The 105,556-nt window shown below is 54.4% G+C and overlaps 1 protein-coding gene and 2 long non-coding RNA genes across 5 annotated transcripts; 2 read left to right on the top strand and 1 right to left on the bottom strand.

Moving 5' to 3' along the window:
* Positions 1-22,909: 22,909 nt before the first annotated feature.
* AGPAT3 (1-acylglycerol-3-phosphate O-acyltransferase 3) lies at positions 22,910-100,676 on the bottom strand. 2 transcript variants are annotated; one of them, XM_072970011.1, is made up of 9 exons: positions 100,529-100,676; positions 42,171-42,397; positions 35,897-36,066; positions 35,184-35,345; positions 34,195-34,348; positions 33,584-33,686; positions 30,764-30,839; positions 25,819-26,017; positions 22,910-25,216 (listed from the first exon to the last, which is right to left on the bottom strand). In XM_072970011.1, exons 2-9 carry the CDS (start codon positions 42,346-42,348, stop codon positions 25,128-25,130), a joined length of 1,131 nt encoding a protein of 376 aa, XP_072826112.1. In that variant the 5' UTR covers positions 42,349-42,397; positions 100,529-100,676; the 3' UTR covers positions 22,910-25,127. The 2 variants fall into 2 exon arrangements, with proteins under 2 accessions (XP_072826112.1, XP_072826117.1); XM_072970016.1 differs by lacking the exon at positions 100,529-100,676 and adding an exon at positions 47,492-47,704.
* LOC140686161 (uncharacterized) lies at positions 47,821-48,220 on the top strand. Its single transcript, XR_012059745.1, has 2 exons — positions 47,821-47,942; positions 48,043-48,220. It is a non-coding gene; the product is annotated as an uncharacterized lncRNA (long non-coding RNA).
* Positions 100,677-101,005: 329 nt separating the features above from the next.
* On the top strand, positions 101,006-105,056 carry LOC140686143 (uncharacterized). Of its 2 annotated transcripts, XR_012059711.1 has the most exons (3): positions 101,022-101,118; positions 103,144-103,295; positions 103,835-105,056. It is a non-coding gene; the product is annotated as an uncharacterized lncRNA (long non-coding RNA). The 2 variants fall into 2 exon arrangements; XR_012059721.1 differs by lacking the exon at positions 103,144-103,295 and having other exon boundaries at positions 101,006-101,118.
* The last annotated feature ends 500 nt before the right edge of the window (positions 105,057-105,556 follow it).

Genomic DNA, 105,556 nt, shown 5'->3' with positions numbered 1-105,556 from the left:
GTGCCTCTTGGCCATCTGTTATGTCTTCATTGGAGAAATGCCTGTTTGGCTCTTCTGCCCACTTTTTGATTGGGTCGTCTGTATGTATGTAATATTCTTGAAACAACAAAATTAGAGACATGGAGAACAGGTGAGTGGTTGCCAAGGGTTAAGGCAGGGGTGTGGGGTCAGGAGGGGAATGGATGTGGCTCTAAAAGGGCAGCGGGGGTGGGGGGGACCTGGTGAGCACGGTGTGTCCTGAGTCTGGCCGGCAGCAGGCCCAGCACCCTGCCGTGATGCTGGGCTAGAGCTCTGCAGGACACTGCCCCGGGGGACTGGGTAAAGGGTGCATGGAACCTCTCTTACAACTGCATGTGAACCCACGTGATCACAAAATAAAAATTTAATAAAAACTCAACTGACTGTAAAGCTGTAGCACATGAGTTTCCGAAGAATCCACCAGGTGAAGTGTGTGTTGCTCTCAGTGGTCCACAGCGCGCTGGCTCCTCTGTTTACTGCACTTCCTTCCCTCTCGCGATGTGCAGGAGAACCCCCAGGCGAGCCGTCCACAAATAACAGCCCCAAATGAGCAACCAGTCCACACAAGGCAAACAGAAGTAGCAACAGTGACAGGAGAGAGACTCTTTCTCGTGAGCAACGGAGGAATGCACATAAACTTTTTTTTCCCACTAAATTAACAAAAACCTGGGCTGTTGGGGAGAGGAGAGCTGAGGGAGGTGAGGGTGGGGCAAAGCCAGCAGTCTAGCATGCCTGGACGGTATTTTTTCTGCTTCAGGAGATTCTCTGAGATGCCACTGTTTTAAAAAGCAGTAACACCCTTTCATCCTTTGACCCAGCAACTCCACTTCGAGGTCTCTTTAAGGAAACCGTCTCTCCCAAACCTTTGTGGATAAAAACACCTGTTGCAGCGTCGGCTGCTGTTGTCAAAAATGGAAAATAACCGAAATAAATACCAATGACAGTGTTATACAAAGTGTGCTGTGTTTATTGGCTGAACTATTATGTAACCATCGAAACTCTGTTTAGAAAGGGTTTATGATAGTCTGGGAATGTTAATGTTGCAATGTTATGTACATCAGTGCTAACTGATGAAAGTGGATTCCTGGATCTTAGAACTCTTTCCCTCGCCATGCTAGTGACTGCTACCACCATTGTTTTTCTCGACAATATTGGAGTGGTACCCTTGACGGAGCGTGCCAAAGGTCTGAGGACTTTGCCAGTCCCCAGCTAGCAGAGCTGTGGAGATACAGAATCGAACACATTGAAATGGACGCTCTGGCGACAGAGAAACCAACAGTCAGCACCTGCCTATAATCTTATCTGAAACCTGAGTAACTTGAAGCCTTTGGACCTTTCTAAAGTCTCTGGAGCATTTTAAAAGGAATGAATGTTGGCTTTTAGAAAGCTTTAAAAAAAAAGATCTTAAAATAAACATGGTGTGATATGATCACAACTAAATAAAAGGAAAAAACACAAAACAAAACAAAACCATTTTAAGAGATTGGAATAAAATGCATAGAAATGCCAGCAGTGACTGTCTTGGACTGGAGGTGATTTCTTCCCCCTTTCCCATCTATCTGCCTTCCCCACTTATCTGAAAGAGCCCGACTGTGTACAAAAAGGAATAGAGCCACACCGCTGGCTGGGTTCCAAAAATTACCCTTCTCCTGAGCCTCAGTCTTCGCATCTGAAAGCAGGGATCATGATACAATTCCCCCCCCCCAAGCACGTATGCTCCGCTTTTGAGCCCCTCAGAATCCCCAGGAGGAGGTATTCCAAGCTCCACTTCACAGACGGTTGGTGGAGGCACAGATAGAGCAGCCGCAGCGCAGGGGCGGTGACTTTACGTCCCCTCCCGGTCCACACAGGAGGGGCACCGCGGGTGGAAGGGCAGAGCTGAGGTGCGGCCCAGCCCCAGCCCGCCTGCCCTCCTCTTGTTCTCAACAGTGGGCTTAGTTCCCTGTTCGTTGTGACTGTTTTCGTGTGTTATTTCCACAAAGAACTCACTCGGCACATCTGTTGGCACAGAAACCATGTCCTCCTCCCAGGTCTTACTCTGCAGCACGCGGCTTCAATCCCCCGCGGTAGGGCAAGCAAGCCTGGCGCCAGCGACGGCACTTCCCGACATTCTCATCAGCGCTCTCATTTTGAGCTCCGCTGCCTTTTCCTTGGCTTTCTGACAGCCTGGATTCTCGCCTTTCAGGCTGCAGTTATTCCCCGAGAGGACTTTCCATGCCCGAGTCTGCTGTCCCTCACCTGTGTTCCTGCCAGATGGGGGCGGGAGGTGGGGGCAGGCGCGACCCCCTTGCTGGAGGCCCCCGTGTATCCTCCATCCACCTTTTCGGGCTCTTATCCAGCCCAGGGAGCCACCCCCTTCCCTGGTGGCAGCAGCCAGCTGTGACCTGACTTAGCCATGGGAGCAGGGCTAGTGGCTTTTGTGCCAGCCCCTGGCATGTTTAATATTGGGTCACGGGGGCAGAAGGGAGCTGTGGGAGGGACGGGCAGGTTGTGAGCTGAGCCACTCAGAATGCCAACCTCCAAAGGCACCAAAGCTTCATTGGTGCAGGGGGGAAGGGAGGCGTCAGCTAACCTGGATTTCCGCATCTCTTCCCTGTCACCCGCACAATGTGAAATTGCCCGGTCACGGTGGCCCGCACGGCGCACACAGACTCCAGCAGACACGTTGGGTGCCCTGGGCCCCTCTCCTGCACTCACTCCGACTCAGCTACAGCTGGGCAGCCCGGCACCAGTAGGGCCCGCCTCCAGGACCTGAGGGGGCCCAGAGTTGGCTGAGCAGGAAGTGGTGGGGAAGTGACACCACCAGGCCCTCCCTCAACCAGCGGGTGGATCACCTTGCAGAACTTAGTGCAAGGTGCACGGCTCCGAGGGCCCCGGCGGAGTCCAGCCCACAGAGGTAACAGCTCAGTGACGGGCACTGTCACGGCTCCTGGTCCTCCCCACGCCCCTCCTCCTCCCCCTGGGCCATCGGCAAGGAAGACCTGCACCCAGGTCTTGCTCACTCATACCCCTACCTAAGGCCTGGGCTGATCTGTCTCATGGTGGAGGGTCACTGCCCAAAAGTCTAAAACAGACAAAAACAGACACATGCATGGCCCAGTCACTGACACTCAGAGGTGCCTCGATTACCTAAATGTTACCCATTTAATTCCCTGAACAGGAACTTAACTGGCTCAGAAAACCACGTGTAATAACTGCTTCGTTTTGCACAAGAGCACTTAACTGTTATTAATAGAAAACCCATTTCGCCCTGAATCATGTAATGAATGTGGAAGTGGTGTTCGTGGACCACAGCCCTGAGGGAGGGCCGGTGGCCCGCATGCCTCGGCCAGTTCTAGGGGCAGCTGAAGGCCGCCGTCTAAGTGGCCGGCCCACTGTCCCTGGCCGTCCAGCCCAGGGGCTCCAGACCTGAGGTGACAGAAGGCGACCTGCAGTGTCGGTGGCTAGCTTGTCACTGTCTGTTTGTCCCGCTCCGACTGCATCTGGTGCGGAGGCCCCGGGGGTTTTGTGAGTGAGGGGCCCCCAGGGCTGCTCCCCCAGGCCCAGCAGCCACCTCTGACCCCGGGCTCCTCCTCGCCTCCCTTCCTGCACAGAGATTTCTACAGACACTGGCAGCTGGGGAGATGACAAGGGGGCAGGAAGATAGGCTGTCCTCCCGGCAAACCCCGACAGCGTCTCCTCCCTCCGAGGCTGATCATGGGAGGACAGAGGAGCCCGTACCTCTCAGTCCGAGGCAGAACCAGTATGAGAAGTAACTACATTCGGGTCCAACAAGACGGTCACCATGGTGAACGTGAGGGAGGCATTCCCAGCACAGCCACAGGGAGGGGCACCCTCTCCACATAGCCCTGAAACATCCGCAGGTGCTGGCCATGCACTGAGCCTCTGAGAAAACCTCAGTAACTTCCCAAACTGCAGGAAAAGACAGCAAGATTCTCTGACCAAAATGTAGCAATGCCAGAAATTGATAACAAAGTGAGGAAACCAAAAAAAGGCATTCTATTTGGAAATCTACAAATTTTTTTCCTGAACAACCTGGGTCAAAGGGCAAATACGAGCCCACCCGTACGGTTTCTAAAAACCAAAAACACTGCCTATTAGGACCTGTGAGCGGTGGTCTACGGAAAACACATCACCTTCCATTCAAATATGCCCATTTTTTAAAAGGGAAGAATGAAAACAGATGAATTCAGCACTGCATTAGAAGATTAGAAAATGCCAAAAAAAAAAAAGGTAAGAAAGTAGAAGGAAGAGGTTAAGACAAAAGCAATGACCTGAAACACTGTAGGGCAACTCTACCTTAATGAGAGAGAGAGAGAGAGAGAGAGGAAAAAAGCGATGAGAAAGGAGAAAGCTATTGAAAGAAATAAGCTGACACTTTGGAAAAAATAAGTAAGGGACCAGCTGAGTGAGGGGAAGAGAGGGAGAAAGTACACATACACAGTATAAAAACGGCAAGGTGAGAAATAACCACAGAGACGAGAAAAAATGCTTTTTAACTTAAGTGACTAATTTGTACTAATTTAATTTAAGCAACTATTTGTTTGCAATAAATTTTAAACTGGGATGAAATTTAATTTTCTAGGAAAAAAAATTGACTCTGGAAAACATAGGAAGACTAAACAGACAATTTCCAAACAAGAAATAGAAAAAGTTGTTAAAAGTTATGCCTCCCCTACCCCGACCCAAAATCCCATCCAATCCCAGGGACAGTCTGCCATCCTTGGGCAGCTCCAGAGCATAGAAAAAGAAGGAAAACTTACCACTTTTTTTATTTTAAGACACATTCTATTGATGTCAAAGCCTGATAAAGACTGCCCACGGAAAGAAACCTGGAAATCAGTATAAATCACAAGTATGAATGCTAAAATCGTGAATAAAATATTAGCAAATGGGATCTGTCAGCTGTTAAACAATAATCTGTTACCAAGAAGAGTTGGAAGCAAAAGCGAAAAGGCAAGTTAACGTTAGAAACCTATTCTTGTAACCTGCCAGATTCATAGGTTTAAGGATAAAATCCTTGTGATTATCTCTATTAATCCAGAGAAGGTTCTTCCCAAACTCAATAGTCATTCTGGAATTTTAAAAAATGCTCAATAAAACAGGAATTGATGGAGTCTTCTTTACCATAGCAACAGATATAAAATTACCCTTGTGCGAGCACCACCCCCAAAGTTGGCATCACACGTAGCGAGGGGACGCTGGAGTTATTCCCATGAAAGTCAGAGGCAGGACAGGATTTCCGACACCGTTACCCCTATTTAATATTGAACTAGATACTGGTCAGTGCAATTAGACAAGACAGAGAAATTGGAGGCATAAAAACGGTCATTACTTTGGAAATCAGGTTCAATAAAGAATCTACTTTAAATGAGCACAGAAAGTAAGAGAACCTAGCAGGTTACTTATATTATTAAGATGTAAATAATATTAAAATTAGTAATATTTATAAATAAATTATATATTATTAAATAATCATATATTATTATATAACACATTGTAATATAACGTGAATTGTAATCTATATAAATTGATACACAATATTAATTATATTGATTCCACATAGTGATCAGTAGATAGTGCGTATGTCTGACCACATAGAAGATACAGGAGAGAGGATCCCACAGTAGTAACAGCAAAAAAGATGAAGAATCCATGAATACGTGTAACAAGTAACGTGTAAAACATGCCTGAGGAAAACCGTCCAAGACCCCAAAGCGGACTTGCACAAATGAAAATACAAGCCATGCTGCTGGCTGGGGCCACGCCACATCGCGGGCGCGCCGGCTCTGCCTGGGTTGATTTATAAGTTTAACGCAAGCCTTACAGTCAGAGGTACCAACAGGCTTACATTTCTGTTTCTAGAAAAGCTGATTTCAAAAATGATATGAAAGAATAAACCCTGAAAAGGAAGAGTAAGTTTCCTACTGGCTTGGAAAGTGCTCCACGAGGCCTTGGTGACTGTCTCCCGTGAGTGGGAGGGACAGCCACCAACAGACCAGTGGGACAAAGCCTGAGAATCAGAAATAGACCCCCAAACACATGGGAACTTAGTATGTGATAAAGTTGGAATTTCAAATCAAAGGGTGTAAAAATGGACCTCAATGAAGAGCATTTGGAAGTACCAGGAGGGACTGAGAGGCACTGAATAAAGAAGCGAAAATTGTGTTTCTGTTCTTTTTATAACTATTTTCAGGAGCAGGGCCAAATTCCTGCAACAAGACAGAGAGACTTCCCTGTTCGCTCTGTGCCCGCCGCCCCCTGCCCACACCCGCCCAGGCGACGTGTGGCCGTGTGGCCATGCTCCTGACCTGGCGCGCTGACTTCTGCAGTGCCGTGTGTCCGCACTTAACCCCGCTGAGGGTCTCACGCATACTTTCCCCACTGAATCCAGTCACTGAAAGGAGAGTGCTCATCGCCGTTGTCCATTTGGGATCTCTTTCTCAGAGTCACTGCCAGTGTGACGGGGCTTTGGGGGAGCTCATCAGAGACTTGAAAAAGAGCCGCCGTAAAGGCGTTAGCAGGACGGCGGAGCGGTAGGACAGGCACTCACCTCGCCTCGCAACAATGAGACCACAACTGAATGCTGAACGACCATCGAGAAAAGACTGGAACCTAGCAAAAAAGACCTTCTGCAACTGGAAACAAAGAGGGAACCACAGCAGGACAGTGGGAGGGGCGTGCTTGTTATACAATTGGGCCCCAAGCCCCGGGGGGGGGGGGCGACCCACAAGCCTAAGGACAGTTCAGTCGCAGAGGCCCTTCCGCAGGCGTGAGAGCTCTGAGCCCCACGTTGGGCTCCCCAGCTCGGGTCCCGGCACTGGGGAGAGAAGGAGACCCCAGGACATCTGGTTTTGAAGGCCAGGGGGGCTTGGCTCTGGGAGCCTCATGGGACAAGGGGAAATGGAGACTCCATTCTCTTGAGAAGTGTACATGGAAACCCACGTGCACCGGGTCCAAGGGCAGAGGCAGTTATTTCACAGGAACCTGGGCCAGACCTGCCTGCTGGATTTGGAGGGTCTCCTGAGGACGTGGGGGACGGCTGCGGCTCACTCAGGGGACATAAAAGCTGGTGGTGGACATTCTGGGAGTGTTAATCTACATGAGCTTTCCTGGAGGCTGACATCTTGACTGGATCATCAGCACCAAGACCGAGCCCCACCCAACAGCCTGTAGGGAAGCCTCAGGCCAAACAATATAGAGTGGGAACACAGCCACACCCATCAGCAGACTTCCTGAGCCACAGAGGCCTCTAGACACGGCCCTACCCACCAGAGGTCCAGGACCAAGCTTCACCCAGCAGTGGGCAGGCCCTGGCTCCTCCTGTCAGAAAACCTGCATAAGCCTCTAGTCCAGCCTCATCCACCAGGGGCAGATACTAGAAATAAGAAAATAATAATCCCAAAGCCTGTGGAAGGAAATCCACAAACACACAGAAAGACAGACAATACGAGGTGGCAGAGGAGTATCTCCCAGGCCAAGGCACAAGCTAAAATCCCAGAAGAAGAAGTAAATGATGAGGAGATAGGTAATTTATCTGAGAAAGAGTTTCAAGTAATGATGGCCAAGATGTTCAGAGAACTCAAGAGGAGTATAGATGCACAGAGTGAAGTTTTTAGCAGAATTGGAAAATATAAAGAATAGCCAAACAGAGTTGAAGAATAAAATCACTGAAATGGACAACACTCTAGAAGGAACCAAGAACAGACTAAATGAGGCAGAAGAACAGATCAGTGAGCTAGGAGACAGATTAGTGGAAATCACTGCTGCAGAACAGAAGAAAAGAAAAAAAGAAATGAGGATAATTTAAGAGAACTCTAGAACAACATGAAGCGCACTAATATTCACATCATAGGGGTCCCAGAAAGAGAAGAAAGGACCTGAGAAAATTTTTGGAGAGATAATAACCGAAAACTTCCCCAACTTGGGAAAGGAAACAGTCACCCAAGTCCTGGAAGCGCAGAGAGTTCCACACAGGATCAACCCAGAGAGGACACACCAAGGCACACAGTCATCAAACTGACAACAGTTAAGGATAAGGAGAAAATATTAAAATTAGCAAGAGAGAAGCAACAAATAACATACAAGGGAGCTCCCACAAGGTTATCAGCTGACTTTTCAGCAGAAACTCTGCAGGCCAGAAGGGAGCGGCACGGTCTATTGAAAGTGATGCAAGGGGGAAACCTACAGCCAAGAACACTCTGTCCAGCAAGGCTCTCCTTCAGACTTGAGGGAGAAATCAAGAGCTTCACAGATAAACAAAAGCTACACGATTTCAGCACCACCAAGCCAGCTTTACAACAAATGTTGAAGGACCTTCTCTAAGTCATCAAACCACAAGAAAAGAGAACAGAAAGAAGAAAGAGAAAAAAAAGAGATCAACATAAGATTGCTTTGGCTGTTGGGGGTCTTATGTGGTTCCTTATAAATTCTGGAATTCTTGGTTCTAGTTCTGTGAGGAGTGTCGTGAGTATTTTGGTGGGGGCTGCGTTGGGTCTGGATTGCTTTGGGCAGTGTGGCCATTTTGATAGTGTTGATTCTTCCAATCCAAGAGCACAAGAAAGCTTTCCATTTCTGCGTGTCATTTCGGTTTTCAGAGTACAGGTAACCTCCTTGGTTAAGTTTATTTCTAGGTATTTTGTTGTTTTGATGTTATAGAAATGTCTCTGCCAGTTATAAAATTCTGGTTTTAAAGTGAAAAAAAAATGAACGAAGGGCTGGAAATGGCAAAATATTCTTCTTTCTTATGGGTATATATCTATATATATATACACTGCATCTCCATTATCTATTTAACTATTGATGTGCACTTAGGATGCTTATATATCTTGGCAATTATAAATAATGTTGCTGTTAATAGCAGGGTGTATGTATCTTTCTGAGTTAATTCTTATTTTGTGGTTGGCTTTATTCCTTCGATAACTACGTAAGTTTAAAAAGCTAAAGCTCTAAACATTCTCAGAAACCATGAACAGTACATATATGTAAATTAAAAAATGTATGTGCAGTTAAAAAAAATGATCTAGCAAGACATGAAAGACAAAGAAGAAATTTAGAAGACATATTACTAAATGAAAGAAGCCAGTCTGAAAAGGCTACAAACTGTACAATTCCAACCAAATGACATTCTGGAAAAGGCACAGCTACAGAAACAATAAAAAGATCATGGTTTCCAGGGGTTTGGAGAGAGGGGGGAGGGAGGGAGGAATGAATAGACAGAGCACAGGGGATTTTTAGGGCAATGAAATTATTCTGTATGATACTATAGTGGTGGCTACATGTCATTATGCATTTGTCAAAACTCATAGAATGTACATCAAGAGTAAACCCTAATGTAAACCATGGACTTTGGTTGATAATAATGTGCCCATGCTGGTTCATCGATTGTACCAAATATGCCACAGTGATGAGGGATGCTGAGGGCAGGGGAGTATATATGTGTGGGTGGGGAGGGCTATGGGTGAACTCTGTATTTTCTGCTCAACTCTGTTGTGAATCTGAAACTGCTCTAAAAGAATAAAGTCTATTTAAAAAAAGACATTAATAAATTGTGTTGGGACAGCTAAGTAACCAACTAGAAAGTGATCGGATTAAATCCTCGCCTCAGGGAGATCAAAGATTTACATGTAGAAAGTGAAACCGTGAAATTTTTAGACAAAAACACAACAAATTTCTTAATGATCCTGGAGTGCAGAAGGCCTTTCTAATATGTGTCAAAATCCAGAGACCAAAAAATAAAAGGTGGATGAATTTGCGTAAAAATTAAAACATGTGCCTGGAAAAAAAATACCAAAAGACAAGTTGAAAAAAAATGGTAACATATCACAAAGGATTAATCTTCCTAATATATGATACATAAAGAGCTCCTAAAAATCAAGAAGAATAAGAATAACCCAATAAAAAGAGGTAAGACAGGAACCACACCCATTCCCCAGGTGACCCACGACTCCTGTCCAACTCGGCTGCAGATCGGAGGCTTGCGTGGCCCCTCCTGGGTCCAGTTGGTTTGCTGGGGGAACGCCTTTACCAGTTTAGTAAAGGACACGATGAGGGACGCAGAGGACAGAGGAGGAGATGCGCAGGGCCACGGCTGGGAGGTCCCACGTGCAGAGGCTTCGGGCCCTGTGGAGCTGGGGTGTGTCCCCTCCTGGGACGGGGATGTGTTGACCAGCCTGGAAGCTCTCTGAACCGCTGCCAGTGGGATTGCATGGAAGCTTCCTCACAGAGGCATGGTGGGTTATTAACTCCACTTCCAGCCCCTCTTTTCAAGAGAATGGGAGGCGGGGCTGAAAGTTCCAAGCTTCTAATCCAGCCTTGCTCTTTCTGCTGAGACTGGCCCCCATCCAGGAGCCCCTCGCCCATCCCTCCCCACCCCCTCATCCCCCAAGTCACCTCTTTAGGACAAAAGATGCTCCTAGTTCTCTTGTCACTGAGGAATTTACAAGGGTCGCAGGAGCTCTGTACAAGGAACCCAGAAGCCAGTGAAAATCTTCTGTGATCACACACCCATCAAATCGGCAGAAATCCAGATCTGACAACACACTGAATGGGGGACACAGCAGGAAGTGGGTCTCATGCTTGCTGCTGGCGGAAGGCTTAGAGGCAGCAGCATCTGGGGCCGGGGACGAACTGGCAGTGTCCCTCGAAATGACAGCGTCTTTACAGCACTGTGCAGAGGAGACACGTGGCCGCCAGGCCTGCCGGCCACAGGGAGTCGGGGAGGGAGACCCGTGGGCAGGTCCCAGGAGACTGGGACCTCTCCACGCGCACTGGGTTATACGGTGGGTGCATTAACTACTCAGAGAAACTAAATAGATGGAAATTAATCTTTCCTATCACTTAAGAACCCCCCGGGAATGATTTTTCTCACCTGAACTTTATACACAGTCAGACATCCTACCAATAAAACCAGATGAGTTCGAGGTTCTTTACAATTAGGAGATGTCTTCAAACGAACTTATTTACTAAACAGAAACAGACTCACAGACATAGAAAATAAACTATGGTTACCAGGCAGGGAAAGGGGGAGGGAAGGGATAAATTAGGAGTTTGGGATTTGCAGGTACTAACTACCATACATAAAACAGAAAAACAACACGTTTCTTCTGTACAGCACAGGGAACTGTATTCAGTATGTTGTAGTAAGTAGTGAAAAAGAATCTGGAAACAAATATATGTGTGTACATGTATGACTGAAACACTGTGCTGTACACCAGAAATCGACACAACATTGTAAACTGACTACACTTCGATAAAAAATTTTTTTAAGTAGGTAACAACAATTGAAAAAAGAAAAAGAAAATAGAAATGCCTTAGAGACTTTCTCTAAGAGCAGGCAGGCCCTTTTCTCAGAGGCTGGGCCCCTGTGTCCCTGGAGGATGACGTGTGTTGACCAGGGCACCTGCTGCAGGCCCGTCTTTCTCGGGCAGCTGTCACTGCAGTCACTTACCAGAGCGTCCTGGGCCCACAGGCCCCTCACTTCCCAAATACCTCGCCAGCCAGTGCGCTTGGGACCCACTTGCACGGCTGGAGGCTCAGCCCCGGCGCTCTGGGCTCCTAAAGCTGCCCCCCCGGGCAGCCAACGCAAGTGCAGGGCTTTCTGCAGGCTGGGGGGGGTAGCTGGCTGACACCCTAGCTGCCCTGTCCCCGCCTCCACCATGGAGGCTAGAAAGCCAAGCGTGCACATCGCCAGCCCCCTTCCAGCCCGGGTGGCCGAGGCAGATGACACGCTGGCCAGGGAGGTGCAGTCTCTGGCCTTGGCCTTGGCCGGCTGCAGAGCAGGTCAGCACAGACCTGGCTCTGTTCTCACTGTGGGCAAACTACTCCCGGTTTAGGTCACCTTTAGCATGTCCCTGTCACTTGCAGCCAGTGCCGTGAGTCACAGACCCCAGAGTGTGGGCTCTGCTCTGTGATGACTAAGGACTCAGACACAGTGCCACCCGTGGGCTTGGGTGCAGAGCACGGCTCGCTGGGGCCCTGAGGGGACAGCAGGTGCTCTGGCCAGTGATGGTCACAGCAGTCCTGCAAGGGGAGGCTGGACCCAAACCAGGGGCCACTCTGGAACCTGAGAGGCAGAGCGACAGCCCCTCCCTGTCGGCCTGGGAGCTGCGATCCAAATCCACTGGGGTCCCCCGAACCACGGCCTGCAGGGTTGGAGTGTCAGACCCCCAGCCTGCGCTGGAGCCGGGACGCTCCGAGCGCAGAAGATGGAAACCACCCGTGTGGGTTGCTGACGCGCTTTGGTGCCTTTGAGCAGGAAACGGGCCACACAGCAGCCTTACCCTTGCAGCCTGGGCTCTGTCCTGATGCTCTGTGCATGTGCAGACCCTGACGCCTGCTAGGCTACAGACAACCCCAGGACAGGAGAAGCCTGTGACAAAGCTCAGGGCGGAGCATTCGCCCCGGGAGACGTAAAGCAGATACTGTTCCAGGGCCCCCGGCCCTGCTGGACAGGCTGCGGAGTTCCATCCTCCCCGGGCCACCCGCACCTGGCCGGAGCCAGGTCATGCATTGTTGAGTGGCCAGTCGTCTGGGCCACCCTCTAAGTGGGTTGTGTGACAATGGAGGCTCCAGCTGGATGGCAGGAAGGCCAGGGGTGGGGGGCTGCAGGATGTGGGCACACCTCCACCCATGAAGGCCTCCGGGCAGGACCACGGTGTGACCCCCGAGAACAGGCCCCTGTGTTTCTACTTGCTCTGTCTGTGTCCCCAGATGACTTCTGAATCCTGCTGGAAACTCAGCCTATCAGTGAGAGGAGCGCAGGGCCCGGGGCACAGGAGAGTCCCCCAGATGAGTTTAACCTCAGGTCCTCAGTGACCCAACCTCACTCCCTGTGCATTAGTTAATTCTTAATTCTGCATTTTTGAAGTAAATGAAACCACCTATTGCTCACTCTTGGGGTCCTCAAGTTCCCCTTATTTGAAGACAGTGTTATTTAAGAGACGTTTCCTTGATTTAAATGACGATAGTCCCAGCTGGGGTTTGGTTTCAGGTGGCTCTGGGTTCTGTCCCTGATAGTCACCCCACTTGTCATCGGCCTGCACTGAAAATCAGGCCCAGGATCTGACCGTAAGCAGGTGACTCACTATCCCGTGACAACTGCCCGAGACTGAAGGGTTTTGTTTCCAGAATGTGGGACTTCCAGGGTTAAACCCAGGACTGTCTCAGGAAAACTGGGATCATGGTCACCTGAATCATGAGGAAGGCAGAGCCGCAAAGCAGTCCTGTGACCTTGACGGGTCTCCTCTGCAGAGGACGAGGCATGTGGTCGGAATGGGACTCAGGAGAGACTCAGGGGGGACGATCTTACAAGACAAGCCCGCAAACCGCCAGCTCCAAATCCCCCGACATCCGGGCCAGCCGAAGCAGCCTCCCTCTCCCTTGCGAGGGAGAGTGTCTCCCCCACCCCGACCCTGCACCCGGAGACCTGTGCAACCCCACCTGAGTCAGATGTCCCGCAGGCGATCCCAGGCCAGGCTTGCTGACGAGCTGGGAAGGGCGCACGGAGCGGCCCTGCCCTGCTGTGGAGGTGGTGCCTGAGTCATTGCCGTGGAGACACCACGTAGCCGATGGAGCACAGAACTGCCTCAGTGGAGTGGTAAGGGCAGGGGCCAGACGGCTCAGGAGGGGAAAAGCTGGATCAGGTTCTCTGCATGATCAGAGAACCCGCCATCTGACTAGTGGACCCAGGGAGGTCAGAGGCTCCCACACTCTTCACCGAGGCAGTGGGGATGTGCTAACGTGGGGCACTGTCATCACAGTGCCAACTAGAACAAATTGCACAGCCTGGGAGTTGAGAGCGACGTTTTCTTCTGTGGATTTCCTGAGGACTCGAGCCCGGGTAGGCGGCCTCTCAGACAGATCCAAGGGACGGCTCCAAAGAGGCAGGGAGGAGCCAGGATGTTTAAGAGTTTCTGCAACAAAGACAAGGGTGGGTGGGCGCAGCACGGTCTGTTGGATGATGGAAATGGGACATTTGGGACCAAGCTCGAGCACGAGAAGTTACACAGACCGTGGTCCAGACCCTCATCTTGCCTCTGTCACCTGACCCCCCAGGCCCTCTTGGCCCCTTGGGGGTGCTCCCTAAGTCCCGAGGGGCTGCTAGAGGGAGCATCGTAGGTCTGATTCTTGAGTGGCTCAGCCCAGTGTGACTGCACAGTGGAAACGCGCCGCCGCGCCGCAGCCCGAAGGCAGCGGGCAGAGGTTAGCTGCCCGGGCCAGACCTCCGGATGGAGGGAGACGTGGCTTGCTGTGGTGCTGTGGGGTGCTGTCTAGGCGGCTCGGCTCGCTAGTCCAGTGCCAGAAGCAAAAGTGGAAGCAAAATCTGTGAAAATAGCAACAGTGACTTTGGGTGTAAAAACGGGAAAGACCTCAAATGCTGGGAAGTATTCAGGGGTGAGCAGGTGTGAACACTTTTTTTTAAAAACTATTTTTTGTTTTTTTGTTTTGGGGGGGTGATTGGGTTTATTTTTGAGCTCAGGATCCTGTGCATGCTAAGCACGCACTCTACCACTGAGCTGTAGCCCCCGCCCCACCCCGAACACTGCCTTAGGCTCCTGCATTGGTTGGAAGGAAAGGCAAACGTGCCCGTGAACCTCAGGACGAATCACGTTAAGAATGTGTGTTAAGAGTAGCCACTCAAAGAATAAAAATAGTAGAGGAGGGAGAGTGGGGGAAGAAAGCTTAACCGGAAGGCAGAAAGAGACAGAAAATGCTGAAAAGTGGTAAAAATAAAGTCAGTCCTAAGCCCCATGAAGCTCACTGGTTGAAAGGCATTTATTTTCGTACTGGATTAAAACCAAAATTGACCAGTACATGTTGTTTGCAAGAGATATAAGAGACAAACTCCCAAATATAAGGACACAGAGAGGTTAAAAGAAAGGAAAAATTATACACTAAGCAAAAAAAAGTAATACGTATCTATGTTGACACTAGATTGGGAGGAGGGTACAGCTCAGGGGTAGAGCGCGTGCTTAGCATGCACAGTCCTAGGTTCAATCCCCAGCACCTCCATTAAAAATAAACAAATAAATAAATCTAATCACCCCCCGCAAAGAGGTCCTAAGACAACCTGTTCCCCAGGCAGAAAGTGTAAATAAAATAAAACGGGATATTTAATTCTGTTTCCCGCACCTCCAACTTAGCTCCAGGTGGACGAAAGTCCCAAGTGAAAAGTAAACGTTACGGTTTTCAGAACGAAGTGTAAACGAACCAGCTGCGACTTCAAGAAGGGAAAGGGTTTCTTAGTGAGACACAGAATGCGCAAAGCACAGAGGAGACAGGGCGTACGTTCAGAGCCATTAAACGAGAAAATTCTACACATCAGAGACACAAACGTAAAGGGAAGAAACAAACCAGAAACGGGAAGGCTTTGATAATGCATAAAATCAACCCCAAATCCGTGCGTATGACATATATAGAGAATGCCTAGGAATCAGAAAGAAAAGGCCGGCAACACCACGGCAGACCGAGGGACGTCCCCACAGTCCTGCGGAGGAAGCGCCCGCAGCCAGGTGCGGGCTGAACCACTCAGACCCCTGCCCGCAGCGGGGTGCGCGAGACAGCGCACTCGCCTGGGGAGACAAAGGTAGGACCCGGGAAAGCAGGGCCTCCTCCTCCCCAGATGCAGCCATTCCCGCTGCAAACGTGCGCCCGAGCAGAGCAGGACCAGAGCACAGAGGAACGTGGACGGGAGAGTCACAGCGGCACGGAGCACTGCAGCCAAACACGGGACACCTGTAGGTCCAACTGGGCAATGGACGGACTCGAGATGGTCACCCAAGGAAGCATGATGGGGTGGCAAGGATGGACTGCACCGCCTGCATGATCACCCCCTCCCCCCAGAACACTGAAAGAGACAAACAAGAAGCAGAGTGGCCGCTCCACGGCTCCCCATCCCGCCCACCTGGATAACACCCTGCAGAGCCGTGGGGGGAGGGCAGAGGCTGCGGGCCCAGGCTGAGCGCTGGCTGGCCACACTCACTCCGCTCTCTCTCTGCGTGTTAGTGTTTCCTCCTGGGCTGATGTGACCTTACGCAAGTAGCCCTGTGAATTGCCCAGAATAGGGCCAGGCCCACGAGAGCACCATGGAAGTCTCAGCTGTTACTGTTTAGGGATAAACGCACAAGGCCACTGGGCAGGATGGGTGAGACGCGTGAGGCTGCAGTGTTTGGGGACGGGCACCTGGGCGTCTGTTTCACTGTTCTTGACGTCTTTCGTATGTTTCAGGCACTTGGTTAAACGGTCACTTTGTTGGTGGTGCTCTGTTTTTCCTTCTGAAAGTTCATCTTGGGGCTTCCTTTCAAAACCACCCCACTCATCCCTCACGCGCCCACCCAGGCCTTTGGAACAGTTCCCGTAGAGTGATACACGGGTCATGCGCTGCTGGGGACTTCCAGTGTCATTGTGAGATTGCCCTTTGAAAGTCACTGGCCTGCCACCCTCCAGGACCCTCCCAAGTTCTGACAGCTTCTGTGCAGGATGGCTCTCCTTTGCTCTCCAGTTCTCTTGACCCCAGCTGCAGGGGCTCTGGGCCCCTTGGGGCCACACCAGGAGCAGCCAAGATGTCCGGGGGGTGAGGGGCAGGGAAGCTGGCATGTGTCCCCCTAGCTCCTCCTGCAGGGGGGTGACATCTGCAAAGACTCTGGAACAAAGGGCTCCTTCCAAACCCTTAAGGGCAGTCATCAGATCCTAGAGACCCTGAGACTGACCAGCTGTAGCACCTGCCTGTTCAAGGCGCTGCCCTGGGGCCACGCCGGGCCCCTCAACATGCTCAGTGCTGCCAGGTGAAGTTCCTGCTTGTCTCAGCCCAGACCTGGTGACAGGCAGGGGCCGCTCTCAGAGCAGTTACCTTGGCCGCTCCTGGTGATGAGTCCTCCTCTGCCCTTCACACGTACCTCTCCCCGCCCAGGGCCGTCTCCCCGGGATCAGGGAGCAGACACTCACTCTCTCCCCGTCCCGTCCCTGGGGAGGTCAGAGCCCAACCTCTGGCGCCTTGCTCAGTGCACCACTGCCTCCTGCCCTCAGGGTACCTCTGGGCACATCCAGTTAGCCCACCTGGGTGGCCTGGTCACGTGGCCCCCACCCCGCCCTTGTGCCTCCCCTCCAGGGCGCCTGCCTTCCGAGAGCCTCCTGCCTGCGTCTGGGGATGCTGGGCTCAGCTTCCTGCAGCAGCTGTCACGGAAGAAACCTGCCTTTGCCGCCTCTGACTGGGGTCCGGCTTTGTTTGTCTTTGGCGGGGGTCAGGGCCGGCTGCTCCTTGCATCCTCCATCTGGGGCCTTGGGCAGCCGCTGCCCACTCCAGGAGCAGCCCCTCCACTACCTGCTCCTAAAGGGCAGAACCTATCTTTGTCGCTTTCTGGCTGGGAGGGAGGTGGTAACTCAGGCCCGGCCAGAGCAGATGAGCGAGCATGCAGCCAGCGCTCCTGCCTCTCCAGGTGGCGTGAGGTAACCAGCTGTGCTCTGCAGGCCCCCGGGACCTGGGAACCAGCTGTTGATTGAGACCCAAGGTCCCTTTCCCAGCCCCCCTCCTACCTCCCCCAACCCTGGAGACCCAGACGGCCCCCTCTTCGAGGGGTCCACTCTGCTGGCTACCAGGCCCTGAACGAGGGTGGCCTTCAACCTTCAGACCGTTTTTCAGTGCCCGCCTGGGGTGGGGGAGCGACCGTTTCTGTGTGCCTGTTCTGGGACCAGCAAGAAGATCGCCCCGAGTCCTCACGGGTTGCCTGCATCCTACCAGCAAGAGGAGCCTCCTGGAGACCTGGGGAGAGCCCACCGCTGATCTCCTAACGAGTGATTGTGACAGAAGTCAGAATCCCCTTGGGCTCAGCACAGGAAAAGGCATTTCAAAGAGTCTAAAAGAGGGAACAGTGTTGTTCAGGGTAGTAAAGCGGATTTCCCCCCTGGGGCCCTCTGCTGAGTGGTCTGGGTGGGTGGGGGCTTGTTTCCCGCTCCGTCAGTCCCCTCCCCAGCTAGGCAGTCATCAGATCCTAGCGTGCATCTAGGAGACTGACCCAGCAGGAGGACCTGCGTTCCGTACAGCTGTCCTGACTCAGCGCCATCGCGGCCCCGAGGACCCCGGAGATGCACGGGCTGTCCCAGAGAAACAGGCAGCGAGGGTCCAGGAGATTGTTCTGGCCCAGGTACCTCCCTGAGGGTAGGGTGCCCTTCCAAACCCGGAGTCCCTCCTGTGTGACCCCAGGGGTGGCCCTGTGGCAGGACACACTCCCCTGAACCCTGAGCCTCACTGGGGCCCTCAGCACCCATCTCCTCCGGCACCAGATCTTTCACTAGCGAAGAAGACACAGCAGGCTGGCCCCCACCCCTGATTTTCTGGTTGGAAGCAGCAGAAAAGGCGGCTGAGCCGGAGGGACGGCTGTCTTGGGGCTTGAAGACGGCATCCTGAGACCAGGAGCACAGCCCCAGGCTTGTGTCCTGATGGCGGGGTCTCTGGAGGTGGCAGCTACCTCCCCGCTTTCCACAGGGTGGAGGGTACATCCACGGCCTGGGCTGGCCCAGTGGGCAGGTTTCTTACAGCGTCCTGGGCAGGTGGGACCGACCTTGCGATCAGAGACAGCACTGGAATTCTTTACCAGTAAGTGAGCACGGTTTAAACTGTCTGTGGGGGAGCGTGTTCCAGAGGCTTCCTGGCCCTGTGTAGTGCCTGAGCCGGGAGGGGCTGAGGAGCCCTCGGGGCAGGTGTATGGCCTGGGCGAGGGCAGACTCCAGGGACGGACAGCACTTGGAGTCCTTGTAAGTCTCTGATCTCTGGCATCAAGTCTGGGCCAGGTGGCTGATGGCAGGAGAACCTCATCCTCCAGATGTGTCCCTGGAAGGGCCTGAGATTTTGCAAACAGGATGGACCTGCCTGGCAACAGGCGGCAGCCCCCCCACCCCAACCCCCAACCCCTGTTTAGGGCCACTGAGTGTCTCCTTGTACCCCGACACCCCATGCCCTGCACAGCCTCCTGGTTCAGGGCCTGGAACCCTGTCCGCTCCTGCCCTGGGTGCGGAGGAGGGAGCAGGGCTGCGATTGCACTGGATCTTGCCCCTCCTGACGGAGCCCACACACTGTGCTGTGAGACTCATCTTTCTGGAAGGCAGTCTGAGGGCTGTGCTGGACTCCTGGACTTCAGGAGTGTGATCTTAGGGGTCCAGCTCCACGCCAACCATTGGGGATCGCTTCAACCGCAGGCAGAGCCCAGTGCCAGCCCCATCCCACCTGTCACCCACTCCATCCATATATTCTGCCCGCTTTCCACAAAACATGCCCCTTGGCATAGTGTTCCTGTGCATGTCACGTCCCCCCACTCACTGACGGAGCTGGAGCCCGGAGCAAGGGACATTGCCCACTTCCCTGAGCTGTCACGCGACCATTTGCTCTCTTCACCGAGTTTTGGGCCTTTGGGGAGCACTTTCTTCAAGTCCAGGGCTGTTCAGGGGGCCTGGACCACGTGGGCCCTCAGGCTTTACGCCCTGGGAGGAGGTGTGGGGAGGGGGGACCCTGGTGCAGGCCTGTGGTTTCATCCCATCTCCTAATGGGGCTGTGTGGCCTCCCTGAGCTTCCCCCTCACTCTGGGGTGTGTGCACCTGTGTGTCCGTGGGCAGGGCCCGTGTGTGTGCCTGTAGGCACGTGCTGGCCCATCCACACTCTGAATTCAGGATGTACACTTGAAGATAAACCGCGCGGAGACGTGCGACCATCCGGAGGCCGGCCTTCCCGGGCCTCAGGAGGGCTGCGCTGAGCGGCCGGGCAGCAGCCGGACGCGTCTGCGGGGCGGCTCCCAGAGCACACGGGACACCACGCTTCTTTTAGCTCAGTTTATTTTCACAAGACAGACAGAGCAGACCCTGGAATATCTCTTGGTTCTCACAAGAGATCTTTCCTTTATAAAGAAGAAAAAGGGTTCCTGGGTTTTCTCTACGGAATGAATTTGGTTTTACAAAAAAATAGTTTTTGATATATACATGCCTACTTTGGAAAACCTCGTCCTCGATGGCTTTCAAGACCCGTTTTAGGTAGAGGGCCTCAGGCTTGTGCACCAACTGGTTTTCTCCCTTGCTTTTGCCAGATGATCACTCTCCGTCTCAATTTCCCTTCCAGAAGCAACTTATGGGCAAGGGAGAGGCTGGAAAAGTGTCCTCAGCAGGACAGCCTTGGAGAAACACGCGTGGCCTCGGAGTGTCTGCGCGGGCAAGGCCCCGGCCCGGACGTGTGTGCCCGGAGGGCCCTTCCTTCCCCTGGGAAACCCTCTGCAGACTAGAAGCAAAGGGACAAAAGGAGGCGGCCGCTCCCTCCTGCAGTGTGATTTTTATCCCTCACTTTCACAGCAGCAATTAAAAAAGCAAGTATGATGCCCACAGTGTTTTATCTAGAAAACACCATCGCGCAGGCAGGCTCAGGCACGCCATGTGCAGAGACCAGCGCGGAGCACGGCGAGCGTGGCCGGCTTTTCAGGAGACAGGCTTTTAGGGTCTCAGTTAGCACCCCCACGCCCCCCAAGCCCAAAGCCAGAGACCAAAAATACCGCTATCCTCAACTGCATAAAGCTGTAGCAAAATTGTAAAACTGAAGCGTACAAAAGGAAACACGCATATAATACATTCGCACCCTGTATACAACGTCTCCCCCTTTGAACCCGGCCAGCATCAGGTCGGCAGAGCATCAGTAGAAAAAGAACCCAGCGTCTGTCCCACACGTCTGAGTCGGTGGTTCGTGTGGTTTTCCAAAGAGAGAGACTTTTCCGTTACAGTTACAGTACGTGCTGACGTCATTGTGGTTAAGAAGCCAGCCGAATTTCCTGGCAGTTGGCCAAGTAACATTTGATTGTCACAACGTACAATTCTGAGACAATAAGTACAAGGAGATTGGATGCATTTCTTCATCGCGTCAAGTCACCCCGGTGGGATTTGATACAATTCAGTGTACTTCAGTATCTCACTCACTGCTCAACCTCTGTCCAAATACTCTTGCAACAAAAAGTTAAGAAACTGAAAAGTTAACGGAAGAAGAAAACCCCAAGGGGCCTTGTCATCACAAAGCGATTCAAAGTCAATTGTTTTTGAGAAGAGTGTGGGGCCACTGACGGGCTCACTGGCATCCACGCCTCTGGAATGTCCCGGGCTTCCTAAAGTGCTCCGGTCCCTGGACTTCCCGAGCGTTCTGTGAGAAGGCCACCGATTACCCTGACTTAACCAGAGGCCAGTGCTTGTGGTAAAACTTAATGCACGTGTCCATCCCTCCAACCAAGCAGAGCAGTGTGACATCTCCTACCTAAAATGTCCCTGTGTTTTTGTACCCTGGCCCTGAAATGCAGGAATGTGGGACCTGCACACCTGCGCCCTGGCAGCCCTGCTCAGGAGGCGGGACAGTGTGACTGGCCCCACTGGCCAGGCCCAGGCGCAGGGGCGAGGCCTGCCTTTGCTAGGGGAAGTAACTCACTGGAGCACTGGAGCAGGGCGGGTGCGGGGGCGGGGACATGCCGGCTCCGGAGGGGAGGCAGGTGGGCTTGTCAGGCCCACTGTTTTAACCCTAAGCCTGGTTACCCTGCAGAGGGGTGGCAGCCACTTGACCCTACAGACCCGTGTCGCCTGCCGGGGCTGCACGAGTTGCAGCAGCAGAGGGTGGAACAATTCAGCTGCAGACCAGCCGGGCTGAAAGGTTCTGTTCCGCGTGTCCTCTAGGCGTCTCGGGCAGGGACAAAGCAGCATGAAGAGTCACTCTCCACCCCAGATCTGACACAGCGGGCGGTCACCTGGATGTGCACAGCCTGGTGACTCCAAGGCGCAGTGGCTAAAGCGGTGTAAGAGAGTGCTCCTGCCCCGGTGTACATGGCACGGGGAGTGAGGAGGCAAACGAGCTGGAGATGCCGGCCGGACCCCCGGCCACACCGCACTGCCTTTGCCGGACGTGCCCACATGGCATTGATTCACGCTATTACTTGGCGGGTTGTGCACTCAGAGTTCATCTCTTCCACCTGACCCTGTATTTCTCGAGGGACGACGGGGACTGGGGAGCACCTCCCCTGGGCCATGCACCCAGTACACTGCCACCAAGGGCTGGCTGACTTGTGTCACTGCTTGCTTTTGGGTTAAAATTCCGTCATTGGGCAACTGGTTCAAACCCTTCTCAAAGCCTCAGTTCTGGGGAGAAGACGCGTAAAGAGGCGTTTGCAAGCCTTTCCCCAGCGTCTGCTCATCAGCGTGAGTGGAGGCAGTCTCCACTCACCATGCTGTCAGAGACCCTGAGGAGGGAGGCCAGGAAGTCTACAGGAGCTGCGGGTTGCCACAAAGTCACCAGGAAAGGCCACAGTCACCTTAGAAGTCCCTGGAACTCCCCAGAGGGGACTGCTGGACACATAGGGAGGGCCCACAACCCAAACACAGCACCTGGGCCTGAGCTGAGAAACACTAGTTGGCGGCCCCCTGGGCTCAGAACTCAGCCTGCTGGTCACTCCTGGGAGGGGCCCAAGGCCTGGGGCCACCTCTGTGTACCTCTAGTGGGAGGGGAGCTGACCCCACAGGGAGGCTGAGCAGACCCCTCCTCCAACAGAGAGGCTCAGCAAACATCCATGCTCACACACCCTCCCACAATGAGGCTCAGCAAACAGCACAGAGACCCCCTTTCCTGACCCAGGACCTAGTGTAGAGGGCACCAGCGACTTCAACCTACAGCACACTCTCCCCACTGTGACCAGCACAACTGTCCCAGCATTCAGCCTGATCTGGACATCACCAGCAGCAGAGGGGGTAAAGGAGAAGAAATAAGGAAAGCACTGTTCTGTGGTTTATTGAGGGAAAAAAATGAAGAGAGCTCCTCTCCCCCTTTCCTTCTGAAATGGATGAAAAGCAGAGTCTACCCCTCCAAAAAAAAAAAAAAAAAAAACCCCAAACATTCATGGTGTAGTTTTTATTGCTGTCAAAGGGCTTGGTATTCAAGTGCACAAGCTAATCTGCGTTCAGTGGGAAGGAAGTCGCTGAGATTTGAAAACTAGAAGTGGTCAATCTCCATTTACCTCGAGTCTTCACAGCTCATCACTGCCTCCACACAGAATTTACACATTAGGTATTAATTTCAAGGGGAGGGAATTTATCCCAGAGGCAAGAACTATTAATTAAACGGTAAAAAGATCTAATTTTGCATTTTCCAGGTAATGTACCTGCACAGTAGTACTCTTCAACTGTTTCCTTTAAGATTTGCAGGGTTAGTGAATTAGCAAATAACATAAACACACAGAGAGACGGATGAGCAGCATACCGTGGGCAGAGAAATGAGACCTAAGGTAGCGCTGACCGCAGCAGGAGCAGCTCTTCCGCAGGGGCTCTGCTGTGCGGGGCGGGGGGGGGGGGTTGGAGGGGCGTGCTTTGTGGCAGAGGGAAGCACGCGTCTAAGAAAAGCACTTCAAAGCCGGTCTGTTTTACCCTTCAACCTCACCAGGACTTGTGTGCACCCACTGTCCCTGGTGAGCAAGTACAGAATCATGGTTCGCGTCCCTGCGACCTCGGTCCCTTCACCAAGGTCACTAACGCAGAATTCAGTAGTGTCGTTACAAAGGATGTGGGCTGTTTCCCTAGACCTCCCCAAAATACGTACTTAGGACCAATGCATAATTATTTTTCCAATTTGGTTTATAATTTTTTCCACGCCTCTTCCCTCCACTTTTTCCCCTAGAAAGTTCACCCTGCCTCTATTCAGAATGCTGGTTACAGTGCATCAGAGATAACACCCGTTATTTTTCGTTCTCTTGCTAAAAAAGATGAGGGGAGTGTGACTTAAAAAGCAAGGTAAAGTTTCAGAGGAAAGTCGGATGCGGGCGGGGGGCGGGGCTACAGCGGAAGGGGGCCGGGCGGGGGCGGGGCCGGAGCGCCCGGGGGCGGGGCTGCCGGCCCCAGCCCTGCCCGCCGGCCCCGGGGGCTTCCGCCCCGCCGGGCGTGCGCCGGAGGCGCCTCCCCCGGGAGGAGCGGCTAGCACCCCGGCGGCAGGCTGCGGGGTGCTGTGCGGAAGGCCGCCAAGCACAGGCGGTCAGCACACTCGGGGGACAGCCCTGCGGCAGGAGCCGCCGCCGGGCACCTGCCTGGGCAGAGGCCGGCCCTCCCCCGGGACACATGCAGCTGCTCGGGGGGGAGGGTGGCGCAGGTGGGAGGGCTCACCACCTCCCGTTTTCGTCGGGGCGCTGACAGCCGTCCGCAGGTCCACTGTCAGAGGATAGCCTCTCAGAGCAGACGAGCTCCGTGCCGTTTCCAACCGCCTTCAGAAGACAGGGCGATGGTGACACTGCCTTCTCAAAAGCGTCAACAGTCCTGCAGGCTGCGGGCCGAGGCTCCCCCGCCCCCGACCCCCGGACACAGCGCCTCCGCGCGGGTGGCCGCCCTGCGCTCGGCGGGGGACCCGAGTCTGACGGTCGCCGGGGACAGACGAGCTGCGCCCGGGGCACCGGGAGGACGCCGCACCTCGCCGAGTTCTCGGGCTCCATCCGCCTTGAAACGGACTGAACGTGTTTCCAGGCGGGCTCAGGTAGGAAGCGGCAAGGAAGCTCTGGAAGCTCAAAGGGGCGAGGCGCGTGTCCGCCGCCGGCTCGCTCGGTGTGCCGCTCGCCCAGAGAACTCTCCCAGGGCCCCGCGCCCACCGCCTGGAGGCCACGGTGCCAGCAGATCGGGACGAGCAGGTGCTCTGAGGCCCGGCGGCCCGGGAGGAGCCTTGAAGATAGTGTGCTGGGGGTGCAGGGGGAGAGGCGGGGAAACTCCCAAGATAACTGGTAAAAACCCAAACCGGGATCTAAGTGTGGGAAGAGAAAGCGTCCGAAGGCTCCCTCGGCAGGCAGCGCTCTCGGAGGTGACGAGTCGGACGGCTCTCCGGGCGCCACCTCCCCGCAGAGCGACGCCCCGCAGCCCGGCTTCCCCGGGGAAGCGCAGGGGCGAGGCTGGCGTCTCCATCCGCAGGCCTTCCGACTGCTTTACTCTTGGCTCAAGTTTTATTGGTCAGTATTAGTCACCAGTTAATAAGAAAAATAGTTTCTAAGTGTCTTTTTCCCGCTCTGTGTGTGTTGTTCTGTTTTTAATTGAGTTAATTGGATACCACCGTCAGGTTATGTGTGTTCAATCACAGCCATTAATTATTCCTTTTTCTTAAACTCTTGGTTTCCATAGCTGGAGCCCTTCTCTATTTCAGTCACTCCTATTAGTCGGCGGACTCCAAAGGAAGCTTTAAAATAGGAAAAAGGCGAGGTTAGACGGATTGCTTTGCTGTCAAGCTGGGAAAATCAAGCGGGGTGGCCTGCACCTTTGGCCTCAGACTCTCCCCCTCCCCCCGGGGCTGTGGGCCCCTCCCCCTCTTCCGTCTTCCCTGACGCGGCCGGCTGTGCACCCTGTCCGGGGCATAAGAGGCCCCTGCTCCTCCAGCCAGCAGGAGGTAGGGTGTGGGCTCCTGGAGGGGTGCAGTTCTCAGCCAGGTGCCCAGAGAGGCCATGTGCCCATCCGCCTTGCGAGAATAAAAACGTCCTGGGAGACTTCAGACCGTCACGCCAGCCCCCGCCCCCGCCCCTAAGTGCCCAAGTGCAACCTGAGTGGCCCAGGGCCCTCCCCACCCGGCTCTCAAAGCACTAGCCTCGCTGCTGCATGGATGCCTGGTGGGCGGATGGCCGGCCAGCCTTCTGGAGAGATGGCCCTAGAATCTGGCTGTGGTCTGAGCAGTCGGAGCCACATTCGGAGGCCAGCAAGGCTCAGGTGGGAGCCCAGCTGCCAGGGCACTGCGGCGGTACAGGACGACTCCCAACCTCAAGCCATGCCTGCGTTCCCGTCCATTACCTGCCCCGACAAACCCCAGGAACGTCAGGATCAGGAGCGGAGATCCACTGGCGAAGACCCCCAAGACAAAACTGAAGAGAGGAGACAGGAGAACCGTGGCCCAGGAGAGGAAGTTCAGGAGCGTCCATGGCCGCCGAGCAGGTTTGAACTGCTCCCCGGGGAACACACCCTTCTGGTTGTACATCTCCTGCAGCGCATCCTGGAAGAGGCAACCGGGAAAGTGGCTTCACATACTGCTGTCATAACACGACAGTGAAAAATGACTCTCCCCATAAACAGACTAGACGGACCACGCCTGCTGCAGGTGGGAGATGAAGTTGGAGTGACCATTGTGGGGAACCACGGCGGCTTGTACCAAAAGCTTGAAAAATTCCTTTCGACCTGGCAAGTTTCCTACAAAAACGATCACCCAGTGCCAGGCACACAACACACACCTCTGACCCCCAGGACTGCGCTGTCAGCCGGCCCCTTCTCTCCCCACTACATTTTAAGGCAAGGGCGGCGGCCACCCCTTGCTGGGACTTCAGCGGTCTGGCATCACCCCTGCCAGCTGCGTCACCCACGGAAAGCTACTTAACCTCCCCTTCCTCTGTGTCCTGGTGGCTAACGATGGAAGGAGGGAGGAGCAGGTGAGGACAGCAGAGCATCAACAGAGACACGGCGACGTGTGCTCCACACTGGGCAGCAGCCGGCTGAAAAACCAGAACACCCAGCATAACAGGTTTCTCTGCAGCCGTGCCAAGAAGCATGTTAGCGAGAATGGAGATACACTCGTGATGTTTTAAGTTTTCTGAAAGGAGTTAAGTCCCACGTAATCCCGTGTAAATAACAAGTACGTGTGACTATGTACTGGTACAGGATCAAGGCTGGAAAGGTGTGCACCCGCTTGACCTGAGCTGCTCCGGGCAGTGGGATGTCACCTGTCTTCTTCTTTATTTTCTGCGTTTAATTTTCTACAGTTGTGGGGGTTTTTTTACCTAAAAATGGGGCAAACACCCAGGGCAAACACCTGGCCTCGCAGCTTCTTCCAGCCTGCAGAGAGGCAGCTGCTCCTTTCGACCCAGGGGGCACAGGGTGGGCAACTTTCTGTGGCCTTTACACTGGAGCAGACTCCTGGGGGTGACCGCAGTGCTCCCTGCCCCACCTGGAAGGCCCCCCCCCGCGCGGGGCAAGAACATCTTCAAGCCCAGTCGGCGTCTCCGCTCTGAGCGCCTGACGCTACGCCCGCGGGCCAGGCCTCCCTCTCCGCCCAGAGCTCCTGTTGGGCGGAAAACCGTGGCCCCCGGTACAGGGGGCACAGGGCCTCCCGGTGGGCTCACAGTCCATGGCTGTTCAGGTGAGGTGGGCCCAGGGGGACACTGACAAACCAGAAGGCAGGCCCTTGCCCTGCAGGAGAGCACATCGTGGCCGCAGATTTAGACCAGGTTTGTAACAGGGTGTCTCTGGACCATCTGTGCACCACCCACGCGCACACACATGGTCCACCCAGGGCCCGTCCTCCCTGGCAGGGTGCCCTGTGGGGTGAGCCCTCAGACAGTGGTGTGACCTCCGTCTGTCCTGACTTGTCAGCAATTCCATACACAACTGAAAGGGCTCCTCTCCTCACACCCGTCCCACCAGCAGACGGCCCCCAGATGGTGGTCCCCCTTCCTGCAGGCCTGCTCTGCTTCCACTGGTTCCTCCAGGAGCCCTGAGCACCCCCCCAACCCCAGCTTTGTCATTCTGGGAGGCACACGGCAGGGTCCAGGGCTAGCCAGGATCTGCCCATCATCTCCAGCCGGCTACTCAACTCCTCGGCTGGAGTCCCCTCGCCTGTGCTCTGCTGGCAGGCAGAGGTGCAGCTAAGCAAGGTGACCATCACTGGCTCTCCGGAGGACAGGCCTGCCACACATGTGCTGCTGCTGTGACCAAAGGCATAAAGTGCCACGCCTCTCAGAAGTGTGTGCATTACAGCAGGACCAAAGAGCTGAGTTTGTCACTTCAGGGTCTGTATCTCCCTGGCAGGGGGCAGTGGGACCAAAAGTGTTCCAGACCCTGCCGTCTCTCCTCAAGACAGGGAGAAAAAGCAACTCGTGCTCAGCTGGGGGATGAAGCACAGCTTAGAAAAGTTCTGCAAGGGCAGACGGGCTTCCGCCGCCAGTCACAGGGCTAGTGTCTCACAGAAACACTCCCACACTTGCATAGCTAGTTCATAAATGTTCACAGATGGGAAGACACTTAACTAAAACGGGGTGTCATCACATGGTGGAGCTCGGCATCTGAAAGGAATGGATTAAATCTGTCTATGTCCATGTTGACAGACAGAAAAAACAACGGTCACTAGAAACAGAAAAAGATGGGAGACCATGACACGCAGTATGGTGTCCTTAATGCACATTAAAATATAAGTTTTACAAAAAGCAGTATTATATGTTTCAATATTAAAGGAGAACATAGAAAAATACCCGTATAAATCAGTTACATCAAAACTTGTATCAGATTGTTTTAGAAAGCCCCCCTTACAGACTGGAGATGAGGCCTGTGGTTTCCCCTCTAGAATCGTCATGCTTGTGGTTGGGGGCAGATCTCCATCCCCAGGAAGGGTTTACACCTGCACTACCTGTGCATGGGCACTTCTACAGTAATATACGGTACTGCTCCCGTGCCGGGCACCTCTACTACAATATACGGTACTGCTCCGGCCTCCTGTGATCTTCTGAGAGTAGTGTCCTACCATCCACCCACTGCAAATCTGCTGTTTTTACACTTAACATTCTCAAGATTCAGTTAGACTGATAATACACAGTTCATTCACTGTAACTGAATCACCGCAGATGGACACGAATACACAATGGCCTCGGTCCTAATCACACACCTTTAGCTTATTTCTCATTTCCTGCTAAACGCTGTTGCGTGCACGTCACTCCGTGGAAGAGTTTCAAACTTAAAACTTGACCCAGATCCAGAGACGCGCTCTCCGCTGCAGCCTCCTGCGTGCGCGGTCCCCCTGCCCATCCATCTACCTGATGCGCACACACTGCGTTTCTTTTCTGTTTAGGTTTCTTTATCTTCTGGAGAGGCTCTGAATGTTCTTGGAAATCACACATTTTATCCAAGTTTCCAAATGTATGCGCATGAAGTTACTCGTTTTGCTCCTCTGTTCTTTTCACTCCCTGCTCTTCAGTGGTGCCATCTTTTCTATCCCCATTGATACCGTCACTCTTTTTAAATTGGTCAGTCTTGCCCAAGGCTTTCTATTTTATTAATATTTTTATAGAAAAGCTTTGGTGCCACAGATTCACTCTTTTGTGGCGTTGCTTCCTGCTTAAATAATTTATGCTCTTTATTTTCTTTGTTCTTTCCCTGGGTTTACTCTATTTGGGGTGTGTGTGTACAATGCGTGTGTGGGTGTGTGTGTACATACGTGTGCACACGCCCGTTCTTTCTGTCCATCCTGTTCCACACTTGTGCTTCCTGAACCTGATGAAACCACGTTCAGAGTTCCGGAAGCTGCATGTTACCGCCGACCACTCTCCTGAGCTTCTCCTCTGGACCTCCCCCTGGACACACTGTTTCCCGTCCGTGTCCTCACCTCCCTTTCGTGTTCCCACTTCCTCTGCGCTGCTGCTGGGCAGCGCCCTCAGCGCCTCCCGGTTCGCCGCCTCCCCCTCTGGCCGTGGCTTCACAGCCACTAGGCTTCCTATGCCTGTGCATTTTACTGGGTTTTTCTCAGATCTGTCTCTTTCTTAGAAAGGTCTTGTTCCTTTGTTCTCAATTCCTTCTCTTTTGCTTAATCATTTCAAACACAGTGATTCTGGTTGCTGCCTGGGAGCCCCACAGCGCAAGCTTAGTTTTCTGTATGTGTGTCTGTCGCACCTGCCCGTGGCGGGTCTTGCTGTGAGCATGTCTCTGGCAGACGCTCGCCTGAGGGAGTCGGAGCAGCTTAGGCTTGGGGTCGTGTTCGTCCAGCTTCACACGTGCTTCTCTCGGGGATACTAGGGCGATCACGTGGAACCACTTTTATGCTGCTGTTTTGGCTTTGTTCTTCCTAACCCGTGCTGTTAGTATAAATTCAAACCCTGCACCTGTCTGCGGATAGCACCATGGTTATGAGTTACCAGGGAGACTTTTCAAGACCAAGAGGGGAAAGGCCAGCTTCTGAGTCACTTCCTGTGCTGGCAGGTACATTTTCCAGTTTCACTTCTCTGAGGGCGAAGCTCCCTGAGGATCCCAGCTTCACTGGGGTCTTCAGTTCTAGCTTCTGGCCTTGAGTGCAGGCAGACCTTCGTCTTCTGTTTCCACGTGGGCACTGAAACTCGACTTCAGGCTGTGGGGACCAGCGAACTCCACGAGCTTCCACCCACCGCCTTCCCTCCCGGCCTTCAGCCCCCCTCTTTGATCCCTAGAGAGCTCCCCTACAATCTTGGAGCTTGTTGATGCATTTGAAACGCTGTGTGTTACATACTGGCGGGATTTTCTGACTACCTAAGCCTCCCTTAATGCTGAAAATGAATACCTAGTGTCTGTATGTTTGTGTCCATAACATAAACTGGAAGTAAGAGTCAGAGGTGAAGCGTCCTTGGGGGAGTGGGGAAGGGTGAGGTCATCACAGGAAGCCTGTCATGTCATCTAGATTGTAATCAGCCATATGTATACACACGTACAGTGTGTTACAGAGCTGTGATTTCCTTTACATGAGAAAAAGGAAACGAATGTAATGAAGTGTTACCGGCCACGGGCATACAAGAGTTAGGATACCCTTAAGACTTTTCTCTGGTTTGTCAATTTCTCAGAAGCTAAGAAAAACGAAGGAAGAAAGAGAAGGATCAGAAAGAAGGATCTGAGGACGGCGCGGCGCTCCTGTCCCCAGAGCCAGGCTGTGTGACGCCCGCCTGCCCTGTGGGCCGCCCCTTCGACATCTCTTCATGAGACCCTGGGGTGCCGGGAGGGGGGCTAAGGCCTTTACCTTCTCCTGGTACAATTTATGAAGCCACTGAGCCGCTTCCTTTTCATCCAGTGGAATCTCTTCCAGAGGAAATCTCCTGTTTTATTAAGAAAAGTGAAAGCAAAGTGAATCACCAGATGACATCAGACTGGAAAGGGGAGAAACAAATCACTGTGCATCAGTGCTGGTTGTCTATCGTGCCTTTTCTATTCAAATCTGACTCTCAATTTCTGAAAACACACAAATGTCAAAGCAGCCTCTCCCTGGGCATCCGCTGGTGCTCCGAGGGGGCTGGGAGGCGCTCTGTGTTCACGGGACCGCGGGAGTACCGCACAAGGGACACCCGGGAGCAGGTAGCTGAGCGGGCCCCGCCCCCAGCTCCACTGCGAAGGCTCATCGTTTTTTGGCAAGAGTTCTGGTCTCTCTTAATAGTTCATTCCTTGGAAGTAACCTTGACTGGGTGTGTCTCATGATTACGAGTTTCACAAATGAAATCTACAGCTTCAAATATGAAGAGCAAGATAGATTTAGAAACTTTAATCTCAATTAACAAATGACTGACTTCAATTAGGAAACGGATTTACATTTAACCTCAACACCAGCTGGCCTGCCAGCCCCACAAGGAGCAGTGTCTACCTGGTGAGACACGGCAGGGCAGGGGCCACGTGCCACGGCCACTGTAGTACCTCAGCATCGCCGGGAGGGGCTGCCGAGTGCACACGTGAGCTAGAATACTTAACCCAGGGCCTGGCTGCCCATCGGGGAAGGACCACAGTGAGAGAAGAGACAGGAGAAATTTCCACGGTCAGAGGTAAATCTCCTTGTTTCAAGGTGTCGTCATCTTTTTCTCTCTGAGAACTGAGAACGTCAGGTTTTGTGTGTTTTACCTGTTGGTCTTTACCATATTCTAAATGAAAACTTGAGAAATTTTACAAGCATGCATGTGATCAGACATCCGAGCAATGCTGGTGCCACACATCACGCAGCCTCTGGGAAACTACTGTATGCGCAAAGGAGTGAGGAAGACATATAACCTCCTAGTAAACAAAATGGGTTAACTTTGTGGACCATCAGTAGCAGGTATGGAGCTGACACAGAGGCGGGGCTGCACGATTTGTACACACACAGGGAACGCCCTGCCTTTCTGGCAGTGGAAAGGTGCTGGGGGGCTCCAGGAGTCCCCAGACCACAGATACCACTTCAGGAAGGGAAGGCATCCCCCAGGGCTCTGCCAAGGGGGCCGGGAGGTGCTTTGTGCTCATGGGACAGTGGGAGCACCACACAAGGGATGCCCAGGAGCAGTCAGAAGGGGTTTGTCTACAGAGAGAGACGACCACCAAAGTGTCAAACTCACATGACTGTGCTCCCCTGATTTCATATGTGTGACATATATGCCATATATAGGTTCTGCTGTACATCTATTACATGCAGGATAAAGTATATAAAATAACTTTAAATGATGATAATAAATACAATATTTATTAAATACTTCATGAGGCAGAGAAGCTTGGAAAGTCAGAGCATGGCAGTGACATGGCCCACCTCCGGGAATGACTCTGATCCCTGACCCTGAGCTTGTGTTTTAGACAGGGATCTACTCTCCAAGTGAAGCCTCAAATGCATTTCAGAATGAGCCCAACCAGTGGCCCAGGACAGCTCCCCTCTGACCCTGAGATCCCTGCCCCTCTGGGCCGAAGTCACCAGTGCCAGCAAAAAGTCACTCCGGAAGCAGTGCAGCTTCTGGAAGTTTCCGTAGGAGGGAGAGCCTGCACTGCCCCCTCGGGGAGATATCTGGGTTTCTACATGGGCTGAAAGGCCAGCACCCTGTGTCCACCTTAGGGAGCCCCCTGGGGCCTCCAAGGAGGTGGGAGGAAGGGGTGCAAGGGCCCCTCCCTTCCCATCCAACTACAAACTAGGGAGAAGGGCAACCATGTGGTCGTTTCCCTCCCTCTGCTCCCAGAGTGTGCCTGGAGCACAGCCTGCCTGCCTGAGGCCTGGGGGGGGGATCCAGGGAAGGTACCCCCTCCACGCCCCACGGTGTTCAGGTTCCAGGGCAGGCCTTGGGACAGGCCCGTGAGCCGCAGCCACCTTCCCCCAAGCCCCACGGTTCTGCAGCTGCAGCAGCGAAGCCTTGAAGAAACTCCGTTCTCTCTGATCCCGCTGCCTGCCTCCACCTATCTCTACCCTCCTGCTCTGCATACAGTAGACACTCAATAAATGCTCACTGCACAGGTTAACCAGAACAGTTTCTGATAACCTGGGGACATTTTAAGGGCTACGTGGGGCCCCGCTTCCGACTGAGGTTTGCTTCTGGAGATTTCTCCGGTGTCCCTGCGGCCAGCCAGCCCCAGCAGCCCTGCATTAACCAACCGGATGTCCCCGAGGCAGGGCTGACTGAGCAGTGCGGCTGAGGCTGGCTGGGGTGGACACAGGCTCAGCCCAAGGTCGCCAGGAGCTGGAGGCCAGGTGCGTGGCCGAGGTCAGGGCGGCCGTACACCATGAAGGGGGGCCACGTGGGTGTTCCACTTGGGCTGGGACAGCTTGTCCTTCTCCTGCCTGTGGAAGTCCTACACACCGCGCAAATCTTAGCTCAGACGCTTCTTCCGAAAAGCCCCTGCTCCCTTCAAGGGGAGGGGTCACTCTTCCCTCAGAGCTTCTGAAGCATCCTGCATGCACCTCGCACCCCACTCCTTGGCTTCCTACTGTCCTCCCTGGTGCGGTCCTGGCTGGAGGGTGGAACTCCGCACCACCCCCACGTGGGAGCAGAGGAGGTGAGAGGGGCGGTGCGCCGCGAGCCCCGCCCCGCCAGGCCCCGCCCCCGCGGCAGCAGGCTGAGCTCACCTCACACACATGTCCGCCTCGTACTTCTTCCCGTACAGGATCCCCAGCAAAGACGGGTTCTTGTTTCCTCGGAAATTCAGCGTGACGTCGTAGACAGCCGCGACTGCAGGGAGGGGCGCAGAGGGTGAGCGCTGCCAGCGGACATCCTGCAGCCCGGCCCACCGCGGTTTGCGCCTGGACCGCTGGCTTCTGCGGGTTCCCATCCCTTCCTGGCGCATCCAGCGGACTCACATCACCGGACTTACCGGCACGTTTGAGCTTCAGGTTACTGTCTGGCTGCTTCCTACCCGTCCTGCTCTTTGTCCCCTTCTTTTCTCTTGCCTCCTTTTGGCTTAATTTGCTATATATGTATCCCCCCTTTAAGGTTTTAGTTACACACTTTTTAATTTAATTATCACTTCAGTTATTGTCCGTTAACTAGTATTTTATCAGCTCAAAAATGACTCAAGAATCCTACAGCACGTAGGTCCGCTTACTCGATTCTCCCTGTAGGGCTAGCGGCCTCCCGCACTTTACGCGGAATTCACTTATTTGCGTTCTGGCAAATCACTGGCTTCGCGTCTCGCTCTGCTCGGAGCGCAGGGGCGGCGCGGCCCCGGCGGGGCGCTCACCTGTCCCGCGGAGGCACTGGACCGCGGTGGTGAAGCCCTTGGTCCGAGGCAGCAGGTGGTACTTGAGGGCGGGCAGCCCTTTGGAGGCGGCCACCTCCATGCTGACGCGGTGCTTCTTCTCCGTGAAGCGCGTGCCCTCGCAGTACAGGAGAAACTGGGCCGGACCCGGGACGCGGGTCAGCGCGGGCGCCGAGGCCGGGCGCCGCCCCCGCAGGCCCCGTGGCGCCCGCGCGCGACCCCGGCGCGCGGCAGCCTAGTGGGGAGGACCCCCGCCCGCGTCCCGCGCGTGAGCCGCGCGGCGCAGGCAGAGAGGCTGCGCTGTTTCGGCCGCGGCCACGCTCCCGCGCGGAGAGCTTTTCCCCGTTTCCCAAGGAGTGAAAAGACGCCTCTCCCAGAGAAGGCGCAGCGTGTCCCCCGACAGCAGCGTTCGGAGGGCTCCCGGAAACCGTCTTCTACCCACCAGCCCAACGCGAGTCACAGACGCCGGGAACGTAAGAGCCGGTTCTCAAGGAACTGCCGTCGGGGGCCAGTAAGAGGGGTTCGGCGAGAACTCATGCCCAAACCGACGGACGCGAACTTCGGGACGGCCGTCCATCAGCCTCCATCCGCTCGGCCCGGGCCGGCCCCGCCCCGCCCCGAGGGGCAGCTCTCAAGTGCAGGGCCAGCCTCCGAGGAACCCAAGCACACGGGGGGGGGGGGGGCACCCCGGGCGGCAGCTCCCTCACCTGACTCCACTCGAGAGCCTGCCTGCAGAGAGGCTCCCAGCCCGGGCGCTCAGCCCCGCAGGCTCTGCTCCGGGCGGCCGGCTGTGCAGCGGGGGTGCCCTGAGCACAGCGGGTCCCACGGGGCCGGCGGGAAGCAGGCGGTCCGCGAGGCCCGAGGGGCGGCGCACAGCCCCCCTGGTGCTCAGAGGGCCTCCTCGGTTCACAGCTAACAACTCGGGCTGCCTTCCTGGCACCGCGGGGCTCCCCTCACGCTGCCTCACTCACCCACATGTATTCGGGGTAGTCAGCCAGACGCTTCAGTCCTTCGATGACGGTGTCCCGGTCTTCCTCCCACTTCCGTTTGCAGAATACGATCTCCAGGAAGTACCAGGTCCAGCCGATGAGGGGCACGTAAAGCAGCTCCCTTTTAGCCAGGACTTTGGAACTCTGGGGGGGAGGCAGCTGGTGCATCAGGGCCACCGGGTCCCAGAGGGCAGCACTGCCTCAGGCCACCCCCAAGACTGGCTGTCATCGGGAGCCCCTGACTCTGAGTGTGGGGACCAGCACGGCCCAGACGAGGAAACCATGGAAAGACCTGGCCGGCACAGGCCGATGCTGGCAGGCGGGCGGGCGGGAAGCCCAGGGCACAGACTGCACACTGGACTCCTGGGGCTGCTCTGACCACCAGGCCCAAGGGTCCCTGGGGATGATGCCAGGGGTCATATCCCACGAGCTTCCAAGCAGAGGCCCCCTCGGCCTGTCTTATCTGAGGCAGCTGAGCTGACCAGGGAGGAAGGAGCTATGAGAGGAAGCGCAGCGACACCTGATCGCTCGAGCCAGCCCCCCGGGGAGCTGGGGGCAGTCTGCAGCCCCAGGCACCTGCGGGCAGCCATTCACTCGGACTCCTAGCTTGGAGGGACTGGGGCGAGACCCAGAGGCAAGGGAAACCCAGAGCCACGCCCGCACCTCCCAGGGCCCCGGGCCCCCGCGCTGCTCACCCCCAGCACACCGAATCGCTCGCACATGGTCCACCCGCAGAGGAAGTCGATTTCGAAGTTGTGATTGAGGATAATGACCGCGTGCTCCTTCCCAAAGCGGGCCACCGTGGCCTGGTCGGTGAACAGGGTGCATGCGGTGCACGACCACCACTCCAGTAGCATGACCAGCTCTGTGGACACACAGGGAGGGATGTCAGCGAGGTGTGGGTGGCCACCCTCCGGGCCCTCCCTTCCCGCTCCTGATGTGGGCGGGGCTCCTACAGCCTTCATCCAGACTGGGATTTTCTGCTAGAAAGGAGTTTTGATGGCTTATATTTAATAAATTAAGGTTTCTAAAATTATAATTACCCTCTCTAAGCAGAAGTCAGGGGAGAAGTCAAATGAAAAGGAGGAGAGATGGAGGAGGAAACACATTTTACGTGGACTTTTCTTTAATCAATGTATCTAAAGGACATGATTTAAAATATTTTTTCTTAAAAATCAGATATTCCATAAAATAGTGCAGTGAGCAAAGCATTCACTTAATAGAACATACCATTATCATCATCATCATATTATTATTATTACTATCAACAACCACTTCTGAGTACCGACGGGACACCAGGAGCTCTGCTCTGTACGTTGCACCTGGCACCTCATCTAACTCTCAAGCATCTCGGGGTGGTGCTACTGTTGTTCCCAAAACCCGGAGGAAAGGTAACTTGTCCGTGAGTGCCAGAGCTCCGACTTAAGCCCAACATGCCAACTCCGAGGCTCTGTGGAAGGTTTCAGAGGAAGCTTCAAAACGCAGAAGTAACTGAGCAAACTAGGGCCTGGTCCAGCCATAAAGGGACCTTAAACTTACATATGTCAAGCACAGTCATTCTCATCCACATTACTCTTTACAGAAAGTTTAGGTGGATTTCTTCATCTTCCTGTCGGGCTCCGATTCTCCCGTGCGCCGTGGACTGATGGGAAACCACACGCTGCATCCACGGAATAGGGGAGAGGCGGCTGTGGGCACACAGCCAGCCCGCGGCCGTGGCCAGCACCACGCCCACCACGGCCGGGCACCCTGGAAGGGTGGTCTTAGATCAGGAAGGACGGCTCCCAGGCTCAGGAAGGTGGCCAGATGGCCTGTCCTTTGTGAGCTGGACACCAACCCCTCCGCTTTCGGAGGGGACCAGCCCTGGAAGACAGAGGCCGGGGAACGCTGACAGGCAGGCAGCCCGGTGTTTAGAGAGGCTCCAAGCCTGACTGCCTGGGCCCGTCTCCCCAGTTACAGGAAGGGGCCAACAGTGGCTTCCTCACAGGGCTGCCGGGAGCGCGGAGTGGGGACCAGAACATGAAGTTAACACCTGAGAACCAGGGGGCCAGGGCTGGTTCCCCTCCCCAAGAGCGTCCCCACCAGCCCAAGTGGAAGTGTGGGGACACACAGCTCTGCCCCACAGGCTGGGGTCCCAGCTTCCTCTTCACCACAAGGCGTGGCTGGGCGAAGGCCGTCTCTCGGACACCCCTACACTCCTGGGACCAATGGCCAATCGGAGGAGGGGCCCTAAGGGGGCTGGTGAGGAGGAATGAAGTGCAGACAGACAGACAGAGAGACGCAGGCGGTTGTTCTCAGCATCCTGGAGGAGGCGCCAGCAGAGGCCCACCTGCGGAAGGCGGCCTTTCCAGGCAGTGCTCTGCCGCCAGCTGCCAGCGCCCGCGGGGCAGCGGCTCAGCCTTTCTAGACGCACTGGCCTCCCTGTGGACGGATGTGCTGCCGCGGACGAAGCTGTTCTGCTCACAGCCAGTCTGGGGACTATTTCAAATTAGGAGTTTTGCCGGTTGGCTCCTGGGTCCAGCACTAATTTTTTTGTGACTTCTTTCATTCAGACACAGGCTTGCCCTTGCACACGTGTGAGCAAGCCATTCTCTGCACACTTCAACCAATGATTTTTGGAAAAAACTCAAAATCTGCCTGTTGGTAGTAAACTTCTGGGCAGCGCTGCCCACAGATTCTACACACTGACGCGGTCTTGACAGTACAGCTGAGAGGCGACATCTGCTTCCCAGGTGAGAAGGGCAGAACCTTGGCTGGGTCAGCAGGGAGCCAGGGCCCAAACGGGAGGTCTGGCTCCACGTCTGTGCCCTTAACACGGCACGGAGGCTCCTCAGCCCGAGGATGACAGGGTCACACCAGAAATGGGCTCAGGTGGGCAGCGGAAAGTGCCAGGCATCACAGAATGAGGAAGGTGTGGCCGCAGACTTGAGCATAAAGCAGTGGCCCAGGGCCACCTAGACAGAGCTGTGACTCCCGCGCTCACCATGAGCCACGCAGTTGGGGAAGGGCTTCCACCAGCTCAACTCGGGCTCACATGTTTGAGAAATAAGCACGTGAGAACCTCCCCAAATCCGCTACCTCCCGGGGGCGACTCCCACAGCGCGGGGGTGTTCCTCCCAGACAGACAGGGGATTTTACATAAATCTTAATTTCTACCTCAAGTTTTCTTATTTTATGCTTTCCCCCCCTACTTTCTTGTCTTAAAAAAATGAACTTGTCTTTGCTTTTTTTTAATATACTCTTTTTAAAGTATGGTCGGTTTATAATGTGTCAATTTCTGGTGTGTAGCTTTAAAAATCCACCTTTTCTAATCGTTTGGAAGTTCTGTTGGACTTCTCTGTCCAGTTAACAAAGTCTGGTGGTGAGATCCCCGCTCTGTTCCCAACAGACACGAGAGCGACAGTCTAACTGTGACCGTGCCGTTCCGGGTACACAGGCTGCGGGTGTCAGCCCTGTGCACTTGCAGCCTCGCAAACTGGGCATCATTTCTGCTGGTAAGACTGTTTAGACTCACCTGCTAACCAGTGTCTCTGGTGCCGGACCCTGTAACTCAGACCCGACTTTGAGGATGGCTTCTGTTCTCGCTGAAGAACACGCTTTACGGAAACTTCAGGTGAAGGCGGGCGGCAGTGATCAGCTCCCTTTCTGTTTCCTTCGGACTGTTCCTCTGTCTCCTCGGGAAGCTCCCTCTACTGGACGTAGAGTTCTGGGCTGGGCTGCCGCGGCCCAGGGCCCCGGGCTCTGGCCACGTCCGCAGGGGCTCCGTCCGCCTTCAGAGGTGTTCCAGCTTTCCCTTCTGGGGGTTTGTAAGATCTTCTTTTTGCCTCTGATGGTCTGTGATTTCTCTATGATGGGCAGCAGGGTGGATTTCTGTTTTTCCAGCCTGCCTGGTGCCCATGCGTCTCCCAGAGCAACAGGATCATGTGCTTCATCCACCCAGGGAAGTTCTCAGCCACCATCTCCTCCAGTGAGAAGAACTTCTCCTTACTCTCCCTGCTGGGCCAGGGGTCCAAGACAGCTTCACAGACCTGCATTCTCGCCTTACACCTTTAACTCAGATTTTGTACTTTTCATCTGGTCACTCACTCTGCGGCAGTCTGATGACTTCTTCACATTTATGTCTGGTTTACCTACTCTCTCGTTAGCTGCATCTAATCTGTTGTAAAATCCAATCACTAGGTTTTTTACTTCAAAAAACATTATAATCACAGTTTTTATTCACAGAAGTTCTATTTGGCTGTTTTTCAAATCTGGTCACCTGGGCTGTCTTTTGTCTGTCTGTTGCTGTATGTTTGTTGTTCTCTGGGCTCACATATGATTTGCCTTCATCTGTGTGGTTCCTCAGGCCTGAATTACAGACACTTCCCCCCAGGGCATACTTCTGTTGGCCTCTGCTGACCCACGGGCACTGCTAGCTTCTCACGTCAGCCACCTCTCAGGCTTCTGTTTTGTTTTTGTTTTTAATTGAAGTACAGTTGATTTACAGTGATCTGTTAGTTTCAGGTGTATAGCACATACATACATACATTTCTTTTCCAGATTCCTTTCCATTATAATTTATTACAAGATATTGAATATAGTTCCCTATGCTGTACAGTAGGACCCTGCTGTTTATTTTCCATATAGTAGCTTGTATCTGTGAATCCTAAACTCCTAATTTATCCTCCTTTTCCCCTCTGATAACCATAAGTTTGTTTTCTATGTCTGAGAGTCTGTTTCTGTTTTGTAAATAAGTTTGTCTGTGTCATTTTTAAGATTCCACATGTAAGTGATGTCATATGGTGTTTTTCTTTCTCTTTGTGACTTACCTCACTTCGTGTGATGATCTCTAGGTCCATCCATGTTGCTGCAAATGGCATGATTTCATTCTTTTTTATGGCTAAGTATTATTCCATTGTATAAATACACCACATCTTCTTTATCCACTCATCTGTCAACAGACATTTGCGCTGCTTCCATGTCCTGGCTGTATGTGTCTTTTTCAATTATAGTTTTTCCCCGACATATGCCTAGGAGTGGGATTGCTGGATCATATGTAACTATTTTTAGTTTTTCAAGGAATTTCCATGCTGTTTTCCATAATGGCTGCACCAATTTACAGTCTCACCAGCAGTGCGGGAGGGCTCCCTGTTCTCCACATCCCCTCCAGCATTGACCATTTGTGGACTTTTTGATGACAGCCATTCTGACTGGCCTGAGGTGATACCTCATTGTAGTTCTGATTTGTATTTCTCTGACAGTGACATTGAGCATCTTTTCATGTGCTCAGGATTCTGGTTTAGACTCAGCCCCTTTCTTGCAGCTGCCCAGGAATTTGGCTGTCTTGCAGTGTTTTACCTTCGTAAGACTGCTGGAAGTGGAGTCTACAGCTTTCATTAACTAGTATTTGCCCTTCTGCTATGCATTCCTCTCCCCAGTGACACCCATGAATAACTCATCTGTATACTTTATATGGTAGGATTTCTAACTCTCCCTCTTACACACGCAGGAAAAAGGTAGCCCATTATTTAGTACAAAATCACCTGGGAATTGAAACGACTGCCCTTCTAAGGTGAGAAGCCTGGGAGGGGCTGCTGTCCCTTCCCAGGGGGGCCGCATGCACTTGGGCTCAGTCACCCCCACAGCCGCCACAGCTGCCATCTACCTGCTCCCACACTAGGCGGGGTGACGGGGTGACGGGGCGATGGCGTCAGATGCACAGAGTCACTGCTGCCCGTGCGACATCAAACGTGTGTTACTTTCTCTTTATTGTAAAAGAAACGTGCTCTTCTGCTAAGATCTTCTGCTAAACAGCACACCCTGAATAAGCAGTGTCCCACCTTCCTCGGCTCCCCGGAGGCACGTTTTCTGCTCGTCCTGCAGTGTTTTCCTGTGCAGGTGCAGCCACAGCACACACACGTCTTCAAAAAGCAAGGAAACAGTAGCAACTATGCACTTGGTGCTACAGATTCCTTTTTCACTTAAACATGTGTCTTGAGGGTGGTCCTCTCCCAGTAAAGAGAAATCACCCTTGTCGCTCTGGACGGTTGTGCAGGATTCCATCCCACGGACAGAGCGGAGCTGGTCTCCATTCATGGGCATTTAGGCTGCTGCCAAGTTCTGTGCTAATATCAAAATGATAAAGCGAGACTACCTGTGCACATGTGTACTTCTGCAGGTATCTTTCTAGGTTACATTCTTATTTTGTGGAAAAATTGGGTCAAAAAATGAACCGTTTTAACTTGCTGATCACTCCTGACCAAAGCTGCCGACCAAAGATGTGCCTTGTCACCCAGACCCACAGTGTGAGCGTCCACCGTCGTCAGCAGTGGGTGTTGCTTCCAGGCTTTTAAGTCTCCGTCCATCTGACGGGCGAAGACTGATTGTATATGTACAAATACACATACATCACAAGTGCATACAGGTGACACCTGCACACGTCTGCACACGTGTATTTAAGAGACGGGTGAGAGTCTTCTTTCAGAGAAGGATGCTGAAACACTGACACGTGCAGTGACAGGCCACACGAGGGTGGCCTCACAGCGCTCCGGAGCCGGGGAGGCTGGGGCAGAGGGGACACGAGACTGGCCACGCCCTGGCAGCGGTTAGGGCTTGGTAGCCATGAGCTCAGCTTACTGTTGTTTGTTTTCACACATCCCAAGTTCTCAGTGAAACCACGTGAGACTGCCGCCTCTGCGGGTCCAGACGGTCAAGGGATGGGACATCACACGACTCCAACTAACCAAGAGCTCAGGCCAAGCGTCTCCCTGCACATCTACGGCCAGGAGTCAACCTCGGCGTCCCGAGTTCCTGGTCAGGGAGTGAGAGGTGGCCCACTGCCCCCCGTCACCGCAGCAGGAGCGAATATCCAGCCCCGGGGGCCCTGCACACGGGAGCATCAGGCTGGTCTGCGCAGGGGTCAGGGGTCCTCCAGCAGAAAGGGCCCCCCAGCCCCCCGCCCCCCCCGCCACGTGTCCCCGCCGCACTCACGGCTCCAGAGCGAGTAGGCGAGGCGGCAGTTGAGCCGGCGGTACAGCTGCTTGTTCAGGGGCCAGAGGATGAGTGTGCAGAGCTGGACGAAGTTGATGACCAGCCCGCTGACCACAAAGACGAAGCCGATGAGGAGGTGCACGACGAACTGGGTCTTCAGGAAGGCGAGCAGGCCCATGGCCACAGCTCAGTAGCGCGTGCAAGGTCCCTCACTGAGAACGGCCGTCCTGGAAGGAGGAGCAGTGGTCAGGGGGTGCCTGGGACCCCCGGAGGAGGGTCTGCAGGCGGAGGAGAAACCCACGGTCCTCACGCCAGAGCCAGACCTGTGGGGCCTGTGAGCCAGCAGCTCACCCGCAGTGTCCTCTGCATCTGTCCCGTCTATAGTGACACACGGTAGACGGGTGAGCGGACACACACTGTTCACACGGGTGTCATGTGCACACGCACACACACACGCCACACCACACACACACACACACACACCAGACACACACACACACACTCCCATGCATACAAGAAAGGAAGAAAGGAAAGACTAGCAGAAATGTACACAAATATTAATAGTGATTGTCTCCAGGTAAAGGCATTATGGGTAATTTTTCTTTTCTTTTTTCGCATCTTATTTAAAAGATCAAACCAGCACACCAAATCTCTATAAAAACACTTCAACAACAACAACAAAAAAACACTTCAACGAATGTCTTTTAACTCCCGAGCCGTTGTGCACTTTCTTAGCTGAAAAACTTTCATTTTGGCCTCTGACGCAGAAGCGGGCACCCCAGGACTTAGCCAGCCTCTCCTTTCTCCTCAACACCGGTTTCCTGGCTTCAAAGGCAAAGCCAGAAGCTGGCCTTGCCTGGCGGTTCCTGCCCTGTGCGCTGCCCTGAACTCCTTGTGTGGACAGAAGCAGGCGGGCAGTGGGGGTCATGCCCTGGCAACATGGAGCCGGCCTGGTGACATCCCAGTGGCCGCCCGCCACCAGCCCCGCCCTGGGTCCTTGGGAGAGGTGACCACACGCTTTCCTTGGTGCTGCAGGGGGAGCGGGCTCTGGAGGCTTCCAGGTGCGCCACACCGAGCACACGGTGGCACGAGGGACCTGGCTGCCCCCCACCCGAGGTGCCCGTGCCCGGAGATGCCCAACTGTGCCAGCAACAAGGCCAGTGACTCCCGGGGCTGAGTCGTAGGCAGGACGCCCCCTGCCTGCCCCAGGCCCCAGCGGCCGTGGAAGGAGGATGTCCTGGAGGACGTGGGAGGGGCTGAGACCCGGCCTGGGCCTGGGAGCCTCCGGGAGGCGGCCCTTCGGACAGGATGCACGTGAGGTGTCTCTGCCACTACACGGTGGGTCGCAAGAGCGTAAACGCAGAAAGCGAACCATTGCTCTGGCGAGTCAGCTGACTGGGCGCCCACCCGGGATGCAGAGGGGAGACAGCACCGCAGGGGCTGCTCCCGAGCCCCCCAGGCCCCGGCACCCTGTCACCACCCCTCTTCGACGGGCGAGCAAGGGAAGCCCAGAGGCTAAGTGGCTTGTTCAGGGCCACACAGCACAGAGTGGGAGGGCTGGACTCCAATTCCGGCGAGGAGACCCGAGTCCACGCTCCCTTGCGGGCCCTCCGTGGGCGGGAACCCTCTGTAAACAGAGCGTCACACACATCAGCCAGGTCCGGCCGAGGCCCGCTTCCTTCTGGGACTAGAGACAATGGCTTTGACCAGACCTGACAATGCCGCCCGGCCTCTGGCCCCCGACCTGCACCTGGCAGGCTCTCTGAACCCCCTCCCACCATTCCACGTCAGGCACAGGGCTTCACCACGTAGGCCACAATTACCAGGGTCCCCAGAAAGCCAGCTCAAGGATTGGCCCATCAGCTGTGATGCTGTTAGAAGCAGATTCCATCATTAGGGCACCAGGCACAAGACTGACAGAGAGCCAGCTTCATCGAGGCCAGATCCACACGCGCACAGAGGGACGACCGCTGCCCCAGCTAGACAAAGCAGCTCCACCGGCCCTGCCCAGTCCGCGCCCCCGCCCCCCGCCCCCCGCAGCACCTCTCGGCTTTCTGACGGCGGATCCGTCTTCCTTTCCTAGAGGGGCACAGAAGCAGGGGCACATGGGGTCTGTCCCAGGGGCCCAGCACGGAGCCAAGGCCCAGCCACACAGCGCGCTCTCCCGTGACACGGGCGTGGGGTCCAGCGGGGCTGTGTGAGCCCTGGCAAGGGCTCCTGGCCTGGTGTGGGCTGGCCGGGGCCCAGAAGCTCAGTTCTGACCGCCAGTCTTCTTCATGACCCAGTCAGGTTCACTACCTGCTGGTCCAGGAGCAAGCGGGAGCCAAGCCTGACAGGACTCCTTCACGGGTGGCCTCGGCCCTCGGCGGCGTATCTCTGCTGGAGCAAATGCTCCCACGTTACCTGGGGCCATAATGGCCTGCTGTCTGCTCCAGGGGGTGACAGGCAGGTGGAGATGGAAGATGAACCATCTGGGCAGGCCCTGCCGCTGTCTGCCGACCCCCCCTCAACCGACTGCCGACCTCCCCCCAACCGACCCCTGCTCCGGGCATGAGCCTGACGGGGGCTCCTGGCTGCGGCCGCCCTCCCTGCTGTGGACCACCTGCCGGGGTTGTCAGTCCACCCTCCATGCCCAGAGGTGGGTCTGACTTCAGTGCTCCCTGGGGCAGACTCCATCCCAAGGAACGCCAGCGGCTGCAGTCCAGGGCCCCTCCCACCTGCCCTCCCCTACAGAGCACCCAGAGTCCATCATCTGCTTGGACATGGCTGTCACTTGGCCCCCTACCTCTGGTGCAGTGGGGTCTGCCTACCGTGATAACACGTCAGTCACACGCGCTAACTGGGAGGCCCTTCACCAATGGCAGGCCAACCAGCCCCCCTGCAGAGGGCGGTGGTAGGAAGACGCCCCGCTCCCCCCACTCTCCCCGGCTCCCTCAAGGCCCGCAGACCCGCAGGTGGGAAAGCACTGGCTCAGAGCCCTCAAGAGCACCCCTTCAAAAAATTATATTTAAATTATGTATCACCAGACAATTTTAAGTTGATTTCTATACTTTTAAACCCAAGTTTAAATATACAAGGGGTATAAATTCTGGCATTTCAGGAAGTTTTACTTTTTAAATATACAGATCTTCCTTGACTTACAATGGGACGACATCTGGATAAACTCATTACAAGTTGAAGATACTGTTAAGTTGAATTGCATTTAACATGAGTCCCGGAGAGGATGGGAGGCCTGGGAGCCCCAGCTGGGACCCTCCTCCCAGCTCTGGTTCTGACACTGCCCCTCCAGGGGCTTCTGCTGCGAACTCTGAGCCCATGGATCCTGTCACCACGTTGCCGGGGGCTCAGGGCCGGGGGTGAGGGAAGAGCTGGGACCCAAGCCCCGTGGGATCACTGAGCATCACCCCATGCCGGGCGTGGCTCTGTCCTGGCCGCTCCCAGCCTTAACTCGGGCGCTTCTTGTTAGGGGTGAACTGTGCTCCCTCAAAAGGGTATGTTGGGGTCCAGTACCTCGGAGTGAGGCCTCCACAATGGGGTCAAGTTCAGCGAGGCCATCAGGGCGGCTCTGCTCCAACCTGCCCAGCCTCCTTGTGAGAAGAGGTAAGGATGCAGACCTGCAGGGAGGGAGGGCCCCATAAGGACACAGAGGAGGTGGCACCTGCAAGTGGACACGTGCTCCCCCCTCAGAAGGACCAGCCCTGCTGACACCCTGGTCTCAGGCGTCTGGCCCCCAGGGCTGAGAGAAGCAATGTCTGTGTAAGCCCCCAGCCTGTGGGGCCGAAGCACGGCCCCGGGAGGATGAGCACACCTCTCACCAAGATATAGGCCTTGCTCCCGGGTCCCACAACCCTGGACGTGCACAAGCCCCTCCGCCACGTCCCGCCGCCCGAGACCCGGGGCCTGCCACGACCCTGGCCCAGCCTTGCCCTGCTCAAGGGCAGGCTCCTCGGCCCCCTGCCCGGCCTCAGGGCCCACCGCCAGACGCCCGCAGGACTCGCTCTTCCCGGCATTGGTCCCTTTGTCCCTCTTCCTCAGAACCTAGCCTCCAGTCAGATGCTCTGACCTTCAGATCTCCTTCCCAGGCACCCCTCATCTTTGCCAAAACCCCACCCTTCCAAGAGTCTTTCCATAGAAACAGAAGTTGAGGTTGAGGGCCTGCCATCCTCCCCACACCCAGAGTGGCGGCCAGGTCCCTCTGTTCCTTCATTCCAGGTAGAGAAGGCCACAGCCCTCTGCACGTGGAAGACTTCTGCCTCACTGATACACAGGCCTGTGTCAGTCCCCCCAGCCTCCGCCAGCAGGGTCTAATCATACAGCTCGGGGAGCAGCGCCCGATCTGGGCTGCCCCCTCAGCCTGCAACAAGTAGGCCCTGCCCCACAGCCGGGCGTCTGAACCTGCGCTGGAGCAGGAACTGGCCGGCCCTGGGGACACTGCTTCAGTGGACCTGCTGCCCTGGTTCCTGAGATCCAAGGCCAAGGCATCGTCACTGACAACAATTCCAGGACCAGTCACCCCTCGGAGCTGTGGTCACAGCCGGCAGCTCACCCTGCCCTGTCGGAGCGTGTCTCCTGAGCAACTGCCCTTGTGCACACAGTGCCTGGTGAAGGGAGAAGACACTAAATATGCCGAAAGTGCCTCGCTTTGGATGTTCCAGCTAGGAAGTCTGGTTTAGGATTAGAAAGAAGTGTTCAGTTACATGTGACCCAAACTCCAAGTCCATAATGCAGGAAAACCAAGGAATGGATGTCACCTTCCCTCCTTCCTTTCTTCCCCTCCTCTGCCTCGTTCACTGACCTACCTGTCCATCCACCCACCCACCCATCCATTCATCCTTCCTTCCATCTACCCACCCACCCACCTTGCCCATCCAACCACCCACTCACCCCTCTTTCCATCCACCCACCTGCCCAGCCATCCACTCACACTCATCCATCCATCCACCCATCCATCCATCTGTCCCATATTTGAGTGTCTATGTGTACAGCAAGCAGAGCTGACCTGGTCTGCTAGGAGGCAGCAGAGCGGCAAGGCCGTGCCGGCTGGCTGCACCGGGGGAACATACTGGGACAAGCCCTAGGTTTTTGTTCTGCTGTGGATAGTTTTGCTGTTGCTGAGCCAGGAGATACTGGAGGAGAAAGTCTGTGAGCAGGACTGACTATTGGAAACATAGGGCAGTAGAGACATAATCTTATCTCAAGCATTTTAAAAGCATCTTAAGATAATTCAAGTGGCAATGGTTCCTGTTCAGAACACAGCCAAGAACGGGAACAAGCCCTCAGCGCTCCCTGAGCAGCCAGCTGGGGTCAGGGGGCAAGCACACCTCACAAGGTAGGGTTCTCAGCTCCTAGACAGGTTCTTCCTCACTCCTGCTTTCAACACAGCTCGGACAAGCGGGACTGGGTGGTCTCCTGGCCCACAGCCAATCTGAAGCGCCAGATGAGAAAAGTCGGGGTGGGGGGTGCTGGAGGCAGACATCCTGCTGACGCAGCCTGAGGACGGAGGCAAGCCCAGGACCTGAGGCTGCGCCACCACGGGGCGTCGAGCATGGGGGCAGCTCTGCAGACCCAGTGCCCGCGGTGACATCACGGGTGAGAACATAATGCAGTGACTGTCGTCCCGCCGACCTCACCCGGCGCCGACAGTGCGCCGTGCTCACTGGTGCTAGAGACGGCGGGGAGCCGGGGAGGTATTCCCATGAGTCAAAGAAAAATTTTAGAGTAGACAGACACAGTCCTATCTGGAGGTTTAAAGAGTCTAGCGTCATTTCTTGGGTAAATTCACTTACAGGGACCATCTCAGCTTTCAGTAAGGTTGAAAAATATGATGTATTTTTGTGCTAATAATGATCCATTGCTGGTCTGCCCTCAACAGCGTCTGAAGTTGCCAAGACGTCTGAGAAGCGACAAGAGGGGGTAAGAGCATCACCATTCGCCGCGGGCGGGTTTGTGTTACATAAACCCAGGGGAATCCACTGCAACTGAAATGCTGCTACAAACAGTAAGAGAGTCCAGTACTGTTGAAAGGAGTAAAACTGGTACAATTTACAGGAGTCAATATTCTAATAATGTTCAATGAGTGGTTCCACCTGAAGTAATTCGGAGGGGCTAAGACAATAGAAAGATTTCTTTCTTTCTGACTTAATGGATCCAGGTCACTGGCCCCAGATGGTCACTTGGGACAGTGGAGGAGTTCAGGAAGCCGGGCAGTGAGGATGTGGGGGCCCCCAGCAGCCCGGCAGCTGGCCCCTGGGGCCACCTGGGGACGACTGACTGTCCTGTGCGTTTGTCTTAAGGCCAGCCTGCACTTCAGCTGAGTCAGACATGTGACAATAAACAGAACACGAAGTCGACCTAAAACCACTGCTGGGCTCAGGAAGCTCTTCTGGCGTTAACCTCTCTCAACCGCCATGAAATGCCCATCAGAACGGCCCCTCCAGGCCTCCCTCACAAAACCCCCTCATAGGAGAGTTCTGCTCGACCTCTGGGAGGGGAGGGGACCCCCAGCCCCAGACCTAAGCCAGAGAGGTAGTAACTCCATGCCCAGTTTGAGCCACCGACGCAGGGTAGGCACATGGCCCAGTCCCAGGCACTGGGCCACCCAGGGCTCCCAGGAGGCGTCTGCTTCCCTAACACCCAGGACAAATCCCCCTGGCACAGCCCCTCACTCTTCTGCCTCCTTGAGTGAGGAAGGGGCGTCTGCGGCAGCCCCCTTAAGAGCGTGGAGGGACCCACACTGCGAGCGGAGGGGGAAGACCCCGGGTCCTTGTGGGCATCGGTGTGTGGCTGAAACCGTGCCAGCAACTGCCCCTCAAGAGGCCGGGGGGACCAGAGCTCACCATTTCTGTCCCCTGGGCCCATCAGTTCTGTTCCTCTCACTCCCGTGGGCCTGGTGCCCAACACACGGCTGCTCCATCCAAGTTCGCTACACGGATGCTCAGATTTACTACGTACATTTGTGATAACGGTGGCATGACTTCCTAATCTCGTGCCACTCCCACATCAGTGTGGCCATCTCCGTGCAAAGCTTCCTGAAAGAGCAACGTGACAGGACAGCCCATGCAGCCCTTGGCCGGACGATCTCATGGAGAATCTCCAGACCCTGCCAAGCTCCCCACAGGCCAGTGGGGTTGGGGTGGGGGCTGCACAGGCTGGAGGGAGAAAGGACTCAGCAGAGGAAGCTGCCCGTCCTTGCAGCCCCCACCAGGGGCATCCGGGGCCTTGCCCCGGCCAGCAAAGGTCAGGCAAGGAACTGGCTGCCCAGGCTGAAAGGCAGGGGTCACACACGGCCCGCACCCACCCTGACTGCAGGCTGCTGGAGGAGTCATGTGTATCAAAGGGTCCCTGGGTCCCAGACCACCTCTGAAGGAGGCCAGAACCCTCTCTCGCCACTGCCAGTTGCTACGAGAAGGCCTGGGAAGCACAGGCCAAGGACAGGGGTGGTGAAGTGCTGCTGTTTCCCCTGGGAGGAGGGTCTGCTTCCACCGTGGAAATGGTGGGAGGGCGGGCCAGTGGGCAAGCCGACGGGGCAGGCGGACCCTCAGAGACGAGGGCCCCACTGCCCACAAGCACCAGTTCTCTGAGCTCCAGAATCTTTTGTCCTTCCGAGGTGGTGGTGATGGTTTTACTGGCCTGAGCAGCAGTGACCCTTGTGGTGGGGGTGGGAGGGATGGGAAGGGCTTCCAGGGACCGGTGACAAGCCTCCGGGCCCGAGGACTCAGCAGGCATCCCTCACACCGGGGCTGCGGCCGGTGGCACACACACGCAGGCACACACAGGCAGGCACACGGGCGCACACGCCCCCACACGACAGGCGTGGCTAAGTTGCCTCGGATGTAGTTTTGTGACAATGACCTGCCCTCTATAATAGTGACATTTTACTTAGAGAAACAGGTGGATGTTTGCTTTCTAATTATTCAATAAACTGGCTGTTAATGGACTTTTCTACATGGACAATATATTTCACAATTTAAAATGTCACATTGAGCCCTGGTTTCCCCTTGGGAGTGGTTGTCACTCCAGCCCTGCAACAGGATAAAGCCAGACAAACTGCAAGCTGACCACTTCTCTTGGCCCCATGGGGCATCTGATGTCACAGGACAATTAACAAAAAATCAGGTGAGGCGGGTGCCTGCAGCGGTGTGGGATGCAGCCCTCAGCTCCCTGGGGCAGACACCGAGGGAGGAGCTGGTTGGAGGAGCTGAGAGCCGGGGGAAACCGCACAGCTGGGGAGAGTGTGAGGTCCCAGAGCTGCTGGGGGGGGGCTCACCCTCCTGCAGGCTTTCTCTCCATGACCCCCACCCCAACCCAGCATGACAGGGACGCCTGGGGGAGCGTGGGGATGGCGTCTCCACCACAAACTCCAGAATCTGTCGGTGTTTAACAGTGCTTTTTAATGAGACACAAACCTCAAAGGATGAACAAGGACATTCATAAAGATTTAAAATGTCACATTTGCCATTAAAGAGGCACCAGAAGTCACATACTTAAAAAAAAGATTTTATGCAAAGCAAAACTACAAGGGAGAGAAGCAAGATGGTGGAGTAGAAGGACGCTTGTAGCTCACCCTCTCCCACAAATACACCAAAACTCACATCTACAGACCCACTCAGCCAACCGGAGCACCTGCCAAACTCCAACAGAACATCACCCTCCTCAAAAGACAAAGACACCAAAAATCCGGGAGGAGAAAAGGGAAAAAGAAAGAAAAAAAAAGCAAAACAGTGCATCTGACTGTGGCATCGGGAGGGGGAGTGACCCGCCTGCCCACCGGGTAAGAGCTCAGCACCTGACTCAGTGTTGGGAGGGGGCGCAATCTGCTAGCCGACAGCCACTGGGAGCAGCACAGATGAGGGCGCCAACAAAGGGCCTCTGGAAACAGCAAGCTCAGTTCATGAAATACTGCGAATACACAAAGATCTCTCAATAAAATGATTAAGAGCACACTGTCTCCAGGAGAACTAGATAACTGATACTCCTTAAGCCACAGTGCCAGAGAGATATGAGCAATATGAACAAGCAGAGGAACCACTCCCAAATAAAAGATCAAGAGAAATCCCCTGAAAGCACGATCAAGGAAATAGACACTGATGGCCTACTAGATCAAGATTTCGAAAAAGGAGTGATCATAGTACTGAAGGAACGAAAAGAAATAGTGTTTAGAGATACAAAATATGTCAAAACTGAAATAGAAGCTATAAAGAAGAACCAAGTAGAACTAGTAAACTCATTTGCTGAGATGAGAGCTGACCTAAAGGCCATACAAAACAGGCTAGATAATGCAGAGGAACGAATAAGTGACCTAGAAGACAGGACAACAGAAAGCATCCAATCAGAACAGCTGAGAGAAAAACAAATAAAAGATAATGAAAACAATATAAGGGACCTATGGGATAATGTAAAGTGTGCCAATCTATGCATAATAGGGGTCCCAGAAGGGGAAGAAAGAGCAAAGGGAATTGAAAAGGTATTTGAGGAAATCATGACTGAAAACTTCCTGAACCTAAAGGAATCAGATATCCAAGTGCAGGAGGCTCAGAGGGTCCCAAACAGGAAGAACCCAAACAGACCCACATCAAGACATATTATAATCAAGATGGCCAGAGTCAAGGATAAAGAAATGATCCTAAAGGCAGCAAAAGAAAAACAAATTGTGAGTTACAAGGGAACCCCCATAAGGCTCTCAGCTGATTTCTTGACACAAACACTACAGGCCAGAAGGGAGTGGCAAGATATATTCAAAATCCTGAATGAAAAAAAAGATGCAGCCTAGGATACTCTATCCAGCAAGGCTATCCTTTAGAATAGAAGGAGAGATAAAGAACTTCACAGACAAGCAAAAACTAAAAGAGTTTAGCAACACTAAATCCATGCTAAAAGAAATATTGACAGGTCTACTCTAAATAGAAAAGCAGCAGGATGCTACAAAAATGAGAAACTCATAACTGGAAAGATGATAACTACCATGAATTCCAAACAGAATAAACACAAAATTGTAAAAGAAGACATCTAAATCATTAAGAGTGGGGGAGGGAAGCAAGGAAAACCACTGTGGAAAACAGTATGGAGATTCCTCAAAAGACTAGGAATAGACTTACCATGTGACCCAGGAATCCCACTCCTGGGCATAAATCCAGAAGGAACCCTACTCCAAAATGACACCTGCACCCCAATGTTCATAGCAGCTCTATTTACAATAGCCAAGACATGGAAGCAGCCTTAATGTCCATCAGCAGATGACTGAATAAAGAAGATGTGGTATATTTATACAATGGAATACTATTCAGCCACAAAAACCGACAACATAACACCATTTGCAGCAACATGGGTGCTCCTGGAGAATGTCATTCTAAGTGAAGTAAGCCAGAAAGAGAAAGAAAAATACCACATGAGATCGCTCATATGTGGAAACTAAAAAAAAAAAACAAAAAAAACAATAAACAAAACAAACAAAACATAAATACAAAACAGAAACAGACTCATAGACATAGAATACAAACTTGTGGTTGCCAAGGGGGCAGGGGATGGGAAGGGACAGACTGGGATTTTAAAATGCAGAATAGATAAACAAGATTATACTGTATAGCACAGGGAAATATATACAAGATCTTATGGTAGCTCACAGTAAAAAAAAAATGTGACAATGAGTATATATATGTTCACATACAGCTGAAAAGTTGTGCTGTACACTAGAATTTGACACAGCATTGTAAAATGACTATTACGCAATAAAAAAATGTAAAAAGAAAATAAATAAATCAAATAAACACACTCACCAGTTTAAAAAAAAGTCTACAAATAAATGCTGGAGAGGGTGGAGAGAGGGGGCCCTCCCACACTGCTGGGGGGAATGCAAACTGGTGCAGCCACGTGGGGGACAGTATGGAGGTTCCTTAAAAGACTGAAAACAGACATACCCTATGATCCAGCCATCCCACTCCTGGACATGTATCTGGAGGAAACTCAAATAGACACATACTTCCCAGTGCTCACAGCAGCACTGCATACAACAGCCAAGACATGGAAACAACCTAAATGTCCATCCACAGATGACTGGGTAAAGAAGCTGTGGTGTATGTACACAATGGCATTCTACTCAGCCATAAAAAAGAATAAAATAATGCCATCTGTTGCAACAAGGACCTGGAGAGGGTCATACTAAGTGAAGTAAGACAGAGAAAGACAAATACCATATGGTGTCACTTTTATGTGGAATCTAAACTATGACACAAATGAACTTATTTATGAAACAGAAACAGATTCACAGACGTAGAAAACAAGTTTATGGTTACTAAAGGGGAAAGGGGCGGGGAGGGATAAATTAGGAGTTTGGGATTAGCAGATTAAAAACTACTATATATAGACTAGATAAACAAGGTCCTGCTGTCCAGCACAGGGAGCCATATTTAATATCTTGTAATAAACCATAGTGGAAAAGAACCTGAAAACGAATATGTATATATGACTGAACCACCCTGCTGTACACCAGAAACTAACACAACATTGTAAATCAACTATATTTTTTAAAATAGATTTTTAAAAAGGTAGGGATTGAAAATGGAGTAAACTCAATGGGTTTCAAATGCCCACATTGGCGTCTGTCCAGGGTGGAGGGGTCCCCACTCACTTCGCGGTCCCGGAGCCACCCCGACCCAGGTGTGGCCTGGAAAAGGTCAGACTGCCCCAAGTCAGAGCACGCGGTCCCCTGTCCCTTGGCAGTCTGCCTTATTTGAGCTTCCTATCCGAATACAAACTCAGACCATCTCAGACATACAAACATTTCAAAGTAAAGGATGGTTTCCAAGAACATTAATCAGACCTGTGAAACGTCATGTAGAAAGTGAAGTGAAGGCTGCCACAGGCTTCCCCGAGGTGGCGCAAGGCCGCCAGCCCAAGCCGCCCTGCAACCCCACGAGCTCGTGCCCCCAGGAGGTGAGCCCCGCCCTCCTCCTCACTGACCTCGAGACCCTGGACGAGGAGGGATCAGAGGAATGTCCAGCACTCCAGAAATCACAGCACAGCGGTGTCTGAGGAACAGACCTTGCTTGTGTTTTTCTGGGGGGACCCAACCTCTTTCTGTGGCCCCTTTCAGACCACCCTGCTCAGGTAGGACAGGCCAGTGGCTGAGGGGGTCAGCTGCCTTCAGGGCAGCCCCAGCCCCGGGCTGGCTGCAGTCCCGCCCCGACCCGGCCCCAGCCCTAGCGCCCAGCAGAAACTGCACGTGAGCTGAATACGAATCCCACAGGGGAAGTGACCAGTCACACATCTCCCACCAGGAGCCCCAGTACATAGACAACACACTTACTTCCAAGGATACGAGTTGTAACAAAATTTGCTAATATTTAAAAGGCATGAGAGAGAAACATTTTCTGAGTTTAATGCTAACATGGCCAGATAAAGAGTTACCGGGGAATCTGGTGACTTTTACAGACTCGTCCAGCTGTTACAAATAGTTAATACTTAAGTCTGAGGAAGAAGACGGAGCTTTCTGCCTCTTTCTAGCACCGGACTTCTCTCCTCTCTCAGTAAACACTCATGAAGCCCTGCCGTGGGCATCCAAACTGCCTTCGAGCCCCCAGGGATGAGGAGTGTCCCAGACCGCCTAAGGTCAGGGGGCAGGCTTTACTAGACAGAGGACCAAGAGTCAGAGTAATGCGCTGGGCGGGAGGCAAGAAAATGGCAAAGATTCAGAAGCATTAATTTCACCTACTGATTAATTTCCCATTATGGTGGTGATGATTGTGCAACATTTACATTTTTTAAATTGCTTATTAACTTTTAATTCCTTCTAGTCAGCACAAAACAGCGTAGGAAGCTGGGCAGGGCTGCTGGGAAGTCCCAGCAGAGCTGGGACGCCCGGCCCCGCCCTCCATCCAGCTCCCTGGAGCCGTCTCCCCCACCCCTCCCCCAGCTGCTCTCTCCTTCCCGCCCGGCCTCCTGGCTCCAATGCAGACGGGAGCACACACACCAATGACGGGTCTGCTGACCGCACCAAGAACCAACGCTGCGTTCATCCTACACGTTATCTCCATAGTGCATGTGCTGGAACGGCCATCTCACCGTTCAGGGCGTGCTCTTGGGCTGAAACCTTTAGGTCAACAGCAGTGAGTGGGGCACAACAGGCTTTTCTCTAGGATCAGATGCCAGAGCACAATCCAATATGTGGTCACTTTACAAATGTCACAGAATTTGGGCCCTGGGACCAAGAACAGTAAATTTTAATTCCATTGATACTTCTACTTTTCTCTGGGCCCTTTCGTTCCCCACAAAAAAACAGTGGCTGAAATAAGCTACACTATCAGCAAGAACTCGTTAACTCAAGTTCTTTTTTTACCTTCTTATTGCTTTCTTTGATCTCTGCCTACATCTTTGTAAACAGCCCTTTTACTAAATTCTCCTCCCTTTATGCAGCTTGAATCCCATTTGTTTTCTATCAGGATGCTGACTTATACAAAGAATGAAGACAGAAATTATGATAAACTCAGGATAGGCAGGGGTTCAGAAATTTTAATTTCCACTCATCCTTTATGAAACGATTACTTGAGGATATTGTCCAGCCAAACAAGAAGGAATCTAATGAAGAGGATGACATGAGATTTAAGAAAAAGAAGAAATAGCCCCATTAAGAAATTAGAAGAAATGCCAGGATAACAACTTCCTAGATGGCCTGGAAAGAAATTGGTCCAAATAAAACAGGAAACCTTTTAAAGAGAAAGCAGAATTTGTTCAACAAAGATTATAATTAAGGAGCTGACAGTTTTTGCTGTTGAAGAAGGAATATGTTTCTTTTCTCAAAAATAAAAAGCAAAGCAATTAAGATTTTCAAGTAATAAAAAATGATATGCAAGGAAACTGTGACCCAAACATAAATCAAATTAACATGGGGTGTGATGTCCCACAATTGGTTTAATGAGGTGCTTAAAACGCCCTCCTTCAAGCAGCAAAAACTTGGATTTCCAGTTCCTTCTTGTGGCATATACAGCAACTAATTTTTAAATCGTTATTGTGAAAAAAATTTTTTATTGTGAATGCTATTTCTGGCCTTCTAATATTTAAAATCAACCTAGAAAGAAGCATGGATATTTTAATTACAATTAAACAACAGAACATGAACATCATAAACCTAAATTATTTTACATAATGGGGGGTCAAGAGATACTTTGTCTAAGTCGATCCAACAAAAAGTGGAAATTTAAGTACATTAAAGTTTTGAGGGGGCAGTAAAACAACAAAAAATAACAATACAACTAACAAAACTTAGTGGCAGCACTGGAGAGAAGGCGGGAGGCCTGTAAGTTGACTAAATCCCTAATCCCTGACAGTACCGCCGAGGAGGCTGAGGGTCTGGTCTGTCTTACACACTGACAGCCAAAGGTCTAGGACAGTGCCTGGGGCATGGCAGCTGCTCAGTGAAAATCTGTTGGGGAGCTGAGTAAAATTAGCAAATCAAGAAACAGGAGCAGTAGATCTTAGCCATGTTCTCCTAGGGCAGTCCACCCAGGTAATGGAAATACAAGCGAAAATAAACAAATGGGACCTAACTAAACGTGTAAGCTTTTGTACTGCAAAAGAAACCATAAGCAAAGCAAAAAGACAACCTACGGAATGGGAGAAAATATTTGCAAAAGATGAGACTGACAAGGGCTTAATTTCCAGAACATATGAGCAGCTCATACAACTTAATAAGAAAAAACAAACAACCCAATCCAAAACTGGGCAGCAGACCTAAACAAGCAATTCTCCAATGGAGACGTACAAATGGCCAACAGGCACATGAAAAAACGCTCAATGTCACTAATTATCAGAGAAATGCAAATCAAAACCGTGAGGTATCACCTCTCATCAGCCAGAATGGCCATCATTAAAGAGTCCACAAATGATAAATGCTGGAGAGGGTGTGGAGAAAAGGGAACCCTCCTACACTGCTGGTGGGAATGTAAATTGGTGCAGTCACTGTGGAAAGCAGTATGGAGAGTCCTCAAAAGACTAAAAACAGCTCTCATATGATCCAGCAATCCCACTCCTGAGTATATATCCAGAGGGAACATTAAGTTGAAAAGATACATGTACCTCAGTGTTCACAGCAGCACTATTTACAACAGCCAAGACATGGAAGCAACCTAAATGTCCAATGACAGATGACTGGATAAAGAAGTTGCGGGGTATTTATACAACGGAATACTACTCAGCCATAAAAATGATAAAATAATGCCATTTGTAGCAACACGGATGGACCTGGAAATGGTCATACTGAGTGAAGTAAGCCAGAAAGAGAAAGAAAAATACCATATGATATCACTCATATATGGAATCTAAAAAAAGACAAATGAACTTATTTACAAAACAACAACAGACTCACAGAAAACACACTTATGGTTACCGGGGGGAAGGGGGTAGGGAGGGATAAATTGGGAGTATGAGATTTGCAGATACTGACTGACACATATAAAATAAACAAGTTTCTGCTGCACAGCAAGATATTCAATATCTTGTAGTGACCTGTAATGAAAACAAATACATGTGTGTACATGTGTGACTGAAGCACTGTGCTGTGCACCAGAAATTGACGCAACATTGTAAACTGACTACACTTCAAAAAAAAGAGATATTCTTCTGTTATCTCCCCCGCAAAAAAAAGAGAGAAACAGAAGCACGTGCAAACTATGCAGAACCAGACCCAGGGCTGACTGGACACGGCCCCCTCTGAGGACAGCACTACAACGGGGAGGCAGCCGGGAAACCCGCTTCCCTGCCGTCCACTCTGTGCTGCAGGATTTTTTTTTAACCAGTGCACATTACTATGTTTATAGTTATAAAAACGTCAAAGCATTTACGTGCATGGATCCACGCTGATTATGAAATAACATCTTCAAAGTTGAAAAACGGACCCTTGTGTAACTCTGTCGAGCAAGAACGATCCACACATTTCAGTTCGGTTGAGCGCATCCACCCCCCGCCCCTGGGGCCCCGCACCCACCGCAGTCTTCTCCACCTAGGAGGGGACCGTGTTGGGCCCGAGGCTCGGGACCTGGATTCTTGTCCCATGGCTGTGGCCTCAGCACGTGACACGATCACTTCGAAATCCAGTTTCTGCTTTGAAGACGTGACTAAGACAACCTTACCACCTCCCGTGGCCTGGGGTGGCTCTGAGGGTTAATAAGAGCATGAACGCCACGGGGCCCCCTTATTAACCGCTGAGGGCTGAGGGACCCTCGTGAGCAGCTTTTACAGGGTACTCGGCAGGTCAGCAAAACAAAGGTGCTGTTTTCCCTACAAATAACAGACACTGGACTCCTTCTGCGCGTGTGCAACACGGCACAGTTCAGCTGCTAATCCCAAGAAATGCCTTGCTGCCAGAGGGTCGCACTGTCGCATCAGTTGGGGAGGTTCTGTTGCCCCTCTCCCCATGCTGAACAGAACAGACGCGCACTCTGAGAGGCTGGGCAGGAAGGAAGCGGTCTGCCCGGTTACTTCCCTGAACTATGAGCCCAGGGACGCTTTCAGCGTCTCCAGTCTGCAGCGGCACTAACTCAGACTCACTGCCCCCGGACTCTGCTCTGGTGAGGTTTTAAACAACATTTACACACACGGGCTGCATTTCAAAGGGGGGGTTGAAACCTGATTGCTGCATACGGTTATAAATCAGTAACATTAAAAACAGCTACCGTTGTAATTTTGAACAAGGTTTTTGGTGCTAGGGAGGGAAAAAAAGCAAAAACCCCAGAGCAGTAACTACACTTCAACCAAGATGACAGGGAGGGAAATTTATCAACACGCCAGGTTTGGGAGGCTGCGGACAGGTGGCACTGGCGGTGCCAACCACACACGTCCATGGCGGGGGGCCGCCGCTGGAGAGCGCGGGATAGAGGGTGAGAAGTAAGACTTCCGCCAGGGCCGCCACTGCGCACCTACGCACACGGTACACGAGCCACTGCAATGTCTTTTCCTACTGGGTATTTCTTAGTGGCAGGAATTTTCTTTCTTTAAAGAAGAGGAAAATCGTAAGCCAATGCCGCAAACAGCTTCAGCAATGAGGGCAAGGAACGCGCGAAGTATTTAAAACACGAGGAAAGGGCAACACAGCTCTGCCTGTTTCCCCCAAAGGGAGTGACCTTAGCCACGCCTCAGCCCCACGCCTCCCTGCACCCGCGGGGTCCTGGGCAGTGGACGCAGCCAGAGTGGAGTCCATCGGGCTGACCCAGCATCTTCTCACGCACTGTGCTGGGTCCTGGGGCTCTTACACCTGAATCTGAACCTGAATCCTGAGAAAAGCAAGCTTGCGCCCCAGCCACAGTGCCCAGACGTGGTGACCCTGCAGACAGACGTGTAAGGGGCTGAGCTCTCGCCCCCCCCGACCCCGGTCAGAGGTTCTGTGGCACCTTCTGTGGCCCTGCCGCTTGGCTGGACCAGACTTCCCTGCGTAAAGAGGCGCTCCCTCACAGGTGGGGTGCCTTCTCCCCACGGCACGCCGGCTGCGTCCAGCCCCTTTGCTAGTGATGACCTGACACCCGGCACGAGACGGAGCCCACCTCGGCCAGAGTCCTTGCCCACGGACCGGACAGACGAGGCGATGGCCTCTCCCCCGGCTGCTGTGATGTCTGGCGGGGCAGCTGGGACCGCTGCGGCCTCCCAGGCGTCCGCCAGGGGAAGGCCCCACCTGCTGGACTTTCTGTATTGTTCCCGTCAGCGGGAGCTGAGGTTACACGATCCATAGCTGAAAATGTCCAAGAGAGGCCGTGCGCCCTTCCCTAGACGCGCCTCCACGTTTAGGAAGGTGCAGCACCTTCCGATGTGCAGCTGAGCGGTGCTCGGTCCAGGGAGCTGTGGGCTCCCACTGCCCCGCAGGAAGGCCTTGGCCAGGCCGCTCTCAGCAAGTCCGGAGCGGGACTCGGGGTCCCCAGGGAGAACGGCAGCGGAAAAGGCCATGCTCAGGTCCCGCACTGACCAGGAGGAGACAGCTCTGCACACCCAGAGAGCGAAACCCTCGCTGTTTCCTCCCAGTTCTGAGCCCCGGGGACGTGACGGGCAGATCTCTGCTGCACCGGGAACGTCCTTTGCATGGGGTCTCTGCCCAACTGTGGATCAGTGACCCTTTGGTCACCGGGACAAGTGTCAGAGAAGGACACATGGATGACAGACTGGACTAGAAAGCCAGCGAGCCCCTCCCCCCGATGCAGGTGTGATGCAGTCCGTGGCCCTTCTCAGGCCAAGCCGTCTCTGACCTGGGCCCAGCAGCCCTGCCGGCCTCAGAACCCGCACAAACTGCTCCCTCTCCCTGTCTCGGCTGGCCATCCTGACAGGGTGACGCATCGGGCAGACACCCACCCCGGGTGCCCGAGGACAGCCCCACACGGAGGCCACTTGTGGGCAGAGGTGTCGCACACCTGTGCCGTGGTCCTGCACCCTCAGAAGTGTCCTGAAGTCCATGATCAAGGAAGCAGTCGCTCTCATGGGGCCTTGCTGGGGCCTGGGGCCACTCCGTAACCACTGCCCCGCTCACCCTCAAAGAGGCCAGAACCCATCTAATAAGGGACCAGTGTCTGATTAGGAATTAGGGCTAATCCCACGCTAATGTGCTACCTCTTGGTTCTGTGCAATCCTCATTTGTCAGTTGTTCAACCACATTTACATAAGATCTGAAACGCAAAAAGCTCTGGGCGCGAATTCATTCTGCAGAGTTCGGAGGGGAGGCCCCGCTGGAGAGCAAGTGGGGCTGCACCCCTGGGACAGCCCCGCCCCCCCCAAACACAGGCATTAATCGGATCTACCGGAGAGCAAGCTTCCCAGTCAGAACAGAATTCCCAGCCCAACCGAGTGTGCTCTGAGGAGACGCGACGCCTGGGGCAGAGCCCTCAGAAGACGGGCCGCTCTCCACGGGAAGCCAGCCCGCTCCCCAGCTCTAGAACAAAGTGCTCCCGGACTGGGGCCTGGGCTTCCTCGTGGCCCCCGCCCCACCCCGGGCGGGTGGCTCTCCTCCTGTGGAGCCATGGTTGCGGCCTGTGTGCAAGGTCGTGCAGACACCGGGCTGACGTCCTTATCTGCTCTCCAGGCAGAATCTGGGGGCCCAGAGCTCAAAGGCCCCGTTTGTGACCCCAGCCTCGTGAGGGGCCAGCTGGACCAGAGAACCCAGAGCCCCAGCGGGCGTGGTCCCCAACCGCCAACTCTGCACATGCAGCAGGAACGGCGGGCACCCCCATCACAGCTGCGCCGAGGGTCATCGGTGACGCTCTGGAAGCCAGGTCGCCACTCGTGGCTACAACAGACGACGTCCCATTGACGGAAATGACCCGCTTTCTGCTTAGCTTACAGACCGACCCAAAAGTCAGCGGCCCCCGCAGCACCCACCCTGGGGAGACGTGAGGTCAGAGGCCAGAGAGTACGGGAAGCAGACGGCCTGAGCGTCAGGCACTTCCCCTCGGAGACCTCCTGAGCACCTGCTGGTACCAAAGCGATGCGCGGAAACCCGAACCTTCTTCAGGAAGGCTCCGAACCAGAGCTAGCGGCCAGGGGCCGGTCAGTCCCTGGAGCAAGTGCCCTGGGCAGGACTGGCTCCTGCCGCCGCCTCCCTCCCCCGCCGCGAGGTCGCCATCCCAGGGGAGGGAGAATGGAGCGGAAGGGCCACAGCAGAAGCAGACATGGGCATGGGACCCCCCAGGTCGGCCCAGCCGGCCACGCTCACCAGTAGAAGTAATAGGCCAAGGCCACAGCCAGCAGGCCGGTGCAGACGCCCCAGAACAGGCAGGTTGAGTAGCTGGCCAGCATCTTCGGGCCCTTGTGAGAGTCGGTGAGAGGAGACGGCGGCGTGGACGGGTCAGCCTCCCCAAAGGATAAGGAAGGGGATTATGGCCCTGTCTACACTGCTTGGGTCTGACGGGCTGTGGCCGCCCAGACCATCCGCTCAGCAGAGGAGGACACTGCTTCCGGGGTGCCGCCTTCCCTGCAGCGGCCTGCGGGTCTCAGAGGCCAACTCGGAGGAAAACAGGGACGTCCTGGGGCAGCACGTAAAACACAGGCCTTCCCTCTGCCGTAGAGGGGGTTCCACTAGGCGCCCGCTAATCCAATAAGCGGCTTTCAGCCTGGAGCCGTTGCAAGCAGGTGGTGTCACGGGGCTCGGCCAGGAGACAGGTCAGTGGGCTCCACCCACCCTGACCCGGGACTGTGGCCGGAGGGCACACACGGGACCCCGACGTGGCCTGGGGCGGGTGTGCGGTGGGCTAGACAGGCCAGTGCTCGGCCCTGGGCTGGAAGGGGCTGGGCAGATCCCCTCTCAGTGGGGCCAGGTCCCAGGCCCACGGGCTCCCCAGCCTCCCCACCACCCCGGACGCCGGGAAGTTCCAACTCCAGGCGCCGTGTGCATGGCCGCTGCGGCACTGCCAGGGGCGCCTCTCCCTGTGAGGACCTGGGGCAAGGGTGTGGAAGGAACCGGACACGTGAACAAGCAAATGTGGGGTCTGTCCTCCCACGCCCCCCCAGCCTGAGACGGCTGGGCCTGCAAGGAGGGGCCGAGAGCAGAGGAAGGGACCCAGGACAGAGGCGTCCCCTGAGGAACCTGTCCCCAAGGCACAGGGCCCGGCACAGAGGGGTTCCTGGAGGAGTCTTCATGCTGGATTGGGGTGAAGTGACACTCATTCCTCTGTGCATCTTTCATGGTGCTCAGTACAAGAGACCCTCTTCCAACAGCAGCTGCCCCAGCGGCTCCCAGCGCCCCCGCACCCCCCGTCCACTCGCAGCCCTGGGCTCTGCACAGCAGAGGACCTGCCCTGTGCTCCACGGTGAGTCTGCAGTGCTCTGGCGCCCCGTGTGACCCGAGGCCGCTGTCCTGGGGCCTCAGACAGGCTGCCGTAAGGCTTCTTCTGATACTCGGTTCTGCACCCCGGCCTCCGGCTCCGGGCCCGAGATGCTCTCAGGAGAGGAGGCGGCCACTGCTCCCCACTTGGTCCACGGGAGGGGCTGGGAGGGCTGCCCTGAGGACTGTCCTACTGGATGAGGCTTCCCGCGTCCTTAATCCCCAGAGCAGCCGGAGGAAGTGCTGACCTGGCTGGGGGGTGGGGGGGGCGGTTCCCCGAGGAAGGACACCGCCTCCATCTTCTGATGAAAAATGACAGAGCCCTCCTCTCTCAGAGCGGCTCCCTGATCTCCGTCTGCATGACCATGACGGGCCACCTGACGTCCGGCAGACCCAGGGTCCTCGTGGCGTCTGTTCTCGGGTCGGGGACGCTGCCCGGGAGGCTGTCTGGCTCAGAGCTCCAGGAAGGGCGGCAGGTGCCCTTGACCGACCCACGACTGGTGGCATCTGGATTTGCCCTCTGCCCTGAAACCAGTTCTCATTTAAAAAGCTGTTGTGAGGACGTTCTGCGGCCCGGCTGGCTCTGCCCCCTCTGTGTCTGCTGGTGCCTCCGGGCCTCCTCCACCACCAAGGTAGGCCCCTCTACCACAGGAGACGGGCCACGGCCCAACTGGCTGCTGCTGGCAGCACCCTCAACGGTCGCCTTCTGACCAGGCCCTTAAGACACTCCCCACGTCCTGTTCTCAGCCTCCTGCCATGTCCGCAGGGCACCAGGCAAGCTCGGGGGTGGAGGGTTGGTGGCCCACGTGGCTTCGGGCCCCTCAGAGCCTCTGTCCTCAGACCACACCCCTGGGGGCTCCTCCAGGGGCTGAGCTGGGTCTGTCCTCCTCTGTTCTGCACTGGACGCTGGGCCCTGGGTGGGCAGTGATGGGCCAGTCCCTTGGGCCCAGTGCTCTCTGAGGACGTGTGGGGACGGAGGACAGAACGGTTGGGCTAAGCCTGCGTCGCTCCCACACCTGCGAAGCCCAGTGTTTGACGCTGAGGGCGCAGCAGCTTGGGGAACAGGCTGTCTGGCCGATGCGGCCCTGACCCCTGGGCTCCCTGGGACTGTGGACCTTCAGGGTCTCAGCGGGTCCTAGAAAGATTCCCTGTGAGAGGTGCACAGCAGACGTGGCCATCTGGCCAGGTGCCCCCCCTGCAAGCTGGGCCTCAGTCTTCCCTGCTGTAAAGTGGGGGTGACAGCTGCACCCATGTCAACGACTAGGGGAGGCCTTAGACGGTCCCCACGGGAAGCAGCTGGGAGGGTGCCTGACCTGCTGAGCGCCAAGCGGGCATCTCTCACGATGACAGCACCACCGCCCCCATATCGCTTCCGAAGGAGGTTAAAAGGAACACCCGAGATTTCTCTCCAGCTGTGAACCAGCGGGAAGGACAGCCTCAGACTGCGCGGGACGCGGGGGCAGCTGCCGCTGTTTGCGACGCCCCGTGTGACTTGTGTGAAACGCAGCATACCTGAACATTCAGTCTCTCGGTTTCATTTACTCTGAAATAAAGGCTGGCACAGGAATTTTGCCCAAATCCCCCTGCGCCGTGTTTCTGCTGGATGGAGACTCCCCGTCGGGGGCCTGCCTGCTGGGGCTCGGGGCCCCCCGAGGGAAGGACCCTCACCGCCCTCGGCTGAGAGCCACCCCAGGAGCCAACGTCTCCTCCACTACTGCTCAGATTTCACTGCCTGAGAACAAGTATCACACGAGAAAATGTCACCAGAATATAGGATCTCTAGGTTATTTCCCTGGATCTGAAAATCAATGATTTATACCAAAATACTAAAAGACCAGGGAGCACGTTGGCAGAATTTTCTGGTGGTTTCCTCAGAGCAGCAACATGAAAGGTATGTTTTCAAAGCTTGGTGAGCCCTCCTTAGGCCAGATGACTCTTACGACACTCCCACGTTCCCTTCCGTCCGCAGCTGCGTGACGGACGCTCAGGGGTGGCTGGTTGTCGCCCTGGGCTAGCAGTGGTCATCACGCCCACCAGAAGTGCAGAAGGATGAACAGGCAAGTCGCTATCACTGTGCAGTTTCAAAAAGACGTTAGCCCCCGCTGACACCCCTCGTCCCGCAGAGGACCCCCTGCTGTCCGACCCCAAGGACACAGGCGGCCGTCAGGGCCCACGAGGCAGAGCCCTAACGGGACTCAGACCCCGCCCCCAGGGTCTGGGGTCCCATAAGCTCCCGCCCTGGAAACGCAGGGCCAACACTCACGTGGAGAGTAGACGCGAGACAGCCCAACAGGAGGCCAGGGGGCCACACCAAGGTCACGCCAAGCGACAGGAACTGCGTGAGAATTATTTATTTCACGATCACAGTAACTCTGCCAACTCCACAGGATTCTGCCCAAGGTCACCAAATCACCGGCAGACCCAGGGCCTGAAACCAGTTTGGCCAACGAGGCCCCTGAGCACTTGGCTGCCCCAGGGCTAGTTCCACCCCAGACGCCCCAGGGACGAGCCTGGCACCTCCCGTCCCCAGCAGTTCCCGGGGCCAGGGCGCCTGCAGTCGGTCCCAGCTTCTCCACCTGTTAAGGCACAGTCACCTGCCCTGCGGTCTTCCTGCAGACCTCAGGAGGACGGGCCCCGCCTACACTCAGAGGAACAGCAACGAGGCTCGAGGCTCAGGTTTCAGGACAAAACACGCTTCTCAGCCCTCCTCTGCTCTGGGCCCCGGCTCTTGGCTCTCGGCGGGGGCAGAACACCCACCCCGGGCGGCGTCCCCCTCACCAGGTCCTGCTGCGTTCACTGGGTTACTGAGATGCCGCCAGCCTGCTGGGACGGCACCGGTCCTGCAGCCTGTCTGTCCGTCGGCCCAGCACTCGAGTTGGGGACACCCCTTAGACAGCAGCCACACGACCCACTTAGGGTCAAGGCGCCCAAAACTCTAAGGCCTCGTGGGGCCCCTTCTGCGGAGAACGTCAGGCCCACACCTCTTTCTCACGCCCAGCACATCCTTCCACTGACCGCCGGCCACGGAGCTCCTGGTGTTCGCCGGCAGCGCTCACCTAGAAAGGTTATGAGTTTCCTGAGGTTTCTCCTCGGGCCCCAGAGGAAGCAGGGAGAGGCCGTGTCCGCAGCCCAAGCACTTCCCGGAGAAGCCGCTCGACCCCGTGCGGGAGCCAGCCCTGAACGCGCGGGGGAGGCGGCTTCCGGCCCCACGCCTGGAGCTTTCACACTCCACGCTTCAACCCAGCCTGCCCTTCCACAGCTTACATACATGAGCAAATAAGTAGATCGCCGAAATAAACCGACATGTGGAAAGCTCTTCGCTTTGCCCGGCTCTGGGGTAAAGGAGCCGGTGATGGCGGAGGGCCCAGGAGGAGGCTGGCGCTCTCAGGGGCCAGCTGATTCGATGTCCTTCCAACCCACCCTGGGACCTCGGAGGACGCGGGTTACTAGGCAAACCAAACACAGGTAAACAGCCTGAGGTGTGAGCCCAGGAAAGCCCGCGGCCAAGTCTCCAGTGCTCTGAAGCACATTTGGGAAGACTGTGCAGCCCTGTTTGTGCGGCTGCAATTATCCTGCAGTATCTACCCACGAGGGCCACGCACAGGGGGCAACGGCATGGGGCCGGGGATAAGGCTGCCACATGGGGGGCTCACCTGCCGTGGAGGGAGCGCTGGGAGACCACCAGCTCTGATCTAACACACGGGGCCAACCTGCAAGCCTTCCAAGGACGTGGGACAGCGCTCCGGCCTGTGGCCACCCAGGCATTCAGACAAAACACACTGACCTTCCTAAGATTCTGCAGGCCAGGACCGGCTGGCAGGAGGCCCTCAGAGGGCGGTGACAGCCCAGTGCAGACGGTAGTGAGGAGACGTACACAGAGCACAGAAGCACCCGCAGGAACCACCTCGTGGTCCTGGCGCCGTGGGCGCGTGTCCTGGCGCGGGGCCGGGTTCAGTTCAGTGTGAGTGACATTAGACACCCAGTATCATGCGTGTAGCGGACACACGTGTACAGCCTTCTTAGGAAACCTCACCGTTTGCAGTGACTAGAGCCACCAGCTGAAACTCGTCCCAGGAAACTTCCTACATGGAAGCAAACTTTAAGCAAAATACAGTTTTCAGACGTGAAATCTGTTTGAGCAATTACTGTGATCCTTAACATTCATAAGAATCAGCTTGCTTTCTTCCTGACCGTTTCAACTAAAAACCACTATTAAAATTTCTATCTAACCTTCAGGCTAGGTGACTGGCACACGGACGCCGCAGGCCGGGGCTCTCGGCTCCGGGCAGGACTGCGCACAGCCGTCCAGAGAGCTGTCACCCTGGTCGGCAGCACCTCCTGATGAGAGTCACCCCAACGCGAGAAAACCAACCCTGGAGGCTGCGAGCACTGGGGCCCTCCTGCGGGGCCTGCAGAAATCAAAGCACAGCCACAAGGTGAGTGTCCACCACAGGAAGATTCCAGAACTAGCTTTGCTTCACTAACTTCAGAGCCAGGCTGAGGGGCCGGGGGCCCCGAGGACATGCACTCAGCGGGGACGTGGAGACGCTGTGCCTCGCAGCCCCCCCAGCCCTCCAGCTCCGGTGAAATGTCTCGAGTACAAAATACCCCCAACTCTGTTTTTTGAAGATTCTGCAAACTGGTAAGTGGAATACTTTTTTTTTTGCTATAAAATTTTGAAACCATGCAGAAGTACATAGTAAGAAGGGAAGAGTCGCCCTCAGCACCGTCCCACCCCGGGGCCGACTACTGCCACCCTGGTGTCTCTTCTTCGGACCCATGTAGCTTCCGAGCGCGGCAGTTTCAAATTACCACACACCGTGATGTTGCGGCCTCCGCAACTTGGCCTCCTCGCTCAGCGCCCTGTGCTGTGGGTGGGCCGAGCCTCCCCTGGATTCACGGCTGAACTCCTAGTCGTCCCCAGTGGGATGGCACGTGCGGTGGCGCCTTCGGGGTGATTAGGTCATGAGGGTGGAGCCCCTTGTAAAAGACCCTGGGGAGCCCCCCGCCCCTTCCACCACATGAGGACCCAGCGAGAAGACGGCTGCCTATGAACTAGGAAGCGGGTCCTCACCAGACACCGAGTCTGCCGGCACCCTGACCTTGAACTTCCAGCCTCTAGAACTGTGAGAAATAAACGTCTGTTGTGTGCCAGCCCTGTCTGCGATTTTCTGTTACGGCAGCCTGGACGGACTAAGACACCGTAACAGGAAGGTCTTCTGGGTCAGCACAAACCTCTCATCTCCTCTGAAAGCAGTAGAGAACACGGAGGGCACTACCTGGGTTCAAATCCTGGCCTCTCCACCCAGGAGCTGTGTGACCTTGAGAGACGGATGGACCTCTCTGAGTCTCCATTTCCTCACCTGGGGGAGCAGGGTGGAGGGGTGCCCGATGGGCCTGGCTCTTCTGCTGTCCTGAGACACTTCTCTCAGGGACCCTCCTGCCCCTGCCTATCTGGGATTGGAAGGTGTCCTCACTGAGGGGCACACGCCCACTGCAAGTGGCCCGGAAAGCGAACCGCGCCCCCCGACTCACAATTTCTTACCTCCCGGCACGTCTCACTGGCACCAGCCACCAAAACCCCCTCCTTCCTCCAGCTTCCTCTCCTCAAGCCCAGATCCTGGGATTAAGGATTTTAATTCACAAAAAGGGAAATCTTTTTCACTAAACAGAATTTACTCCAAACAAAGAAGCCCGTGTTCTCACAGCAATCTATCAGATGTTTGCCAAATCCTCACAAAAACAGGATCAAGCTGTGGAGAAACCAGTTCTAAGACACCCTGACACTTGCACCTACCGCGGGACCCCCACGGAATGTCCTCCAGCACAGCTGTCCCCCGCGGTGGCTGCAGCACACGCCCAGCTCCCGACGCCCGCCTGGCCCATCCCGGGACTCCGGGGTCAAGAAGGCGGTAAGCATGGTCCCCGGAGACCCGGCTGAGAGAGCCGGCAGCGTGGAGCTGCTTACTGATTAACAGGAGGAAAGCCACCAATCGCAAATTTTATTATCAACTGAAAACAAGCTGTCAAAGCACCAAACAGTGGAACTGCTCCAAGGCCATTCACTGCCCTGATAAAGCCAACATCTTGCCAAGTTGCTGGTGTCACCGGAGCTGGGACAGGACGGCAGCCCCGAACCCCACCTTCACACAGGAAGACACGCACACGTGCACACACCCGAGGAACAGGTGTGTCACCGCACAGGACGCCTGCCGGCCAGTCCAGAAAGCTGCCGCGGGAAGGGTCCCCAGGCTCGGGGGTGCCAGCGGGGTGAAGGCTCAGAAAGTACGGGCGTCTGGAGTGGAGAAGGAACAGGACAAAAGGCACAGCCCTGGGAGGGCAGGGACGGAAGTGGTGGGCGGGCGCGGAGTCCCAGAGTCACTTCTCCGAGCACCCCGTTCCTCACCTGCAGAAGACACCCAGAGCCCAGGAGCCACGGCGGAGGCTCCATGAGAGCACAGAGGGGCAAACACCTGGCACAGGGTGGCTTGTGCTCCAGAATCAGGGCTTGAAAACACTGTGAGCCCAAATCCCAGTTCTCAGGTCTCTGTGCTATTTGGGAAGAAAGCAGACACCAATGCTCTGTATCTCCGTGCACCAGGCCTCCTGCTGCCGGAAGGGCGCCGCTCCGAGGACAGGAGCTGATGAGCACTTTTAACAGATTAAAATCAAGAGAAGGCAGGAGAACAAAGGAGAAGGAAGATGAATGATCAAGGTGATGAAGTAGAAAGTCCAAGTCCATCAGTGACCACAGTGAGTCTCACCAGCAGTTTAAGAACCCAGCAGCCCGCTAGATTTACAAGAGACAAATGATGCTAAAACATGAGTCACAGAAAGACTGAAACCAAAGGCAAAGGAAAGACATGCAGACAAACGACCACGGAGCGAGCACTGGGTACCAGAGTAAGATGCAGAAACAGCTTGCAGGCAAGAGGTCCTGGAGGGATGACGGGGGCTGGGACCCGGGGAAGAGTGGCTCTGTTCACACACACAGTCCAAACCCGTGCCCACGACTGATCCGGACGTGGCTGAGCCACCAGGACGTTCAGGTGGAGAGAGAAGGCCAGGCGGAGAGGGCTGACCCAACGGGACGTGCTATGTGCTCCGACAACCAAGCAGGGTGCCCCCATCACTCCACCGACCACGGCAGGTAAAACGACGTCGGGGCAGCTGAGCAACCGGCAGGAGCAGCGCAGGTGTGCAGGGGCGGCGGAAGCAGGTGCCGGGGGAGGGAACGCCTTGGGGACGGGGAGGTCACAGGGCATTTTACTGTCCCTCTTAGTAGAGCAAGGACAGATAATATCCAAAAGGGGGAACTCAGGATCTGATGTAAAGGCATTCATATGAGGTAGCCACTAAGCAGAGCACACACTGCCCCAGCCGTCAGGGCAGCACCACCAAGCAGTACAAGGCGAAACACCAGAAGGGCGACGGGAGAGAGCACTGCGTGCACGGAGCGCCGTGTCTGCGCCGTGCGTGTGCTGTGCGGGCAGCAGCCTCTGTGCTTACCCTACAAATGCACAGAACACCGACAGCGCTAATCCCAACACATGCATCCTATCGGTCCGTACGCGGGGCTAAGATCAGCTTCTAACGGAAATATTTTCACAGCGGCTTATGAAACAGAACCCAGCCCTGCGAGGTGTAAGAGAACTGCTCAGCGCGGCTGCCAGCGAGGAATGAGGGTGCACTCGGGAAACGCCCCACAACAGGGGCAAGACCTCGGTGTCAGAGAACAACCAGGTGAGCGAAATGCAATGAGACAAACCAGGAACGCCTATGTGCTCCGGACTAACGTTCTTAAGGAAGATGCAGCAAGTTAACACCCGTGGGCCAAGTAATCCAGCAACACTCTTCATAAAGCAGAAATTACTGGGGACGCCACAGGAACAAATCAAAGACGCTAATAATAGGAGACACTAATACATCTCTTTCAACCCAGAAAAGAACAGTGGTCAGAAGGACCGGAGGAGCTGTAACAGCAAGACTGACGGAGTGGACTCTGAGCACGTGCAGCCAATCCTGTGCTTGGTAAGTGAGGCTGCCCCCTCTTCCAGCTGCTCATGGAAACACTGGTGAACAGAGCCCCTAAAATACGCAACCAAGAAATTTTCAACAAATGCCAAACAGTAACTAAACACAAACAATATTCCCTAGAAATTATTCATAAAATCAGGAAACAGAAAGGGCTCCCAACAGAATGTAAACGTTTTCCTCTAAGATGCTCCTCCCCGGGGAAGTAGAAACCCAAGCTGCAGAATTTCTAGAAACATAATGAAAACTAAAGCAGTGTTTAGAGGAAAGTTTATCACATTAAATACTTAAAGTCTTTAGAAACGAAAGCATGAAAATAAAAGAGTGGAGGCTCCGATTCAGAAAGCCAGAAGAAAATGAAAGAGTAACTGATGGAATTAATAAAGGCAAAAGCAAAATTAAAAAAAAGAGAAAAGAGAAAAAAAAGCATTTTGATTAACAGCTAAACTTTAAAAGTGGGTTTTGGAAAACATCAATAAAACAGATGAGTCCCTCATAGCAATAAAAATAAACTAAGAAAAGGGGGAACAAAATACATAAAATAAGAAAGGAGAGAATAACCTTCAAAAGAAGACAATTTTTTTAAATCATGGAAATAATTGCACATCTCTATGCAGATAAATTTGGAAACCTAGATGAAGCAGGTAATTTTCTAATAGAAAAAATTTACAAAAACAGTGACCCCAGAAAAGATGGAAAGTCTGAACAGACCTGCTTTTATAGAATTAAAAGAGGTATCTGTCAGCGTTACCACTAATGAAAGCTACCAAACCCAGGTGATTTCACAAGAGAATTCCACCAATCCTGTAAGAACAGATTGTCTTACAATGATTTAACCTCAAGAACATAGAGAAGGAAGGAAAATTTCCAAATGCCTTTTTATGAAGCAAGTGTGAGGCTGAATCCAGGAAGAATGAAGAAGGCAGGTGGCGGGGAGGAAACGTGTCTAAATCAACGGTTCTCAAGTGTGATGCGAGGACCCCAGGGGTTCCCAAGACCCCGTTGTGAGATCTGAGAGTCCTTAGTTTTCCAAGCACACACTTGGTGAGGCAGAATTTTCCGTATCAACCTCCATCAAACAACCCAGTAAAACAGTCTGAATGCAGAAGCAGCTATTTCGGGGGTCCCCTAACAGGTCAGACATTTGAGAGATTAATTACATTGTCAAAATATAAGACAATGCCCCTCTCCTCACTGTACTTTTTTCAGTTTAGGAAAGCATAGTTTTTCTTTATAAAAATGTTACTTATGTGAACATGTAATGAGTTTATTGCTGCTCTTTTAAAGGAATTATTTAATAAATATTTTTGAGATGCTGGTTAATTTCTAAACTGTTACACATCAGCAGCAGAGCTTCTCAACTGTGGCATGAATGCCATCTTGGACAAGGTGCTCCTTTGCTGTGGGGATGCCCTGGGCTTCGTGGGATACCTGGCAGCGTCCCTGAATCCCCCACTAGATGCCGGCAGCCGCAGCCCGCCGCACACACTGCGACCACCAAAAACATCTCCTGATGGCACCGCATGTCCCCTTGGGTGGGAGCAGGCCCACCCCCTGCTGGGAACCACAGTAGACACAGCTCACAAAAGCAGAAGTGCTTTAGGGTCCTCAGTAATTCTTTAAGATTATCGGTAAAGAGACCAAACATTTGAGACTCATTGCTCTTGACTTATGAATACAAACACAAAAATTCCTTTAAAACTTAGCAAATTAAAATCAAATTAAAATTTAGCAAACAGAATCTAACAGCACATTAAAAAACAATACATGGTGACCAAGTGGGGTCTGTTCCATGAATGCAAGGATAGTTTGATAGTGGACAATCTATCAATAAAATCCGCCCTATTTCTTTAAAAAGAATGCTAGACAGGTAATTTAACAAAATCTAACTTCGCTTCCTGATTAAAACACTCAAAAAAGTAAGAGCAACTGGAAGTATTACATATGCTCACTACACACTTCCCCCCGAGATGGCACACTCACTGTATAGTTCCCTGCGAGGTGACAGTACCTAAGACCCAGAGTCAGCGTTTACTTAAAGGACAAACACTAGGGCCACTCCAGCAAACAGCAGGAAGCAGGCAAAATGCCCGTTACTTAACAAGCCGGTCACGTGCGTGAACACAGATGGGCCACTGGCAATAATGCACATTAGCAAACTGATTGCAGCCATGTAGTCACCAAAGCACACTTGACCAAATTTGGTTTATACCAGGACACAGGAATGGTCTACGACAGAAAATCAAGAAATCTAGTTACTGTCAGCAAGAGATAAAAGGAAAAAACCGACATGATCGTGTCATTAGATTCAGGAAAAGCAGAGGGTGAGTTCAACCCCACTCATAGCTGCTTACGGGCCTCTGCCACCACGGCTCCTGCTGCTCAGAGATCTTACCGCAGCCACTGTGATAAGACACATAAAGAAATAAGAGAAATAGGACTTAAAAGAAGAAAACAAGCTCTTGTCATTCGTCGATGACATGACTGTCTGCACAGAAGATCCAGTAAGTTCTTCAGGCGAGTCCCTGGTGAGGACAGGGTGCCGGTGGGCTGGCAGCAGCACTCAGGCTGGCAGTGCCTCCCGGCCGGGTCTGCCAGGGGCTTCCTTGGGAGATGCTCACATCGCTGGAGGGACCAGAAAGACACGAAGTGGCACTAAAACCAAGAAGGGGCCCCAGGTGTGTGAGGCGACAGGTCTTCCTTCAGCATCCAGGGCTGTCTGAGCACCACCCCTGCCTGCCTCTGTCCCGACGTTTCCACGGGAGACCACTTCAGGCAACGCCAAGTCGGGGCAGCGGCTGAGGGAACCCTGGCCCCAGGAGACATGTCCCCCAGGCGCAGCCCCACTCCTGCCCCAGTCGGAGCTGCTGGTGCGGAGCCAGGCAGGTGGCAGGATGCCTGGTGCTCCGACCTGGGGACTCAAGAGGGTTCTCCAGTTTTCAGGTCTATTCACAAGAGATGAGGCGTTGCCAGGCCATCAGCGTCCGTGGGACAAGAGACAGGGCCCCGATATCGCGGCCTCGCGGACAAGCGGAGTCAGCGGAAGCCCGGCCATGCTCGGACTTTAGGTGCTTGAAGGATGCAGCCTCACTAACGAGCACTGGTGACCAGGCAATAAAATGCCTGCAGACGTGAGTGCACATCACAAGAGGAACAGCGTGGAATGTTCCAGAAAGCAGACACTCCCTGGTGGAAAGGGACTCTGGCCCAGGCCACTGTTCACGCAGGGCCTCCCCCTTCGCCCCCTGCAAACTTAGGAACTGCACCAGCCAGAGACGCCATGCGGGCAGGGGGCAGAGGCCACCTTCCAGCGGGTAGGGCAGCTGGGCCGGGCGGGGCCGGTCCGACACGGCAGAGCCACGGGGCCCTCGCGGCCGTCTCCGCGGACCAGCGCCACCGCGCCCCCGGCCCCCGCCAGCCCCTCCCTCAACACGAGTCCGAGCGTGCTGGCTCTATGACGCCTTCTGAGACACGCAAACACATCTCTGGGAAGCGTACTCGGGTCCAAATAAACTATGACCTGTGCTCTGAAACCATCACCAGACACTTCCTGTAAAGCATGTGTGTGTACGTGTGTGCATGCGTGTGGACACACGTGTATATCCAGCTGTGCTCTTTAGAGTATACGCATAAAAGAGGAAGTTAAGTTTTTTAAATGAGGTGGGTCTATGTGCACTAAGACTCCCAAGGAAGTTAACAATCACGTTGCACAGGTGCATGTTGTGACAGGTAAACACAGTTTTAGAAACTCTGTGCAGGTATGTTCTCATGTGTGTTTTGACAAGGTCTGGAAGGACAAACCACAAGCCGTTCATAGTAGTTCCCTTCAGGAAAAAGGGTTGGATTCAGGTGAGTAAAGAATAAAATTTTGATTATTTATCAGATTTGGTTCTGTGTTTTATTTTTATAAGCACGTATCACTTCTTTGATTAAAATTTAAATATTAACAGAAATTATCTTGCTTGCTTATAAAGCTCCCGTCTTTTGTCTCTGCAGCGGTTACGACAGTCCCACCAATCACGCTGAACACCGGCAAGACTGTTTTCCAAGGAAAACGCTTACCCTGCAGGGGACGCGCCTTCTGTAGACACTACCTGGCAGTCACAGTCTGAGCCCTCTGCTCGGCCCCTCACGTTGCCTTTAGAGCAAAGAGAGCCCGTCCTCAAACTCGGCCCAGGGTGGAGCCGGGCGGGGACTCCCACCGACTCCTCCCTCTGCCCGCCTCCCACATCCCGGCCGCAGGGCCCCTCCCTGAGGGCGTGAGGGCCTTGCACTCAGTTCTGAGTCCACGGTCCACGTGGGCCACGGCGGGGGGGCTGGTGTTTCAGCATCAGTGCCCGAGACAGACTAAGGAAAGCCTTCCGACCATCTTAAACCTGTAAGGAGAGTTGGCGGAAACCAGCACGAGCCAAACCTGCAGTAATCACACAGAAGAGACGCTTTGTTTGTCCTGCGGTTTGTCAGTGAGGGGCCGCAGCCAGCGACTGAGCGCTCTGCCCGGGGCCACGCTGGGCTGGCTCTCAGGAGCGTCAGCGCCTGGGGGTCCACGTGGAGGGCCGCCCCACAGCCCGGGCCCCAGGGCCCTCCCGGCCTCTCCCGCCAGGGCAGCGACGGCTGGGTCCGCAGGGCTGGCGCAGGACGTGACGGCCAGCACGAGCGTCCTCCAGGGCACCACACACACCCGCCCTCGGGGCAGGGCAGGGGCTCCGAACCCCAGAGGGGCCACGGGGCAGGCGGGCGCAGGCAAAGGGCTCGTCCTCATCGAAAAACACAAGTAAGAGTCACTCAGCGCAGAGCGGGAGAGAACTGAGTGATGAGGGCTTTTAAGGTGCTCAGCCCAGCCGGCATTCCTAGTACGAGTGTCAGAGCTCTCCAAGGGGTCGGACCAGGCCGTGGCCACCAGGACGCCGAGAGAGCCCCCCGCCCCTCACCCACACCCGCCAGCTCCGTGTCCCCTCCGCAGCCATGGGCCGCACAGACCCCACACTGGGCTTTGTAACTCTCGTTGCTCTGACGATTAATGAGGGTGCACGTCCTTCTGGGTGTTTATGAGACATCTGGACGTCTCTGGAGAGGTGCCAGCTCAAGCCTTCAGCAAACAGTTTGCTTTACACTCCAACACCGGCGACGGCGCCTGGGGCGGGGCCGTGCTGCTGCCTCTTCCCTGCCTCTACGAAACGGCAGGTTGTGTGCACATAACTGGAAGTCGTTTCTGTAAACGTTGAGATAACCTGGATGCTGGGTTGTGAATCCGATCTGGGATCGTCCCACAGCTGAAAAGCATAAAGTTACTGGTTCTTTTTCCAGCCCTCAATTGTTACGGAACGTAGAGGCCCCATCCTCAGAAAAGACGGAGATGAGACTGATACCCGCCTCCAACCTCCCAAATTCCATCCTTCTGGGAGAGGGCTGCCTGAGAGCCAGTGACCTGGGCCATTCTCCCCCCGGAAACAACCCCCTGCCGACGACATGCCTGCCTTACACAACGCAATACACTTCACAGATCAAAAGGCTCCTGGTGCCACCCACAGCTCCCGCGCCGCCGCCCGGGGCGAGGGCAGTCACAGGAAATTCTCCTTTCTGCCCAGTATAGTTGCCCCGTTGCCAGGTGATAATCAAAAGGGAAGGAACACACAGAGCACTCAATTTTAGGATACAATGTAGTTTGGCTTTCTTTTGCACAGAATAGCAGCTTGCAACAGTGTAACAGTGGAAACCATAACTGTGTACTGAATCAGTAATGAGCAAAAAAGGCGACTACACCTTTGCTGACTCAGGACGTTGGAGACGCTCAGAGAACGCAGGGGCTGAGGGCCGTCGTGGGTCTCACATCTGTCACCGGTTATCCGATGAGCACTCATAATAAAACATTTAATTATAAAGAGACACTAAGCAAAGTAATTTTAATTTGAACACTGAGGAGGAACAGCGGTGCCATTCATGTATTCAAGCAACACGACTGGTAACCAGGCAGGAACATAAACACAAAGCAGGAGACCGGCCCTGGGCTGCGCTGACCCTGCCCCACCCCAGGGGCTTGTCCTTGAGTGACGAGCAGCTCCCAGCACACGGGGTCACCATGACAGGAGGTGGAACTGCCCGCCCACCGAGAGCCGGGGACCACGAGCTAACCGTGTAAACTGCCAAACAGAACGGCTGGACTCGCTCCCTGCAGAAGGGGTGCTAGGAGACAGATGTTGCCCGGGCCCAAGAAGCAGCAGCAGGAAGAGGCCTCCTGGTCGAGGCTGATTAAGACAAAAGGAGCCAGTCGCTCAGGCACCTCACGCAGCAGATCCCAAAACGTCTGGGTGCTGGTGCAGAAGGGAGGTGGTCAGCATGGGCCCTAAAAGGCCTGGGCTGCCCAGAGTCAGGACACGGAGGACAGGAGAGCATCCGGGTCACTCGAGGTCACTCTGTGGGACAGGCTCTGTCCTCAGTCCCAGATGAACTAGGGACACCTGGTTAACACTGGGCTTCCCAGGGGAGCTCCCTGCAGGAGCAGAAGGCTCCGATGGCAAGCAGGGCTCTCCTTCTCCTTCTCCTGGAAAACTGGATGTCTGAACTGGGCAGCTGCGTCCATCTCAAAGGCACGTACGTGCATGACTGAATCACTGTGCTGCGTGCAACCAACCATGCTTCCATTAAAAGAGAGACAGACAGAAAGACTCAGGGACTTCCAGGTCTGCGGGGTGATGCCCACAGACGCCCCTACAGGTGCCCCCCTGCAATTTTAGCTCGTCCCCCCAGGAAAGGACAGAAGGGGAAAGAAACTGCTCTGCCTGAACTTTTTCATTTGGATTTGGGCCAAATGGGAACTGATTACAATAAATATCCTTTGGCTGGAGGAAACCTTTAAAGTATTCACCCCTTTAAGAAAATCAACCAACTACGCACTAAGGCTGGACCGCGCCCCAAGGGCCCCTTCCATGTCATCGAAGCTGGATGGGCAGGCCTGGCTCTCCAGGCGGCAGACTTCCGTGTCTGCCAACAGAGCAGGTCCGGGGTGCGGGGCGCAGCCCACTCCAGCGCTGCTCTGGGGGACAGAAATAAGCACACGCACGTGGACACGCACACACACGTGGCTCAAGCGTCAGGCGCCTCCTCTAACTCACCGCGGCACGGGGGCAGCGGGGCAGCGGGGCAGAGTCGGCCTCAGACGGCTCCGACTTGAAGGCCCGAGAGTGAAAGGCACAAACACAGACGCACCTGCGCAGGGAGGACACAGTGTGAGTGAGCCACGCGCAGTCACGTCACATCAGAGCCTGCACCTCAGGGAGACAGACAGTGACGGATGTGCCTTGTTTCCCGACGTACCCAACCAGCCACCGACAAGCAAACGGCAGGGACAGCCTGTTTGGGCCTTTCCGAGCACTGTTACTGCCCCCCGCCTCATAAGGAGGCCCAACAGATGGCCCGTAAATGAACAAACCAGAGAGGCCCAGAGGTCACGCCCCAGGAAGGACTGCAAAGCAATTTCAGCCTCCCCGCGGGCTCCTGCCTCCCACAGAGGAGGCCGAGCAGACTGGCCTCCAGGCCGGGGGCCCTCGGGGCCCTGGGTCCCCGCACAGCGACCTTGCGGCCTCAGCTGCACCCCGCTGCCCCCCAGGCCCCCGAACCCGGCAGGACGGGCTCTCAAGACCAGCCCAGCCCTCCTGCCACGCAGCTTGGCTGCAAGCAGCAAGCCAACTCCCAGCCTGCTGGCTAACTGGGCCCTTGTTTTTGTTCGCTTGTTTTAAGTCGCGGTCAAGTCACCACGTCTAAGTGCACAGCGCAGTGGCATCAAGTACATTCGCAGTGTGTGCACCCATCACTGCCGTCCACCACAGACCCTGTCCCTCTTCCCAGACAGATTCGGCCCGCAACACTCGCCCAGCGCCTTCCAACCCGGGAACTTGACAGGAAGGTGCAGTCGCACGGTGTTTGTCCTCTCGTGTCTGGCTTTTTCCCCTCAAGGTCCATCCATGCTGTAGCGTGGGTCCGAATTTTGTTTTCAAGGCTGAGTCATATTACACTGCGTGTAGAGACCACTTTTTTCTTCTATAAATCTTACAGTTTCAGCTTGCACGTTAGCTCTGTGATCTACTTTGAGTTTAACATGGGACAAGGCTGGGCAAAGGTTATTTACACACAGCTTTACACACAGCTGTGCGAGGGTCCTGGTACGTTTATGGACAACATGTTCGCTTCTCCGCTGAACTATGTTGGAACTTCTGTTGGAAGCGAAGTGACTATAAATGTGTGGCTTTGTTTCTGGAGTCCTTCTGTTCTGTTGGTCTTCACCTACACTTGTTTTGCTACTTCCACAGGGTCTAGATTACTGTAGCAACAGAAGAAGTCTGAAAACCAGGGACTCTTCTGTGTGTCTCTTCAAAATTAGCCCGGCTCTCCCAGGTCCTTGAATTTTCATGTAAATTTTAGAATAAGTCTGTAACTTTCTACAAAAAGCCTTGCCAGGATTTTGATTGTGACTGCACCGGATCTATGTATCAATTTTGGTAGATTGGCATTTTAATAACATCAGGTCCTGTGGCGCATTCATAGAGCATCTCTCTCCGTTTACTTAGGTCTTCTTCAGTTTCTCTGGCACCGTTTTGTTAGATTGATCCTTCCGAGGTTCACACTTTTGATGCTGTTATAAATGGTGTTTTATTACAGCTTTTATATGTTCAGTGCTGGTGTACAGAAATAAAATTAGTTTGTTGTAATAACCTGGTGTCCTGTAAAGTTACCAAACCCATCCATTGGTCTAGTAACTTTCTTGTGGGTTTCTTAGCATTTCCCACATTGGCCAGCATGTCATCTGTGAATAAAGACAATTTTACTTCTTTTACTCCATGCTGTATGTCTCTTCTCTCTTTTCTTGCCTTACCTCTCGAGGACAATGTTGAATGAGGTGAGAGCAGATGTCCTCGCCTGGCTCCCCGCCCGGAAGGACAGCGTCGGTCTCTCCCCATCAGGCAGGACACTCGCGACAGGCCTTTCACAGAGCCCTTTACTGGGCTGAGGGCGTCTTCTCTGTTCTAGACTGCTGCGATCTTTTTTTGGGGGGGGGGTTTGCTTTCACTTTCTTTCTTTCCTTTTTAACGTGAATGAGTACTAAGTCCTTTCTTTTGTGTTTTCTGTACCACTGAGATGATAATACGGTTTTTCTTTTTCTGTCTGCCAGTAGAGTGAATTATAACGACTGATTTAGAATGTTAAACCAACTTCGCATCCCATCTGGTATGACGCAGTATCCTTTTCACATGTCGCTGGCTTTGATTTGCAAAAATTTTCTAATTCCTGAAAGATTTTGTCCATGATGGATACTGGTCCACGGCCCTTGTTTGGTTTTGGTGCCAGGGGGACGCTGGCCTCACCGAGTGAGCTAAGACGTGTTCCCTCCTCTCCCAACTCCCGGAGGACTTTGCAGAGAATCCGTGCTATTTCTTCCTTGAATGTTTGGTAGAATTCATCAGTGACGTCAGCCAGGCCAAGAGTACCCTTCGTTGGAAGGTTTTATATACAAATTGAAGTTGGGGGACAGGGTTACTTGGGTTGTCTACTTTGACTTGAGTGAGTTTTAGTGATTTGTTTTGTTCCAGGAATCTGCCCCTTTCGTCCACGTGGCAAACATTTCTCAGCATCGAGCGCTTCATGATATTCCCTGACCACCATTGTAGCACCTGTAGGGTTCGTGGCGATGCCTCCTCTCTCATTCCTGATTTTGGTACTTCCTCTTCTCTCCCCCTTTTTTCTGATCAGTCTAACTAGGGGTTTATCAATTTTAATGATTCTTTCACAGAAACAGCTTTCAGTGTCGTTGATTTTTCTTCTTCTGTTCATTTTCTATTTCATTGATTTCTGCTCTTTGCTCTTTATTTTTTCTTAAGGTTGAAGTCTGAATCATTGATTTGAGGCCTGTTTTATGTTCTGATATAATAATGCTACTCATTTCTAAGCACTGCTTTACTCGCGTTCCACAAAACCTGCTGCGTTGTTGTAATTCTCAGTCAGTTCAAAACGCTGTCCAGTCTCCCTCGTGATTTTCCCTCTGGGTTATTTAGAAGTGTGTTCATTTAGTTTTCAAATATTTGGGGGGGTCCAGATATCTTTTGATTACTGATTTCTAGTTTAATTCTCTGTTGGTCAGAGAAATCTTTGTAAGGTTTCAGTCCTTCTTCGTTTATCAAGATTTGTTAATAAAAAATGTTAAAAAAAAAAAAAAGATTTGCTTTTCGGCCCAAATTTGGTCCACCTTGGTGAAAGCTCCACGTACATGCAAAGAGTATGCATTCTGCTGTTTGGACGGGGTGCTCCATGGATTGGTGGTGCTATTCAAGCCTTTCGCATCTTTACTGATTTCCTCTCGATTATTGAAAGAGGAGCGTCGAAATATCCAGCTACAGTGGTGGGCTCACCTAATTCTCCTTTCAGTCCTGTCAGTTCTCGCTCTGTGTATTCTGAAGCTCTCATTAGGCGCGTACTCACCCAGTGCGACGTTCGCTGGATGAACGGAGCCCTCTGATCACCATGAGGTATCGCTCTCATCCCTGGTAACATTTCCTGTCCTGAAATCTGCCTTGTCTCATATTCATTTATCTGCTTGGATTATCCTTTGACTCATATTTGCAATCAATGGTATCTATTTTTCTAACCTTTTACTTTTAACCTATCCGTGTCTTTATATTTAATGTGGAAAGCACCTTTACCTAATGTTTTTTTAATCTGATCTGATACTCTGACAAAATGCCTTTTATCTGGAGTTTTCAGGCCGTCCACAATTTGATGTGATCATTGACATGGCCGGGATTAAATCTATCCTCTTTCTACCTGTCCTATCTGGGTTTGCAAAGTCAGGGATGATTAATTTTTTCAGCTTCTGAATGTCTGAGAAAGTCTTTATTTTGCCTTCACTTTGGAAAGGGATTCTGTGGCTGTGGGACTGCAGGCTGCATTTTAAAGATGCCCCTCCACCGTCTTTGGCTGCGGAGCTCCTGGTAAGAAGTCCGCTGAGATTTCACCTTGGTTTTCTCTGAACACTGTAGGTTTTTGCCTCTGGCTGCTTTTAAGATCTTCTGCTATTAAGATTTCCAGAAATTTGATTATGATTGCTGTGGTTTTCTTTATATTTCTTCTGCTTAGGATTGACTGATCTTGAAAAATAAGTTTTTTCATCAAATTTGCAAAAATCTTAGCCATTATTTCTTTCAAACATTTTCCACCACACACGCCTTTTTCTGGAATCCACGTTCACACTTGTTATTTCTCTTTTCGTGGTGCGCTGGTGCCACTCCTTTTTCCCCCGTCTTTTTCCTGTGTTTCATGTTAGAAAGTTCCCAGTGCTGGATGTTCAAGAACCCTGACCCCGCCTCTGCAGCGTCGGACCTGCTGTGACCCCGCCCAGTGTGTCTTCCTCTCCAGGAGGACAGGTCTTTTTTATAGCCTCCATTTGCCCATCTTGGTCGTATTTTCTCTGTGACATTGAACACATGCAGCACGGTTGTAACACACATTTTAACATCCTTTTCTGCCAATTCTATCATCTGGGAGGTTGTGGATCCACCCAGATCTGTTTCTGATAACTGACTTTTCTCATCTTCTGGGTTACGCTTCTCCACTCGTGTGTATGCCGAGTGCTGCTTGCTTGGTTCCGGGACACTGTGAACACAACGTGTTGAAGGCCCGGCTTTGCTGCAGTCCCTCAAATGCTGTCAGGCTCTTTTCAGGGGTGCAGTTACCTTACTCAGAGCGGTCTGACCCTTTCAAGGCTGGTTTCAAACTTTGTTTAGGTGAGTCCTGGGGGGGCTTGCGTTGAGGGCTCTGGGGACCCTAGCCGATGCCCTTTGAACTGGGACTCCTTCCACCTGGCGGGTGAGAACACTAACTTCCTCGCAGCCCTGTGTGAACTAAGGGACTTGCTCACCTCCTCCTTTCGAGGCTCTCCCGACCTTGGTGGGATTCCCACACACGTGCGCGGATCAACACGCAGCCTCAGCCTGGGGCCCCTCGGCTCCCCAGAGCACTTTATTCATGCAGTCCTAGCCTCTCCAGTACTCCTCTCCAATGATTCTCGCCCAACACGGTCTGCCCCGCTGCCCTGTGCTCTGCGGACGCTGCCGGTGCTAAGCTGGAGGGCGGCCCCCCACTCCTGCCCTGTTGGGGGTCACCGCCTCGGGCTCCTGTTGTGCACTGTTTGAAGTCTGCAGCTTCACGTACTTTGGTTTGGTTTTCCCATGTTGCGGGTGGGGGTGAAATCCGGTCCCTGTCATCCCATCACGGTTAGCAGTGGATGCGAGAATCTTGCACCCCATTTCCCACTCAGCCAGGGCAGCTCCCCTAACAGATCTGACGGCTGCACCTTATCTGAGAAGCACTGGGCGGCACCTTGAGACAGAGGCTGGGGCTGCACGGAAGGGGTGATGCCTGCAAATTTTCAACAGGTGTCCAGCGACCCTCCTGCACACGGTTAGGTGTGGGGAGCAGGGGCAGCACAGGACAGGAGGGCGCATCTCAGAAGCACGGCAGTGTTTAGCTCACCCCCGTCCCCTCTTCTCAGTCTGTGTCTGTTCCTGAGACGCTGAGCACGCTGAGGGCATCGCTGGCACTCAGGCAGGGGCGGCTCTGACGCACCCGAGCTCCTTCTATGCCCTGGGACAAGCCCCTCTCGGATGTGCAATTTTTTTAGTCCCATCCTGTGTGTTGTCTTTTCACTTTCTGGTTGGTGTCCTTTGAAGTACAGAGGTTTTTAAGTTTGATCTCAAAGCCAGAAAAAAAGACGGATTATCTTCAAAGTAGAGTCAGCCTGGCAAGGACTTGTTAGCAGATGAAGGACGTCAAAGGCCAGTGCGTGACGTCGTCAATGTGCTAAAAGAACTCAGCAGCCAGCCCAGATTCTACAGCCCCCAATGCATCTCCGAAGGAGCAAGGAAAACTCAACAGAAGAGGGGAGGGGAGGGCTTGCCACCAGCAGAATCGAACTAAAGGGATGTCTCACATGTGCACTTCAAGCCGGAAGAAATGACCTCGGATAGAAAGTCAGAGATGCAAAAAGAATGAGGAGCAAAGAAAGTGGCAGGTCCGTCTACAAATCTAAAAAAAGCAATACTGTAGGTTATTAAGCAACACTGAGGGCACAGCACCGAAGGCTCGTGGGGTGAAAAATCAGCCCCGCAGGAAGCCGCGGGGATGGGGGTGGTGGTCAGGGGTGTTCTCGGGCCCTCGGTCACCCTGAGGAGTAAAGTACTAGGTGATCTCAGATTTCTGACAAGTAAGAATGTTGTAATTTCTGGGAAAACCATCAGAAAAACAGAAAGAATCTGTAACTTCCTAATTGTAGAAAAAATGGTCAAAAAATGAAAGGATCAATAATTAACTTGAAAAAAGCAAGAAAGGAGAAAGAAAGAAAAAAATACAGCACAGATAACAAAACATAAGACAGCAGATTTAAACAAATCCATCTGTAATCACATTTAAAGTAAACCAAATTAAAACTCCTGTTAAAAGTTTTTAATTGTCAGACTTAAAAAGATTAACCAAACTTCAATTAAAAAATACTTTAATCATAGGCTGTGCACAAGCTACATCTAAGATATAAAGATACAAAAGGGTAAAAATAAAACAGAAGGAGGATACAAGGCAGTTATTTCCCAAAGGTTCAGCTACGTGAACTTCTGATGGAGCCAACTATGGGCAAAAACCCCTTCAGGAGACAGATGCCTTCACGTGACAGACACTTCGTTCACAAAGGAGATACAGCGATTGTAAACCTGTGCCACTGGTAACGCAGCCCCAAACACATAGAGCAAAACTTGATAGAAACGCACAACTTAACAGGCAGATCCACCGTGATAGCTGGGGATTCTAACAGACCTCGCTCAGTAATTGATAAAGCAGGTAGACATAAGAAACCAACGAGGATGCAAGAGTTGGCAGACGTTTTCTGGAAAGGGCCAGTCTCTATCGAAACAACTCAACCAGTCATACTGCGAAACAGCCACAGACAATACATAAACCAACGGGTGTGGCTGTGATCTCACTAAACTTTATTTCTAGAAACAGGTGGTGGGCCAGATTTGGCCCATGGGCTTCAGTTTGCCAATGCCTGATACTGAAGGTTTACACAACGCGATTAATAAACTTAGTGAACTCACCAAAAACTAACCCCACCAACTGCAGAACACAGTCCTCTCAAAGAAGCACAGAGTACTTCCAAAATCTGACCATATGCTGGGCCACAGAGCGAGTCTCGACAAATGTCAAAGCACAGGCACCAATCAGAGCATATTCTCTGACCAAAACGCACAGACACTTAAAGAAAGAAAGGCCACAAAAAGATATTTGGAAAAGTCGTCGTATGCTTAGAAATTCAAAACAGTTATCAACAATCAAAAATAAATCCGTTCAGTATTAGAAAATCTACTGAACGGAACAGTAACAAGAAGACGTAACATCACGGCTCTGAGGCCGCAGCCAAGGGTCACGCCGAGCGTGTGCTAGAAAACGTCAGAAGGCTGAGAGCGAATGACGAAAAACATGAATCAGAAAGACAAAACAGAGGAAGGAAATAATTTAGAAAACAGAAACTGAAGAAATAAAAGACACAGAAAGCCACGAAGGTGGTCGTTTGAAAGAATCAGTGAAACGCAGTTTCGGCCAGAGGACCAAGACGGAGCGAGGCGGCACAGATGGCGTCCAGAGAGAGGAGAGGGCACAGCCAGACGCTGCGGATTTGTCTAAACAAGAGGGAACTGTGAACAGCTTAGAGCAACACGCTTGAAAGTCTCAGTTCAGGGCAAGCTCCTAGGAAGGATAACCGACAAAACCTTAAGAAGATGCAGAAAGCCCAGCGAACCCTGCAGTCCTCAAACAGCCGGAGCAGAGGTCACCACAAACCCGGGCCCTCCACCGTGGCCCCTCCCCTGGGGCGCCCCCCTCGCAGGCCCCTGGCACCTCCGGGCCTGCCTGGCCGCAGCCGGGCCCGCGGACCCGCAGGACAGGAGACATCGTCTCCCTCCTCAGAAGGAGAGGAGAAATTTACCTGAGCGTTGTTTGTTCAAGAACCAGGGAAGGGCTGGGAGAGCCGGTGTGCATCTGGGTGGAGGGCTGACAGCAGGCGTGAAGAGAGTGTCCGACACCCCGGAGCGTCTGCGCTGGTCCCAGCCCCACCCTGCAGGGAACCTGAAGGGAGGCAGCCACCACACCGCTGTGGGCCCAGGGGACACTGACCGTCCAGACCCACAGTCCTGCTGCCACACCCGGTCACAGGCCCAAGGCAGCCCCTGTTCTCCAGGAAGACCAGTGTTTCCCGACAAGGGGCGAAGACTCTGCTTTGAAGGAAACAGAGGGCATCGCTGTTAACGGATTGTCAAGGGTCGGAGGAGAAGGGAGCAGACAGGGTCACAGCGCACAAGGAGCCACGCCGCCAACACAGGCCGCCCCTCCTTGGCTGTCCCAGCCCAGCCCCAGCCGCACGCGGCCTGCCGCCCAGTCCAGGGTGGCCGCCCTGACTGCACGGTCCACACAGGCCGGCCGAGGGTCAGGGAGGGGCTGCCTAGTGGCTCTGCTGAGAGACTGTGGGAAATACGGACGGAACGAGAGACTCCCGTTCTACATGTTGTTCGTCTTACACGGATGAGTTGAGTATGAAAAGCTGATTTACTGAAAGAGGCATCTCCTGCGTCACCCGCTTGCAGTCAAGTGTCCTCATGACACACGTGGTGGGGGCTGCACGTGGGCCCCCAACCCCAAGACTATTCTGGGATGTCCACAACCTGGTGACAGTAAGGATCAGCTGGTCAAGGGTGTCCCTTTGGGAGACAGACACCCAGGCCCGCGGCAGAGAGGTCCCAACACGGGACCTCAAGCCCCCCGGGGCTGCTGAGCCAGGACCATGGCCGACTCTCCAGGACCAGCAGCTGAGCAGGAGAAGCAGCTGCCCTGGGCTGATGGCCTTCCTGTCCCGGGGCCAGAGTGGCCTGGGGAGCCCAGAGCTGTGGCCACCTCGCTCTGGGCCATGTGCGCCCTCCCCAGAGACCCAATCCATGCAGGTTGGCCTCCAGGGGGCCCCTGAGCCCAGGCCCGGAATCACCACCCAGAGGGGACAAGAGGGAACCCCGCTGTGTCATTTTCCCAACTGCCTGGTCACCTCTTCTCCAATGCGTCCACATGCAAAACGCTCCCAGCCAAGGAAGGTGGCTGCTCCTCCGGTCATGGTGCCTCCGGGGAACCCACATGGGCCGCAAGACAAGGACAAATGGAGGCCCTAGGGCCCTGAGGACAGATGACGGCAGCGGGGCTGGGCCACATCGAGGGCCCGGAGGCCGGTGAGTCTCCCGGACCTTCCCACTCGCTGCACAGGAACTTCTGTGTCACTGGGGGCTGGTGCCTGTGGCACAGCTGGTAGTTCTGAAGGGTGAGTCCCACCCTGGGTCCCACTGGGCTCCTGCTCTCAGAGCTCAGAGCCTGACCCCACTCAGAGCAAGCACAGCAGAGTCCTGTCATCACACACACCGACCGGTCCAGGAAAGCAGGCGCCTGCCAGACACAACCGGGAGACGTCCCCAGCCTGTCTCCCCCCACCCCCACCACGCCATGCCCACCAGGGCCCGGGGTTCCCACGCGCAGAGCATGTCCAGATTGCAACACACATCCTTTTGAAATTCTGGCTGTGGACAAGCACTGAAACCCATTCCCACACGGTAAAGAAGACATTCCCAAATATCCCATTACTGATAATTAACATCCAAGGGACACACGACGGGGCCCAGAGTGCAATTTTAAATCCCCCGCAGCAGCATGAGGAAGCACGAAGAAGCAGGCAAACGCAACTTGATACATTTTATCCCACCCGATGCATCCAACGTATTGTTTCAACGTCTGTTCATATACAAGAATGTTAGGGAGACATTTTACTTTTTCCCCACATTGTGAAATCAGTGTGCGACCCTCCCCGACCACTGCTCCCCCCCACCCCGCGTCTCTGTCCCCCCGGCACCCCACCGCCCAGCTGGGAAGGATCTGCTCTGCAATCACCCCCCACCTCTAACAAACCTCTCCTGCTGAGCACGGCTGACAGACACCCCGCTACGTGTCTCGTGGGTCGAACCAGACGCGCCGCCAGGGAAAGCGCGTCAGAAACGTCCAGGCGGCACTGCCTGCTCCCTCGGCGTCGGCGCGGGTGCGGGGTCGCTGCTGCCGTCGACCTACGTGCCTGTTCTGATTTTTGGTGGATGTGTGTGTAAATAAGTAGAGTAAGTGGCAAAAGTCACCGTTCTACGTAAAGCCGCCCTCCCGTAAGTGTGGTTGCATATTTTGACATTTATGTTCAAAAGGCCACAGGTGTCTATGTGACACCCACACGCACACTAATAAAACTGCTGAGAAGGCGCGACTGTCCTCTGAGCCCAGCAGAGACCCTGACCACACAGCGGGGCAGGCCCACTTCGGCCCACGTCACCGAAAGCCTGATGCTGAGCTCGGCTTCTCCCGGGGCTCACAAACGCAGCCTCACACCCCTGGGGAGAAGCCTCAGAGCCGCCGAGGGACAGATGGACCGGGCGCCGGCCCTGCTCCCGCTCCACGGCCCTGCAGGTGCCTCCCCGGGAGCTCAGGCCAACGGCTCTGCTGCCCTCGGGCCGGCAGTTCCGGGGAAGAGAGCTTTTCCCAGAAGTGCTGAGCCAGGAGATGATTCAGCAGCAAGGGAGCGTGAAGCCGGCCCCGGCCCGCACTGACCATGAGGACAGCCAGGCACCCAGCGTGGCCCGGCAGGGGAAGCCCGCCTCTCCCGGACACGGCTGGACACGGCCGAGTCCCCTGCCACGTGCTTCTGCAGAACAGAGAGTGACACGGGTGGACAGAACCCACCACCGTCTGCTCTGCACCCGAGGGGAGGCATCAGAGGAGAGGCGGCTGGGACCCTTGTCAGCTGCCCGAGGACACGGCGGCCAGTTTGGGGACGAGCAGCGCAGAGCTCAGCCCGTGTCTGTTCCTGCTCGCCCTCTGAGCCGTCACCCCTGGGCAGCCCCCAGGCCTGGCCCCTCACCCCACGAGCAGCGCCCCCGCCTTACGAAGCCCCTTCCCACGTGATGCTTTCTGACCCTCGCTAACTCCTGGGGGAGACGCCCCCGGTGGTCCCTCCCACACCCTCACAGAGGAAAGGCCAGCCACCACCACCCACTGGCGCCGCTGGCCTCACAGCCGGGGGCCAGCATCGGTTAGGTGCCTGTGAATTTCACACACTCGCAGCACGTTACATCCCAGAACTGGAAAGTGAAGCAGAAACGAGGAAACTGTTAGGCACCCAGAGCGGGGTGTTCTTTCAGTCGCTCCTGGTGGGGGCGCAGGCGCGGTCTTGTCCCGGGGAGAGTCAGCCACGTGCCGGTCAAGCCCCCGGTGAGCTGGGCCTGCGCCCAGCGGCCACAGGCAGGCCTCGCCCTCACCGGCTCCCGGGCAGGGAGGCAGCCTCAGTCCACACAGGGAGGCAGGGCAGCGCTCGGGGCGGGGCTGGGGCTGGGGCGAGGGTCAGCTGTGCGGTGGGACCGATGGAAGTGGGCCGTGAAGAAGGTCCGCAGACGTGGTCCACACGTGTGCGGTGTGCGTGCATGTGTGCTCGTGTGATCGTACGGGGCGCGCGTGCCTCCCGGCCCGGACTCGCGGTGGGGGAGGCCTCCGGCCTCGTGACAGCAGGCTGCAGGTCGAGCACGAACTCCCCAGGCCAAGGTCCGAGGTGCAGCGCGACGCAGTGGAGAACCCGAGGCCGGTGTAGCGGGCACTAAGGAAGAGGAGGTGGCCTCAGCAGGCATCACCACGGGGCCTGGGGCAGGGGAGTGACAGGGACAGGTCGGGGGCTACTGAGACGCAACCTGGACACACGGCAGGGGGTGAATCCGATGGGAACAGAATCACAGGCATGAGGACTTGGCGGGCGCAGGAGAGGAACAACAAGCTTTTAAATCCTCGGGACTGAACGGCGTCATTACCGCACACCAAGATGCACAAAGCACAGGTCGGCAGGATGGAGATCAGGAAGGAACTCTGCAGCCTTAAATGCTTATGATAGAAGGGAAGTCTGAAAATTAAGAAATTATGCTTAGAAAAAGTAAAAAAAAAGTTACACTTTCAGCTCAATAACCTATAAAGAGAACACCAGAAAAAAACCCAAGAAGCGTGGAAAGAAACGCTGACAACGAAAGGAAAAGTTAATGACACAGGAAACAAAAGTATGAGGGGCGGATCTACGAAGCTCTGCGTGCACAGCAATGAGCCCATGAAGCTCTGCCGAGATGAATCAACAGAAAAGAAAAGCAAAACCAAGATCAGGAGTGGAAGGCGAGCTTGATGTCAGCTGCAGCGGAGATCTAAAAACTGGGAGAAGATTATGACCTTTGTAGCAAGGCACTGACAGCTTTACTGACATGGACACGGGGCGGAGAGCTCTCGGATGGCCCCACGGGTCACATCCTTGTGAGACCTGCACCCTTGAGGTGGGGCTAGACCTGGTCACTGGCTCCCAACAAAAAGTACCACAAAAGCAGGGGGGCTGCCCCTGAGACGAGGTTTACAAGCTCTTGGTCCTGGTCTTGCTGGCAAGCTTGCTCCCCTCTCCCCTCCCGGCTCTCTCCCCACCACCTCACTCTGACGGACAAGTCGCCAGGCTGGGGGACCCTCCGGACACCCACTGGCAAGGACCTGAGTCCTGACAACAACCCCATGAGTGAACTTGAAGAGGGACCCTGCCCTGCTGAGCCTTCAGATAAGGCCACAGCCCCGGGCAGCGCCTCCGTCCCAGCCCGTGAGGGGCCCCGAGCCGGGGCACACTGCGGGGCTGCTGGGTTCCTGGACCACAGACGCGAGAGCTGGTGGCTGTTGTTGTCTAAAGCCAGCAAGTGTGGAGGTCACTTGTTACACAGCAACAGATAACCAAGGCATATCACCACTAGAAAAATAATACCAAATCTTACGCAAAAAGGATTGGAAAAGCTGAACAGACCTGCAACCATTAACGTGATCGATCAGGACGTGAAAATCTATCTGCATGAAAGCCAGGCCCAGACCAAGAAGCTACGGAAGGAACACACAACCTCAGTCTCACACGTGCTCCTTGGACAACAGCGAAGGTGGCAGCGCCGTCCCCTCGCGGCGAGACCAGCGCGGGCCAGCACTAAACCCAGACGGGGACAGCACAGTGACGGACAACTGTAAGGCGCGTGCGCTTCTGGACACAGGCGCGAAAAATGCTAAGCAAAGTACTGGCAAACCTGACACAGCGATGCAACAAACAGCGATGCGTCACAGTCACGACGGGCCGGCTCCAGAGGAGCAAGGAAACCTGCTCAGGGCCTCACGAACTAACCATTAAAGGGAGAAAATCTTATGTGTCAGCTTGTCTTTGATACAACACCTTTTTCAGTAAAACATGCATAGAAACCAGGGAACCTTCTCGAGCTGAAAGGGGGATCTACAGAAAACTAAGCGTTCTCTTTCTGGTAAACATCACGGGTTTAAACGGGTAACTCAATCCAAGACGCATCAACACGCTGTGACCCCGCCCTGCTGCGCCGTCCCAGCCCTTGGGAGAAGTGACCGCTTATCCCCTGGGTCTCCCCCAGGGGTGGTCTCACCTCTCCCCCATTCCACACACAGGGCTCCAAGCCCTGCCCTCTGCCCTGGGTCCCCTGTAGGCAGGAGGGCGGCCTCATCCTCAAGGTGCACAGCGTCCAGGTCTGTGGGCACCTCCTGCTCCTCCGGCCAGGGCCCCCAGACAGGCCCCCGAGTCACCAGCGCTGAGACGCACGGCCCTGCCTAGGTCGCCTCACACCTGTAAAGGGCCCCAGGCGTGAGGCTGCTCGGCCCAAGGACAGAAGCCCTGGGGCCGCGTAGCCGTGAAGCCCCCCGCCCCTCCTCCAGAGCCTCCTGGGCAGAGCGTGCCCAGCCCAGGGATGTGGAATGGCTGGGTTTGAGGAACGACAGCCCCTCCCCTTTCTTCCCAGCTGTGCGGACAACGTTAGGGCTCCCCAGTTCACTCCGAAACACACCAACTGCCATGCAGGGTCTGTCTACTTTGGTCCCCAGGCACAGAACCTGGCGACGGGCCCTCCTCTCTCCACCTCCCTCCAGTCCCTCCACTCTCACACCAGCCGTCTCTTGGGACAGTGCTTGTCACCGCCCAGCTGACCCCACCTGGGGGTAACCGGCCCCGACTCTCCTGTCATTGTGCAGCGGGCGGCAGCCTTCCTTCAGACGCCTCCCAGAAGGGCCTCTACAGACGCGGCCCCTGAGCTCCATGCGCCCCAGAAGGCCAGCGTAGGGACACGGTCTGTGGCCCACTTTCTTTCCTGAGTCCCTCTCGTGTCTAACGGGCACTGGTTGCTCTCCCGCAGAGTCGCCGGCCACCTGCTTTTCTCTCCTTGAAGGTGGCCATCTCTCGGCCCCTCGGGAGGCTGAACCTGGGCCTCCCGTATTTGCCAGGAGAGGCCCCTGTGGCCCCGCCCGGGTCAAGGTCAGCCTACACATCCACCCCCTCAGACACACCCGTGTCACCAACACCTGGATGGAGAGAGGAAACGTTTCCAGTGCCCCTACAAGCCCAGCGCCCCCACCCAGCCGCCCAGCCTGCTGACAGCCGCACCCGGGACGCCAGAGGCACAGCCGCCTGGCCACGTGAACAGAACCCAGGGCGAGCACCCAGGGCCACACTCCCTGCCCAGCCCACAGGCTGGATTCACGCACATTCTCCTGGGGTCGGAGCCACTTCCCACTGTGTGAGCTATTTCTCCATTTTGTCTGGAGCGTTTGCAGGGTCTGCCATTGTTAGGTGTGCTGCTGTGGGCGTTCTGCCCAGCCCGGGGGCGCCCAGACGTCCGGGGGAGCACACACGAGGGGCACCCAGATGTGAAAGTCCTTTGCAGACACGGCCGGCAAGTCTAACGCACACGCGTTCACACTCACACCAGCACCCTGCTTGCGCACGTCTGAGCACCCCCGGGGCCCCGGCAACCTCTGCATCGTGGCCGCGCCCCCTGTGCCCTCACAGGCCGGCCGGCCTCTCACTGTGCTCTTATTTCTGCATCTCCCCCGTGGCCGGTGAAGGTAAGTCTTTCAGCCCTTCATCTCTATCTTCTCTGTTTGTTTGCTCCCCTGTTCCCAGGGGAAGGCGGAGGCTTCAGAGCCGGGCAGCCTCGGTGTCTGTACCAACACGGGACGGCTGAACAGCATCTCCCGAAAACCAGGAGCAAGACAGGAACGCCTCACCACACTTCCACCTGGCACGGCCCTGACGGCCCCGGCCCGGGCAGGAAAGCAGGAGGGCACCGTTACAGGCGGGAGGAAGAAGCGAAGCCGCCACCATTCCCAGATGAAAGGGATGTCCGCAAAGAAAATCCCCCAAACCTACAAACAGAGTTTCAGAAACAGGGACTGGCAAGGTGGCCAGCTGTCAAACCGATTCCCCAAATCAACTGCATTTCTGTTCAGCACCGAGAATCACAGACATTTTAAAATAAAAAATAAGAAATTTAAATACCACTTAAGCAAGCAACAAAAATACTAAGGACAGCTGGGAATAAACGTGCCCGCGGAGTGCGGGGCGGCCTGTGGAACAGGGCACACGGAGCCTCGTCGGACGCCGTCTAAGACCTGCACTGACGGAGACAGGCGCACGTTCACAGCAGGAGGACTTCAGCCGTAAAGATGAGAGCTCCCCTCAGCGGGTCCACAGGATCCGTACAACTTCATTCCAAATCCTGACAAAGTTTTCCATGAACGTGACAAACCGTTTTAACACGTACACAGAAAGGCAAAAGGCAAGAAGCAGCGGGGGGTGGGGGGCGCCCGGCGGGACAGGGGGCCGAATGGAGGGGACTGGGCCCGTGGCTGCAGTGGCATCTGGGGCCGGCAGGGAAGGAGGGCCGACTCGCTGAGGACAGGAGGCAGGACTCCTTTTACGGGCAACGCCTCTTTTGAGTGTCGCTAAGGGGCCCCTCCCGCCCTGGGCTCGCCGGCGCATTCTGTGTTTTCTTCCAGAAGCTGTGTGGTTTGCTTTCCACACTGAAGCCCTGAGTCCCCCAGGAGTGGACTCTGTGTGGTGGCAAGTAGGGGCCTCTGTCCCCACATTATTTTATGGCATTACCCGTAAATTAAGAATTTCTATTTGTCAAAATTAAGTAAAGTAAAAAGACAAGACGTGGCTAGGAAAGGCGCCCAATGCACGCGTTACGACAAAGGAGTCCAACCTAAATGTGTAAGAAGGCACGGTGCCTAGAACTACAGAGGACACGTGAGACAGGGCTCCCGCCCAGCCAGAGGGGGCGAAGGAGCACGCGGAGGAGGGCACGCATCTAAGTGAACACGGGAGCTGCCCGGCTGCACTGGGCAGGAGTGTGGCGCAAGGCCACGGTCACATATTTTGCATCCATTCTATTCACAAAAATTATTGCCGACACCATGTGCTGAAGAGCATGTGGGTCCACTTACACACTAGGAGTGGCTGTGTAGTCCGGGGCCATCGTTCTGGGAAACAGCCCAGGATCACCGTGTAAATTCTAACCCACCTGACCTCCCCGCCCAGCAGTCCACTCCGAGCACACCCGAGGGCCGCACGGCTCTACTGGTGAACCGGGAGGGTGGACGCAGAACGTTCCACCTGCCTTCTGGTAAGTGTACGGGTGCATTTGGTAAACATTACTTTTTGCAGATTCCGTCCTCACGTGGCTCTTAGGGCCTCCGACCTGTACACGGAGACCCAGGAGCTCCTGCATTCCCCGACGGACGTTGCTCTGGGTTCTGCCTGCCCTTCCCCTCCGCCGGCTCCACGGACCCACCCTGCTCCCAGCAGCCATGCTTCAGACGCGAACGACGGCTGCATCAGTTTTCATCTGTACACAGAGTCTTGGGTTTCTGTTCTTTGCTTTTCCCACACATTTTGAAAGTGCCCAATTTGTCCTCATTTAATTGGCTCACTTTATTTCGAAAATTAAATAAGCATTTTAGACCAGAAATTGTAAAGATAGTAGCCCACAGGCTTTAAATCCAGGCAGGAACATTTTTCATTTGCCTGCACAGTTTGTTAAAGATAAGTAACTGCATATAAAGATCCAGATTTCTGACTTGCCTCGGCAGACCAAAGACCTAGTGACTCTGCTCCCCTCCCCGCCTGGCATGTCGGCTGGGGGTCAGAGGTGGGGGTCAGGCACGCCCTACCCGAAAGAAGAGGCACTCGGGCATCACTCATGTTCACACGGCCACCCCTGCCTGGCACCTGTCGGATCTGCGTTTACAACTTTCACACATAGCTTTTGTTTACCAAAAAAGAAATATTTATACCCAAAACATTAATACCCATTAAAATTTAAAGATGGTGGGTACAGCTCAAGTGGTTGAGTGTGTGCTTAGCATGCAGCAGGTCCTGGGTTCAATCCCCGGTATGTTCATTAAAAAAATAATAATAATTAAATAAATAACCCTAATTACCTCAAAAAAAAAAAAAAAAGGAAGAAGTGTCAGGTGCAAAGCAGCAGGGCCCCGGAAAATGCCCTGCTCGCCTGGAGCCCGGACCACGCTTTCCTCACAAATGCTCTGGAACTTCAGTTCCCGTGAGAAGTGCCTGGGCTCGGGAAGCTGAACACAGGCCCGTGTCCCGGTCTCTGCTGGCACCCAGGAGCCCTCCGCCTCTCTCCGTGGTTGGGCTAGCTCACCCCGTCACACAGAAAGCTGAAGTAACACCTACCGGCCCCGCCAGGACCTCAAACTAAGCCGGGCGCTGCCCGGGCTCAGGACTGTTGGCGGTTTGGGATTAATTTACTGTCCTTCTGCTGGTGTGGGTTCCAAGCCACTGAACTCTGTCTCAGGCCGTCATGGACCCTGCACACTCAGACCCCTGACAAGAGGGAACCTGCCGTGGGGGCATGTCCTTGCCACCCTCCGGCCTCACCCGGGGCGGGGAGGGCGGGGAGCTGAGGGACAGGGGCTCCTGGCAGGGGGACCCCAGGAGGAGGCTTCCCCAGAGCTGCCTCTGAGGCCTAAGGCCAGCCTCCTGCCCTCCCCACTCCGCGGCCCCTCGCCCGGGGGGTCGGACCAACTCCTCCTGTGCCTCCGCAGCCCCTCCCGGCAAGCCTCCCACACGCCCTGCACCCCGCGCCTCGGCACCTCCTTCCCGAGTGACCCGGACTGACGTCAGCTTCATTCACCAACTTGCCTCTTGTCTTCGTTTGGCAAGAATCGCTCTGGCAAGCCACTCTTTGCAAGGCACACCCATTGTTTAATTTCTCTCTCAACACGAGGATTATGCGCGACCTCCTAATACAAGGTACACCTGCTCCCTGGTTCAGCCACTCTCACTCCAGCCAGGTAGGACCATGGCCTACGTAGAAATCTCTGCGGGAAAAGCACAACCCGACAGCAGCGCGTGCTCCATGTTGACAGTCAGTAGCTGGGGGAGGGTGCAGCTCAGCTGCGGGGCGTGCGCTCGGCACGCGCCAGGTCTGGGTCCAACCCCCAGCACCTTCATTAAAGATAAATAAGTACATAAGCCTAATTACCGCCCCTGCAAAACAAACAAAAAACAAACCAACACAAGAGTCAACAGACAGCTCTTCCCTTCACTCCCACCAAGTCTGAGATGAAAAGCCGGGCACAGGCGAACCTACCTACGCCGAGTTTACCCCCAGCCTTCCCCAGACACCATCGCGCCAGCACGGACCTGTTCCCAGCACCCCAGGGGGATTTCTGAACCCCAGTCACCAAGTCCGGCTTCTACAAGTGAGAAGGCTCCGTGAAGTCAGTCACCGAGCTTCTGTTAAAGGTGAAGACGTTCATGCACTGGGCTTTCTGAGTGTTCAGCTGGTTTGGATTCAATCAGACCTCTATTCGAAATCGAGATTCATGGCTTTCCCACCTCAGTTTCTCCACCTGTGTAACAGGGCAGCACCCATCCTTCCAGGGCTGTTCTGAGAAGTAGACAACGTAACGAGCACACGCAACGCCCCACAGAGATGCAGTCGTTGCAGCTGCTGTCATAAAACTTGAAGCAGGGACACGTTTAACGTCAGCATCTACTTAGAAAGTTTCAGGTCAGCAAACGACGGGATGAAGAGAAAGAGCCAGCGTTCCTGCAGCTTCGGGATGCAGGCCCCTCCTGCCCAGCCCCCGGCTGTGTGACCCTCAGGCTCACAGGCGCCCTGAGAGCAGATCTGGGTGGAGGAGCTCCCCGCTCTCCCTGCTCAGCGTTCTGCGGGCTCTAGGACTCCTCACTGTCCCTCCCATCACCGATTCCATCCCCCACCCTCTTTCAGAAAGGAACTGAGAGGAGCCACATCAATGATGCATGGCCTCCCCGGGCCGCCTGGGGACAGGCCTCCGGCTGCTGGCAGGCAGCTCCCACCACGAGCGCCCAGTTCCTAGTGACGCCAAGCACTCCCGCCGGGAGGAGAATTCTGCCTGTCACTGCTGAAGGACATGTTTCTTTCAACTTAGTAGCACTAACCTCCAAAATGTATCCTATCCGTGACCTTCTGGCTACACTTGGGAAAAGACATGGCCATTTAAAGCCCCGTGTCCAGGGTCAAAGACTCCAGCCCTGCAGTGGGAACTTGGGCCAACTTTCCCCAGGCACCTGCTCCTCCACCTCCAAAGAGAAACTGATGCCGCCCCAAGATTACCTGTGCATCAGTTTTCTCAAGCTTTGCTCCACAAAGATAATCAAAACATGGTGAATTCTCCTAAATAACTAAATGAGACACTGTCCAAGGATGGACCACTAAGGTGTTCCCCTAAAATGCAACATTTTGAAATCAGCAATGTAGGATTAATTTTAAGATTATTACAAAGCGGTTTTAGGAACAACAGATGAAGTCATAGCCATTTCACTTTGCAACGGGAAACAACTCATGTAAAACCCCGAGCACGCCTTGCTTAACCAAGAGTAAACTCGACGGAATTTCTGAGCAATTGCTTTACAAAATTCAGTCTAACCTCGCTGTGACGTGAATTTCTCAGTGAGAAGGCTGAGCAACTGAAGGTCTCACGTCACATAGCACAAATCAGTTAAAAAGGAACAGGCAGGTGCGGTCAGTTGCATCCAATGCTTGGCTCTCTACGTATCAATCGGCCACAACTTGCACGGTAAAATATTAAGAGTGTTTGACAAAGCCCAAGAGAAGGAAGAAACGGGAGCAGAAGCCACTGCTTTTCCACAGGTGGATTCTGACTGAGACAGAGACTAGCTGCTGACGGCGAGCCCGGGCCCCCAACCAGCACCGTAAACGCCTTCTTGTGTCTCCCACGCCAGGTCGGCTGGAGCCAATGGCAGTTGTGTGCTTTGGGGTCAAATATGATTGGAAAAGTTAACCCCACCTCCCCCACCCCCAGGAAAACGCAGTAAATTTGGCTCTTCTCAGACACAATTTCTATGTCTCATGTTCCCTGTTTATAAGGATTTCAACATTTGATTTGACCAGAGATAAATAAAGGTTTACAGAGTTTGAGCCGACTGATGAGGGGAGAAGATGGGAGTCCATGGATCTTAGTTTAAATCCTGGCCATGCCGATTTGTGACCGAACCTTCAGGAGGTAACTAACCTCTGTGTTTTCCCAGGTTGAAGTATCATCCGAGGTGACCCACGTCCAGGACTAACCCTGTGTACGGAGACCCACTGCCAGTGAACACGGAAACAGAGGTAAAAGAGGGCAGACCAGGTCACTCTGGCAGATGCGCATTTTCTAACATCCGAAAGAAACACGGACTCTTAGTTTGCCTCCCAAGCCGGGCCCGCAGCCGGGTGTGCAGCACAGGAACACCAGCAGGCTGGCCTGGGCGCAGCAGTAGCCCCTGGAAGCAGCTCAAGGAGCCCTCCCCCAACTTCCTTGCCATCCCACGACACCGACTTGCTCCTGTGAACTCCCCAGGCTGCTGCTAAGCCTCAGATCACTGAGCAGTGATGTCTGGGCAGAGTCCCACTTGGGTAGGGTGACCAGCACCCTCCAGCCAGCACAACCAGTCTGGGTGCATGGGAAGTCTGGTTCAAAACATTAAGGCACCTGCCCCTTCCGAGGCCAAGAAGAGGCCCTGTGTGTTCTGACCGCCAATCACATGTCCCTACATTCTGAATGTCAACCACTGGTGTGTAAGAACCTCAGTCACATGTAACTTCCTTTTTTTAAAACAATGTAATCAAGAAGATGCCCTGAGTGACTGAGAAAAGGATACAGAAGTGAGTTGTAACAGCCTAACTCCTACACTTTGAGGGAAGGGGGGGCGGGGTCAGGATTATCTAGAAAGGGGGAGGTGGCAGTCAGGAAATGATCAAATTAGAGAATGTTCAGAATCTCACTGAGACCCCTTAGGAAGTTTTTAAATGGAAAAAACACTGATTAGCAATCCCTAAAAGAGTATCATGGCCCTGCAGAGCTCTAACTTAAAGCACTTGGGGACTTCCTGGTTTAGTCCCTCAGAACCAGGCAGGTGTTCTCACCAGCACACTGTCATCCCCCACCAGCCCCACCACTGGTGGGTCTGGCTTTCTGGGCAACTGTCACCCTTGACATGGGTGGTACCACTCATTCCTGTCTGCCTCAAGGGGAACAGCCCTCATTTCCCCTTCTCATAAGATCATATTTCCTACAAAAACGGACTTAACTGCTCTAGTATTCTCTTAAAGGAGACTGTTTTTAGTGTGCTTTAAAAAAAAAAAGGTTTGGGAAGCCATTTATAAAAAGCATTTTCCCTATTTCACTGAACTTCTCAAAGTTGAACGGAGGGAAGGAGGGGAGGGAGGGAGGAAGGGAGGAAATCTGCACAATTTTTCAAGGTAGCTTCAACGGCTCATCACCCTCCTTTCCTGAGACCCTTGGAATCCCAGGTTCCCGGGTCCTCCAGGCGGCCCTGGGGGTGGAGGTGGCTTTCCTCCTAAGGGGCTCCTAGGTTATTGACTGACCCCATCACCTGACTGGAACCGTGGAGATCCACAGTCGGCCTTTGGTCCAGACGCCAAAGTCAAATCTGGAGAGTCGGCACGCACTCCCTTGCAGTCCCGCCTGCAGCCCTCCCTCCGGGCTGACCAAAAAGTGAAACTAGCCCGTGGCCGCAGCGCGCAGGGTCGGGGGCGCGCGGGGCCCTGGGTCCCAGCGCCCCGAAGGCGGGCGAGGGGCGCGTATGTCCTCGGGGAGCAGAGGGCCTGCGAAAGCCCTTGGGGAGCGGGGCGGCGATGTCGCCCCTCGCCCAGCCCGGTCGCCCGGCGGCCCGCCCGCCCCTCCCGGGCGCCCCTGCCCCGGCCGCGCGCAGCCCGGGCCCAGCGCGCCCGGCTGCAGCGCCCCAGGCGGGCCGGCAGGGACGGGGACCAGGCCTGGGCCTGGCCGGACGGGGCCCCGGGGAAGCCGGGAGGGAGCCCGGGGCCCGCGGACCCCAGCCCCCGTCCGCCCGCAGGCCTCCCGCAGGAGGAGCGCAGCCTGCCCACTGCGGCGGCGGGGGCCCGGGTCGCGGTGGGGTTGGTGACGGGGCAGCGGGGAGGGTCCCCGACCTCCGGCGGCGCGGAGGGGAGGGGGCCGACCTCGCGAGGGCCCCGCCGCTCACCTGCAGCCGCCGCCACCTGCTCGTCGCGCGCGTGGCGCCGGCGTCGCCTCCGGGCCGCTCCGGCCGCCGCGCTCCGGCCCTGGGCGCGCCCGGCCCTGCGTCGGGCCTCAGCGAGTGCGGCGCCCGCCGCCCCCGGCCCCCATCCCGCCCCGCCCGGCCCGCCGCCCTCCGCCCTCGGCCGCGCCGCCCCGCCACTTCCTGTGCGCGGCGATCCCACAGTTCCGCCGGCGCGCGGGGCGGCGGGGACACGCGGGGGACACGCGGGGGGGCGACAGGGGGACGCGCGGGGGGACGCGCGGGGGGGCGACAGGGGGACACGCCGAGCGGACAGGGAGTCCGGCAGGGGAAACAGCTAGGGGCACACGCGGGGGGGAGGTTGGGGGGAACACGTGGGGGAGATACGCCAGGGGGACTGGGAGGTACAGCGGTTCAGCGGGGGTGGGGGACACGGGGCACCAGGGGACAGGGGACGCGGTAGGAGGACAAGGGGACACCCGGGGTGGGCGGCCTGGCTGGGGTCCAGTAGCGGACGCGGCTGGAGAACCCGGCGAGCTTGGAGCCAGAGGCACGTGGGGTGCGGGCTCAGCTAGGTGAGTCTAAGGAGGGATTGGGGGTGCAGGGAGGGGGTCCGGCTGGGGACACAGACGGGGCACTGGACGTAGGGCCAGGGGCACTGCATGGAGGCGGCGAGCCACACGGCGGGGGAGGGCAGTGGGGACCACCCAGAGCCCTCATCTCTTCAGAGCCCCCACTGCCGGCACTTGGGGGTGTTCCCCGGCGTGAGATTCCCCCAGTTCGTGTTATTGTCCGGGGTTACTCGGGGGTTGGGGGGTCATGGGGACTAGCGGTGAGGGGTGTCCTGGGGAGCCACGGGTCCGCGCCGGGATCAGGACCCAACCCCGCCGCCCTTTGACTTATTTATAGTTGGCACCCGGCAACATTGTATCCTACTTGACCCTGGAGGAAGCCTCCCGAATTGGGGGGAGGGGGTTCCCGGAGGTTGAGGGGAGGATTGTCGCCCTGAACCGGCCTCCTAGCCCCACCCCTACCCTGTGGTCAGTAACCATTGCCCCTCCTGGAAGAGAGTCACCAGAGCCTCGGAACAGGGCTGCCTGCATCGCCCATCAGGCACCCGGGGAGCGGCCAGGGAGGGCTGTCCTGCCACTGGATTGTTAAGGATGACGGAGGGCCATCTCCGCTCTGCTGCCTGCTCCCTGCCTCCGTGGGATCTGCGCCTGCTCAGGCCCTCAGGTCCAAGCTGGACCTCCGGCACTTGGATGAGTTTCATCCCAAAGCTATTTAAAATACCAGGTGCTGTCACTTTCTGCTGTGCCTTGTTTTAAGCCTCCTCAAATTATTTCAGAAAACACCTAGACTAAAATAAAATAAAATAAACATGCCTGCACCTGTTTTACTCACAATTCTCTTATCCTTGAAAAAGAAGACATGGTTTGCAATGTTTGTGTAAAGTCCCTATTTGTAAGATCGTGGACTTTTCACTGCCACTGCAGTCATGTAAATCCTACAGACAAATTCCCATAGCCACCTGCAGATATGGACACAGATGTTCTGACTCACAGCACGTACTTACCCTAAAAACCCCGAAACAACCAACAGATACCCCATTAAATAAACTAGGCTATTCACTTAATGATATTTTTTATTTTAAAACATTAAAAAATTATTGTAGTAATCCTATGCGTGCTATTACATAATTTCTGAGATTTTTCAAGTTAAAATAAAAAAAGAGAAGCTGCAGAGCCATGGGCATGCAATGAACCTCTTTCTGTATTTAAAAGCAACATCTGCACATCCACACCCAGGCAAGTCCTGGAAGGACAAACATGAGACTCTCGTTGGCTGCGCAAGGTAAGGGGACCGTCTACTGTGTGCTAAGTGTATCAATACGCACTCACTTTGTAATTACTTTTTTTAAACTGATAAAAACGCACCTCGTCACTGAGCTTTCCCGTCAGTGCCAAGTACTCTCTTTGTCTCAACAGCATAAAGTGTCAGCAATCTAATCCAGACTTGGTTTAAATCTGTGATCTTCAGACCTCAGCTGAGCAGAAACGTGCTCTGGAAAAGCAGGTCTGAACATATGAACAGAGTAAACACAAAAAGGGAACTTGGAAGCCAGCCCAGCAGCCCTTGACTGCTTCCTGGGCCCACGTGCTAAGATGACGGGAGATGTGGTCACTGCTAAGATTTATTGAGGGCTGTCACACGAGTGTGTTCTTTCAGCTGCTTATCTAAACAGGCCGTGAGGTAGAGATGATTGGCATCCCATTCTACATTTGCGGGAAACGAGGCACAGCAAACTCCGTAACTTCCACCATCAACGTACAGCCCACCCACCCCGGCTGCAGGGCTGGAGCCTCTCACGCCCCAGGCAGGACATTTCCTTGCGAGGAGAGACACTCACGTCCCAGCCTGCTGAATTAAAATGGGGAACGGACAAGCCTGCCTGCAGTGCTACTTGGCACAGGGAGGGAGTGAGGGGATTTCTGCCATGAATGAACCAAAGGCAAGTGGGGTCTATGTACCTGCCAGGAGCGTTTGCTCAGCCCTGGGAGAGGGACTCCACTCCGCTCATTGTTGGTTCTCATTCTCAGGACGTACTTGCTGGCATCCCATTTCATAGACAAGTAAACCAGAGCCCGAGAGGAGACCCCAAGATGGAGCTAGCTGCCCACTTCCAAGACCAGGAGGGGTCTTTCCAGCCCTGAGACACTCACCGGGAACTTGCCTGTCAAGCCCTGCTCAGGTGCATGGAGTACAGGCGTGAATCCCAGGAGGGGCCCGTCCAGCTGGCCGGTGGCTCCTGGAGCAGTAAGACACAGACATCTGGTTGTTGCCACTGCCTGGAGGAGCTGGGAGCCAAGGCTTAGAGCCAACCTCTGACCTTGAACAAGGACATGACCCACTGGGGTCTTAGTTTCCTTTTCCGTAAAACAAGGAGACTCCCACTTGCACTTCCGTGATCCCCAAGCGTGTGCCGGGGAGCACAAGGCTTGGGGATACTTCAGGCATTTTTAGAAGTCTAAGGCAAAACTTCCTATCTACCCAAGATGTAGAAATTTACCAGCACTAAAGATAATGACTTTGCTGGAAACATATTAACTCCCGCACATTAACACACTCTCCAGTGGGTAAGTGATGCAGGTTCCTGTTTAACATGTAGGAGGGAACCACGATAAGTGCAGAATTTCAGAAGACACGTTATTTTAAATATGTTCAATATACACAGTATTTTAAACATAGGCTCTACAAGGGCAAAAGTCACAAAAGGGTTTTTCTTACCAGGACACGCTGAGACCCATCCTCGAGGTGCCGCTGAGAAACTGAGCTCGGCCTACAGGTGCAGAATCAGACAAGACTGTTGCCGTCCATCAGACATTCGAGTGTCAGTGGAGAATACAATACAGGGGCACAGGGAGAAGCTTGGCCTGACCAGCCTGCAGGTCAAAGTCAAGTTCGCAAGAGCAGTGAAGCCAGCGCCCAGCCCAGGACAGACCTCATCCTGCACACAGGGAAGCCATGCCTGCGGGGGTGAAGTCCTGGGTTTGAATCCTGCACCTCAGAAGAGCGTGAGGGCAGTGTGGTCGGCCAGGTGCGGATGGCAGTGGCTGCTGTGTGTGGCTGTCCTATAAGGGGGACTGAGCACCTGCGACCTGAGCACAGGGCTGGCTCCAGCGAGAGCCGTGGAGCTATTAGCTACGGACTGTAGGAAGCATCTTTGTACAGAGCCTCACGGGAGAGTCAGGGCACCAGAAGCAGGGCAGCTGGGCCAGAAAGCAGGCCAAGGGGCAGAGAGGCCCCAATCGGGGCTCCCCAGGTGCCAGCCAGTTGGAGCAGGCTGGGTACCAGGACATGTCTGCCCATGGCCCAGCATCCTATGGGGCAATTTTTGCTCTGAGCGTCAGTCAGATGCATCGAGGTCTGAGGCTTTGCCTGCCCAGTCCTGCCTCCCTTTATCTTTCACAGATGCTACCATGGCCCCAACCCCCTTGCACCCCAACCCCACTCAGTGTGGTCTGCCCAAAGGCCCCACTCCACCCAGGGACCTGGCCACCACACCTCACTTAGAAATGCTACTTGCCCAGGGCACCTGCAAGGTCTGCAGCCTGATGGAAGGAATTTTCACAGACTGGAGTATGGGGAAGCCCCCAGCTTCTGCATGATTTGGCCAGTACTTGATGGATCTTGCATCAAACATCTGCTTTAACCATGAAAGAAAATAAAGCGTTATTCGGAAGTGGATGATTTCTACTCCAAAGACAGGGGTAAACACTAGTGCTCCTTCAGAGATCAGGCCCCCCCCGGAAGCCGAGGCCACCTGACTCGCTGTGTATGTGCTGATCTGTCTCTTCTGAAGCCTGGAAGGAACATACCCCTGTCATGTTTGATGTTTGTTCTCTGTCCTGACAAGGTGCAAAACTGCCGAACGCCGTGCTTCCTGCCTCTGCGCAAGTGGCCCTCCCGGGCTGTAGTTCTCGGTTTGGCTCCAGTAAAATTTTTGTTCTGTTCTTGTTGTAGATTGTTTATTGATTAATTGTGAGGCCAAGACAAAGGTGGCGTCCTGCGCACATGCGCAGTCCTCTGACTCGAGGCTGCAGGTGTCCGGCTCCATACGGTGATGCAGCCTCCTTGCTAAGGTGGGAGCCCCCGCCCTCGACAGGCTTGTTCACAGAGGGATGGGCAGGGCCTCTCAAGGGCAGGTCTCTCCGCTTGCGCCCCCCCCCCCAACTCGGACGCACACACGCTCGAGCAAAATCGTTCACGTTTTCCTTTGCACCAAATTGTTTTTCCAATTGTTCTCTGGGGTTAAAAAAGAAAAAGTTCATGCTTTTCCTAAAAATTCACCCATGCAGGTTTGGTGTTTCTCCTGCAGGTGGGAAAGCTCTAGCAGACCTCACAGGCCCAATACGCCACCCACCTCCTGAGAAATGGGGAAGGAGCCTTCAAGCACTGCTTTTGGTGGGTCTGAGGAGACGCTTCCAGAAAGCAATAGACCGCTGCGTTAGC

This window comes from Vicugna pacos, chromosome 1 (assembly GCF_048564905.1).
Source record: "Vicugna pacos chromosome 1, VicPac4, whole genome shotgun sequence".
Taxonomy (NCBI): Eukaryota; Metazoa; Chordata; class Mammalia; order Artiodactyla; family Camelidae; genus Vicugna; species Vicugna pacos.
This window is presented reverse-complemented; position numbering and strand designations above follow the sequence as displayed.

Bases quoted from the DNA above. Each gene is read 5' to 3' on its own strand.
- AGPAT3 (XM_072970011.1), bottom strand. From the start codon at position 42,348: ATGGGCCTGCTCGCCTTCCTGAAGACCCAGTTCGTCGTGCACCTCCTC. The intron at 36,067-42,170 runs GTGAGTGCGGCG...GTGTGTCCACAG, and splicing joins CGCCTACTCGCTCTGGAGCC to AGCTGGTCATGCTACTGGAG. The intron at 30,840-33,583 runs GTGAGCTCAGCC...TTAATAAAACAG, and splicing joins GAGGCGGACATGTGTGTGAG to GAGATTTCCTCTGGAAGAGA.